General features: G+C 44.9%; 10 protein-coding genes and 1 long non-coding RNA gene across 25 annotated transcripts in view; 4 read left to right on the plus strand and 7 right to left on the minus strand.

Moving 5' to 3' along the window:
- Nucleotides 1–943: 943 nt before the first annotated feature.
- Nucleotides 944–14,987, minus strand: ZNF30 (zinc finger protein 30). Of its 3 annotated transcripts, XM_045532380.1 has the most exons (5): nt 14,696–14,987; nt 13,090–13,176; nt 11,653–11,785; nt 10,520–10,618; nt 944–2,906 (listed from the first exon to the last, which is right to left on the minus strand). In XM_045532380.1, exons 2-5 carry the CDS (start codon nt 13,096–13,098, stop codon nt 1,372–1,374), a joined length of 1,776 nt encoding a protein of 591 aa, XP_045388336.1. In that variant the 5' UTR covers nt 13,099–13,176; nt 14,696–14,987; the 3' UTR covers nt 944–1,371. The 3 variants fall into 3 exon arrangements, with proteins under 3 accessions (XP_045388336.1, XP_045388337.1, XP_045388335.1); XM_045532381.1 differs by lacking the exons at nt 13,090–13,176; nt 14,696–14,987 and having other exon boundaries at nt 10,520–10,615; nt 11,653–11,850; XM_045532379.1 differs by lacking the exons at nt 13,090–13,176; nt 14,696–14,987 and having other exon boundaries at nt 11,653–11,850.
- Nucleotides 14,988–16,200: 1,213 nt separating this feature from the next.
- Nucleotides 16,201–27,834, minus strand: LOC123624234 (histo-blood group ABO system transferase-like). Its single transcript, XM_045531866.1, has 7 exons — nt 26,753–27,834; nt 24,233–24,337; nt 21,868–22,156; nt 21,707–21,777; nt 21,415–21,539; nt 16,533–16,624; nt 16,201–16,443 (listed from the first exon to the last, which is right to left on the minus strand). Exons 1-7 carry the CDS (start codon nt 27,832–27,834, stop codon nt 16,201–16,203), a joined length of 2,007 nt encoding a protein of 668 aa, XP_045387822.1.
- A 6,220-nt stretch (nt 27,835–34,054) lies between these two features.
- On the plus strand, nt 34,055–35,104 carry LOC123624235 (histo-blood group ABO system transferase-like). Its single transcript, XM_045531867.1, has one exon. The coding sequence runs from the start codon at nt 34,118–34,120 to the stop codon at nt 35,102–35,104; it is 987 nt and encodes a 328-aa protein (XP_045387823.1). The 5' UTR covers nt 34,055–34,117.
- Nucleotides 35,105–41,288: 6,184 nt separating this feature from the next.
- Nucleotides 41,289–42,160, plus strand: LOC123624502 (histo-blood group ABO system transferase 1-like). Its single transcript, XM_045532382.1, is given in 2 exon segments — nt 41,289–42,107; nt 42,110–42,160. Coding segments are annotated over 2 exon segments (846 nt in total). The 5' UTR covers nt 41,289–41,312.
- Nucleotides 42,161–47,780: 5,620 nt separating this feature from the next.
- Nucleotides 47,781–49,569, minus strand: LOC123624503 (major allergen I polypeptide chain 1-like). Of its 2 annotated transcripts, XM_045532384.1 has the most exons (3): nt 49,395–49,569; nt 48,870–49,057; nt 47,781–47,904 (listed from the first exon to the last, which is right to left on the minus strand). In XM_045532384.1, the coding sequence occupies exons 1-3, from the start codon at nt 49,519–49,521 to the stop codon at nt 47,875–47,877; spliced, it is 345 nt and encodes a 114-aa protein (XP_045388340.1). In that variant the 5' UTR covers nt 49,522–49,569; the 3' UTR covers nt 47,781–47,874. The 2 variants fall into 2 exon arrangements, with proteins under 2 accessions (XP_045388340.1, XP_045388339.1); XM_045532383.1 differs by lacking the exon at nt 47,781–47,904 and having other exon boundaries at nt 48,619–49,057.
- A 2,011-nt stretch (nt 49,570–51,580) lies between these two features.
- On the plus strand, nt 51,581–54,159 carry LOC123624504 (major allergen I polypeptide chain 2-like). 2 transcript variants are annotated; one of them, XM_045532385.1, is made up of 3 exons: nt 51,581–51,732; nt 52,270–52,451; nt 53,937–54,159. In XM_045532385.1, the coding sequence occupies exons 1-3, from the start codon at nt 51,672–51,674 to the stop codon at nt 54,036–54,038; spliced, it is 345 nt and encodes a 114-aa protein (XP_045388341.1). In that variant the 5' UTR covers nt 51,581–51,671; the 3' UTR covers nt 54,039–54,159. The 2 variants fall into 2 exon arrangements, with proteins under 2 accessions (XP_045388341.1, XP_045388342.1); XM_045532386.1 differs by having other exon boundaries at nt 52,273–52,451.
- Nucleotides 54,160–56,986: 2,827 nt separating this feature from the next.
- On the minus strand, nt 56,987–61,369 carry LOC123624506. The gene is made up of 3 exons (XR_006730141.1): nt 61,314–61,369; nt 58,037–58,212; nt 56,987–57,466 (listed from the first exon to the last, which is right to left on the minus strand). It is a non-coding gene; the product is annotated as an uncharacterized LOC123624506 (long non-coding RNA).
- A 15,587-nt stretch (nt 61,370–76,956) lies between these two features.
- Nucleotides 76,957–90,219, plus strand: ZNF599 (zinc finger protein 599). The gene is made up of 4 exons (XM_045532392.1): nt 76,957–77,325; nt 79,882–80,008; nt 81,741–81,836; nt 87,734–90,219. Exons 1-4 carry the CDS (start codon nt 77,308–77,310, stop codon nt 89,257–89,259), a joined length of 1,767 nt encoding a protein of 588 aa, XP_045388348.1. The 5' UTR covers nt 76,957–77,307; the 3' UTR covers nt 89,260–90,219.
- Nucleotides 90,220–98,505: 8,286 nt separating this feature from the next.
- LOC123624507 (zinc finger protein 181) lies at nt 98,506–108,661 on the minus strand. 5 transcript variants are annotated; one of them, XM_045532388.1, is made up of 5 exons: nt 108,274–108,661; nt 107,444–107,513; nt 102,067–102,187; nt 101,739–101,822; nt 98,506–100,761 (listed from the first exon to the last, which is right to left on the minus strand). In XM_045532388.1, exons 1-5 carry the CDS (start codon nt 108,615–108,617, stop codon nt 99,278–99,280), a joined length of 2,103 nt encoding a protein of 700 aa, XP_045388344.1. In that variant the 5' UTR covers nt 108,618–108,661; the 3' UTR covers nt 98,506–99,277. The 5 variants fall into 5 exon arrangements, with proteins under 5 accessions (XP_045388344.1, XP_045388343.1, XP_045388346.1 ...); XM_045532387.1 differs by having other exon boundaries at nt 101,727–101,822; XM_045532390.1 differs by having other exon boundaries at nt 108,160–108,349.
- Nucleotides 108,662–114,464: 5,803 nt separating this feature from the next.
- On the minus strand, nt 114,465–132,916 carry LOC123624510 (zinc finger protein 883-like). 7 transcript variants are annotated; one of them, XM_045532397.1, is made up of 5 exons: nt 124,159–124,459; nt 123,738–123,842; nt 122,005–122,043; nt 118,527–118,653; nt 114,465–117,282 (listed from the first exon to the last, which is right to left on the minus strand). In XM_045532397.1, exons 3-5 carry the CDS (start codon nt 122,035–122,037, stop codon nt 115,592–115,594), a joined length of 1,851 nt encoding a protein of 616 aa, XP_045388353.1. In that variant the 5' UTR covers nt 122,038–122,043; nt 123,738–123,842; nt 124,159–124,459; the 3' UTR covers nt 114,465–115,591. The 7 variants fall into 7 exon arrangements, with proteins under 7 accessions (XP_045388353.1, XP_045388355.1, XP_045388356.1 ...); XM_045532399.1 differs by lacking the exons at nt 123,738–123,842; nt 124,159–124,459 and adding an exon at nt 132,872–132,916; XM_045532400.1 differs by lacking the exon at nt 123,738–123,842 and having other exon boundaries at nt 118,527–118,648.
- Nucleotides 132,659–140,898, minus strand: part of LOC123624511 (WT1 interacting protein) — an 18,202-nt gene continuing 9,962 nt past the window's right edge. The window contains exons 3-8 of the mRNA XM_045532401.1: nt 137,968–138,035; nt 137,749–137,811; nt 137,455–137,585; nt 136,622–136,673; nt 135,845–135,913; nt 132,659–133,072 (exon numbers count right to left, since the gene is read on the minus strand). Coding sequence (XP_045388357.1) covers nt 132,932–133,072; nt 135,845–135,913; nt 136,622–136,673; nt 137,455–137,585; nt 137,749–137,811; nt 137,968–138,035 — 524 coding nt within the window. The 3' untranslated portion in view covers nt 132,659–132,931. The remainder of the gene's footprint in view (nt 133,073–135,844; nt 135,914–136,621; nt 136,674–137,454; nt 137,586–137,748; nt 137,812–137,967; nt 138,036–140,898) is intronic.

The raw sequence follows: 140,898 nt of genomic DNA on the forward strand, positions 1-140,898 counted from the left end.
GACAGTTTATTTTTGCTGTCCTATTATTGATTTCCAATTTATCTTACATTTCAGACAAAGAATATAGATTATAGGCTATTCTCAACATTTTTACACACATTAAAACAGTGAGTATCTTTCAAGAATTGTTTGATTCAACTTAAGAGATGAGCTCTACATCAATATGCTGTTATGTTCCTTTCTTTTTGCAAAGTTTTATCCAGAATCTAAAATTCTAAAATGGATAAATGAATATAGAGGCAGTTTTAGATTAACAACATCTGTAGGATTTTACTCTCAAAATTTTACTAGCAGTTACAAAAAATGACAACAATGAAACTAATAATTATTGAGCGTAGATCTTTATAAGAATATAGGTTCTATTATCACCATCTTAAAACAATGCCCCCCAGATGATAAGTATGGTGCCTCATATATCAAACCAGCTGTAAGGTGGAGGAATGACAATGATGATAGTTAACATGCATGCCATGGCTAAAGACTTTCATTACACATTAACTGGTTTTAAAATATTAGGATGAATTATCTGAAGTTCAACAATGGTTTAAGAAGTTCAGGAAGGGTCATACATCCAGATGAGGACAATAAAATCAACTGAACTGGAAGTTTAGACTCAACCTGAGGGATGATTTTGCATAGCAACTTTATGTGCCAATTACAGTACATTTTGTTTTGAAACCATGTACACACACCACGCATACAGGACTTACCCACTGTGTAAGTAGGAAACAAATGGCTGAAGTGATCAGTACTTCAGCTTTGGAGGTCCTCAAATACAATAAAGCTTTGTTTGGAATTTACAATATTTCAACTAGAAGCAAGTAGTATCCATTTTTTCTGAGGAGAGTTGCTAGTATAAATGAGACTATAAATGAAGTACATTTAGGTTTTATGTCTGCAATGACTGCTATTTATACAACACTTTAAATTTGCAAATGGAGTCTCTACATGCGTATGGATTACTAATGTCTTGATTGTCTAAATTTTTAGGTTTAATATATATATTTGCAAATAAACAATTAAATGATTTAAAAAAAAGTTCAGGAAGGGTTTTTATTCACTTATTCAACCAAATTAGAAAACATCATATAAAATTTCATGCCATCAATGCTATAAGCATTAAGTAACATTTCCCACCTTTTCTGAATTGTCTACCAATATGAATATTGATACTGTAAACACAAAAATGACAAATGAAGGCTTTCTTATGTTTTCTGAATTACATTATGAATTCTCTAATATAAGAAAGAGGAGAATATTTTCTAAAGGCCTAACATTCTTTACATTCAAAAGTTTTTTACCAGCATAAATCTTCTGATGGTGAACAACGTTTGAACCATACATAAAGGACTTCCCACAGTCCTTACATTCTTAGGATTTTACACCCATATGCTTTCTCTGATGTGCTTTAAGGGCTGAACTATATCTAAAGGCCTTCCCACATTTTTTACATTTAAAGGGTTTCTCGCCAGTGTGTACCCTCTGATGTTCAGTAAGGAATGAATTAAGCCTAAAGGCTTTCCCACATTCCTTACATTCAAAGGGCTTCTCACCAGTATGAACACTCTGATGTCCAATAAGTTGTCCATAAACAGTAAAGGCTTTCCCACATTTGTTACATTCATAGGGTTTCTCACCAGTATGAATTCTTTGATGTTGAACAAGGTAAGAGCCAGAACTAAAAGCCTTCCCACATTCCTTACAGTCATAGGGCTTCTCACCAGTATGAATTCTCACATGTTGTACGAGGTATGAGCCCCGACTAAAAGTCTTTCCACATTCCTTACATTCATAGGGCTTCACATCAATGTGAATTTTTTGATGCTGTGTAAGATGTACATGTACTCTAAAGGCCTTGCCACATTCCTTACACTCATAGGGTTTTTCTCCGGTATGAACCCTTTGATGTACAGTAAGTTGATGGCGACTAACAAAGGCCTTGCCACATTCTTGACAGTCATAGGGTTTCTCACCAGTATGAATTCTCTGGTGCTGAACAAGGTACGAGCCAGTACTAAAGGCCTTGCCACATTCCTTACACTCATAGGGTTTCTCACCAGTATGAAGTCTTTCATGTTGAACAAGGTAGGAAGCACGACTGAAGGCTTTCCCACATTCCTTACATTCATGGGGCTTTACCCCTGCATGGATCCGCTGATGTGCATTAAGAAATGAACTAAGTCTAAAGGCCTTGCCACATTCCTGACATTCAAAGGGTTTCTCACCAGTGTGAATACTCTGATGTCTAGTAAGTTGTCCATACACAGTAAAGGCCTTCCCACATTCCTTACACTCATAGGGTTTCTCACCAGTATGAATTCTCTGATGTTTAACAAGGGGTGAACTAGTACTAAAGGCCTTCCCACATTCTTTACATTCATAGGGTTTTTCACCAGTATGGATTCGCTGATGTTGAACAAGGTATGAAAAGGCACTAAAGGCTTTCCCACATTCCTTACATACAAAAGGTTTTTCACCAGTGTGAGTACTCTGATGCCGGATAAGTTTTCCATACACTATAAAAGCTTTCCCACATTCCTGACATTCATAGGGTTTCTCAACAATGTGAATTCTCTGATGTTGAACAAGGTATGAATAGGCACTAAAGCCCTTCCCACATTCCTTACATTTATAGGGTTTCTCACCCGTATGCAATCTCTGATGTACAGTGAGTTGATGTCCATTACTAAAGTTATTCCCACATTCTTTACATTTGCAGGGTTTTCCACTGGTATGTATTCTGTCATGCTGAACAGACTTTGAGCCTTGACAACAAGCCTTCCCACATTCCTGACATTCACATGGTTTCTCTTGATTAAGAACTTTCTGATGTAGAGCAAAAGATGTACATTTTTCAGAAGTAGGCATTTCCTCAAAGCTGATTATCTCATCCTTCAAATGCAAGTCTGAAAGGAAATAAAAAACAAAAATATTTGATTTTTCTATATGAGAAAAAATAGATTTCTATGGAAGAAAAGAAAAAAGTTGAAAATAACATCAGTTAGAAATAACTTAGATAATACTAAAATATGGTTATAAAACTCAAAACAGGAAGAATGCAGAGATTAATGGGAGTTTATATATTAATAAATCAGTAAGGCTGGTGATTAGTGAAATAGTTTTTTCATTTCTGATATTTGGCTGTGGATCAAAATTTTTGAAGAACTTGTTAAAAAACTGATGTTCAAGCACCATCCAGACCCCTGAACACACAGGAGAAGTTCCTGGGCATCAATATTTTTAACATTTCTAACAAAAGTTTCTGATGCAGATGAAATTTTTATAACTCATATTTCATCCCTGCCCCACCACTTGGCTTCTCTTTGCACTTAAATTAAAATCGATGTATCTTTCCAAAATAATATGGCCCCTGCCTACCTATGAGGCCTCAAGCCATAGCTCCCTTCGTTCCCTATTTACCTGACCTCCCCCTTTCAGCACCTGGAATTTGGCACACATGTTCTCATCTTTTCGTTCATGTGCAGGTGGTCTTATCTCCCCAAAATCTTTTGGCCTGTGCTGTTTTCATACTGGATCTTTCTCATCCTTTGTATGTTTAAGGTAAAATTTCACTTTATCAGGAATATTGTAAACTGCTGACTTTGTCTAAGGATGTCCCTATCTTTATTGCCTAACACTTCATTCCTTGGTTTTCTACCAGTTTTCAATTATATAATTATTAATGTTCTCTGTTATGATTTTTATTTCTCCAAAAACTCCCTGTGGTTGACTGAATTTTGGCCCTCAAGACCTTTGTCTGCTCATTATGCCCATGAATATGTTGTGTCACATAGAAAAGGTATACAATTAAGGTTACTAATCAGTTTATTTAAGATAGGGAGATTACCCTGGGTTATCTCAACAGCCCCTTGAAACCAGAGCTTTCTCCAGCTGAGGGTAGAAGAGGACGTCAGAGACATTCAAAGTGTGAGAAGGATAAACCTTGCTGGTTGTGGCTTAAAGACGGAGGGGATCACATGAAAATATATTTCACCAAGAACCAATAAATTTGGAGGAGGACCCCAAGCCCCCCAAAACTGCAGCTATGGCTGAGATATTGATTTAGCCATGCCATGCTAGACTTCGGACCTATAAAACTGTGTGATAATAAATGAGTATAGTTTTAAACTACTAAGTTTGTGGTAATTTGTGACAAAATAACTAACACATTCCTTCAGAGCAGGCCCAACCTGTGTCATTTAGCACTGAATTATACCCCACCGACTGACTCATTACAAAAAAAAAAAAAAACTCTTGATGAAAGAAATGAAATTAGGGTATTATTAAAAGACAATACTATAAAAATAATTCACTGATAATCCACAGACAATTTCTGGAATGTGGCAGAGAAGGTACAAGGTGAGAGATTCAGCTGTCTTGAAAATTTAAGAGATTCTCGGGTTCCCAAACTCACCAAGTTATATACATTGAATACACACAGCTTTTGCGTATCAATCATACCTCAATAAAGTGTGTGGTTTTTTTTTTCAAAGATTCATGGGTTTGTCCAAAATCCACAGGAGACTTAATCTGGAGCTCCAGCAAATACAGTGGCAAAGGGAGTATACAAATGAGCATTTTGAATTATACATTCTGAATCAATGATGATAAAAATGAATCCATAATGACACTTGGGAGGGAGTACAAAATTAATTTTTAATCTTTTTCATTGTTAAATAACCTCCTACTTAGAAAGTATTTAGCTACTAGCAAAGAATCAAATTCTCTTCCCTTTTTCACTGGAACTATGTTTCAAGATAACCAAAAAGTACTAGTCTAGAAGGTCAAGAAATATTTACAAAAGAAATAACAGTAATAAAGTGTCTCTATACAAATAATGATATTTTTTATTCAGATGAGGATTATCACTTGTTGTTAAAACCATAATATATTAAAACCATAATATATTAAAACCATTATACATAAACCATCTTATATTGCTACAAGAGATGACTACTTCTCAGTAATAAAGACCACTGGTTAGTTACAAGGAGAAAAATGTATGTGAAATGTGGACTTGGACAGTTATCCCTTTAATCTAGTGGTTAATCTTAACAATGAGCACAACCAGACATTATACGTCTCCTGATAAAATACGCATTGCCTCCTTTGATGTCTTCCAGACAAAATGTTTATCTTTTTAAGTATTACCATGCTATTTGACAAGCCCGTAAGGACCAGACCACTGGGATGGCCCCTAGAGACAAGCATTGGATTTGCACACAAAAGCCAACTGGAAAAGTGGATTGGATGTGTTACCTAATTAAATTGAATACCTGCCTTTAGGATGGTTCCTGTTATCTCCCAGGATCATTTTGGCCCATTAATTTCTTTTGTCAGGAAAAGAGATCTTTAGGTAAGCTAATTCAAAGAAGAGAAAGACTGGGTCTTGATTTATGCAAAAAAACCTTCAACCACCGCTGAAGGAGAATTTTTGGACTGTTTTCTTCTCTGTCCAGGACTTTTCATGTCATGCTACAGGGGAGGACCCCAAAATGGGGAAAACCACATTAACAGTATGGTCCAGAGAACAGCAGAACTGGACACTCTCACAAAGGCATAGAACTCAAGCCCATGAAATTGGACAGGCACTGGTTCAAAATACATTCTGTTTAGAAGTTACTGGCCTTACAAGCATGAAACACTGTTCTTATAAGTAAATTGTATTCACATCTTTAAAGACTTCTGAGATATTTAAGATCACTAAAATAATCCAGGAAACAAATAAGAAATCATAAAATTAGGTAATTAGGATAATTCCTCCCTATCTGGTTCTGTGGGCTCTTTGGATTAGGGCTGGGATCTGTTCTTGTGGTTGTATTTGGGTACAAGTCTTTGATCCTGGCCTAGAGGTGGGCTATAAACTCTGATCATAATCCTTCACTTAGTATTAATATTTGTCTATACCATAGAGTTCAAATGACTAATCTACAGAGCCTTAAATGCTATTGTGCAACCATTTTCTCATCAAATGATCCAAATAATCTTCCAAATAAAACAATTTAAAAAAACCACCTTTACAGGTTGATACGACTTTTATAGATACACAACCACGACACACCCAACAGTTGTGTACATTTAGATAATTCCATCCCAAGAGAATGGTCTTGACTTCAGATAAAACTGAACAATGACCAAAAAGGGGATGGGGGAATACCAAGTACTAAAACCAGCAGAATTCCTTGTCTCCGTGTTAAACAAAACTGAGACAAACAAACTTCCCTGTACTTTTCTTAACCTTCAATATACTCTCAGGGTCCAGGGTATCAATTTTTAGTTTGTGAGTTTCTTCTTTAAGCAGTTCTAGTTGTGAGAATTGTCATTTCATGACTTTTATTCTTTATTAAAGGCATTCCAAAGAAAAAATGGGAAAATTTATTTATTTTGAAAATAGAGTAAATCTCATTCTATTTTACAATTAGATAGGTTTCTATTATGACCTTTTATAAAACTAAGATATATTATGGAACAATAATCAAATAAGATTATTTATAGGAAAAATAATTCCTATGAGAGTACTGTATAAGAATAATGATGAAACATTGTTCTGTTTCATCATAAGAGTTATTTAACCATTATGCATCAATTATACACAAGTATGCAAAGAAAGACTAAATAAGAAAGTGGGATAATGATGGCAATGCCTAGAAAGACTACACAGTAAAATAAATCAACATCACGTAAACCTTCAGTTTCTTTATTGTGTATTGTATCATCTTTTAAAGTCTGAAAGAAGTCTGGACACGTCATGTTTTTGTCTTTTTTAAAAAATTAGCTTTTATTGAACACAGCTGAGAAATTAAATATTTTCATTATCCACCTGTGAGAACAAAGATTAGCAAACTGACAAAGACATTTTGTAAGTATTGGGCCAATCAGAAGATGAATACAAAAAAACAAGGAGCAGCACTCTAGCCCTGCACTGCCCAGTAGGGTAGCCAGAGGCCACGTGACCAGACTGAATTGAAACAGATACACCAGATACTGCAGGTGAAACAGATACACCATATTTCAAAGACTTATTACAAAGAAAAATAATTTTATAGAGATTACACATTAAAATGATATCTGGGATGTACTAAAATAAAATACATTATTAAACTTAATTTTGCCATCTTTTTCCTTTTTAAATGTGGCTACTATAGAATTTAAAAGTATATATGTGGCTTGCATTGTATTTCTATTGGACAGCGCTGTTCTGGATGACAAAAGGTTATGTGGTGTATTGTTTTACTAATCCATATTGTTGATGGTAAAACGACCACTGATAGGTAAGTTGCATATGGACTGAGAGGAACTATAAACAGCTGATGAGAACTCCATAATCTGAGCTTCTAAATGTAGCATCGCTTTCAAATGGCACGTCTTTTATGGGGACCAAGGAAACTACATCTATGGAATTGTTATAGGTGTTGAATTCTGTGAATCACATGTCTTCTTTAGCCACAGCAACTCTCAAACCTGCCGGATGCACATCTCGTCTCTCTGCACCTCGCCTTTTGGAAGGCTAATGTGAATGTGTTCTGCATGAACCACTGTGAGGACTCACACTGAAAAAAGAGCTGGTGATGCCCTACTGCTAACCTGGGGCTCCTGTTGTGTGATTTCCTGACCAGATGAAGCCAAGTTGAACCTAAGATGATCCTCTGGTGGGCTCTGCAGGTGAAATGGGGTTTTTTTGGGTATGGTTATGGAGAATAATATCCTTATTCTTAGTACATTCTGAAGTACTTAGGGATAAAGTGTTATAATTTGTGCAACTTACTTAAATGGTACAGCAAAAAAATTTTACATATATAGATGTAGCATGGTTATGAGGATGGTTAATAAGGATGGTTATCATATTATTCTTTCAACTTTTATGTAGTTTTTAATTCAGTTGGCAAAATGCAAAAGAAAACCAAAACCCAGACTTTTAAGAATGGTATAATACTTCTATGTATTAAGGGATATTAAAAATGATAAAATTTATTTTTAAAAAACCCAGAAATCCTCAAAGTAATATGAGATTGACATGATACAAGGTGTATTGAGTGGAAGAGTCTCCTCCAAATTCTTGTCCACCCAGAACTTGGGAATGTGACCTTATTTGTTTGTTTTTTTCATCTCTTTAGAACCAAGTATCTTAAAAAGACCATTGTACTCATGCTCATCACTGACTTTTCTCTCATTTTGTTCAAACCCGACCAGTTGAGCTTTCACTCCTTGATGCCACTGAGAATCTCCCCTTTTAGCAAGGCTAAATATTGAGGTCCATTCTTATTTCTTAATTTAATTCACTTTTCAGGTGATCACTTCTCTATCTTGAAACGTTTTCTTTGTTTGTCTTCGGTGGCACCAATTTCTGCTTCTAATTCTACCTTAGAAGAGGCTCCTTCTCAGCAGTCTCTTTTGCTGCCTCCTCAAGAGGACTTCTAAATGTTAAGAGTACCCTCTCTTTGCACTGGCTCTCCAGCTGACCTCAACCAGTCCCATGGCTTTAAAGACCCGCCATATGCCAATAAATCTCAAATTTTTATGGGTGAGCCTAAACTCTCCCTGAGCTCCGGACTGTTGAATATTCAACAGCCTACTTAGCATCCCTAACTGGATGGCCAAATAGTCATCTCAAACTTAACATATGCAAAGCAGGTATCTTTAGCTCCACCCTCCAACTGGCCTTTTCCCTTCTCTTTACCATTCCAGGCAACTGTATTTGCATGCAGCTGCTCAAGCCAGAACCTGCTGATCCTTTTTGATTTCCCTCTTTGCTTCCCTACCTGTTCACGGTTCACCAGCATATTATTAGCTCTACATTCAAACTATATTAAGAGTACCTTCCCTTCTCACCACTCTCTACCATGATCATTCTAATCCAAACCACAACCACCTCCTGTCTGCACACCTTCCCCCATTCGGACAACTCTCTACCAATATCCAGAGTAATTATCTAACAACATAAATTAGGATATGGTGGAGGTGGTAACACTTGTTTTTGAATTTAACCAAATAGCCACATAAAAACAAATAGGATAGCAAAACTACAAAAACTATAGACAACATACACAACAAAACTATGGGAAAAGGGACCTTCAAAAACTGTAAAATATAAGTGGGTGGAGACAAAATATAATACTACAGCTAAGACGTGTGCAGGCTAAGCATCTGTGCAGGAAAACGCTGAGGGGAGCAATGTGGGGTATCTGACCTGAGAACCCCCCAAAACCAATGAGTACTCACTGGAAAGCTTAGCAGGCTAATTTGAGAAGAGCAGGTGAACCTGGGAGTGGGTATATATGAAGTGTGGTAAGGTTTGAAGTGGCTGGAAGGAAAGAGGGCTGTGACTAGGCAGATGCATGTGAAAGCGTTAGGGGTGGTCGGAAGAGTTTTACCTCCTCATTTGGAGAATCTTGGTGAAGGGTATATAAAAATTCTTTATGTCATTTTCCAACGTAAGCCTGATGTTATTTTATAATCATGTTTTCTCTTCCGACCAGGGTGATGGTTACGAAGGTATTTGCCTTATACTAACTTATCAAGCTGTACATTTTAATGTGGTTTTCTGGTATCTCTCTCATATTTAACATAATTTTTTTAAATTTAAAAATTAGAAAAACATAAATTAGATCATACTTTCTAGTCACTTTAGAAAATAATCCAAATTCCTGAAAATTAACAAAAAACTATAAGAGGACCTGGCCCCTCCTCACATTCTACCTTTTTTCTTCCTCTCCTCTTTTTTTTTTTTTTTTTTTGAGACAGAGTCTCGCTCTGTTGCCCGGGCTAGAGTGCTGTTAGCTCACAGCAACCTCAAACTCCTGGGCTCAAGCAATCTTCCTGCCTCAGCCTCCCAAGTAGCTGGGACTACAGGCACGTGCCACCATGCCCGGCTAATTTTTCTATATGTATTTTTAGCTGCCCATATAATTTCTTTCTATTTTTAGTAGAGACGGGGTCTCGCTCTTGCTCAGGCTGGTCTCAAACTCCTGAGCTCAAACAATCCGCCCGCCTCGGCCTCCTAGAGTGCTAGGATTACAGGTGTGAGCCACCGCGTCCGGCCTCTGTCCTCTTATTAATTCTGCCCCACCCTACTTATTCCTCTAGAAACACACAAAGCTCATTCCCACTGCAAGGTATCTGCGCACACTGTTCAATCAGCTTGGAATGTTCAATATAATTATATGACCTGAGCCCTCCTTGTTCTTGTCTCTGTTCAAATATTATCATCACAGAAGATACAAATAAATCTCAATGCCAAAGAGGAGCTGAAAACAGTCAAATTCAAAATGCAGATTGCATTGGGAAAGAGTGAGCTCCTAATGAAATGAGAGGGAAATCAGACAAGGTGATGACTGCATGTTAAAATGGATCAAGATGAAGTTCCTTTGGAAAGGCTGGTGAGATATTTGCTTCTTCCCCAAGTCTCAGGCTTTTTCTACAAAAGCCCTGAGCCTTTGAATGGAGACTTCCAAACAACTCAGGGACCACCTGGGCTGTTTCCAGCAGTGATGGCTTCCCTATCTGGCATGCTCTTACTCACCTGTAGACTGTCTTCTTTGACCCCTCCTCACTGTCATCCAAGGATCTTTCCATTGTTCCAATAAGGTAATCACATGTGGTTTAGGGAGAGAATGTCCTGCTTACAAGATAAGAATGCCCCACAATGTAGAAAAGACATAAAATATGAGTTCAAAAATACTTTGACTTTTGGTTAAATTTGCAATAAACTCGAGTTCAAAATGATCTTGATAAATACTTTAGAGAAGGGGATTCATAAAACCACATAGATAGGGAAAAGGTCTTATTTTAAATGAAATCTATCTATATATCTAAAAATAAATAAAGATAGATAAATGTATGTTTATGTATCTTCCTTGTCTTGACAGAAAGTATGAAATTATAATTGAGAACACAGATTGTGGAACCAGGGTGCCTGGGTTCAAGTTTCTGCTTCTGCCACCTATCAGCTGTGTGACCCTGGCTAACTCACTTAAACATTCCGTGCTCTGGCATTCTCATCTAAAATGGTGGTAAAAATAGTACCTTTAGGATGCTTGTGAGGATAAAAATCAGTTAATACAAATACATATAAAGAGCTGAGAACAGGAACTGGTATATAGCAAGTATACTGTGAGTTACTAACATTATTGTTGGTATTTTACTAAGAAAAAAACCCAAAAAGTTTCCTTAGACATCTATATGTACAGGATACAGATTTAATTTGCATTTAATCTTAAATGCAAAGTTTTTAGATTATCAATTTTAACCCCCAAATCAGATTATTTTGTAGAAAATAAAATGAACTGTAGTTTTAAATGATTTCTGTTCATCCAATCCACCAGTATATAAGTTGTATTGGCTCTTCAGACAGAACAAATCAAGACCCTTTGTCTAGCTGTTCTGCCTGCAGGTGTGTCAAATTTTAACAGACCACTTAGAACAATTTTGAGCATAAACACAATAGGGAAACTTGGCCTCTTTGTCAATGTTTATGCAATAAACGAACCAGAATTCTAATCCTGCTATTTCACCATTTCTGACCTAACAAAGCTCAAACTGTTTCTTTGGGAACAAGAAGAAATTGTGTTCACTTCTTAAGATAGCTCTAAAATTTACAATGAGGAAAGTATTTCAGGGAGCAGATTCTAAATTATTTGAGAAAAGTAAACTTACCCATTGATACCAAGTTCCTATAGTTCTCTAACATCACATCTCTGTACAAGTCCTTCTGAGTAGAATCCAGACTCTCCCACTCCTCCTGAGAGAAGGCTATGGCCACATCCCTGAAGGTCACTGATCCCTGAAACTGCAAACCCATGCGTTTCTGGTGAAATTAAAATGTTTTCGAAGTGAAAGGACAGGGAATAAAAAGTTTCAATGTAGGAAAGGAGCAATAATATAGCAGTCAAGTGGGCTGGAAGCTTATGATATGGGAAATGAATAAAGCATAGTATTCGCATGTTCTAGAAGAATCCTTTTGCTATGGGCAAAATTTTCTATATGTTGTAGGATACCACAATACTCCAGACCTGGGGGGAAATGGATAAAATAATCCAAGTTTCCCTATTAACACAGCACATACAGAGACACTGCCTGCTAGTTATCCAACTAATAAATTCTCAAGAACTACTACAAGTCTCTACAAGACTCAAGTCTCTACATTATTTCCCTTTTAAGAGAAAAAAAAGTTATGGATTATTTTCTCCAAATGTAGAATAAAATCTGTTTTAAAAAATAGGCATTACAAAAATGTGTTAAATAACTACTCAAGCTTCAAGATCATTATGTCGAATCATAAGTATTTCCTTGTATTAATAAAAAACTTTTCCATAGTGACATAAAAGTTATCTTATGGATCTATATGAGAGCCAGAAATTATTTTATATTTATAAATGGAGACTGGACCAAATGTCTCAGGTTTCCCCAGTTCTGGTAATCTGTTAATCTATTACTATGACAACCTGCTTACGTCGTCATGCAGCATCCCTCACTCAACACTTTCGCTGTTCTTGAGTTAGTGGATTATGATAAAGATGATTCAGAATGAAATGTGTGTCACCCAAGTCTGGCAGGTCCCATTCCACAACAAAACTGACCTAGTACCACTCTCGGGCAACCCCTGAGAAGAGCCATGATATCGGTGTTTCATGTTACAATCAATCTTAAAAGCCTCACAGAGTATGTGATCTCATCATATTAAGATTGAGACCAACAAATACAAAATTCTCTCTTATCAGTGGAAAAGTTCAAATCTTCTGACATGTGGAGAATGAAGGCAACAGCTCTAACTCACCAAACCACAAATGGATATAGGAAACTCAAATAATTCTCTCATGGAACTTCACTCCTTCATTGTTTTTATCACAGCCCTTCAGCAAAGATTTACCAAGTCGTACCTGCTCAGTAATTTGCTCGATGAATTCATGACTGCCGTTTATAAAAGAGGACCTCACAAGGAGGGAACAGTTATTTGGCCATCATTCCTCCACAGAGGAAGTCAAGAAGCAGGTAATTAGATGGTGCTCTTTTAGGCAGAATGCTTCAGGTTAATCAAGGAAAATACCCATGTAATCTAAAAATCCCAATATTTCAGAAGGAACACCAACTTACGTGGGCCATCCTTTTAGAAAGTAAGAACTGATCAGTCTTCTTTGACGTTCCTCTACCAGAGAAGTTCAAACTCTAAAAATTCCAGAGCTGGGAGGAAAAGGAGGCTTTAGTTTTCCCAATGATATAAATTAATAAACTTTCCTGACCTTCCATGTCAGCTTCCAAACTATGATACAACCACCCTCAAACAAAATTCTGGGGAAGGACAGAGTAATTCAAACCCTAGGGAACAAGGCTGTACACAACTGGGTGTAGAGCAGTGACCCTTCTTAGGGAAGGCAGAATCAGACACTTCAGCAGGAGGTTTTCCAGCCAGGCCCATTTTGGGAATGCTGATCTGGATCTAAGACTGGGCTGCATAGTCCTCTTATGAACAGATTCTCCTCAATCCATTCCTACATTCTAACACTGAAAAATGGTCCACATGACCCAAACCAGAAATTCTTTCATGGCAGCAGAGTGTGAGGTTAGTCAAGACACAAAAGGTAGAGAATAAAGAAGAAATTGATCGGGCAGTTGCTAACATGGCTCCATTTTCTAATCATTAAAATACAGATAAGAATATCAGCTCCTACATATGGTTGTCTTGAAGAGTAAGAAAACCCCCACAAAATACTTAACAGAATCATTGCTGAACATGAGTTAGCTCTTATTACAGTAGTTCCCCTTTATCTGAGGGGGGGGGGGGCGGGGGGGATATGTTCCAAGATCCCAGGTGGGCCTGCAGTACCAGCTGCTAGGGAGGCTAAGGTGTGAGGATTGCTTGAGCCCAGGAGTTTGAGGATGCAGTGAGCTATGATCCATGCCACTGCACTCCAGCTTGGATGACAGAGTGAGACACAATCTCTAAAAAAAACAAATAAAAATAAATTAAAAAAAAAGATCCCCAGTGGATGCCTGACCAAACCCTATATATATTTTTTCCTACATATACATACCTATGATAAACTTTAATTTATAAATTAGGTGCAGTAAGAGATGAACAACAATAATAAAATAGAACAATTATAACAATATGCTGTAATAAAAGCTCTGTGAATATGGTCTCTCTCTCTCAAAATATCTTATTGTACTGTACTCACATATTTTCAGACCAGGGTTGACTGAGAGTAACTAAAACCTCAGAAAGCAAAAACATGCATAAGGGGGACTACTGTATTGAAGTTATTACGTGAAGAAAATTATATGGCCTTTATTTTTTTTTAAAAGAAACAGTTTCCACTTTTTATTTACACCATGCATGCTCTTTTAATTCTAACTAAAAAATTTAGAGCCTTGCCCTAAGAATGCAATTCTTCTTTTTAAAAAATAACAGAAAAGATTTTCTGACATTTAAATTTCCTCTGTCCCCTACCAGCTAGGGAGAGAGCCACCATTTTGCCATAATGCAAAATTGAGAATATTGGCAAAAGGCTGAATTCCATTCTTCCTGTGCAATAAGGAGACTGATGTAAAGGTTTATAACTAATATCATCTTATTCTCTTTTCTTATATAATATTGTCACTAGGAAAGTAATTTGCACAACAGATCTTTGGAAGTCCTTTTTCCTGCACTGATAATTTTTAGATGACATTGCTGTAATCCTTAAAGAGTGTAAATACTTACAAGGTTTTTTCGAAAAGAAGAGGCTTACTGGTACTCCCGTTTCTTCCGGCTGCATGCACACGGTATGACGTCTACAGCTTCCTTTATTAAACTAAGAATTGAAGAGTCTTTTACTCCTTTACATAATCAGCTAGTGTGATTCTATCCGGCAGATGCAAAACAGAACCCTACCGTCATGCAAACAAAAAAAAGGGGGCAATGCGCCCTCAAATATTAATAACCCAGGTTCACGCGGAGGCCACGCACCAGGTCTTCGCGGGCGCACACCGGCCCTGTCACACGCACAGACGCGCACAGTCGCCCTCCGTCCCCACGTCACTCCCGCACACCCAGGCCTGGGACCCTCGTCCACGCCCACGCTCATCACCGGTCAGAGTCGGCGTTCCGCGCCCGCCGCGTCTGCAGAGAGGCTCCCCTACTCCCTGCACTAACTGTTCCCCTTCGCAGAAACCCAAGTTAACCCCCGGGGCTGCTCCGAGTCTGCAGCCACCTCCCTCTGAGGCCGGGCTTGGACTGTTCTCTTACCGAAGCCCAAAGCCCACTGCGGAGCCAACAATCACAAACACTAGGAAGGCGGCAGATGTCCAGGTTGCCCCGGTGGCCCCTGGGAAATGTAGTTTCAGGCCTGCTCGCAGTCGCCTGTGGGAAATGTAGTCTAGAGCCGTAAAACCAAAGAACACGCGTGGCCCCGCCCACAAGGACCGCCCACACCGCGCCCTGATACTTCTGGGCGTTCCCGTCGGGACTGGGGGTGCGCAGGCGTAGATGCTCGCAGAGCCGGTAACGTGACCTGGTGGTGCTGACCTTGGTGCTGTGCGCGTTTAAGCGGCTAGTCGTGGCCCGATGCGACACCTGAGGCCCGAAGTAGGTGACCAGCTTTTTAGAGAGCCAACCCAGTATACTCACTGCCACACCAGAACAGACAAAACCATGATAGTATATGCTAAAATGTGTTATTACTTTAACACAAAAATATGAAAAATAGGTGTTTGAAATTACCTTGCTGTAGTGTTTACTTTTCTGTTACAAAAATGCTATTATTTAATAGAACGTTAATAGGACTAATAGTGGCAATTAGTAATAATAACAGACTAATTAAACACATCTGTGGGAAAAATGTTTCTGTCCTCTGAGACAGCAATTTCTTTTAACTTTTTATTAGATATTTAAATTTTGTAGGCTCTAATTAAGTTACAACGACCCCAAAGCTGACACTACCTATGAGGGCTGCAGGTCCCACAAATACAAATGGGTATAGATTGGTTTTGGCAAAAAGTGGATAATTGTCCCCAGTGTTGCACCTACTCGCGGTGGCCCTAGAGCAAGAAAGAGTGGCGGAGGAGGAGACTTCTGCTCAGATGACAACGGAGGGGAGAGGCGGTCTGCCCGCTGGGTGAAAGCTCTTAGCTGTCCTGAGTGGAGGAACATCCTGCAGTTACCAGCAGACAGCACGGGCTTCACTTGGGAGTCCTGCCTGGACCAGGTACTGCCTGCTAGAGGTGAGGTCAAAACGCGGGAGAAGGGCGCGGAACTGTAAAGGGCGAGGAGAGGTGCGGCGACAGCGACGTGATCCAGACCAACCTGGGGCAAGGGGGGCTACGGAGCTTGCGGAGGAAGTCGCCTGGGAAGAGCTGTCTGTCTGTGCGCTGCCGGATCCTCGGAGGGGACTGGGGAGCGCAGAGAGGAGTCCCGGCTGCTGGCTCCTCCGGGCGAAGCTCACCCTGTTCGGCCTGGTGTGGGTGAGGACCCTTCAGAACACGTGGCCGAGAAAGGGCGTGCGAGCCGAGGACACGAAGAAATGACAGCAGAGGGCAAAGGCGAGGCCCAACGGCCCAACCCCAGCCGGACTGTCGAGCTGCGGTCCTTCGCCCACTTGGCTGCAGGCATTTGGCACCCACCGGGCTGCCATCAGTGGAGATTGCTCAGAACCTGGCCCGGGAGCGGGAGCTTCAGCAGCCGGTGTGCCAGCGCTTGCCCCTGGGGTCTCTGGAGGCATGCTCTGCCCAAAGCCAGAGGCAGGAGCAACCCATACCTGCCCAGGGTAGGGGCCTGGCTAACAAGGACAGGGGCAGGGAGGGAGGGAGTGGGCGGTGCCCTCTCCGGACTCTCCCCCAGACAGCCAGGGAGACTGCCGCCCACCTGTGCTAAGGTGGGGAGGGGACACCAGAGCAGCTGGGGCCAAGGGCCCTCAGCTTCTTCCTTTCAGGCAGCCACCACAGAGGACCTCGTTTACCCTCCCTCCACTCCCTGTGCAGGTAGCCTGGAGCTCCTGATGCCGCCTCCTCCAGGAAGCTCTGCATCCAAGTCCTGGAGCCAGGCAGGACTTCTCTGTGGTCGTCTTGGAAAGGTATGAACGTACAGCATTAGCATCTGGGCTGTGAAGGTTTCTAATGTGGGGACCAGGTGCTCAGACGTTCCTGGATGCTGCTTCCCACATCCCTGCCTGGCAGGCAGGTTCTCCTCACTTCTTTTTGCATATTTGGTAAAACAGCATTTAAACCTTAGAACCTCCCTCAGCTCACACAGGTGGTAATGGCCCTGCCACGACTTGACCCAGGCTGTCCGATTCCAGAACTCTTGAATTTAACCACCTGAACTGTGGTGCCTCCTTATCATGTATGCAGTGTATTACTGTTTCTTACAGTCTTTAGGGGTACGTAGCACCATGCATACCTATCATGAGCGCAGCCATGACTTACTAGAAGGTCTTCTTTGGCTCAACTCCTAAGTTGACCATAGTCCATGCTGGACTCCAGTCTCCTCAGAAGATGTAGGGCAGAGACTGCCAATTGTCAACATATCCCAGAGGACATTTCTCTTCAAATTGACCCTTGTGGCTAATCACACAGCTGTCTGTGCCAGGGCAGGAGATGGCATGTCAGGCAGGTGCAAGATCCACCGTGGCTCAATATCCTTGTGCCCCCAACGGCACCAGTATGGAATTGTAGGAATTCCATAGATGAGATTTCAGGGTCCTGGCCAAAACTGACAACTTACCAATATTCACTTTTCCAGTCCACTGCATGAGATCTATCTTCATATGTTTTGATCCTTTTAACTTTTTCTCAGCAATGTTTTAATAGCAAGGGTCAGCAAATTATGGCCCATGGGCCAAATTTGGCCTATATCCTGTTTTTGTAAGGCCGCTGAGCTATTAAATAAGAATCATGATGTTAACATCTTTAAAGGGTCATAAGAAAATTAAAAACAAGAACAAAACTCCCCAAAGAATATGTGACAGAGACCATATGTGAACTACAAAGACTACGTTATTTACTCTCTGGTCCTTTCCAGAGAAAGTTTGCAACTACTAAAGTTTTGTAGTTTTCCCTATATAGTCCTGCTTAGCTTTTTAAAATTTATTCCTAAGTATTTTATGAGATTTTCAAATATTATTTAAGTGTTGGCTTTTAAGTTTTAGTGTTCAAGAGTTCATCAGCAGTATACACAAAATGCATGAAAATAGATGTGTATGTGTTTGTATAGTACTTGTATACACACATACATTTTGTATACTGGAAACTTGCTAAATTCACTTTTTATTGTTGGTAGTTTCTTTGCAGATGCTTTTGGGTTTTCTACATACACATATATTTTCTGTAAATCATGTACCTCTGAATAAAGTCAGTTTTACTTCTGTTTCAATCTGCATGCCTTTTATTTTTGTTTCCTACCTTCTACGTTGGCAGAGACCAACAGTTGTCAGCACAGCAGCACTGGGCATTTCTCTTCTCACTGAGCCTTGCAGCTGACCACACCGCCGTATATGTGTATCTTCTCCCCGGGCAAGGGCGTGAGCTGCACATCAGGTGGGCATAGGATTATCCTGGCTTAAAAGCCTTATGACCCGTGGACAGAAATATCTCTTATAATAATTTCATAGAACAGATTTGGGGTCCTGGTTGAAATTGATAATTTGCTAATATTAATTTTTCAGTCCACTATCATGATATATGTTTATGTGTATGTGTGTGTGTACATGTATACATGCATGTGTATATATAGCTATCTATGTCTCGGTATGTGGTAGAATACAGAAAGAACGATTGCCTTTTTATATTGACCTTGTATACTGGCATTTCTTCTTGTAGTGTCTTTGTATATTGGATAGTATTTCCTACACATATGATCCTGTTTGCTAGGTATAAAGGCACTTTATTTCTTCCTTTTTAATCTGTATGATTTCATTTATTTTTCTTACCTTTTACATTTACTGTGATCTCCAGGAAAATGTTTAGTATAAAGTGGAGACAATGAACAACCTTTTCCAGCTCCTGATCTGAGAGGAAAAGTGTTCAGTATGCTATTAACTGAAAGCTTTTGTAGATGTGCTTCATCATATAAAGGATGTTCCTTCCAATTCTTTCTATGCTGATTTTTTAAAGCAGTGTTAAATTCTCTACAAAGAATAAAAAAAATGGGCAGGCATGGTGGCTCATGCCTGTAGTCCTATCTACTTAGGAGGCTGAGGCAGGAGGATAGCTTGAGCCCATGAGTTTGAGGCTACAGTGAGCTATGATTGTGACACTGCACTCCAGCCTGGGTGATAACATGAGACCCTGTCTCAAAAAAAAAAAAAAAAAAGAAGAAGACCAAAATTGTCAAGTATGTTTTCTTAAGACATATTAGGGGTGAGCTGGCCCACAGCGAAGTCAAGAGTGATGGGGAAGGAGCACAGGGGGTGGCGGCAAGCGAGGATCACCCATCCCTTCCTCCTTTGAACCGAACTTTCTCATGGCTGCTGTCCCTTACATTTAAAACACAGAGATTTCAGACATCAGCATGTGCAGTTGTAAAGTGTGGCTATGCCACATCCCATGCCGCAGCTGAACCACAGAACTGTGGGAAGTTACATCTGCCTCAGCACATCTCCACTCACATAAGTCAGTTCTTCCGCCGTTGAGTAAAAGCAAAGACAGATGAGCAGAGAGGATCAATGAGCAAGAACAAGGCTGTGTACATATGTGTTTATCAATCTTGGAAAGAAAGGTAAGGGCCCAGTGGTAAATGGGCGAGACAGAGGGAGCAGCCACAGGCAGCACGGGGTCCTGCCAATCTAAGACTAGAGGAAAACTGGCACAGCCAGGCATGGCATAGTGGACACTTACTCATCTTTTTCTTCTCTCCACAGTAGAACATCTCAAGGCCAGTGTGTTGACTTCTGATCGGCCTCATCCAAAAGCACACCCTCTGACACATACACAAACACCCTGAAATATTGGGCCTCCAGCTTGCTCTCAGATGAGGGAGGACAGGTTAAGTTTGTTTGATGTAACTAGAAAGGGCTGAGCCTCTTCCCAGTAGAGCAAAGCCCATTCGTGGCAATTGGTGGTCACTCAACATTTCTATCTAACTTTTGCTTATAGTTATAGGATATTGTTTCTTTCATTAGAAGAAAGTGAGTGGGTTGGTGATCCAACACTTCTGTCTCCAAAGAAACCCTAGGCACATGTCAAAGGTGCCCCAAGGTGAAACTGCTGCTTGCCATCCTCATGCCAGAGGTACATTTTCTCTGAAAGATATCAGCAAAAGTTCTGAAGCTTGGGTCTCTCCTCGCTGCTTTTCCCCACTCTAAGTCAAAGGGGATACTCTGTCTAGGGCCCAGGTATTCTGAATGAATGCAGGTATAGAAGTGTCTTCCTAAAAGTGCATAGTGTTCTCCTGTGCGACTGTAACAGATGTGCCCCATCCATGAGCACCTCAGCTGCTCTGAATGATGGTGGGAACAGAAGTACCCACAGGATAGCACGGTGCTGCCTCCTCCCACTGTATCACCTGTGCTCTCACTGTGTGCCCCAGGTGCTCTGCCAGTAGCGTGTCCAATCACAGATTTGGTGCCAGCCCCTCAAACAGCACAAGTAGGCTGATGGAAGGAACAGAGGTATCTCATGGCATGCACGTCTTCTCAGCGGTGCAGGTTTCTCCAATAGTAACAGGTTTGCTCTGGCCAGGTGAGCCCCAAGTGTTCAGACCATATTAGGAAGAGAAGACCCTCCAAACACAGTTATGGTGTTGCCCTCTCCCTTGCAACCTGTGTGCTGTGGACAAGTGGGACCCAGGTGCTCTGACTGTAGGTAGGAACATAAAGGCCTCCAGGCACAGATGCAGTCCTGGCCCCTTCTACCGCAGAGGTGTGCTTTGGGCTGATGCGTCCCAGGTGTTCTGACTACAGGCAGGAAGAGAAGTCGGTATCTCCAGCACAGCTATGGTGCTGGCCTCTCCCACTGCAACAGATGTGCTCTGGCTGGACGGGTCCTGGGTGATTTGAACACAAGAGGGAACAGATGTGTCTTCTGGAACATGTTCCTGCTTAGTGATGCTGCATCTTCCAGTAGCAATAGGTGTGTTTCGGCTGGGCTGGCACCAGCAGCAGTGACGATAGGCAGGAAGGAAATGTTTCCCAGGATATTTGCTTTCGGCGAGGCTGGCCTCTCTGATTGCAATAGGGATGCTATAGGCCAACAGGACCCTGATGCTCAGGTCGAAGCCTCCCCCATCATGAGCAGTGGTTCTGGGTGTCCCCTCACCATTCTGTCCCAAAGCTGAGTGCTCTAGACATGGAGGTGACATCTGGGATATAGGCAATGACCCCAAAGCTGCCACTACCTATAAGAGCTGCAGATCCCACAAATAAAAATGGGTATGGATTAGAGTTGGCAAAAGGTGAGGACTAGTCCTCAGTGCTGGTGGCATTCAATGGCAAGAGAGAGTGGCCGCACCAATGGGGAAAACAACCAAGGTACCACCATAGGCTGGTTGGATGTTGACAGGGATGTCAAAGGAGTACATAGGGGTGTCAAATTCCCAAAAGCTGACTGAGTTGTGTTGCCATAGGGTTCCATGGCTACAGTAGAGGTTAAGTATGAAGGGTTTTTAGGGGCTGCCTGGTTTCTCAAAGGGAAATAGCTATTAAAACTGGGGGAGAGCCTGGGGAATGGGCATGGTATCCATATTGATTTCATCAGAGTCAAAGGCAGGCTTGGATACCAAGTCTGGGGAGGGGCTGCCTACTGGGGTGGAGGCAACTGCAGAATCAGTGCTAGGTGGGCCAGAAGAGATGGGGCACTGTGGACAGTGGCTCGCTGTGGAGGCCCATTAGGACCCCCAGATTTCAGCTGACAGGTGTTTCCTGGATCAAAGGGAAAGTTGAAAGTTCAGGTAGGGCTGCTGACCATAAAAGCAGGTGGGCTGGTGGAGACAATAGCCTTTGCAGGGGGTATCTGCTCCACACTAGGATGGGCCTGGTTAAATGGGCGGAAGCTCACACTGGATCCTGGTGGAGACCTGAAGATGAAAGCCTGGAACGCAGAGTGGCGTCCGCACTGGTTATAACAAAGTCCAAAGTGGCCTGGGCAGTCCACGCTGCAGACAGGCTGAGTGGGGTGGCGGAAGTGGTCGCAGAAGCAGCGATGGGTCGGCTTGTGAACACAGGGTACTGGCGGAAGCGACTTGAAGAGAGGTCTGTAAGAAAAAGAGGAGAATCTACACATACATGTGTATGTGACTCTATAGAGGTGTACACAACCTACACAGGAGGTAGGTTTTAAGGAGGGGGAGAAAGTTCTAGGATGTGTGGGCATGGCAGAAGTAGAGGATACTGCAATTATGACAGGGACTGGAATGCAAAGGGTCTCTATTCTCATTATTAAGTGAAATACTACTTAATGGGGCATCTCTTCTCATTATTATGTGGAGCACTACGTGTAGGTTGGAATCCAAAGTGAGAAACAGCAGGAACAGCAAAAGGAGAGTCAGGACCTGTGCATCTCATTTCGTGGTCAATATCCGGTGTAGGGGTAGGTACAGGGCCAGATAGCATGGGTGGCCTGACAGGTCAGCCAAGTTAGTGACTGCTAATTTGGTAGTATCCAGAACCTGCAAGGAGAAAGTGACCAGTGGCAAAGTATCTGCAGTCCCCACAGCAGGCAGAGAGAAAGAACAGGCAGGCCGAGTGACACTGCTGTCTGAAGGGGCCTCAGTTTTATCTTCCACCACCTTGGGGTTCCATTGGCATTCAGAGTTCTTCAAGCCCTTTAGCAATCCCTGCACAAGGAAGGTATGAGATGGGGGCAACTCTCCTCTATCCCACAATGGTGGCAGTATGCGCAGCAGTGCCAATTTCTGTTTATAGAGCCTACAACTGGCACACGTGAGTGGAGAATTTCTCTTTGACAAAATATCTGAAAGCTTTCCTGTCTGAGTCATCTTCTTTGACTTCCGTAGGCTGGAGAGCTGAGTTAATGGCCTTCATCAAGCTCTTCCTTTCTCAACCTCTCTGGCAGCAGGAAGGGAAACATGGCCAGCCGGACAGCCTGCTACACCTGCTGCACTCTTGGAAGGATCACTCCTTTAAAGAGGTGGGTAGCTTCCAGCATGCAAAACTAGGCTGGTGATGGTATGACCATTGGTGACTGATCTCACAGAAGATGTCTGTGATATCCTTACCTAAGCTGTTTTGTGGGTCCCTGGAATAGAGGTTTCTATTCAGGGGCCCAGGACTGCTCCCAAATCTGTGGTGACTCTATTGGTCATTAGGGGCCTAGATGCTGATGGTATACTCCTACTATTTGGGGGCATCTTTTCTGATAATCCTGCCTTTTGGACACTATTTAATCATCTTCCTCCTTCAATATCCCCTTCCTTTGTGCTCCTAGTGTCATCTCAGTCACTGTTAAGCAAGGATCTGGAGGGTGCTTGGCTGGCCCAAGCCTCATAAAGGTAGGACTGCTTGATCAGGTGACAAAGGAGGAAAGTTAATTTGTGCCTCGGAGGAGGGATCTTCACCTTTCCTGAGTGGCCACACACTTTGAGGTACAAGCAGACAGCAACGTCATCTTCAGAGTCCACCCAGAACCACATAGAGCAGCACCGGGGCTGCCTGATGGAACACCACCACCTTTTAGGAGTGTACAACACCAGGGTTAATGCATCGGATCCCAGTAGAACTGCCAGGGGAAATGCCAGAGAGGCGCAGGGGCAGTGGGAGGATCCCAGCCAGAAGGGGACACAGCAGGTCTGGTTGAAGGGGTGTGCAACAGTGCGGCAGGGGGCTGGAGCAGGATGGCGGTGAAGCTTGCTGACGAAGTTGCCTGTAAAGGGCAGTTTGTGTGCTGTCGGATCCTGGGAGTGTAGCGCAAAATTTGGAGAGGTCTCCTGGCTACCTGCCACTGTTCAGCCTGATGCGTGTGCTGCATCGTTGGAACATGTGACCAAGAAAAAGCATGCCAGCTAAGGGCATACCAGGGAAGAGCATGAGGAAAAAGCTCCAAAGGTTAAAGGGTGAGGCCCAGAAGCTAAGCCCCAGCAAGACTCTAGTGCTTCCTGACTTTCCCACTGCCGGTTGCAGGCGTTTGGCATCAGACAGTCCTAGTGGTGTAGTGGGACTATTCAAGACTGTGAATTTTGAGAGCCTGCATAACTGTCACCCCCAGGGCACCATGTCTGCAGGCAGCTCGGCACCGCAGGTGAATTTACCTCAGCCTCTTCCTTTCAGGCAACCACCAGATGACACCAGTTAACCCCCACAGCTGGCCCCACCTCCTCCATGCCTGGTAGGTCAAGGCTTGGAACACCACTTCCTCCAGGGACTTCTCTAGCTCCTCTTTAATTCCTGAACCCAGGTGTAGCTTTTTTGTGGTCGCCCTGAAAAGACAAGTGTCCCAAGTGTCACCAGCTGGACGACTAAGGTTTCCGAGGTAGAGATATGGATATTGCACCACAACACACCCTTTCCTGGTTGGCAGTTTATCTTCACTTATTTTTACAAATTTAGTAAGACAGCATTTAAGCCTTAGAACCTTCCTCGGGTCACACATGTGGTACTGGCCCGCTCGGAATTTGAACCCAGACTGTCTGATTCCAGAGCTCATGCATTTAACCACCAGACTGTGGTGCCTCCGCATCATGCAGTCACCATATATTACCATTTTCTGATACACCTTCGGGTACTTAGTACAATTATGCACCCACAATGAACGCAGGCCCTACCTACTTGGAGACCTTCTTTGGTTCAATTCATAAATCAATCATTGATCACACTGAGCTCCAATTTCGTCACAAGATGTAGGGCAGGAACCACCAACTGTCAGCACGTTCCTGTCAGGCATTTATCTTCAGTATGAGCCGAGTAGCAAACCATGCAGCTGTGAGCAATCCCCAGGTGCAGGGATACCAGATGTGTATCAGGTGAATGCAGGATCCAACCTGGCCGACAAGCATTATGCCCCACGGGCACCGAGATCTCACACAACTCCGAAAACCAGCTTTCGGTGCCCTAGTTGAAATTAACAACTACCAAGATTAACTTCCGGTCCATGAGCATGGTCCAGCTTTTCCTACATATAGGTCTTTTAAAAAACTTTTCTGTCAGATACTGTTTTGTAGCAGGGTTCCACAAATATAGCCCATGGGCTAAATTTGGCCTGTCCTTGTAATGCCAATGAGATTAGAATGGTGTTCACATTTTTAAAAGGTTGTAAAAACAAAACAGAAAAACAGAAGAATGTGATAGCGACCATGTGTAAACTGGAAAGCCTGTATTTCCTATCTGGTCTTTTCAGTAAAAATTTGCCAACCCCCGTTCTGTAGTTTTTGGTGCATAGGTCTTATATAGCATTTGGTAAATTATTCCTAAGTATTTTATCAGTTTTTTATGCTATTGTAAACGATATCTTTTAAATTTTAGTTTTCAGTTGTTTACTGGTAGTATATAGAATATACAATTGGTTTTTATATATTGACCTTGTATGCTGGAACATTGTTTAATTCAGTCTCTATTTCTGGTAGTTTCTTTTTAGATTTCTTAGGATTTTCTATTTACACATTTATGTTTCCTATGAATAAAGAAGAGTTTTACATCTTTCTGTTTAATACATATGCCTTTTTTTCTTTCTCTTACCTGCACATTTGCACTGACCTCTGGGAAAATGTTGAATACAAGTGGAGACAACAGACACACTTCCCAGGTTCCGTATCTTAGGGGAAAGTATCCAGTGTGCTAACTGAAGGGTTTTTGTGGATGCACTTCCTCACATAAAGGACGTTCCCTCCAATTCTTATTTTGCTAAGAGATTTTTTGAAAGGGGTATTGAATTTTGTCAATTACTTTGTACACATATTTGAGATAATCATATGGCTTTTAGCCTTCTCTTAATAAGTGAAATATGTTGATTTTTGTAATGTTAAATCAACCTTGCGTTCCTGGGACCCCACCCAAGAGGAGGTCATATTAGATCATATGTAATTATTATATCTTTTTGATAAACTGACCCTTCTATCAGTATGTAATGTCCTTCTTAAAACAGTTTTCTCATTCGTTTTATTTAAATTTTTTTATTTTAATAGATTTAGAGGATACAAGTCGCATTTTGTTACATGTATATATTGTATCATGGGGGAGTCTGGGCTTTTGGTGTATCCTTCACTTGAGTAGTGTACCTGCCTAAATTTGGGCGTGGTGCCAGGCCTCAGCATTTTTTTCTCAACTGGATAGGAAAAGGAAGCAGAGTTATACCCTTTCTGCTAAAACTGCTTTTAATTTAGCTTAGCATACCAGGAGGAAGAATCAGGCTGCTGGGACACTGCCCTCCCGAGCCCCTCCTGGATGCCTCTCCCATTGGTTTTGCATTCCATGGCCATTCCCTGGCAAGACCACAAATCTACTCCGCTTACTAAGGAGCCAAACTGCTTATTCTGGTCCCTCCTATGTCAGGACAAGCTGAGACCACTGGCCTCATCCATCCTGAAGGATGTTAGGAGCACACAGTGATGAGCTCAAGGTGGTGGCAACTCAGGAACTTGTGCCTGAGCTGCGGAATCCGGCCACCTAAATGTGGCGGGGCGGCGACTGGGGTAGGGAGATGGCGCTAGGGCCGCCTAAGCTTGGGGAGATGGTGGGAGGCTTCAGCAGTATTTCTCGACCACAAAGGAAAAAGAGGAGGCGTTACACCCTTCCTTGTCAAACTGACTTTATGTTAGGGTAGCATGCCAGGAGGGAGAGTAGGGCCGACTGGCCATCACCCCTCTCTGAACCCTTTCGTGGAACTTCCCTCATCAGACCGGATTTCCTGGGGGTTCTTTACCAAGACCACAATTCTACTCCGCTTTATGTTGGTGGGCAAGCCCATCAGCTGCCGATAGGACATATACTTCAGCAGCTCGTTATCACACATGTACTCAGGGGACAGGACCTTGGTGGGTTTGTGGTGCAGCAGGTACTTGTTCAAGTGGCTCTCCTCATGCCATATGGCCTCAATGTCATTGGCTCGGTCAATCATCATTGCCTGGTGACAGGCCTTGGTGAGCCTGTGAACCTCTGGCACTGACCCCCCAAATAAGGCCCCTATGTAATAAAAGTCCCCCTCATCCCCAGGAATGTAGGCTTGGGACTCAGGCCGGCGTTCATAGGCAAAGTTGTTCCTTCCAGTCCCGTAGTAGCCAGGATGGAGGGTGCCGAACAAGGAGGAGAGGATTTCCACACCCACGTGGTCACTGAACTTCATGTCCACGTCCGTGCACACGAGGTAATCCACCTCCCCGAGGAAGCGCTCCTGGGAAAAGTTGCTGATCACCTGCATGCGGCGCATGGAGATGTCCTGCCAGCGGGCATAGCTCTGGGCCTTGAGGATGACCATCCGCCTCCCTCTGTGGAGCTGGATGCGGGGAACGTGGTCAGGTTGGTCGGTGAAGATGTAGTAGTTCACCCTGTGCCCCACCATGAAGTACCTCTCTGCGGACTCCAGGAACTGCTTCAAGAAAACCATGTATTTTTTCATGGCAAACACGGTTAATCCGATGGTGGCATTCTGGAGCCAGAACTGCTCATTCAGTATGTCAGTGTTGAAGGTCCCCTCCCACACAATGGGGGCCAGCCAAGGGGTCACAACAAGGACATCTCGTCTGGAGGGTGTTAGTACATCTGGCTGGGGATACACCATCCTTGATGATTTTACGCGTTGCTGGCCGTGGAGTTCTCTAACAGCTATGCTTCCCCCGTCTAGCATGCTCTTCAGCTCCTGGCTCTGTGGGTTCAGATAACTGTAGCCAAGGAAGGCCAAGATGAGAGCCATGAGGAGAGACAAGGTCACAGGAAGCAAGCAGCATTTTTGTTTCCCAGCCAACACCTGCAGTAGCTGGGCCATGGCTCCACAACGGATGGGTGCTGCCTTTTCTCTCTTCCACACTGCAAGGGTACTCACCCCTCATCGACTGTCTACCCTCAGTGTTCTCCCCAAGGCAGGGTGAGGCTGAACTCCTGGGACCTGAGGGCCCCCACTCCCTGCCCACTACTCCAGCAGCCTAGGCTCCCGCAGTGCCAACTCCTGCACAAAGGGGTACCTGGACTTGGGGGCACACAAGCACACACCAGGGCAAAAGACTCAGGTCCTAGTGGACTGTGATAAATTCAGTTCCAGGCTGAGGTTTGTGAAAGTAACCAGGTGGGCACACGTAGTCAACAATCAACTATAACTCAAGGACCAGCATTCAGGAGAGAAGTCGGGGCTCTGGAAACAGGCTGAGGAGACTGGCTCAAGGAAGGCCACTGGGCAGGTCAAGGGCAGAGAGTGTGATGAAAGCAGAGCAGGGCAGGAGCCAGCCTGACCAGGTAGTCAGAGGGCTTGTGGGCTGGCCTGCCCTTGACACTTACTAGCTGTGAGGCCATTAGCTAAGCAGAGAGCTTCCTGAAAAAATCCGTAAAGTGGAGACCCTTCTGTTCTCTTCCTTAGACTTCCACATCAGCTGTCCCTCAGACAGAGCCCTCAAGAAAGCGAAGAAAGACTGAGCCAGTGCCCTTTGTTGACTTAGGGCGTACTGTATCACTGTGTCATACACCTCCACCTGCCATCCTTGGCAATTCCAAACGTGTACCTCCTGGAAAACGAAGCCTCTGACACAGACCCCTCCTGCTCCACTGCGGGACCAACAGCAGGTGAAAAAGTGTCCCGTGGCAGATAAGGAGCACCTGTCACCTGTACCATGAAGCTGGCTGGTGCTTATGTGCTTCTCTGTGCCACCTTGCTCCTGCCTTCACGCAGAAGTGGGTGGCTGGGGACGTGGGTGGTCCAGGGTTCTGAAAACTTCTTGAGGCAGTTCTGAGCATGTTGGGAGGAGGAAGGGTAGAGTATTTTACTTCTTCCTTTCCTATTTTGATGCTTTTTATTTCGTTTTCATGCTGATGGCTCTTGATAATTCTTTCAGTACTATGTTGAATAGAAGTTGTGTGTGCGGGAAGGTCAGGATGGCTGACTAGGGACATCACTGGCTGGACCATCCCATAGGAAGACTGGATTCAGATAGGGGAGAGGGAGGAAGCGACACGGATCAGGTGTAGCTCTTAGACAGAGGTGCCGAAGCTTGCTGGGGACCTCATGGAGGAAAATTGCAAAACAGAGAGGGAAGAAGATAGGGGAAGAAGGAGGTCCACAAGGATCAAACCCAGAGAGGCTCAGAGCACAGCAAAAGGGTGGGGGAATCACACTCTGTTTTCCAGGAACCTTCAGTCACCAGCAGGCTACCACGTTTCTTGGAGTCTTTTCCACCCCCACAAGCCCAGGCACGGTGGCAAACATGGAACAATGGGGAGAACTTGTGTGATCCTGGAGTCTGCTTATTCCGTGTGGGGCTCCTCTCCAAGGAAAGTGTCACACAAGAGGCCACAGAACTGACTTTCTTCCATTCAGATGCTTCCTCCCCACCCTTCCCCCAAGGCTGCAGCTGGGAGTGTAGTTAGAGCCAAGAATTTGGCCATCAGCCACCTCTCCCCAGGGGGTGCATTCTGGAGGCTGAGGCTTCCACATGCCTCTTCCCTTGGGGGACTGCCGTGGACACAGGGTGCCCAATTTGGGAGCTCCTGCCCGCTGATGTTTCATGGAGTCACATACCAGCGGGTCAGACAAGCAGGCTGAACCTCATTGCCCGCAGACATGAATGGGTTACTGGGGACACAGAGGGGAAGTCTGGGAGCTGGACTTGGGTGGCATGTAAGCCCACATTGTCAGAATTGAAGGGAGAAAACTGGGGTTCTGAGATGCAGCAATCTGGGAGAACACCCATCCTCCCTGCAGGAAAACCACCCTGGTGGATTAGGGTGGATCCTCCAGTGAGGAAGACCCCACCCCTGGCACCATAGCAACCAAGCATGGTGCACTCAGGCACTTGGGCTGACCAGGAGGTGCGGCCCATCCCCCACCCATTCCAACCTGGAGAGAAGTTTGAGCTGAGAATTTGGCGAGCAAATGCCTCTCTCCAGTAGCCACATTCCTCCAGGCTGAGGCCTCCACAGACAGTGGGGCCCATGCCTCTTCCCTTGAGGACTTACAGTGGACCCAGCATGCCCAATCTGGGCGCTCCCTACCGACCAGCATTTCATGGAGAAGCATACTACAGGATCAGACATGCAGGCCAGGGGGAGGTTTGAGAGCTGGACAGTCAGATGTGAATCTCAGATGGCCCCATCTCCACAAGCAGATTTTCTGGTTGGGTGGGGCCGCTTCAGCCCCTGCCTGGCAGCTTTGTAACCAGTTTTATAAGCAAAAAAAATATTTTCTCAACAATGTTTTTGGTTCCCTCATATTTCAAATGAGTTTTCAGTGTTCATATTATGGCTGGGGCTGATAGTTCTAAATGGCCTTGACAGTAAGATTTATCTCAGCCTTGGTAACTTAGCAACTACAGCCTCAGTTAGGCAGAGAACCTTTTAGCAAAATTTCCTGACCAGAACTTTGTAATTTTCTGTTGTACTGATACATTCTCTTTTCAGCTCCTTTCTCAGGAACAGCGAAACCTCCTACAAACCTCCTACAAAGCCCCATACTACCTGCTTGTCTGGAGAAGACAAGGTAAGAGCACAGACCATGCCTGAAGACTCACTGAGCCCACGCACAAGGCTGAACGAATGACCAGTATTAACCCTTAGCTCAGTATAATACTAAAATCTCTGCCCTGGGAGGGACATATCCGCCATTTTTGGCCGTATGTTCTAGCATGATTTCTCACTGCACTTACGTGCCTGGCACTCCACCCCAAACACACAATGATGCTCACACCCCTCCTGCATTATTCATTTCACCTGCAGAAAAAATCCCTGACCCTGTTGGTCAGGGAAGTGGATTTGAGGCAGTTCATGCCTCCCCCTCCCTGTTGGCACATCCATGGAAATAAATCCTTTCTTCCTTGACAATCCTCGCTGTCTCAGTAAGTGGCTTTCTGTGCGGCAAGCAACATTGAACCCCCCTTGTGGGATTATGAAAGAAACATGAGATTATGTAAAATGGCCAAATATAAGAATCATGGGGCATCCCTGAGGGTGAAGAAGAAAATGCACAAGGGCTGGAAAACCTATTTGAGGGAATAATTGAGGAAAACTTCCCTGGTTTTGCTAGAGATTTAGACATCTAGATACAAGAAACTCAACAAACATCTGGGAGACTCATCGCAAAGAGGAAATCACCAAGATATATAGTCATCAGACGGGCCAAAGTCAACACAAAGGAGGAACTCCTGCAAGGCATAAGGAGAAAACATCAAATAACTAACAAAGGAAAACCTATCAGGCTAACTGCAGACTTCTCAACAGAGACCTTACAAGCCAGAAGGAATTGGAGGCCCATCTTCAGTCTTCTTAAACAGAACAACTGCCAGCCTAGAATTTTGTATCCTGCAAAACTAAGTTTCATAAAGGAAGGAGAAATAAAGACTTTTCCAGACAAACACACACTGAGGGAATTTGTCAAGACCCGACCTGCCCTACAAGAAACACTCAGAACTGCATTACAGATGGATCAGCTCAGTCACCACCCAACAGCTAAAGCTCAGAGCTCATGTAAAACCAGAGGTAAAACAAAGAAACAAGATACTACCCATTCAGATGAACAGAACAGCATCCCACACATCAATTCTATCCATCAACATGAATGTTTTGAGTTCCCCACTCAAGAGACATAGGCTGGCTGAGTGGATAAAAAAATACAAGCCCAATAGTTGTACGTATTTGGGGAGTACGTGTGATGTTTTAATACATGTATAAGATGTGCAATAATCAAACCAGGGTAATTGGGATATCCACCACCTCAAACATTTATCTTTGTGTTGGGAACATTACAATTATTCTCTTCTAGCTTTTTTTTTGAAATATACAATAAATTATTGTTAACTATAATTTCCCTACTCTACTATCAAACACTAGAACATATTCCTTATATCTAACTGTATTTTTGTCCCCATTAACCAACTTCTCCTCATCCCCTCTCTTTCCTTCCCTTCCCAGCCTCTGGTAACCACCATTCTACTTTCCACCTCTGAGAGATCCACTTTTTTATCCCCCACATGAGTGAGAACATGTGATATTTGTCTTTCTGTGCCTGGATTATTTCTCTTAACATAATGACCTCCCCATCCATCCATGTTGCTGCAAATGACAGGATTTCATTCTTTTTTGCGGCTGAATAATACACCATTGTGTATAATTTTTCTCTGAATGTTTGGTAGAATAGTTATGAAGCCTTGTAGTCTTGGGCTTTTCTATATTGGGAAGTTTTAAATTATACTTGTCTTAGTCCATTTGTGTTGCTATAAAGAAATACCTGAATCTGGGTAATTTATAAAGAAGAGAAGTTAACTGTGCTCTTGGTTCTCCAGGCTGTACAAGAAGCATGGCACTAGCATCTGCTTCTGGTGAGGGCCTCAGACTGCTTCCACTCATGGTGGAAGACAAGAGAAGTTGGCATGTGAAGAGACCACATGGAGGGGGAGAGAGAGAAAGAGACAGAGAGGAGAGGTGCCAGGGCCAGGGGTGCCAGGTGCCAGGGCCAGGGCCAGGGGTGCAGCTTGGACCCTGGGAGGCAGGGCACAGCAACAGCACGGGCAGGGATGAAGGGGAAAGCTAAAGGCTTAGGCCTGGGTTCAGGGTACAGTGGTAGCACTGACTCAGGCCCCTAGGGCAGCATGATGCTGTGGTAGCTCAGGCTGTAGGGGTGGGACACAGTGGCAGCAATGCCCTGGGAATGATGAGGAGCAACAGCAACTCAGACTCCAAGGAGCATGGTGCAGCAGCTACTCAGCCTGCGGTGGACATGGCCCTGTGTCAACTGGGCACAGCTGTGTGTGGGTGTAGAGGGCAGGGCATAGCACAGCAGCAACTCTGGTCCTTGCGAAGGCAAGGGCCACAGCAGCTGAGGTCTGGATGGCAGGGTGGTACAGTACAGTGGGGATTCTGGCCCCTAGGAAAGCAGGCTGCAATAGTACCTCGGGCCCTGAGGGACGGGGGCTGCAGCAATGAGACCTTGGAAATGGTGGGGCACAGTGGTGAGTTGGGCTGGGGGGAAATGGAGCAGCTCTGTGGAAACTTAGTCTCAGGAAACAGGGAACAGCAGTAATTCAGGCCTGGAGATGACACGACACTGGGTGACCCAGGCCCTGAGGGCTGGGGTACAGTAGATGCAAGGCCCCAGGGATGGAGGGGCACAATGGCTACTAAGGAGGGGGTGATAAGGCACAGCACTGGTTCCTTCCCTGGGGGAAGGGTAGCACTGTGGACTCTGGGCATCTCTCCCCGTTCAGCTCAGTGTGGGTGAAAGCTGCAGAGATCCCCAGTGGCAAAGTCTTCAGGGGTCCACAGAGGTGATGAAGGTGCTGAGTCCGTCCTGACCACCTTTCCCTGCAGGGAGGAAGACCTGATGTGTCCTAGCTCTTCCACACTTGGGGAATAAGGGTGGCACGATCTTTTGTCTCTTCTATCATGGTTTCCAGATCAGTCTTGAAGACAGACAGTTAGGGATTTTCCAGAAAACTCTGTGCTCTGATAAAGGTTTCACAGCTAGTAAATTTCAAGAGGCCAGAGCACAAGCCCTCTACCCCCTGGTCAGCCCCCTGGTGGCTCCTGCCCTGCTTTCATCGCAATCACTGTCTTTGACTTGCTTAATAGCCTGCCTTGAATTTGTCTCTTGTACCTGTTTCAGGAGCCCTGACTTCTCTCCTACATTCTGGCCCAGAAGTTCTGGCTGTGTGTTAAGTGAATCCTGCCACCTGGTTCTTTCACATGCCCTCAAACCAAAACTGAATTTATGGTGTTTCTATAATCTCTGGAGGCCTCCTCCCCTGGGAGGCCCTGGATGGCCTGCTCTCAGGAGTCCCTTGAGCTGGGGTAGGGTCTCAGGAGGAGCAGGAGGGGCGTGAGCACCTCATGGTCCATGCCTTCTGCCTCACCCTGCTCAGAAGAGGCTGCTGTGGGCAGAAGGTAGAAGAGGAGCAGGTGCCCTAACAGGATCGAAGGGATCAAGGCTGCTGAAGTGGGGCTATGACTGAGCTGCTGTGGACATCGTCCAGATGCTACCTCTTCATCATGTGAACTTCCTTCTCCTAATAACTCTCATCTTGGCCTTCCTTGGCTACAGTTATCTGAACCCACAGAGCCAGGAGCTGAAGAGCATGCTAGACAAGGGAAGCATAGCTGTTAGAGAACTCCACGGCCAGCAACGCGTAAAATCATCAAGGATGGTGTATCCCCAGCCAGATGTACTAACACCCTCCAGACGAGATGTCCTTGTTGTGACCCCTTGGCTGGCCCCCATTGTGTGGGAGGGGACCTTCAACACTGACATACTGAATGAGCAGTTCTGGCTCCAGAATGCCACCATCGGATTAACCGTGTTTGCCATGAAAAAATACATGGTTTTCTTGAAGCAGTTCCTGGAGTCCGCAGAGAGGTACTTCATGGTGGGGCACAGGGTGAACTACTACATCTTCACCGACCAACCTGACCACGTTCCCCGCATCCAGCTCCACAGAGGGAGGCGGATGGTCATCCTCAAGGCCCAGAGCTATGCCCGCTGGCAGGACATCTCCATGCGCCGCATGCAGGTGATCAGCAACTTTTCCCAGGAGCGCTTCCTCGGGGAGGTGGATTACCTCGTGTGCACGGACGTGGACATGAAGTTCAGTGACCACGTGGGTGTGGAAATCCTCTCCTCCTTGTTCGGCACCCTCCATCCTGGCTACTACGGGACTGGAAGGAACAACTTTGCCTATGAACGCCGGCCTGAGTCCCAAGCCTACATTCCTGGGGATGAGGGGGACTTTTATTACATAGGGGCCTTATTTGGGGGGTCAGTGCCAGAGGTTCACAGGCTCACCAAGGCCTGTCACCAGGCAATGATGATTGACCGAGCCAATGACATTGAGGCCATATGGCATGAGGAGAGCCACTTGAACAAGTACCTGCTGCACCACAAACCCACCAAGGTCCTGTCCCCTGAGTACATGTGTGATAACGAGCTGCTGAAGTATATGTCCTATCGGCAGCTGATGGGCTTGCCCACCAACATAAAGCGGAGTAGAATTGTGGTCTTGGTAAAGAACCCCCAGGAAATCCGGTCTGATGAGGGAAGTTCCACGAAAGGGTTCAGAGAGGGGTGATGGCCAGTCGGCCCTACTCTCCCTCCTGGCATGCTACCCTATTATAAAGTCAGTTTGACAAGGAAGGGTGTAACGCCTCCTCTTTTTCCTTTGTGGTCGAGAAAAATTGCTGAAGCCTCCCACCATCTCCCCAAGCTTAGGCGGCCCTAGCGCCATCTCCCTACCCCAGTCGCCGCCCCGCCACATTTAGGTGGCCGGATTCCGCAGCTCAGGCACAAGTTCCTGAGTTGCCACCACCTTGAGCTCATCACTGTGTGCTCCTAACATCCTTCAGGATGAATGAGGCCAGTGCTCTCAGCTTGTCCTGACATACTGGAGATCAGAGATGAGATCTTTTCCAGAAGAAGTAACGAGGCTCTTGGACACATAGTCTCTTGCCTCCTGTGACACGTAGGCCTGCCTGGACCCTTGGACCAGCAGATAAACACATGTCCTTGTTTTCAAATTTCTTGCCTAAGTTGGAAGGTTCTTTTAGTGGTTAGGAAGGTCACGGTTCCAAGCGGAGACATTCCCTCCTGGCGCTTGCCTTTCTGGCTATCCCCAGACATTGTTGGCTGTGCAATGGAAGCAGCTGTGCACTGGGAGCAGCTGTCCACTGGGGGCAGCTGTCCACTGGGGGCAACTGTCCACTGGGGCAGCTATCCACGGGAGCAGCTGTCCACTGGGGCAGCTATCCACGGGAGCAGCTGTCCACTGGGGCAGCTGTCCACGGGAGCAGCTATCCACGGGAGCAGCTGTCCACTGGGGCAGCTATCCACGGGAGCAGCTGTCCACTGGGAGCAGCTGTCCACTGGGGCAGCTATCCATGGGAGCAGCTGTCCACTGGGGCAGCTGTCCACGGGAGCAGCTGTCCACGGGAGCAGCTGTGCACTGGGAGCAGCTGTCCACGGGAGCAGCTGTGCAGTGGGAGCAGCTGTCCACTGAACACAGAGCAGGCCTCCCTCCCCTCTCCCAGCCCTTGTTTCAATTTATTGGTGACTTGTCCATTTCCTGTTAGCTGATAAAAATGTACTTGTAGATGACAATGGGAAGTTTGTAACTGTCATGAAAACCTGTCCGTTACTTGATTTTTTAATAAAGACTCTTAGGGTGTCCGGACTCCGGCATTTGCTTGGCCCCGTAGAAGAGAGAGGGAAGTTACACAGTAGCAACCTTTATTTCCCTTACGTACTTGGTAAATTTTAATAACTTCAGGGAGCTTTCCAGCTAAAGCCTCTGAGTCTAAGTTGCACGTTTCTCTGTCAGTTTTGACCCACTAGTTTTACACAAGCATAATTTGGGAAAAATGTTTTCTCTCTAACATAAAATGAAAATTATGGGGCTTACAGAGGCTAGATTGCCAGCAGCGGCAGCAGAACGTGCCCCGCCCTGCAGGTCTGCCCCTCCCAGTCAATGTTCTATCTTGAGGCCACACGTTCAGGGTTAAAGGATGTCCCAGAGATGTCCCCTCTGTCTTTCTGCTTCCTGTCCAGCCAGAGGCCCCACAGCCATTTCCTTCAACACAACTGAAAATGACAAGAGTGCTGCCTGTGTCAACTCTGGTTTCCTATTTTAATAGACTTCCTTTTATAGAGCACTTACTGGTTTACAGAAAAATGGGTGGAAACTACACAGAACTGATGTAACTATCCCTTTCACCTCCCCCCATGCACACTGTCTCACCTATAATTAACCTCTGGCATTACTGTGGTACATTTGTTACAGTTAATGAGCTTGTATTGATTATTAATTAAAATCCACAGATGACATTAGGCTTCATTCTTTGTGCTGTACATTCTATGGGTTTTGACAAATATACAACATGTATTCGCCATTATATCATCATACAGAATAGTTTCGCTGCCCTAAAAATCCTCTGAGCTCCACCTATTTAACCCTCCCCCTCCCTGAAGCAATGGCACCCACTGATTTTTTACTATCTCCGTATTTTTGCCTTTCTAGTATGTCATATAGTTGGAATCAGCCTTTTCAGATTATCTTCTTTCACTTAGTAGTGTGCATTTAAGATTCCTCCGTGTGTTTTCGTAGCTCGATAGCTTATTTCTTTTTATCACTGAATAATATTGCATTGTATGGATGTACCACAATTTGTTTATCCATTTATCTATGGAAGGACACCTTCGTTCCTTCTGGGTTTGGGTGATTATGAATAAAGCTGCTATAAATATTCACGTGCATGAATATGAGTGGACATAAGTTTTCAACTCATTTAGGTAAACACCAAGGAGGTCGGGGTATGGTTAGTTTTCTAAGAAACTACCAGTCTTCCAAGGTGATGCCACCATTTTGCATTTCCACCATCAGTGAATGAAGACAGAGTTCGTGCTCCACATCTTTGCATCATTTAGTCTTACTAGCATTTGTGGATACAAGCCGTTCTATTAATAATTGGTTTGTAGTGGCATCTCATTGTTATTTTAAAGTTACAATTCCCTGATGACACACAATGGTGAGTATCTTTTAATATACTTATTTGCAACCTGTATCTCTTCTTTGGTAAGATGTCTGTTCCAATATTTTGGCCACTTTTTAATTGGATTGCTTGTTTTCTTATTGTTGAGTTTTAAGAGTTTTTTTATATATTCTGGATACCAGTCCTTCATCACATGGGTTTTGCAAAGATTTTTCCCCCAATCTGTGGCTTTTTTCAGTCTCTTAACATTGCCTTTTACAGAGAAGCACTTTTTTAGTGACACCCAAATTACCAATTCTTCTTTCATGCACTATGCTTTTGGGATTGTATCTAAAAATTCTTTCCCATCTCAATTGTCTCCTGTTATTTTCTAGTTTTTATGGGTTTTTTTGTTTTACATTTAGGTCTATGATTGCTTTTGAGTTATTTTTTGTGAAAAGTGTAATGTCTGTGACTAGACACATACATGATAATACCAAATACAGGTGACACTTCATTTACATCTCTTCATTAAGTAGTTTCTCTAAATTATACTTTCCTGAAAGACTCTGAAATTCTGCACTGATGAATAACACATAATTAGATTAAGTTACCTTTGTAAAGTATGTAAATAATTTCATATTTGGGGCCTATCATGAACTTTCTGAAAGCAATGTATTGCTGTTCTTCATCACTGAGTACACCAGTTCCTAGAATTATAACTAGCACCTCCCAGTCAGCAACATATTAACAAATGAAGAGATCAATAACAGATTTCCCTGCACAGATCGCAAGATTAATAGCTGTATTACTACCAGCTTAAGGAGGAAAAAACCATTTTTCTGCCCAGCAGGCAAAACATAATTTAGAGACTCATGCGTCACAATTGATGAGCTCAAAAGGGCTAAATGTTGGAAAACACAAAGCCAAGAGCACAGTGATGTGCATCAGTCACTGGCTTCGATTTGCAATTCGTGTTACGCAAAATACCAAAGTGCAAGAGGCAGGAAGAAGACAAAATTGTCCACCAGGATCAGGACTGAGTGTGTGGCTCTGGCTTTGAGGGAAGGACTGAAGGAGAGGCTGTTGCTGCAAATGTGTTGTGCTTACTGCTCGTGCATATGAGGGCAAGGACCACGGAGCCTAAAGCCAAGACTGGGAGGCCCAAACACATGGAGTTACAGGCAAAATGAACGACAGCATGAAATGAGCCTATAAACTTCACCGGTCTGAACGTTTGCCATATTTTTTTTCAAACTCATATTTTTAGTATTCAGTGGACCAGTCACTTTCATGGGGATAAAGGCACATGCCAAGAGGGCAGAATCCATCAAAGGGGTGAAGAGGAGCTGATGGGCAACTGCTGTGGGATGTGCTGTTTCTGTGAATTTGACTATTCCGGGTACCCTGATACACACTGTATGCGGTATTTGACTATTTTATGTCTGACTCATTTCACTTAGCATAATGTTTTCAAGGTTCCTCCTTGCTGTAGCATGCATCAAAATTTTCTCCGCTTTTAATACTGAATTGTAGGTAATACATATCATTTTCCCATTCTGCAGTTGATGGACATTTGCGTTGATTTCACCTTTTGTCTATTGTGAATACTGCTGCTATGAACATTAATGTACAGATATCCATTCAAGTCCCTGCTTTCAATTCTTTGGGGTATGGATCTAGAAGTGGAAGTGATAATTTTAGGAGAGTGCCATGTTGTCTTCCACAAGGGCTGCAGCATTTTACATTCCCACCAACAGTGTACAAAGGCTCTTTGGTTTTTTTTTTTCTTTGTAATAACCATTCTAATGAGTATGAAGTGGTATCTCATTGTGATTTTGATTTGCATTCCACTAATGATTAGTGATGTTGAGCATCTTTTCATTAGCTTCTTGGCCATCTTTATGTATTCTTTGGAAAAATGGCCATTTGATTCCTTTGCCCATTTTTTCAGTGGGTTGTTTGTAGGTTTATTGTTAAGTTGTAGGGGTTCTTCATATATTCTAGATATAAACCCTTATCACATCTATGATTTGAAAATATTTTCTTCCATTCTGTAGTTTGCCTTTTCACTCTCTTGACAGTGCCCTTTGGTGGAGAAAAGTTTTTAATTTTGATGTAATCCAATTTGTCAATTTGTAGTTTTGTTGCTTGTTCTTTTAGTGTCATCTAAGAAATCATGGCCTAAACCCAATACCATGAAGCCTCACCCTCTGTTTTTTTCTAAGAGATTTAGCTCTGAGGTTTAAGTCTCTGATCCATTTTGAGTTAATTTTTGTATATGAAGTAAGCTAAAGATTCAATTTCATTCTTTTGCATGTGGATATCCAGTTTACTCAGCACCATTTGTTGTACATGGAACCACAAAAGACCCCTAATAGCTAAAGTAATAATGTGAAAGAAAAACAAAGTTGGAGGCTGGGCATGGTGGCTCACGACTGTAATCCTAGCACTCTGGGAGGCTGAGGCAGGTGGACTGTTTGAGCTCAAGAGTTCGAGACCAGCCTGAGCAAGAGCGAGACCCCATCTCTACTAAAAAAAAAATATATATATATATATATATATATATATATATATAGAAAGAAATTAGCTGGACAACTAAAAATATATGTAGAAAAAATTAGCCGGGCATGGTGGCACATGCCTGTAGTCCCAGCTACTCGGGAGGCTGAGACAGGAGGATTGCTCGAGCCCAGGAGTTTGAGGTTGCTGTGAGCTAGGCTGACGCCATGGCACTCTAGCCCGGACAACAGAGTGAGACTGTGTCTCACAAAAAAAAAAAAAAACAAAGTTGGAGACTTTCAAATTATATTCAAAGCTATAGTAATCAAAACAATATGATACTGGCATAAGAGCAGACACATGAACCAATGGAACATAACAGAGAGCTGAGGCTCACACTGTGAGCACGGAACACGGTAACGCACATCAAACTTAGCAGCCTAATCCTAACAGTGTAAGGCCCGATACCTAAAAAATAAATGCTCAGTGGATTTTAAGTGATTATTGGGAGAATAAAGGAAATACTAATCTGTAGATCTGTCCCCTCCACCATGGTTCCCAAATCAGGCTTCCTGAATCAGCCTATCTGGATGTGATGTTGAAGACAGTCTGAACTCTCTAGGAAACTCCATTCTCTAGTAAAGGTTTCACAGCTAGTGAGTGTCAAAGGCAGGTCAGAGCACAAGCCCTCTGACCACTTGCTCAGGCCCCTGGTGGCTCCTGCCCTGCCCTGCTTTCATCACAATCTCTGCCCTTGACCTTCCCAGTGGCCTCGCTTGAGCCAGTCTCCTGAGCCTGCTTCAGAAACCCAGACTTCTCTCCTGCACACTGGTCCTTCAGTTCCAGTTGTCTGTTAACTGAGTCTTGCCACCTGGTGACCTTGACAGCACCGTAAACCAAAATTGAATTTGTTGGAGTTCTGCTGGGACTCCAGGCCTTCCTCTACTGGGTACAAGGGGCCCCCGGTGCCAGAATCAGCCTTGGGGGGCTTGGGGGACTGCTGGACCAGTAAGCTGTGTGTGGTGGCTTGGAGGCCACAGGCCCTCAAACTTGGCCTCACTCCCCCCAGGCCGGAGAGGTCACCGCACAGCGTGGAGGAGATGCAGAGCCATGGCCAAGCTGCCGCAGAAGCATCCTGGGAAATCAAAATACTGTTTGCTTCCTCGTGTAACCTTTCTTTTCCTGCTAATTGTCACCTTGGTCTTCTTTGGCTATACTTCCCTGACCCTAAGAAGCCAGAAGCTGGGAAGCATTCTAGCTGGGGTCAGCAGGCCAGTGAGAGCAGACCATCTGCAAGCCGTGAATGTATCAAGGATGGTGTATCTCCAGCCAGATCTGCTACTGGCCTCCAGGGAAGATGCCCTTGTTATGACCCCTTGGCTGGCTCCCATCGTGTGGGAGGGGACCTTCAATATCGAGATACTCAATGAGCAGTTCTGGCTCCAGAATGCCACCATTGGATTAACCGTGTTTGCCCTTGAAAAATACGTGGAGTCCCTGACGCTGTTCCTAGAGACCGCAGAGGCATACTTCATGGTGGGGCACAGGATAAAGTACTACGTCTTCACCGACCAACCAGATGATGTTCCGCTCATCAGGCTCCGGGAGGGAAGGCAGATGGTCATCACTGAGATCCAGAGCCATGCCCATCGCATGCAGGTGATCAGCAACTTTTCCCAGGAGCGCTTCCTCGGGGAGGTGGATTACCTCGTGTGCACGGACGTGGACATGAAGTTCAGTGACCACGTGGGTGTGGAAATCCTCTCCTCCTTGTTCGGCACCCTCCATCCTGGCTACTACGGAGTCAAACGGAGCGACTTTCCCTATGAACGCCGGCCTGAGTCCCAAGCCTACATTCCTGAGGATGAGGGGGACTTTTACTACACTGGAGCCTTATTTGGGGGGTCAGTGCCAGAGGTTCACAGGCTCACCAAGGCCTGTCACCAGGCGATAATGATTGACCAAGCCAGTGACATCGAGGCCATGTGGAAGGATGAGACCTACTTGAACAAGTACCTGCTGCACCACAAACCCACCAAGGTCCTGTCCCCTGAGTACATGTGGGATAAGCAGCTGCTCTTTTTGCCCGTGGTCATGCAGAAAGTGACAAGTGATGATCTGTGGCTGCTCCGAAGAATCACCAAGCAATCGGCAGCCAATGATGGAGACATCCATGAAGTGCTCAGAAAGGGGCTGTCACAAGACATCCTGAATGGTCCTCCTGGCATGCCATCCTAAATTGGAACCATTATTAGTAGAAAACGTACAACCCCACTTCCTTTTCCTGTCTAGTTGAGAAAAATTGCTACAGCCTGGCACACCCACCACCATTGCTACCAACCCCAATCCAGTTAGGCCTAGCGCCACCCCCAGCGCACACACATTTAGGCAGGCCTGACTCCTGGATTCCTGGGCTCGGGTTCAAGTTCCTGAACTTCCACCATCTTGAGCTTCTCCTAATGTCCTTCAGGATGGGTGAGATGAGTGGCCTCAGCCTGCCCTGACACAGGGGATCAGCGATGAGGTATATTCCAGAGCAAGGAGGAGCTCCTGGACACAGTCTCTTGCTCCTGTGACATAGTCACCCAAGGGCCTGCCTTGGCCTTTGGCCAAGCAGATGCACAAAAGTCTTTGGCTTTAAGCCAAATTACTTCCTCTTTTCAGAGTCCTTGTATAAGTTGAAAGGTCCCCTTAGTGTGCAGGCAGGAGAAGAGTGTGATGCCAAATCAGGACACTTTTTCCTGGCACTGGGATTCTTGTCCACCCCCAAGCATTGCCAGCTGTCCCCCAGGAGCAAAGAGGGTCCCCCACACCACACCCCATTGATTGCTTTTAGCCCAATTTCAGTTTGTTCATGACTTGTCAGTTCCCTATCAACTGAAAGAAAATTACTTCTAGTAGATAACAGGAAGTTCGTTTTTGTCTATTTTACTTAGTGCCCTTCAGTGGCCAGAAATCCTGTATTTTCTTGGCTTTGTTTTTCCCAACTAGCAACCTTTATTTCTCTTCTGTGGATGAAGAATTTTCGTAATTACTGGGGCCTCTTCCAGGTGTAAAAGACTCCAATTATGGCCAGTCGTGGTGGCTCATGCCTGTAATCCTAGCACTCTGGGAGGCCGAGGTGGGAGGATCGCTCAAGGTCAGGAGTTCGAGACCAGCCTGAGCAAGAGCGAGACCCCTGTCTCTACTAAAAATAGAAAGAAATTAGCTGGACAACTAAAAATATATAGAAAAAATTAGCCAGGCATGGTGGCGCATGCCTGTAGTCCCAGCTACTTGGGAGGCTGAGGCAGGAGGATTGCTTGAGCCCAGGAGTTTGAGGTTGCTGTGAGCTAGGCTGACGCCACGGTACTCTAGCCTGGGCAACAGAGCGTGACTCTATCTCAAAAAAAAAAAAAAAAGACTCCAATTATAAGTTGTATATTTTTCCATGTCAATGCTGAGCAACCATTTTTATACAAAAAGAGTTCAGGAAGATGTTTTCTCCCTAGTGCAAAAGGAAAATATCCTCGTGGGGCTCACAGGAGCCTGATCACTGGCCGTGGCAGCAGAACAGGTCCTGTACTCCTGGTCTTGCCCCAGGCCAGCCTCTACCCCACAGCCATGGCTTCAGGGTTCGGGGTGTCCCCCAGCTGGCCTTTCTCAAACCTTTCAGCCCTCTGTCCCACCGGAGGTCTCACTGCCGTCTCTGACCCCTCGGCTCGGCTGCAGAGGAGCACAGGTGCTGCCTGTGTTGTTTCTGGTTTTATATGTTGGGTTTTAAACATTACACTTCCGTGGTGGTTATTGTAAAGTATGGAAATCTTCCACTGAAAACCTTGTGTGCTGTTTAAAATGCAGACTTTGTCTACAATGATCTTCTTTCACTATGTTTCTTATGAAGATGTTTTAATTTTTTTATAAGTTTTATTTTGTTTTTAATTGACACAACATAATTACACATATTGATTGGGTACAATGTGGTGTTTCAATACATACATACTAATGTATGTATGTACAGGGTCATGAGCATGTCTTTCACTTCAAATAGTTGTCATTTCTCCGTGGTGAGAACAGATCAACGGATTTGAAAACTGTGGTATTAAATACATATCCACAATGCAATACTATTCAGCCATAAAAAAGAATGAAATCCTGTCATTTGCCTAGATATGCCTAGAGTACATAGTATTAAAGGGATGTTTTAATTTTTGAAGAAGACAGGTCTAATGTTCAGTGTGCATTTGTCACTGTTATGCCAAAGTCAGGTTAAAATCTCAGGAACGGAAGGGCAGTGGGCGGGCCAAGGGGCTATGCTTGCTGCTCTGGGGGGATTCGGAAGCCCTGTCACAAGCTCAGGACCTCCCCGTGCGGGACCTCCAGTCCTCACCTTACCCTCCCAGAGCATCATCACCACCCAACAAGCACGCTGAAGCCACATGTCATGACAGTCCCTTTGAAGCTTTTCCCACTGCAGGGATGAATCTTTGCCACTGATGTCCCTGCTCCCGACCTGAGCTCCGTCTTCCTTCTTTTTCACACTTAAAGCTGGAATCCACACACCTGACCACACCTGACACAGTCTTCACCAGGCTGATTCTAGCAAAACCCCTGCAGCTCGGCCCTGAGTGCCCGGGGGCTGTGTGCTGTGTGGGGGGCATGTGAGATGGCGGGAGATGGTGAGCACATGGGACACGTATGGCCACTGAGAGTGTGGGGACTGGGGTCTGGCAGAGCTGGGATAAGTCTAGGCCCTGCCACTGACTGGCTGTGCAATCACGGGCGAGCTGGTTTACCTTTCTGAGGCTGTTTCCTCATCTGTAAATGAGGATTCATTGAAATAACATACATGTCACCCCAGGATTCACCAGCCTGCGAGGCTGGAATGGTGTCAATGTCCACAGACAGTCTTTCTCTGGCTCTGGCCTTTATCAGAGCTCCAGGGTGCCTGAAAGGCCACTCCAGTGATTGAGAGGACTCTGCAGATGATCTACGCAGGCTCCTTGCAAACCTGCCCACTGTGCTGGTGGCACGTGCCATTTTCCGCCACTTCCCGAGGGCGCTGACCTTCTGCAGGGACTCTCAGTGCCACTGCTGCTCCTACTCTACCACTGGGACAAGGACCCCCTCTCAGGCTTGGTCCAAGAGAATGGGAAAAAGAGAGTGGATGGCAGAAGCTCACCCCAAAGGAATGCAGGTGTCAGGGAAAGAGTGCAGGCCCCTAAATCCTGCTAGTGGGGTGTGCCACCTGGGCAGGTTGTCTGCCCCCTCTGAGACAACTTCCAAAAGTTTCAAACTGAATAAATGTATCTACCTCTAGGTTAGTTGCATGGCTAAAAGGGAAGTTGTGAGGCTCAAAGGCAGGGCCTGGATTAAGCTAGTTTTAAACTAAAATGGAACAATGAGGTTTTACCTCCTGCTATGACTTACATGTTTGTGTCCCCTCCAAAATTTATGTTGAAATTTAACCCCTAATAAACAGTATTAAAAGGTGGGGTCTTTAGGAAATGATTAGGCCATGAGAGCTGCACCCTGGATGAGACTGGTGACTTCTATAGAGGCTAGAGGGAACTAGCGAGGCCCCTTTTGCCCTTCTGTCCCTTCCACCATGTGAGGACACTAGATGGTGCCATCCATGGGGAATAGGCCTTAACCAGACACCAAACCTGCCAGCACCTTCATCTTGGACTTCCTAGCCTCCAGAACTGTGAGAAATAAATTTCTATTGTTCATAAATTACCCAGTCTGTGTTATTTTGTTATAGCAGCGGAAATGGACTAAGATCCCACCACTTTCCTAGAGACCAGAGCTGTGCCAGATTACAGTATGACCCTCCCACACACAAAAAGAAAAGTAGGAAAGCCAGGAACACCTATTTTTCTTGTCCTGGCTGGCCCAGTAAGGCCACATGCAGAGAGGTGAACTTGGGACCTGCAGCTTTGTTTGTGCATATGCGACATATGGGATACTACCAACTCAGGACTACTTTAAACAAAATGATTATCTCGGAATTGTTTGGATAGTATGACGTCTAACTCCAGGAATAAAAAAGGGGAACATCACTACAGTTCTGACAAACATTAAAAGGCTTACAAGTGACTATAAACATGTTTCCTGGTGAATTCCGTCAAACGTGTAAGGGCAATATTTTACCAGTGTTACACAACTCTTTCAGAGAGTGGAGAAGGAGGAAACTTTTCCTAACTCATTCTGTGAGGCTGGCATTCCCTAATATCAAAGCCTAACAAAAAAAGAAATTCACACATTAATATCCCTCATGAACATGGACATAAAAAAACTTTAACAATATTTTAAGAAACCTACTCTAACCACATATAAAAGGATGATCTAGCATTACCAAGCAGTTTTAGGTTCACAGCACAATTGAGCAGAAGGTATGAGATTTCCCTGCCATCACACATACATAGCCTCCTCTGTTATCAACACCCCCCACCAGAATGGTAGGTTTGTTGTAATTAATGACCCTACATTGACACGTCACTATCACTCAGAGTCCGAGGTTTACATTAGGGTCCACTCTTAGTGCTGAATATTCTATGAGTTTGACCAAATGTATAGTGACGTGTACCCACCATGTCATATCATACGGAGTGGTTTCACCGCTCTAAAATTCCTCTGTGCTCTCCCTCTTCATCCCTGATCCTGGAACACCATAGCTGTGCCTCGTCCAGGATGTCACACAGCTGCAATCATGCAGCATGTGGCCTTTCAGGGTGTCTGCTTGCCCTCGGTGATACGCACCTACATTTCCTCGGTGTCTTTTCATGGCCTGACCCTCATTTCTTTTTAGTGTTGGAAAATATTCAATGTCTGTGTGTCCCACAGCTTATTTATCCCTTCACCTACTGAAGGACATTTCGGTGGCTTCCAAGTTCGGGCAATTGTTTAGCAATTACGTTGGTTGTGGTGAAGCTGTAAGAGAGATGGTGGGGGCCAGGCCAAGAGGAGGCTGCTGGGGGGCGGGGGCAGGGCAGCCTGAGAGATGCTCAGGAGTGGTGACCACAGAGCAGAGCCATGGGGGCAAGGGGTTAAGCTCCAGGACCCCAGGTCCCCACTCTGTACGTGGGGACATGGGCGTCTCCAGCTTGCCATGTGCTTATACGGAGGCAGCTGAGTCCACAATGGGCAGCTGGCATTAGGATAAACTGAGGCATAAAAGGTGACTACTTGGTCCTGGCTACATTCTGCACTTGAACCTTGACCTTTCATTCTTTTCTCCTGTCGGGCACTTGAGACAGGGACCCCTCATTTTCCTCTGGCCTCACCACAGCCCTGGCGATGGGAAGTATTATTTCCATTTCACAGGTGGGAGTCAGAGGCCCAGAGCAGGACTGGTAACACGTGCTCAGCCACACAGTGGGTTAGCCGACTTGTCTCCCCAGCAGGGGGCAGGGCAAGCAGATTCTGCTGCCCAGAGGCTGTGCGGCCTTCAGCAGACACCGTAACCTTGCTGAGCCTCAGTTTCCCCACCTGGGAGACTAGAATGATTACTCCCGTCCTTCAAGGTTGCTGGGAGGCTAAAATTTGCTAGATTATGTGTGTGACCTGTGGCTCCTGGCCATGGAAATGATCGGACATTCTGGCTGTTGTGATTGTCATGCCCCAGACCCCCGCCACGAATTGAATTCAGTGGAGGAACAACATCTGACAGCACTCAAATCCAGCTGCAGTCAGATGTCACCCCAGTGGTCCCCACTGTGCCCCCTGTCCCCTAGGAAAGCCCAACCTCCAGTCCAAGGAGTAAACACTATTTCATGAATTGCAAGGTTTTTATTGCTGGAATCCTCTAGTTAGACACCTGGATGAGGCAGGTTGCTGAGACTACTTAGTGATCAGGCAGATGGCTTCCGTGGGTCTTCTGGCAAGGAGGGTCCCCTTAACACAACTGGCTTGAGTATATTTTATCCTGCAAAGAGATCAGGGAACTTGGCGAGGACCCAGGTGTCAGAGAGACATTAAATTGCACTGAACACTCATTGGACCCTTCCTGGGAAGGGGCCTGAAGCCTTGTTTGGAGTGTGACTTTTGGACCTGAGCAGGTAAAGGGGGGCTCCTCCCACTCTCCTGCAGCATGAGAGTATCCCAAGGGGTCCCTGAGAAGTCTGGTAAAGCTCCTTCCAATAGAACAAAAAGAAGAGGAGGGGCAGCCCCAGGCTGGGGGCGCAGTCTGGGGCAGAGGGGAAGAGGCTGCCGGGGAGGACCTGGGGACTCTGGGCACCTTGGAGCCTCCAAGAATGAGCTGACCCCAGTTCACTTCCTACTTCTGGCCCTCAGACACTTGCAGCTGAAGCAGCGACTTGTTCCCACCAGCTCTTGGGGCAGCAGAGACAGGATTCACTCTGATTCTCCACTTGGGGTGCCCCAGGCCTGGAGAGGGCAGGCAGGGGCTTTTAGAGATGCCTCCTCCCTTGGCATGTGAGCCACAGGATGGCCCCTTGGGATCCAGGGAATAAGGAAAAATCGAGGTTTGGTGGAGGGGATGGAGTAGGGGACTTCAGGGGTTAGGATAAAGAAACCGATGTTGGAAGAAGGGAAAGACCCAGTGCTAATGGTTTGAAGATCTGGGCTCACGTGCTGGAGAGGCTGGAGGTGGGGAGGCCAGAGTCAAGGGGCTGAGTCAGAGTCAGGTAGTGCCGTGGAGACGGGAGACCCTGTAGGCTCCTGGGGGCTCCGCAGAGCCAGACGGCCTGTGCCAGCCTGGGAGCTCAAGGGCTGGGTTGAGTCTCCCTTCCTGGCCCTTCCCCGCACTGCTGCATCTGCCCCATCCTGTCTCCTCCTTCACCCGGCTCTCTTCCCTCCCGGGGAGGGTCGTGGTGGGGAGGAGAAGGAGCTCCAGGCAGCACAGGGGTGCAGACACACAGCCAGACTCACCAGCCCAGTAAGCACGTTCTGCTTGTCCTCTTCCGACAATTTGCTATCCACACATTTCTTTAGTTCTTCACCATTTTGCAATACAAAAGGGTCTGGTTGGTATCTTGCCACATAATCAACATATTCTTCAGTGGTTCCTGTCAGGAAGAGGTTGACATCCTTCTCCACAGCCGGGCATATGTCACAATCTAAAACACAAACACAGGCTGACCCACGCTGGGAAGACAGTCATCAGAACCCAGCCACCCCCTTCCCTCCCAGCGTGCTCAGAAGGGCCCTGGGAAGGTGCCGGAAGCCCCAGGGAACCCACATCCCCAGGCACCCATGGCCCAGGCACCCACTTGCGCTCAAAATCAGCAGCGAGGCAGCGCAGAGCAGCGCGAGCACAGCGGCCAGCTTCATGGTGCAGGTGCCCGGTGCTCCCTACCCACCCGGGGCCCTTTTATACGTTCTGGGTCCCACAGTGGGGCAGGGCCGGGGCTGTGTCTGAGGGTTTCTTTTCCAGGGGGCACCTCCAGGCCCCACCTTGAAACTGCCTGGGGCTGTGGAGGGAGAAGTTTATCTTGGCAGAAGATAAGTCCAGAGTTGACAAAGGGCACTGGCCCATTCTCTCTTCCCCTTCTGGCGACTTTTTGCAAGGCTCAGGTGACATGCGAAGGCAAAGGGAAGAACCAAAGGAAAACTTGACTAAGGAAAGGGACAGAACATTCCCAAATCAGGTCAACATTTTCTTTGAGTTCTCAGTGACAGAATAAGGTTTGCTGGAGCCACAGGTCCAAAGGGAGGATACAAGATTTTTAATCTCCAATTAGAACCCTGAGCCAAACAGGATTCACATGTGGTAACTGCTCTTGGCAGAGAGGCACCAAGCACTGAGCTCCAGCTGCCAGTTGTACACCACGTCTTCCAGTCTACGACAGTTTCTTAGCCTTGCCTCGTTTGCTGTGGCCTCAGCGATCTTGAAGAGGACTGGCCACGTGTTGTAGAAAGTCCAGCAAGCTGAGTTTGTCTGGTGTTTTTCACACAATTTAGACGGGGGATAGGATTTTGGGGAAGACACCACAGAAATGAAGTGCCCTTCTTGTCACATTGTGTCAGGGCATGCGTGATATCAACGTCTGATCACTGGTTACCACTTATCACTTGATCACTTGATTAACGTTGTCTGATCCAGGTTTCTTTACTGTTCTCCCCTTTCCCTACTCTTTTCTTTGGAAATGTCTTGCCCACTCTCTAGCGGGGGAGGGCAATAAGCTCCACCTCCTGGAGCAGGTACATCTACATACACCATTTGGTATTGTGCTGCAAGGAGTATTTGCCTTTTCTTCCCCATTTGTTTATTCAATCATGTGTTGATATCAGTTTGGACGCACATACAGCATCCCTTGGTATCCACGGGGGAGTGTTCCAGCACCCCTCACAGATAACGAAATCTGCAGATGCACAAGTCCCTTACATATACACGCAACATTTGCACATAACCCATGCACCTCCTCCCCTTCATTCACGTGAATTCAACATAGCACTTGGCACACAACAAATTCAAGTTTTGCTTTTTGGAACTTTGTGCAATTTTTATCCCCCAAATATGTTCAACCCACAGTTGGTTGAATTCCCAGCTGTGGACCCCACAGACACAGAGGACCAACTGTATATCATTTCATACTCTGGGTTATAATCCAATACTATGTTATTTACTTTGTTGCTCAAATTGTTCCAGATTTGACCATCGGGAGGTTTCTCAGGCTTCCTCCTGCCACAGTGCTCATGGACAATCACACCTTGTCAGTGCCAACAAACTGCTTGCTCAGAGTAGAAGGGTGAGCTGAACTCTTGAGAGAGCCTAAGTATAAAAAGTGCCACCTCTGGTTGACCCAGCACTCTGGTCTATGGAGCTCTGGCCCACAGTGGCCTGTAGGGCTGTGGACACTTTGGGGTCCTGTGCCCCATTGCTTGCTTATGTCACTGGGTGGGCTATGCAAGTCCAGCCCCTCTTGGGCCATGTTTACTGATGGAGAAGGGTGAGACAGCCAGGAGGGCTGAGGCTGGGGCCACAGGGAGTCAACGAGGAGCCCAGGAATCAGTTCCCTTGGGGCGAAGGGAAGCTGGTGGCATGATCCCGTTGGTGGGCAAAATGGGAGCAATACCAGTCCCTGAGAAAAATCATGTGGCCACAAGTCCTGAGACTTCCCTGGCAGAGAGTGACTCAGAATCCAAAGATGGAGCCCACCTGTCCTTGGGGCCCGATCCAGAGACTGCAGCAGTTAAGATATTCAAGGGGCCCATGTCAAGCCCAGATCCCCATTCTTACCCCCAGGTCTTTAGCTCAGGCAAAAGTCAGTTTTCTACATGATCTTTTAGCTACCTACAGTGACTCCGACCGACCGTCCTTGACCTCGTCTATGACTTTCATCTGCCCGTTTGGGAAGAATATTTTGTTTGGAGCCAGGATAGGTGGGAGAAGGATATGGCCAGGAAGCAGAGGTGACATTTGGGGTTGGGACAACAGAGTATTTGTTGGCCTTAGAAAGGTCAGCTCCAGTTGCTTTTTGGCAAAGAAACAACCACTTCTGTCCAAAGGCCAACAGCATCAGGATAAGCATCTCTAGTGGTTTTGCTTCTGAGAGTGGGAAGGGCTTCCCATGCTTACCACCCCGGGGGCCTGAGGGAGCCACATGTTCCAGGTCCCAGCCCACAGGCATGTGAAGCTCCTGGAAGGGGTGTGGGCTGGGCTCGGGAAGCCGGTGGTTTATAAAGCAGCAGAAACCCTGCCCTGAGCAGAGCATTCCAGCAGTCAACACTATGAAGGGGACACTGCTTGTGCTGGCCTTGCTGGTGACTGGAGAGCTGGGCTTCAAGACAGGTGAGAGTGGGAAGGAGGGAACAGATGGCCTTTCTGACCTTGTCCTACTCTGTCTCCCTCCGCCTTCCCATGGTGATCTCTGAGCAGCTTCTACGAACAGACTTAGGGGCCATCTGAGAGGTTACTGTTCAGGGGTCTTGCAGAAGACCCTGCAGGTCTCAGTCTTTGAATGGAGAAAGAGATGGGGAGAGGGAGGCATGCAGGTGACGTGCACCCAGTAGGGGAGACTGAGGGGAGGTAGTGGTGCATATCTGAAGGCCAGAAGCATGCAGGCTGGTATGCCTGGGGCAGTAGTCAGGGACAGAGGGCTTGTTAGTCCTGGCCCCTCACACGGCTCCCTCCTTCTGGGAGTGCCGCACAGAGAGTGTGCTCTCTGTCTGGGGTGTCAGCAGTCCTGGGGAGGGCAGGTCTCTGTGGGAGGTCAGCCAGGAGACACTGGAGACGTGAGTGACCTTCGAGTGGTAGGGAAACATGAACCTCAGCCCCTGCGACCCTGGCAGCTCCTTTAATGAGGTGTTCTCCTGTTTGTGTTTTCAGCAGAAGCTTGCCCTGCTTTTTATGGAATCTTTTCTTTGCTGGCCCTTGGAAACAAGCAACTATTGGACATCTCCCTTGATCTTGTCAATGCTACCAAACCAGAAAAGGCAGGCTTTGAAAAACTCCAGGCTTGCTACAATGAGAGGGGAGTCAAAGCCAAGTTGCTGGACCTGAAAGCCCTGGTAACTTCCTCTTTGCGCCTTCCCTCCACTCCACAGGCAGCACGTTATAATGTGCCGCATACTAACAGACCATGCGCTCATCTGATACAAGACAGACAAAATCTACAAACAATCAAGCACCCAAACCTCTGCTCCACCCTACCGGACATATATATGCAAACACATGCCACCTGCACATCCACCCTGTCCCTGCTGCCTCACCTCTTCCTGTAACACCAACTAGCTTACACACAACTGGTAAATAGAGGAATGATATCAGTGCAACAGAGTGCGACTCCTCTGATTTTTTTTTCCCTAGGAGCAGAATTTTAACATTTGGCAGCAAAGAAAGAGTCCTTAGCTCAGCTCCTGCACAGGTAGGAGCCCTGTCAGCTCTAACTTACGAATTTTAAAAATGAGCACCTGCCCTTGGACTCCTTCTCTGGGAAGAAACACCCTGGCCTTGTAAGGCTTCTGCCTATCGGCTAGTTTCACTTCCTCTGCTGCCCACCTTGACGGCTCCTCCACTGGCTCAGATGGAGTCCTGCTTCCCTCTGTGGTCTCGGTGTCCACGAGCCAGAATTTATCCCTATGATTTTGATGCCTGAAGCCCCTGAGGCAGCTTCTAGTTACATTAGTTACACGCAGCTGCTCACCAGAATTATCCAACATATTTGCTGATGGACTATTTTTTCTCTTCTTTTCTGTTTTTTGTTTTTCTTTTTTTCTTTCTTTCTTTCTTTCTTTTTTTTTTTAGACAAGGTCTTGCTCTGTTGCTGGAGCCAGAGTACAGTGGCATCATCATAAATCACTGCAACCTAACCTCAAACTCCTGGGCTGAAGCGATTCTCCCACCTCAGCCTCCCAAAATGCTAGCATTATTAGCAAAAGCCACCAGGCCTAGTCCCTGATGAACTTTTTGTTGCTGTTGTTATTGTCTTTGTTACACAGTTATAGAGATTTTGAATAGTCTGTCTCTTACCCTATTTTTCCTAAAATGTTCTTGTTTTGATGGTTTGATTCTGCAAAATGAGGTTTTTCAAGCAGCAGAATTTCTTATACTAACATATGCACACAGGACACATGGGACTGTTTACAACATATGCATACACATTCTATACATGCAGTACATCTGCCAGATGGGTCTCAGGTGCTTCACATAAACCCAGACGGAGCCACCTTGCCCCTCTCTCGGGCTCAGCCCCCTCCATTCCCTCCAGAACCTTTTCATCTCCTTCCCTCCCTGGCTGGGGTGGTTGTTCAGACTCCCTCCTGAGACTTGTGTGTGGGCATTAGGGAGCCATCCTCATCCTGGTCTGACTGCAGCCCCCTCTCCAGGGTGGGCCTGTGGGCCAGAGGTTCCTGCTGGGGATGGAGCAAAATCACTGAGAACTTTTCATCTTTGTGGAGGGGAGGAGTAGGATGATGTGTGGGTTTGGGTAGCCCTGCTGAGGGTCCAGGACCTGCCCACAGCCACCTCTGTCCCTCTTTGTCTTACTCTCCCAGAGCTCCATCACCTTAAGCAAAGAATGCATCAGCTCTGCACTGAACATGGTGAAGAATGATGTCAAACAAAGACTTTCCAAGCTGAACCCTTTGGGGAGATGAATCTTTGCCTGATCTGAGCTCCCTCATCCTGTTCTGTTCTCCCTCTCACCTGAAGCTGGAATCCAGACACCTGTCCCCACCTGATTCTTTGTTAGGCTGACTCTAATAAAACACTTGCAGCTCAGCAACCTGTGCCTGGTGTCTGTGTGTTGTGTGAGGAGCAGGAGACTTGGGGAGGTGGTGAGGAGATGTGACACGTAGCCACTGAGAGCATGGGGACTACAGTTAGGCAGAACTGGGATAGGCCCTGCCACTGACGGGCAAGCCAGTTTATCTTTCCGAGGCTGTTTCCTCATCTGTAAAATGAGGATTCAGTTAAATAACATATATGTCACCCCAGCTTCACCAGTCTGGTCTCAGCAGCCACTGGCAGCATATCTCTGTCTCTGGGCTTTCTTACAGTTGCAGGGTCTATAGCCCCTTAAATGTCACTTTGGAACTTGTTGAGTGACGCAGGAGATGACCTGGATGGGCTCATCCCAAATCCTCTCTGTCTCCTGGTGGCATTTGCCATTTTCTTTTCTCTTTTTTTTTTTGAGACAGAGTCTCACTGTGTCATTAGACTAACTGAAGACTTCTCAACTGCAGGCTGGAAAGGAATGGAGCCCCATTCTCAGTCTTCTCAAACAGAATATGGCCAGCCTAGAATTCTGTATCCTGCAAAACTAAGTTTCATATATGAGGGGGAAATAAAGACCTTCTCAGACAAGTGAACACTGAGGGAGTTTGTCAAAACGAGACCTGCCCTGCAGGAAGCATTCAGAACTGCATTATATACAAATCAGCACAATGGACACCCACCAGTGTAAAATCATCCAAAAGCTAAAGGTCAAAGGCCAGATACCACAAGGGCTCAAGAGATAAAACAAAGCAACAAAGTCCTACTCAACAGGATGAACGGAAATGCACCTCACCTATCAATTCTTTCAATAAATGTGAATGGCTTGAACTCCCCACTCAAGATACACAGGCTGGATGAACAGATAAAAAAATACAAGCCAATTATCTGCTGTCTCCAGGAAACAGATCTCACCCACAGGATTCATTCAGATTCAAGGTCAAGAGATGGAAAACAATATTCCATCCAAATGGAAACCCAAAGAAAGCTGGTATAGCAGTTCTCATATCAGATAACATAGTCTTCATATCAACAAAAATAATGAAAGACAAAGATGGTCATTATTTAATGGTAAAGGAAACAAGAAGGCATAACAATTCTAAATATTTACACACCTAACACAGGTGCACTCAGATTCATAAAGCAAATCCTACTTGATCTAAAAAAAATGATAAACAGGAGCACTGTAATAGTGGGGACTTCAACTCCTGCTTTGAAAACAGACAAAGCAAGCTTCTGCCGGAGGAAAGCACAGCATCTGTGGTCCAGCCTCCAACCTCCCTCCCAGGCTCCCTGACACTTGCCAAAACTGCTCAGGGAAGTGGAGCCCAGAGAGCTTAGGATGGAGGCAACAGAGATCAGAGCTTAGGGCTGCTGAGGCAATTGGGACTGTGTGGGAGCCTCCCAGAAAATAGGATATGCATAAAGAAGAAGCCCTAGAAATCTGTATGGAGTCTCCTGGATGTTTAGTGGAAAACTGAGTGGGTTCTGGACAATATTTCTGTATTTCAGCTGTGTTCTCTGAGAACAGCTGCTAGGGGACTAAGGCCGAATGGAGGTTGCAGAGGTCCCCTGGGCAGGAGTCATTAGAATCCTGACCAGCCAGAGGGGAGAGACCATCCTGAACAACCTGGGCATTCAATGGAGACCCAGAAAGACAATACCTTAGGAATAACATGGTGCCCTAACATCCCTGTTGCAACTCCAAAGGGGTGGAGGCTGTGGTCCCATGGAGAGAGAGGAACTACGGGTAGAAAAGAGCCCCCTGGCCACAGGCTCATCCAACCAGTTGCAGATTGAATCCCCCAGGCACTATGGGGATCCCATTGTTTGACCTCATAAGGGTTTATCACAGTACTTGTTGATTGTCAGTTTTCTAATAGTATTTCATGTTGGGTGAAATTTACCATGGCTTTGGGATGCTTTCCCACCCTACTTGACTACATAAATGCATGTCCTGGAGTACCTGGGGCCACAAACCAGCCTGACACCATCTCTGGCTGGACCTGGATCAGAAGGGCGAGAGTCTAGGAAGAGCAGATGGGTAGTGCCTCTTCTGCATGCCCCACAAGGACTGAGGAAAACATTAATTCCTTTCCTCAGTGGATGGCTGTTCTTCAAGTCAGCAATGCCCATGTCTGATCTGAGGTCACAACTCAGAGCGGACCCCTAGGAAGAAAGAGGGGAAGGGTGGGTCTGTTACCGGATGTTGAATTCCTTGGTTCTTGTTTTCTGGCAATTGAAGAATGAAAGCAAGAGACAGTTTTGAAGCAGCAAATGTTATTAAGCAAGTACAGCTCCATACTTGGAGGCAGACTGCCAAGAAAGATCAGTGAGCAATAGTACACTCCAGAAAGGTAGGAGCAGGCACACGTCCCAGCGGACATTAGCATTGGAGTCTCTGTGCCATCCCCTTTTCTCTTGCCTGGCCTCTCCTCCATCATGAAGTTGACTCTTCCTTTTTTTTCTTGACCGATTAGGATGTCATCTCCTTCCTGCTGTCCGGTGGGGTCAGTTTTTCACCTTATCATGGTTAGGCCCAGATGTATTGTGTGTACAAAGCCCTCTGGGGGAAAGGGGAGGGGGGCAAACTGTAATGGATAACGTGCCCTTTGTTGTTTCAGCTATGTTTCTTGTGACAGTTGGCTACCCTTATCTTGTTATGGTTAGGTACGTTCTCTTGCTCAGCATCTCATTTGTTTTCTTGCTAACATTCTGTGACACTCACAGCTACCCTAATCTTGCAGTGTGTTTTCTTACTCAGGATTGTTTGTTTACTCACCCAGTCTGTACTTCCTCAGCTCATGTATGTCTACGCTAACAGGTCCAGCTGGGGGTGGTGGTGAGAAGGAATACAACTTCCCCCACAACTACACATGCCCCCGGTGGTTCATGCAGCTCAGATGAAGGGCAGGGTGACCCGGGTAGAACTGAGGACACCTATGCCCGCGCCACCGTACAACCGCCGACAACACTACAGAGATCCGGTGCTGACCCATGCCAGGCTTAAGCCCCCGCTCCCTGCCCAGAAGGCTCGTCCCGACCGCTCGCTCGCTCGCTCGCTCAGGAAGTTGCATCCAGGGCTTTCTGCTCCAGGGTCTACGTCTTGACCTTTCGCTCCACAGGTCTGGGCTCTGCTTCTCCCTCACGGGCCGCGCACCCTCGCGGGCCTAAGGCCAACCCCACCTTTACCAGCCGTAGCCAGGGCCTCCCGAAGAACTCACCTGGGCTAGCGGAGGCAATCCCGACTCCCGCTTCTCCAACAGATTCTCACCCGGGAGACTGGCGAGCGGTGGATCCCGCTCCGAGACTCGAGAGAAAAGCACAAAAATGTTAGCGCCACTGTCGTCCGCTTGCTTCGGAGCAGCCCAACGCCTCTCTTCTGTCTTTCCCATCACGGCCCCGTCTATGGGCTTTTTTTTCTCGTCCCTGATCGAACAGACTGAAATTCACGAAACTGACTCTAACTTTTCACGCTACAGTCATTTGAAGGGAAATAAGTTAACTAGTTCCCAGTTATGAGGAGACGCACTTTGGGTGTAACACTGTGTAATGGTAATTCTACTTGGGTTTGTGGTCCTGGGAGCAACGGAAATAAGTTTAGCGAAACTTTAGCCCCTGGGAGCAGGTCGACTTTGAGGGAGTGTGAAATAACGTCTCAACACGTTGGTGACTGCTGACAACACTGTCCAGAAATCTGGCTCCTTCCTTTTCTTCAGAGGCTGAGGACGCCTCCTCCGCAAGATGGAGGCATGCGCGGAGCAACCCTCAGCTTGCAGGGAGCCGCGAGAACTAAATTCCCCTTACCCAGAATGCTCTGCACTGAGTAGCAGCCCCTCGTCCAATGAAAGCACAGAAAAGTGGCGGTTTCGCCCCTTACCCAGAATGTTCTGTGCCGAGTGGCAGCATGCTCATCCAATGAAAGCATAGGAGAGTGGCGGATTCCGAGTTTGGCACGAGGTGGGACGGGACTTCTGGTCTGGCTTCGTCGGCGGTCATTTTGCCGGCTGTGGGGCTGATTCAGCAGATCAGAAACTCCGGAGGGCCGAGTCAGGTCTGAGGTAACAGGAGGCAGAGGGATTTAGAGGAAGCATTGTCTTCACTGCATGGAGGTGAGTCTGAAGCTCTGAGATTTGGCGGTGGGACCACCCATGATCACCACGTGTCAAGGCCGGGGTGGAGGCGGTGATGCTGCTGCCCCTGCCGGCAGTTGCTGGCACCATCTGCCCACAGGCTCAGACCCGGGTGGCTTCACTGCTGGACTCAGCACAAGTTGGTGTTGTGTCCCTTGGGCCCTGACCCGCCTCGACCCTATTTTGTAATCTTAAAGCCTTAAATTAGGAAGCCGTATTCAGGTCACTGCAGCCTGTGCTCTAGTGTCCAGCCTGGGGGGGGAGGGGACTCGCGGGTGATGTCCCCATATTTGAAAGCCAGTATGAGGAGGCATGAAAAGGTGTAACAGGCAGAGGGATTAGCACGTGCAAAGGCTTGGAGGGACGACTGAGCTGGGAGCATTCAGGAAACCTGGGGTCTGTATTGTGTCTACACCAGAGTGTGAAAGAAGTCACACCTGGAATGGCAACCAAGGAGGTATACCCTCATTCTGATGGTACTTGTAGCCATGGAGGGTTGTGAACAGAGGAGGGACACAGTCTGAGTTAAGGGTTTTAAAATTTCCCAAAATCTGCTTGGAGGAAGAAGATTAGAAGAGGAGTGAGGAGGACTAGGAGGTACAGGGAGACTGAAATACTTGTCTAAAGTCACAGAACAGGTAAGAAACATTACTAAGGATTGAAATACAAAGGTTATACAGTCAGCCCAAAGTTACCTGGTTCCAGGGCTGGGCAGAGGTGCAATGGAGGCCTGAGCCCACGGAACCCTTCAAGGCTTGCCTGCTTCTCATGGCCTACTTCTTCCCACAGGTTCCTATGGCCACAGAAATGTTGATGAACTTTATAATGGTGAGTGGGCCCTCACTGATCCCAGTCCGCCACCCACATGTCTTTGGGATTGTGGTACTTTAGGACCCAGCCTGCCACTCTCTTAGCCTTTGGGCCTAGGGACTCTTAGAAACCCTAAGCCCAGTATCCTGGGCCAGGGGGGTTATATGGAATAGTTCTTACGTTTAGCACCTAGTGGAATGAGGTATGGAAGGTTATATCCCAGGGACAGGTACCACCATGTCCAAATGCTTGAAGCTGAGGCTGAGCTGGGAGTGATCAGAGAACCACAGGTCTCCTTTCTTTCTGGTGAGCAGAAGAGTAGGAGTCAGACCTGGAATGGCAGTCTGAGAAGTTGAGTGTTGAGTGTTTTTCTGGAGATGATGGGAGCAATGGCATGGGAACAAAGAGAGGATGTGACCCAGGTCTTAATGGGCTCCCTCTGGCTGCAGACTGGAGAACAGACTTTGGGAATGAGGGAGGAGGCAGGAAAACGAGGGATGAGGCTACCACAATAGTCCAGGTAAGTGTTGGTGGCATATGGAAATGGGAAAAGAGGCTGCATTCTGGATCTGTTTTTAAGTAGTGCTGACTGCTGGATTTTCTAATGTTGAGGGTGAGAGAGAAAGTCAGGAGTCAGGGATTACCCCAAGGTTTTAGAAGAAAGGAAGGGGAGGTTAGCAGTAGAAACAGTGTTCAGTGGGCATGTGGGAGTTTTGTTCTGGTCATGTGAAGAGTGAGATATTTCAGAGAACACTGAGTGAAGGTGTCAAGTGAACAGCTGGACACAGAGGTCTGGAACTTTAGGGAGTGGTTCAGGGTAGAGACATCCAGGAGGTGGTGGGCAGTTTATGGTCTGAAGTGGTGCTGTGGGTCACATTTAGAAGAAGGAATCTTCCAGTCACGATGGTAATGCTTTTAGCCAGCCAAGAAAGGGAGGGTGGAGCTGGGGACTGGACCTCTTGCTTGGGCACCTGGTTGGGGGCGGTGAGGATCACATATCACAAGCACATTGGAGGGAGAGAACTGAGCATGAAGGGCAGGTGTGGGGAAAAGATGGTCTGGCAGGGGCCAAGGCTTCTAAGGGAAGAACAGACATTCATATTGATATAGGGACATGGAAATAACTAGGGGGAAATGACATTGAGGCCAGGGCTGATTCTTATTCATAGCTCTGTGAACACACCAGGATGGATTAGCTCAGGGGCAAACATGGTTGTCTGGTACAGTCACTGGGCAGGTGGGATTGGGAGGGGTATCTGAAGTCTGCATGTCATTCTGGATGGCTGAGTTTGATTCCAGAAACAGCCAGGAAGTAAGGTTTTCATGGGATATAGGGCTGCTCCTGGCAGCGGCAGCCACTGGCGGTCTGGGGAAGTGCAGGATCCTGTTTGAATTTGCCACTCACTCTTGATGTCATGTGGGGGGGAGTGGCACGTGGGGAGGCCAGGGAGATCCCCCATATCTGTGAGATCCAGAGATATGAAAAAGTACAGTCTACAGAATGATGTGCCTATGGAGAGGAAGCATGAACCGATGTCCTCAGGGCCCTGGTATTGGGGACTTAAGGATGAAGGGTGACCCCGAGTTTCATTGTGTTTGGGAGGTACCATCTAGGGGATTTCCTGGTAATTTCCTGGCCAGACTGGGTGGGGCCCTGCCTGGCTGGCCCAGAACTTAAATGACATCCATCTGCCCACCTGCTTGTTGTTACTGAGCACTGGACATGGGGATTAATGGGGTCATAAGGAGGCAGCAGGCACAAATGGCACCAGGATCTGATATTTCCTCTGAGTTGTGGAGCTTGAGAGGAGTGTGAGTGTGGGATAGATATACAGAAAGATGGATTGGGGGTTCTCTGGAGAGAGACTGTGGTTTCATCTGTCCTTATCATGGTAGGGCACTGTGACCTTTAAGGATGTGGCTGTGTACTTCTCCGAGGAGGAATGGGATCTCCTTGATGAAGCTCAGAAGTGCCTGTACTACAATGTGATGCTGGAGAACTTTGCACTTTCTGCCTCCATAGGTAAGACCCTCACAGCCACCCTAATGCCTTAGACTAGGCTCTGCCTTTCCTCTTCTCCCCAGGGAGGAATTCATCCTGTTCACATTAGGACAAGGGACACTTCTTCCTTCCCCAGTTTCCCGAGTAGGATCACTGGTTGGGAGGGCTGAGCTGTTGTACTGCCCTATCCTCTTCTCAAACAGCCCCAATACCTGCTGCTCCAGAGCCTTACGGGGAAAGGGATCAGGAGTCGTACAGTCAGCCTTTGGGATCCCACTTCTCCCTCCTCCTGGCCAGGTGACCTCTTTGCCCAGGTTCTGCTCCCTTCCTCTAGCTGACACAGGCTCATGTCTGCCTGTGCCAGGAATTGTAGTCACTGACATGGTCACTAGTTACGTCCTCCTCTGAGGTCCTTTTTGTAATATTTGGTTTTCTTACGTATAGTATGTTGCTCTGAGTTGCTCTGGGACGGTGCCGGCCACTCACTCCTTCAGTCTCTCCCTTAGTTCTTACATCATCCAGGTACTGGGCGTACTTGTGAGGTGGGGGGAAGAGCCATGGGTGCTTCTCGGGGTGGACATGAGTCCAGCTACACAAAATAGGCTCAGAGGGGCCCTGGCCCTATTAAGTGGCATGTGAGAGGGCATGACGTCAGGGCTGTGTTCAAGCCATACCATGAACCTGTCCTGTCCACACTACCGTTTTGGTGCCGTTGCCAGTGCCCACACCTCATTTTGACCTTTCTTTTGTCATTTTTGACACTTTGCCAACTTGCCATTTCTAACCTGACTGTTGGCTCAGGGCCCATCCTCAGCTCTCTGGATTCCACATCTTATCCATTCCTGTCCACAGTTCCCTCTCGCAGTGTTCTCAAACATCGGTCCATACATACTCTGTTGGGAGGTGTGCCCATGTCCTTTAGTCTTTGAGCGTGAGCTGTTCTGTAGAAACTGGATTTTCTTGGGCCTGGACACACTCTCACAGCACTCACATGTCATCAGCATACAAGATGGGTGCTGAAAACCACTGGCAGACAAGTGAGTTATAGACCCTTCCTCTCCTCTTTGGGCTGCACCCCATCCTTGTGTCCTTTTCCTGGTGAAGCTTCTCCCTTGCTGTGACCATCAGAAAACCCGTTACTGCACAGCAGCTGCTTCCTCAACCTGACCCAAACTCTGTCCTCTTGAAAACGGTCCTGTGAGTTCACATAGACCCATTCGTCGGTGTGCAGACGCACATTGGTGCTGGTGTCCCCCTTCTCACCAAAGTGAACATGCAATTCACTGGCATTTCTCTGCTTTCAGGTTTTTGGCGTGGAGCAGAAGATGTGGAAGCACCTTTTAAGCAGCACTTTTCTGTAGAAGAGATGTCACAGGTCAGCACCCCGAAGGCAGATGCCTTTCCTCAGAAAGCCCACGCCTGTGAGATGTGTGTCTTGGTCCTGAAAGACATTTTGACTCTTTCTAAGGATAAGGAGCACACCCAGGCAGAAACCATATACTTGTGGGGCACATGGGAAATGATTCTTTCAGTAGAGAGAAAGCCTTCAGAAGGGATATAGATAGGACCTTGTTTGTGAAGGGCTAAGATTCCATGTGACAGGGAAGTCCACTACCTGTGGGGAGATTGGAAAGTATTTCCTGGTCAGTTCAGGCCTTCTCCAGCACCATGCCACTTACAGGAGAAGCCACATAGCACCACTGAGTGTGGGGCAGCCAGTCGCAGTGGAAAAATCATTAGAAGTGCAGCAAATGCAGGAAAGCTTTCAACTGCAAACACACACTTGTTCACACCAGGGAGTCCACACTGGAGAAGGGATTTATGAGGACAACAAACATGTGAAAGCCATGAAATATAAACCCTTGTTTTTTCAACACCAAAGAGTCCACACTGGAGAAAGGACTTACGAGTTCCATGAATGTTAGAAAGCAAGACCCTATCTCTACAAAAAATAGAAAAATTAGCTGGGCATGGTGGTGCATGCTTATAGTCCCAGCTACTCAGGAGGCTGAGGCAGGAGGATTGCTTGAGCCCAGGAATTTGAGGTCACAGTGAGCTATGATGATATCACTGCACTATAGCCTGGGTGACAGAATGAGACTCTATCTAAAAAAAAATAAAAAATAAATAAAGCTATCAAGGTACCAAAAGACACAGAGGATTCTTACATAGATATTGCTAACTGAAAGAAGCTAATCTGAAAAGACTATGTACCATATGTTTCCAGTTATGTGACATTCTGGAAAAGACAAAACTATAGATAAGGAATAAGAAGATCAGTAGTTGCCAGGAGTTTGGGGAGAGATTGGAGGGATAAAACACAAGGGATTTTTATGGCTACAAAACTATTCCCTACAATACTGCCATGCATTTATCAAAACCTATGAACTCTACAACATAGAATGAGCCTTAATGTATGCAAATTAAAGTAATAATTAGGAGGTTGAGGGATCCCAGAAAATAATGTAGACTGTGATAAGACAATCTAACTGTATTATAAATGTATAAGACAACTTCACAGAGGGAGTGGGGGAAAAGGTGCTGACCTAAGTAACTTTGGAAATAAGTGGAGTCTGTAAGACCAAAGGCAAAATGAACTACATGTACATGCTGTACTCTTACTGACAGAGTCGTTCCCCTGAGGGTACAGGTTAACAATTCTGATAGTAGTATGCATATGCATGTATGCTGGAAGCGAACTATTAAGTCAATGGATGGTGAAGCTTCCCCCATGCTGTGACCATCAGGAAACCCATTACTGCACAACAGCTGCCCAGGAGCTGCTAATGAACATACAGTGCAGTGGTGGTTCAAGTTCTGCAAAGGAAACGAGAGCCTTGAAGATGGGAAGCGCAGTGGCCGGCCATCACAAGTTGACAACCAATTGAGAGCAATCATCAAAGCTAATCCTCTTTTTTTTTTTTTTTTGGAGACAGAGTCTCGCTCTGTTGCCCGAGCTAGAGTGCCATGGCGTCAGCCTAGCTCACAGCAACCTCAAACTTCTGGGCTGAAGCAATCCTCTGCCTCAGCCTCCCAAGTAGCTGGGACTACAGGCATGTGCCACCATGCTTGGCTAATTTATATATATATATATATATATTTAGCTGTCTAGATCATTTCTTTCTATTTTTAGTAGAGATGGGGTCTCGCTCTTGCTCAGGGTGGTCTTGAACTCCTGACCTTGAGCGATCCACCCGCCTCGGCCTCCCAGACTGCTAGGATTACAGGCGTGAGCCACCGCTCCTGGCCTGCTGAGCCTCTTAAAACTATGCAAGAAGTTGCCAAAGAACTTAGTGTCGACCTTTCTACAGTTGTTTGGCATTCGAAGCAAATTAGAAAAGTGAAAAAGCTCAATAAGTGGGTGCCTCATGAGCTGACCGAAAATCAAAAAAATCGTTTTGAAGTGTCATCTTCTCTTCCGGTATGCAACAACGCACCATTTCTTGATCAGATTGTGATTTGCGAGGAAAAGTGGATTTTCTACGACAACCAGTGACAACCAGCTCAGTGGCTGGACCAAGAGGAAGCTCCAAAGCACTTCCCAAAGCCAAACTTGCACCAAAAAAAGGTCATGGTCACCGTTTGGTGGTCTGCTGCTGGGCTGATCCACTACAGGTTTCTGAATCCTGGCGAAACCATCACATCTGAGAAGTCTGCTCAGCAAATCGATGCGATGCACTGAAAACTGCAACACCTGCAGCTGGCATTGGTCAACAGAAAGGGCCCAATTCTTCTCCATGACAATGCCTGACCACACATCACACAACCAACACTTCAAAAGTTGAACGAATTGGGCTACGAAGTTTTGCTTCATCTGCCATATTCACCTGACCTCTCGCCAACCAGCTCTTCTTCAAACATCTAGACAACTTTGTGCAAGGAAAACGCTTCTACAACCAAGCAGGATGTAGAAAATGCTTTCCAAGAGTTCGTCGAATCCTAAAGCACGGATTTTTACGCTACAGGAATAAGCAAACTTATTTCTTGTTGGCAAAAATGTGTTGAATGTAATGGTTCCTATTTTGATTAATAAAGATGTGCTTGAACCTAGTTATAATGATTTATATTTCATGGTCCGAAACAGCATTTGCTTTAGCACCAACCTAATACATACATGAGTTGGTATATACACATTGTATTTATTTGCTGTGTCACTGAGAAGGCTTAAAAGAAATTACATCGCAGTAGCAATGAGCATGCCTAGTGCCCAAATCTTTGTTCTAATACAATTCTCTAACAAAACGAACCAGGCCTTCTTGGAGAAGTGGCTGATTCTACAACTGGGGCAGGAAATACATAACATGGGCCTGGAGCATCTTGTAATGCAAGAAAGGAATGAAGAAAGGAATGTAATGCAAGGAAGCACTGAAAAAATAAGGAAAATAATGACGAGGGCATGTCACAGGGCACAGAAACCAACTGAAAGAGCCCTACATATAGCCCACTTAAGGAGTAGGCAGTCATACTCCTTTAGGGTAGAGTATCTACCGAATTTATTTGGAATTGTGCACAGGATATTTTTCTCTTCTTCCCACTTATCAGCTTATTTGAACATTTATTTAAATCAGTATGTACTTATTATAGTTTTATACTCTGAGTTATAATGCAATATTACACACATATATATACGCATACACACACACATGTACACATTTATTTATTTTCTCAAATGGTTCCATTTTTGTCCTACAATGCCACTTTGTAGGCCTTCAAAAACAAGCAAAGTCTAAATCTCCCGCTTTCCTCTCCCACCCCCACTCCTGGTAAGCACTGTTCTTATTCTCTATCTCTGTATATTTGATTTGTCTTTTTTAGATTTCACATTTAGGTGAAATATCATGCAATATTTTTCTTTCTGTGTCTGGCTTATTTCACTTAGCATAATGTCCTCTGGTTTCATCCATGTTATGGCAAATGGCAGGATCTCCTTTTTAAAGACTGAAAAATATTCCATTGTATATATATACCACAGTTTCTTTATCCATTTGTCTGTCAACAGGCACGTTTTCCATTGTTTCCATGTCTTAGCTATTGTGAATAATGTTGGAACAAATATGGAAGTGCAGATGTAAAAGTGGTGATTTCATCACCTTTAGGTAGACAACCAGAAGAGGGATTGCTGGGTCATATGGTAGTTCTATTTTTATTTCCTTAGAAGCCTCCATACTGCTTTCCATAATGGCTGCACCAGTCTACACTGAATTCAGTAAAGAAGGAAGTGGAGGAAAATAGGTCAAAGAATACAAAGTAGCAGATAGGTAGAATGAAGAAATCTAGAGGATTAATGTACAATATGAGGACAATGGTTAATAATATTATATTGTATTTGGGATTTTTGCGAAAAGGATAAATTTTAGATGTTCTTGCCACACACATAAAAAAGGGGTAACTGTGAGATGATGGATACATTAATTTGCTTGACTATAGTAGGCAAAAGAAAAATAACAGAAGGAAAGATAGCATTTCATTGTGTGTGTGTGTGTGTATATATATCAAAATATCATGTTGTATACCTTAAATATGTATAATAACATGTTTTAAAATAAGCAATGTCTGAGAAACTATCACAGCTAAGAGGAGCCTATGGTGACATGACTACTTCAGTGTGGTATTCTGGATGGGATCTTGAAATAGAAAAATGGTGTTACATAAATACTGAGGAAATATGAATAAACTATGGAGTTTGATTAATAATAATGTACCAACATTGGCTCCTTAGTTGTTAAGAACATACCTTACCAATGTAAGATGTTAATAATGGGTGAGACTATACGTCTGGGAGAGTGGTAATACGGGAACCCTGTACTATCTGCTGGATTTTTATGTGAATCTGAAACTCTTCTAAAAAGTAAAGTCGATTAATTACAGAAAAAGAGAAACTTCCAAACTCCAAAACGTGTGTGCACGTGCACACACACATACACACATGAGTCCTTACATAAGCCAGCCACTGCAGTGTGTGCTTTTGAAACGTTTTAATTCTCACAACAACCTGGTGAAGGGGGAACTATATTGTATCAGGGGGGAAATTGAGGCTCAAAGAAATGAAATGACTTTCCCAAGGTCATGCACCTGGGAAATCTTGGTTTGTAGAGGCTGGTCTGAAACCTGGGAATTTGGATCCATAGCTGGGACTTTCAGACACTTAACCACAACCTGTGAAGCCCCCAGCATAGTGCAGACCAGTGAGGATCAGCTGCTCTGCTCTTATTGTTGAAATTTTTATCATTATTTCCCCATTCTCTGATTTATCAGAGCACCTGGCAGTGCCCATGGGTTTGTCCTAACTTTGTGTCATTCTCCAGTGGCTTTCCCATTGAAGACTTTCCTCTTTGGTGCAATTGCACTAGGTCCAAAAGCAGCATCTGCCTCTACAGTGAGCACAAAACAGAGCTCAGCTTACAGTGATTCAGGCCTTGGGTATCTCTGCACCTTTACAATGATCAAGCAACATGCTCTGATCTCATCCAGCAGCACCAAGGCCAATGTGACTCTCTCTGTTTGACTTTCCAGGTGTTGATGAACCTCGAGTCCTTGGCCATGACCTTCACCTGGGAGGAGTGGGGACAACTGGACGTGGCCCAACAAACCCTGTATGGGGATGTGATAATGGAGACCTGTGGGTTCCTTATGTCACAGGGTAAGGTTCAACTCTCTTCCATGTGGGGAGAGCCTCCTTCATTTTATCCTCTCCCTCCAGGCGTGGCTGATAGAGAAGGCCTCTGGAACCCACCCTCCCTTCTACCCATGATTCCTGCTGTGTTTCTGTCTCCCCTCTTTCCCGCTCTCCCTGTGTCCAGCTGGGTGCCATGAGGGGCCAAATACAGGAATCGAAATCAAGAACTAAGCCAAGAATTAAACCAAGCCCACACTCTAACTCCAATACCTAGCACAGGCTGGTGGTAGTCTCAGGTCTTTATTCCCAGTTCTCACCAGAGGGTAACTGAATGGTTAAGTTTTGTTGGGTTAGGTGTCCCTGCAACCCACTTAGCGGGGGCTATAGGATGATGGGTCATTCTCCAAAAAGTCCGTAAGTCAAATGAGCCACCCAGCAACTTTTCTAAACTACACAATCTCCATGAAAATAGTTCTTTTTTCCCTGATTCCTACACAGTCATCCCTTGTGACCTAAGACCTGAGTCACAGTCCTTTGCCGGTAGAGATGATTTTAGTGATGCACAGACATGTCGTCAACTGGCATTGAATGGATACCCTGAGAAGGCTGCTTTTTCCTTCTTTCTGGCTGTTGCTGGAGAAAGTCTTGGTTTGGGGATGAATCTTTGATGCCTCTCCTAACTTACGCTAATTTCCCTTTCCGAGGGAACAGCCCCCAACTCACAGCACAGGACAGGCCACATACGCTTATTGGAACTCATAGCATTATTTTGATTTCACTGTTGTATTTTGATTGTTGTAACTTATTTGTGAAAAGTGAAACTAGTTTTCCCTTTTATAAGCAATACATGAGTCTCTTTCTGAAGAAATTGATTTTAAGTAAACAGAAAAGCAGTTTATATGAATGGTCACAGCAAATGTCCCCTTAACACTGATCTATGTCAGGCCCTGTTCCAGGCACACTCTGTGCTCCACTAATTTAATCGTCACAGCATCCCTTGTGAAGTGTGCATTTTTTCCCAAAGCTGTTGATGGGACTCAATTCTTTCCTCTCTGGGAAGCTGCTGCCCAGAGATAACAATGACATTTTTTAGCATGGGTTATTGTTTTAATGTATTTGTTTATTTGAAATATACCTTATATTCAGTAAAATGTACAGTCCTAAGTGTCCAGCTCAATGCATATTTGACCTGTATCCCCACCCCATTGCGACTTCCACTCAGATCAAGCTATGGAACATTCTCAGCCCCAGCAGCCTCCCTCGGCTGCCTCCCAGTCAGTTCTCCCGAAAGGCACCACTCTGCTTAATGACCTCCATCCCCATAGACTGGATTGGCCTCTTGAACATTCCATAAATGGATTCACACAGTGTGCACTGCTTTTTGCCTGGGACCTTTTTCTCGACATCCTGTTTGTAAGATTCATAGCACAAGGATTAATTTCTGTCCTGACAGCATTGATGCAGATGTTCCCCGGTTTATACAGACTCCCTTTATCTCACTTTGCACCCTCACAAATCATAGCTCCAGAATAGCAGAACTCCCCAATTTTTCCAGATCAAACAAAAACAGGTCAGAAAGTGTCAGTCCATTTAGGCCAGTACTTTTCAGTTCTCCCTAAGCACTTGGAGAGCTTTTAAAGCTATTCGTGTACAGGCCTCATCAGAGATTTTGTTCCATTTGGTCCACAGTCAAAACTTGGCAGCCCCAGATGGTTCTGATGTCCAGGGAGGTTGGGACCCACTGACTTAGGTTGCTTAGAAGGTAGCTTCTGGAATGAAATGTCACCTTCCCAGGGTCCCATGATTGTGTGTAAAGAGGGAAAGGTTTGCTCCTGAACAGTGTTGGGTTCTTTAGGATGGAGATCAAGGCGGATGGATCTCACACAGACAGCTATCACTACCCTCTGTAGACTCTTGGCCCAAGAATGGTGTTTGTGCTCTTGGTTTTCAGGTTAGAAGTCATTATGTTCTTTGCATGGATGGTAGAAACCTCGTTGTGAGATCTCATTCTTGCTCTTGAATATTATACTGAATATAGAAGTTAATTCTTATCTTTACCTAAATATTGCTATCCTGTTTCTCCATGATAGGGAATCCTCTTTCTATGCCAGAACTGATGTATGTGCTGAAATATGATCAAGAACGTTGTGTGGTGAAGAGAAAATTCTCCTAAAGATCCTGTCTAGGTGAGTGGCCAGGAGCTCAGCAGGTGGGGGTCCCTGCACGGTGCAGACTACTAGGGAACCTCCTGTTAGGAAGAGGGAAGCCTCTTGTTGTGATCTCCCCAGGGGTTTGGGACCCACATAGCCCTTGGACCTATCTTCTTTAACCTCTTATACTCTTCCCAGCTATTGGGGGAGGAATAGGTTGTATTAGGTAAAAATCAGGCTCTAGGCTCCGTGTCTTTGAGCTCAAGTTAATGTTAACTACCGTAACACAGAAACTTCATCATACCAGCATCTCAGTATAGGAAGAATATTTGTTTTTGTGTTTTTCCTTTCCTCATTCACGCCAAGATCCATGCAGGTCAGTGGGAGCTGTGTACCACACAGTTATTCAGGAAATAAGAAAAATTCTATTGTCAACATATGGCTTAAGTTAAAGCTTCCTTAGCATTATCTGTCTGGCGGAGAGAAAATGAGAGAGAAAAGGAAGGAGTCGTACCCACTTACACACATGCATTCCTGTTGCCACTCTCTTAACAAAAAGTGAGCACTGGCCACACCTGCATTCTCAGGGCTAGAAAATGGTTTAGCCGGTGCCCAAGGAGAGGAGCAGATAGGTTTGGTGAACATACTCAGTTGGCTACGCTTAGCCTACATTCAGAAACATTTAGAAAGTGCTGGTAAAAATAAAGCCTACATTAACGAAATGATGGTAATAATAGTTTTATCTCACTGGATTATTGTAGATTCCACATGTGAAATCATGCAGTATTTGTCTTTCTGCGCTTGGCTTACTTTGCTTAGCAAAGTTCATCCATGCTATTGTTTTAAATGACAGAATTTCCTTCTTTCATCATGTATATAAACCACATTGTCTTTATCCATCCATCTGTTGATGGACACTTAGGTTGACTCTTGCAGATAAGAGTCTTTCTTCTTCTACCAATTTCTATCACCACCTATACGCTGCATCCCACCATTTCCCACGTTCTTCATCCATCTATCGTCTGTGTATACATGCATTGTTCTGTTTGTCAGACACTCAAAAGCAGCCATTTCTCCATGTCTCCCTGCCCCTTTTGTCTGTAAAACTCTGGGGTGTCTGTTGGCCTCCTGGGCTACTGAAGGCACATGGGAGCCATCACTGTGTTAGTTGGCACCACTGTGGATTGATGGTCTCCTGTTCTGGTAATCTCTTGGGCTGCACAGCCAGCTGCATGTTTCTGGCCAACCCCTCCTCAGCTCCTTGGAGTTTGTTCCAAGACTTTACCCTTTTCCTCAGTCCCACATCTCAATGTGAATGTCTCAAAGGCACTTCTGATTCATCATGCCTAAGGAGGAATTCATGATCTTGCCCACTCCTCCCACCTCCCCAGTTGTAGTGAGTGGCCCTGCCCTCCAGGAAGTTGGGAAGGCAAGAAACAGCCTCATACAACAGCTCAACCTCTCAACCCAGCCAATCACCATCAAACCCAACATCTAGCCATTCCCAAGTTCTGTTCATTTTACATCATACACTTCTCCTGAATCTATTACCTCCATCAGCTCAATCAGCTCCACCACTAACACCCTAGTCCACACTGTCATCATCTCTTGCCTGATTGATGCTAACAGACTCCTAATTGATCTCTGCAAATCTGCTGTGTGCTTCTGGCCAACTCTGTCTCCAGCATCAGCTGTCTCAGACACACCTTATTCTAAACCTTCACTACACCTACAGCTGTTGATGTCTCAGTATATGACCAAATTCATTTGAAAATATGATTACTTTCCTCTTCAACATCAGTGGATTCACACTGGAGTGAAGCCCTGTGAAGATAATGAATATGTAAAAACGTTATCAAGAGGGCAAACTTCACTCAACACTACAGCACCCATATTGGGGAGAAGCCAAAGTAGTGTATCTAATCCGTGGAAGCCTTCAACTGCAGGTCACATGTCACAGAGAACCAGCATGTTCACACTAGTGAGAAGGTCTATAAGTGCAGTAAATGTGGAAATACCTTTAGAGACCATTCTCATTTTATCCAGTTGGGGAAAAGACACTGGAGTGCAAAGCAGAAAATCCTTCTGTGACAGCTCTTCCTTAATTGACACATGAGAATTAGTGCTGGGAAAAAGCCCTATAAAGGCAGTGAATGTAGAGTTTCACCCACCACTCTGCTTTTGTCTTGCACCATAGGACATTGGAGGAAAGTCTTTTGAGTGTAAAGAAGGAGGGAAAGCCTTTTGTGACTAGCTGTCCTTAATTCAAAGCAGGTGTCACACTGGGGAGAAGCCCCATGAGTGCGGTGAATGTGCAGTTGTAAGCCTTAGCTCACCCCCCACTAGCCATTGAAGGATTCATAGTGGAGAGAAACCTGGGGGGGTCTTTCCCATGTGCGCACACTTCAGTCGGCTCCGGAGAACTCATACTGTGGAAAGACCTTTTGAATATAACTTCTGTGGCACATCATTCAGCCAGAGGAATAATGGTACTTGCCATATGAGAATTCATTCAAAAGATTAACCCTATCCTCCCTCAGGTGATTTTTCTATCCTCTAGCCATGGCTTTCCCTGTGTCTGAATCCTGCATCACAGCAGTTGGAGGCCCTCTCTCCCCCAGATCATACCTTGGTTCTCAGTGAGGGTCCTTTATTTTCCCTATTTGCAGATAACATGATCTTACATATAGAAAACCCCAAAGATGCCATTTAAAAAACCTGTTAAAACTAATACAGGAAGCCAATAAAGTTATAGGATCCAAAATCAATATACAAAAATCCATAGCATTTCCATATACTAACAGTGAATTACCTGAAAAAGAAATCAAGAAAACAGTCCCATTTACAATAGCTACAAAATAATAAAATACTTCAGAATAAATTTAACTAAGGTAGTGAAAGATTTCTACACTGAGAACTCTAAAACACTGGTGAAAGAAACTGAAAAAGACATGAATGGAAAGCTATCCCGTGTTCATGGATTGAAGGAATTAATATTGTTAAAATGTCTATAGTACCCAAATCACTCTACAGATGCAACACAATCCCTATCAAAATACAATGACATTCTTCACAGAAATAGAAAAAAAAAAAAGCATCCTAAAATTCATATGGAGCCACAGAAGACCCCAAATAGCCAACGCAATCCTGAGCAAAAATAACAAAGCTGGAGGCATCACACTACCTGACTTCAAATCTATTGTAACAAAAACAGGATGGTACTGGCATAAAAACAGACACAAAAACCAATGGAACAAAATAGAGAGCTCACAAATAAATCCACGCCTTTAGAGTCAACTGATCTTTAACAAAGGCACCAAGAATGCACAATGGGAAAGGAATAGTCTCTTCAGTAAATGTGTTGGGAAACCTGGATGTCCACATGCAAAATAATGTAATTAGACCCTTATTTCATACCATACACAAAAATCAACTCAAAATGGATTAAAGACTTAACTAAGACCTAAAACTGTGAAGCTACTAGAAGAAAACAAAGAGGAAAAGCTCCATGACATTGGTCTGAGCAATGACTCCCCAAAGTACAGGCAACAAAAGCAAAAATAGACAAATGGGATTACATCGAACTAAAAAATTCTATACCACAAAGGAAACAATATAGTGAAGAGACAACCTTTAGATTGGGAGAAAATATTTTCCAACTATACATCTGATAAGGGGGTTAATATCCAAAATATATAAGGAATTCAACTCAGTATCAAGAAAACAAATAATCTGATTAAAAAATTGGCAAAAGACATGAATAGATATTTCTCAAAAGAAGACATACAAATGGCCAACAAGTATATGAAAACATATTCAACATTACTAATAATCAGGGAAATGCAAATTAAAACCACAATGAGATAACCACCTCATACCTGTTAGAATGGCCATTATCAAAAAGAGAAAAGATAAAAAGTGCTGGGAGGATACAGAGAAAAGGGAACGCTTGCATACTGTTGGTAGGAATGTAAATTAGTACAGCAATTATGGAAAACAGTATGGAGGTTCCCCCAAAATATAGAACTACAACCACCATGTGACCCAGCAATCCCTCTTCTGGACATATACCCAAAAGAAATGAAATCAACCCCTAGTAGAGATACCTGCACTCCTGTGTTCATTGCAGCAGCATTCACAATAGCCAAGATACGGAAACCATCACAGTGTTGATTGAGGGATGACTGGGTAAAGAAAATGTGGCATATATACCCAGTGGAATAGTAGTCAGTCATACAAAAGAATGAAATCCTGTCATCTGCAACAATATTGGTGAACCTGGAGGATATTACGTTAAGTGAAATAAGCCAGGCACAGAAAGACAAATTCCACATGATCTCACTCATGTGAAGTCTAACAAAGTTGATCTCATAATCATTGCGAGTAGAATGGTGGTTACCATGGGCTGGGAGTTTTGCGGGGTTGGGGAAATGTTGGTCAAAGGATACAAAATTTCAGTTAGGAAGAGTAAGTTCAAGAAATCTATTGTACAACATGGTGAATGTAGTTAATAATATGTTGTATTCTTTAAAAATGCTAAGAGTGGCTATAAAGTGTTCTCACCATAAAAATAATAACTATGTGAGGTAGGAATATGTTAATTAGCGAGATTTAGTCATTCCACAATATATATTTAAAACATCATGTATATGGTAAATACATCCAATTTTATTGTCAATTTTTCTAAAAAAGAGACTTACAACATTAATGAATTTGTTCCATAACAATATATGTGTTCTTGAGGCTATACATGATAATTCCATGTTTTTAACTTCACAACAGAATATCAGTCATGTTTTATACAGCTAATGAGCATTTTTTTAATCCACAGGTACACCTCTCAGATCCACATTACTTCTGTCATCACAGATCTTTCACCTGGGATCGCTTTCTACCATCCTTGAATAGAATTTCCTTAACTGAAAATTTCATTTTATGCAGGCTAATTTTGCATTAAATTTTTCCTTTTTGGCCTGAAATGGTTTTTTTAATGTTCTTTGTTCAAAGACACTTCTGCTGTGTGTAGAAATTTCAGTTAGCAGTTATTTATTTCTTCAGCACTTTGAATTGATCCCTTTCACTGTGTCCCTGAATCACAATTATATATTGAAAGTGAGTGGTGACAAATCAGTTATCATTGTGTTCATAGCTTTCAAATCTATGAACAGAAATTCTAACATTGAGATGGAGGCAATGACAGGAGGGGATTTGGGATTGTCACATAAAAGAGGAGGTAAGAGTGTGTAGGAGAAATAATATACAGTCATCCCTCAGCATCCATGAGGGACTTATTTTAAGACCCCCCACAGATGCCAAATGCACAGATGCCCAAGTCCCTTATATGAAATAGCATAGTACTTGCATATAACGTATGCTCATCTTCCCATATACTTTAAATCATCTCTAGATTACTTACAATACTTAATACAATGTAAATGCTATGTAAATGGCTGTTGTGTTGTATTATTTAGGAAATAATGACAAGAAAAAGCAAGTCTGTATGTGTTCAGTACAGATGCAAACCATCTGTTTTTTCTGAATGTTTCCCAACCATAGTTGGTGGAATCCATGGATGTGGAACCCACGATTACCGAAGGTTGACTGTAATGGGTATCTGGTAACCAAACTGATGGGTTGTGCTAGAAACTGACTAGATGCTCGGGAATCCCTTTTTCTCTTCTGGACGCCCAGCTTCCCTGAAACGACATTTGGTGCTCACTTGGGACTGCAGGTTCAGGTAATGGGCTGATTAAGGCTTGATGAGGACAGTGCCTTGTGATTCTGAGTCGGTAAACATCAGGCTGTGCCACTCGTGGTCAAGCATGTGTATGCAGGTGTGGCTGCCCTGAAGGCCAGAGGGAAGGAAGGAGGGAGGTGAAGTCCCTGAGGATTAGAGATCAACCGTGACTTGTCAGCTGCTGTCACATCCTTGAAATCCTGTTAACTCCACTTTCCACTTTGGCCTGAAGGCAGTAGCCATGATGTTCTCAAGTGTTGAATCAACTGGCCTTTAAGAATTCATCGTTTTGGTAATAGGCTTACCTGTAGTTTAGGAAACTCTCCTCCATGGTCTATTTTTAAAAATAAAAATTTAAAAAGGAGCTAAATGGTACAAAGGTGCATGCACTTCCATGTAAAAATTTTAATGATTACCTCTGAGGCTACTTGCTGAATTAGAGTGACTGTATGATTGTATTTTATATTTTGACAAATATCCTAAATGACTCTTGCAAGGAGGATATCTCTGACTTGCTCTCTCAGAGCAGTGCATGTGAGACTCTTGTGATGATGATGATGATGATAAAAATAGCTACTAATACTATGTATATAGTGAATAGTAATTGTGTGCCAGGCCCTGTGCAAAGCACTTTTTATATGACTTCCGATGAGGTGTGTAGCGTTATTTTACCTACTTTATTCACTGGGTTTTAGTGAGTGTCCCCCCTTCTCAACCTGGAGACAGCGTCAGAATTCTCTGTGCTTGCGGAAGACAGGCCGCCGGGCCCCACCCCCAGAGTTTCCGATTGACTAGGTTTGGGTGAAGTTGCCCCACACCTGGAAGGAACACAGGCTCCCAGAGGCCAAGAAGAATCTAGACAGGCCTTGCTGGGTTTCCCCACCCAGTCTATCAGCAGCAGATCATACTCTTTTTGGGCAACCACATTTCTACACAGCTGTTTATATTATATTGAACCTAAGCATAAAAATAGACAGTTTCCCCCGTATCTGAGTTTTCATTTTGAAGGGTCCATATATACACGTTAAATAAATTTGTATGCCTTTTCTCCTGTCAATCAATCTGCCTCATGCCAGTCATTTTCACTGAACCTTGGGCCCCTACACCTGTTACTGACCTTTCAGCGTGGGTCACTGCCTCAAGTGGCCGTGGAAATCTGTGTGCGTCTCCTTTAAGCGGACGCAAAGCCACGCCCCCCGGCCCCGTAGGTCGCTGTTTCTCAGGGAACAGGAAGTGCGCTCCGGGTTCCACCCGGATTGAGGTCCGACGCGCCATTACCCAGAAGGCAGTGCCCGCAACGCCGGAGGCGGGCGCCGGCGGCTGTCGGAGGCGCAGGGGGCGCTCCCGGCGGCAGCGGGCGGGGCCTCGGCGTCGTGCTCCCGGACGGCGTTGGGCGGGCTGGAACGCTGGGCGGCGGCTGCTCGCCTTGCCTTTTGAGACCGAGCAGGGACGGACCGTGAAAGAACAGTACCCGCTTACGCTCCTGTGCTAGCCGCGACCCCGCCCCAGCAGGATTGCCCGCCGAGTGCTTTTCGGGGCTCTGTCCCCGCAGCGCCCGGAGACAGCGCCTCGAGTCTTGAGGGCAGTTCGCACCGTGGAGACTGGGATCCGACGCCGCCCAGGGCTGGAGCGAGGGTCGGCTGAGCCCGCCCGACCGGCTTCCGTCGCCGCCACTCCAGGCCTCGCTCCGCCCGCTGGGTCCGATGGCGGCGCCGGCGTCGGTGAGTCGGGCATTCGCAGGCGAGAGCGAGCTGGGTCGCCGCCCGCACGGTCCCTCCGATGTAATGTAGGGGATCCTGGGACTCCACGCCTTTGCCTTCTGATGCTCTTGGATCTGGAGATCCTGGAGGGGGTGGGGAAAGAGGACAGGACCGATCACTTCCAAACCCAGGGTCCTGACTCCAGAGGGTAGAAGGAGAGGCCCCCGTGACAGTGTACAGGAATGTGTGTCTCTTGGAGTGTAAGCACACAGCAGGCCCCAGGTTACTCTCCAGCATGTCACTGTGTTCACTCAGCATAGCCCTGATCTCCTTCGGGACTTGTTTATTCATTTTCCCTCACCTGGGCTGCTCTCTAACTTCATTCCAGCCGTGTTCGAGGGTCCCTTCAGAGAGTTCTTCCCTGGTTGTCTCATCTAAAATCTCCTAATCTTTGTAGTCCTGTAATTCTTGTTGTTTTCTAGAGTCTTCTGATGTTAGCTTGCTGGTTTATTGTTGAGGATCTTTCCCCAAGCCCGGAATGAGAGCTCCTATTTTCTTTTTTTTATCCTGGAGCCTAGTGCAGTTCTGGGCCTGTATCACTTACTCAGTAAGTGATTGACGAATGGAAGAGTCTACCTTCTGGGGCTCCCATGATACTTAGATTTAATCTAAACGCCCCACCATGACTGCAAACTCTCTGTCCAGGCCACCAGACCATTGCCCCACCCCCTTCCATTCTTCTCTCCTGAACATGCTAAGCTTGCTGTCCACTTCTTTCTGTCACATTGTCTCCAGGTCTCTGCAGGCTGCCCCTTGAACGTGTGCTGCATTGAGCTTTCCCAGGGTGTTACGGAGCAAATAAGAAAGATACTAATAACAAAACAACAAATAATAGCTGGTCTTCATTGAGCCCTTGATATGCACTGAGGGACAGTTTGTGTTTACTACTTCATTTAATCCCCTCCTGCTCAGAGTAAGATTCTTTCATTTTCTTTGCTTTACAGAAGAAGAACTGGAGACTCAGAAAGATTGTTAACTACCCAAGGTCACACAGTTCATAAGTAGCAGAAACACATCCAGCATGTTGACCACAAGAGCCTGCATTGTTTAAACAATGCTCCACTCACAGTGGGCTGGGGGACCCTGAGGGTGATACCTAAAGTACACTTTGCAAGGGGAGGGTACAGGCCTTGTCTCTGGCAGGTGAGCACGGGAATGAAGGGACTTTGGGGTATCTTCCAGGCAAAGGGAACTGCGTAGACAAAGGCATGGAGTGTTTTTTGTTCAAGGAGGCATGAGAAGGCCTGGGGGGTGCCAAGAGCTCTCTTCACCTGCTGAGATGTATCTCAGGGCGGTGAGATTGTGTGGTCATCTGATGGATCCTCATCCCATGCTGCCCAGCTTCTTAGAGCCACAGCCTGCATTGTCTTTGGCAGCTTGTGTTATCTGGTACTTAAGTAATGATACCTTGGGGAAGTGTGCTGACAGTGGCTCAGAAGGAAAAAGAATGGGCTGGTAGTTCCTTGTGGAATCTTCCAAGGCGTCTGCAAGTCCCAGCTGCAGCTTGTGGGCAGGGAGAGCTTGTTTGAGCCCTGCCGAGCCCCAGGCGGTTGGCACCTCTTCAGGTGCTGCTTCTGTAAGGCAGGTGATGAGGGCTCTGCTCCTCTGTCCTCTGCCCCTCTCCTGCATCTATGGAAATATTTCAGGAGTGGCTGACTTGATTTCAACTGTTGAAATGATTGGACATGCTTCTTGCCCTTGACCCTTTGGCTTCCCTGTGGTCATTGAAGAGTATGGGGATTACACCCGTAGACTCTGGGTCAGATGGCCCTGGGTTCCGATCCTGCCTCTGTTCATTAGACGCACAACTCTGAGTGACCTGACTCTGAGCCTCAGTTTGCTGATTGTGAAATGGAGACGATGATGGCATTTACCTCATGGGCTATGGGATGATTAGTAAAATTCACAAGCACACATTGTGATGTGCTGGGCACTGCAGTGTTTGCTTAGTGAACATTTTCTGTATAATTCTCACAACAATCTGGTGAAGTAAGAACTATTGTACTGATGTGGAAATTGAGGCTCAAAGAAATTAAGAGACTTCCCCAAGGTCACACATCTGTCACGTGTTGATTCAAGAGGCTGGATTTAAACCCCAGAAGTCTGGTTTCGGACCCGGAGACTTCAGTTGCTTCAACACAGCTCGTAGAGCCCTCAGGTGCCACCAGTGGGGACCAGCAGGGTCAGCTGCTGCTGCTGCTGTCGTCATTGTTTGGATTGTTATTTTTTTCCCTCACTCCTCTAACATCCCAGAGCACTTAGTGTCTGCTCCTCACAGTCCACATGGGATTATCATTGTCTGTGTCCTTCTCTGATGGCTTCCCACGTAAGAGGCTTTCTCTCCCATCCCTCTGTATTCTGGCAGGGGTACCGTCTGCCTCTGCAGAGCTAAGGTCTTAAGAGATCCTCAGAGGTTCAGGCCTTGGGCTTCTCTGAACTTCCGCCAGTAACCAAGCAATAGGCTCTAATTCATCTTATAGCTGCATAGCCACCCTGTCACCTCTGTTTGACTTTCAGACCTTGGTATCATTTGAAGATGTGGCTGTGACCTTCACTGGGGAGGAGTGGGGACACCTGGACCTGGCGCAGAGGACCCTGTACCAGGAAGTGATGCTGGAGACCTGCGGGCTCCTGGTCTCCCTGGGTAAGGCCTTATTTCTGTCCCATTTGGGAGACCCATAGCCTCTTCCATTACATCCTCTTTCTCTAGGCCTGAGGGTTGAGACGGCTTCAGGAGCCCACCTTCCCTTCTCCCTCCAGCCGCAGGATGCTGTGATGTGATGTCCTCTTGTTTGGTTTCCGTGTATCTCCATCAGGGATTACCGTGTAAGGAACACAGTCCTTCTCAACACTTTCATCCCAGTGTAGCACACGCTGGCCTCAGTCTGACATCCTCGGTTGAGTCAAATGTCCTCACAGCCCAGTTAGCAGGACCTGTGGGGAATGGGAGGTTCTCCAAGAAGGGAGTGATTTAGGCAGGCAGTAAGAAGGTATTTGTCATCCGTGCTACCGGTATCTTTCTAAGCAACACAATCTTGGCTGAAAGTCTTCTTTGACCACTGGTACCTGCACAGTTGAGTTGACCCTTATTTCTTTCAGGCCTGTGTGTTGCTTCTCTGCTGGTACTGGAGATGATTTTAGAGGGTGTGTAGACACATTATCAAATGGTGTTGCTGGCCATCTGAGAGAGCTGGGGTTTTTTCTTTCTCTTTCCTGCCTCTTGATTGTTGAGTCTTGGCTTGGTGTTGAGTCTTTTAACACTCCCATAGCTGTTGGCTAAATTCCTCCTCAGCAACAAGAATAGTCTCAAACTCCCAGCCTTGAGCAGGTAACATAAGCTTGCTGGGACTTAATACTGTTATTTCGATTTCATCATTTTTATAGTAACCTTTCATGTAAGTGATGTGAACTGATATCTGTAGAGCACTTAGAACAGAACTGGGAACATAGCAAATGCTACCACAGGTATTTGTTATCAAATGAATAAATCCCAAGTGTTCTCCCACCTAAACCTTTCTTGGCCAGTTTACCCACAGATTGGTCTGAGTAGGAATTGAGTGGAGGCTCAAGGTCCCACTTTTCCCAGACATTACCTCTGACGAGGCTCTCCCAGCCTTGTGTCCCCCCAGTCTCTCCCCAGATGTCAGTCACCAGTGAAGTAAGTACAATGTTCTTTATGACAGTTGTGACTAATTGAAAGGAGAGGTCTGGGGAACGGCATTCCAGGTGGAAGGACCAACACAAGCAGAGCCCCTGAGGGGGCAGGGAGCTTGATCCTTAACAGAGAAGGAAGGCCTGACTCACCTTTTCCACTGCCCCATCTCTGAGCTCCGTGGCTTATGGCAGACATCAGTGACACTTGCCAAGTGACAGCTGGATGCATTCTGGCTGGCAGGACAAGACTTTGCCATGGGTGTTCTTGTGGGTCCTGGTGCCTCAGTCGTTGACTTCTCTCCAGAGTCTTGTCTTTTAACCTCCACATTTTGCAAAATGTCTGGCTACATGTAACAGAAGACCACTTTATGCTGATTTCACCCTGAAAAACTTGTACTACTTGGCCTAATGGGAAGCCCTGAGGTGGTGCCATTCGGGCACCAAAATCACCTGGGGAGCTTTGAAAACTACCAATTGTCAGTCCTTGTGCTCAGAGATTTGGTTTATTTTGTTCTACCTAGCATTGCTAGGGAGTCTTAATGCACAGGGAGGTTGACTCCTACTGACTTAGGTTAATTAGGAAATATCTTGCAGAGGGTAGGGGGATGATTCCTCTTTCTGGGTTTCATGGCAGTATGTTAATGGTATGTACGCCTTTAAACTTCAGACTTTTCCTTTTGTCTTTACCTATTTACCATGTTTCATTTATTTCTCCTGCACAGGGCATCCTGTTCCCAAACCAGAGCTGATCTACCTACTGCAGCATGGGCAGGAACTACGGGCAGTGCAGAGAGGCCTCCCCCAAAGCACCTGTGCAGGTGGGTGGCCGTGAGTCTGGCAGTAGGTGCCATGGGTGGCTGCTTTTTGTGGTGTTGGGTATCCTGGAGTCCTCTGAACTGTGGTCCCTCTGTCTTCCCACCCTCGACGCAAAGCCTTTGCCTTTACTTATGTGAGAATATGGTATATTAGATAGGAGACAGCTTCTGGGCTTTACTGACTTACCATTCACGAGCCTCAGGACCCCAGGGACGTTGCGTGGCCTTGCTATGTCTTTGGTGTACAAGTTAGGCTGAGTTAATGCTAACTGCTGTGGATAAACTCCAAAATCTTGGTAACTCAAAAGATTGAGTCTTTTTTTCTCATTCCTGCAATAGTCCAACATGGGTCAACAGGAGAGCTCTGTACCACATATTTATTTAGGGATCAGGTACATTCTATTGTCAGTATGTGGCTTTAAGGTCGCCCTGGCTGAGAGGGCCAGGAGAGAAGGGCAGTAGTCACATCCGCTTGCGCACACACACTCATTTATATTTCTCCTGTGTGGGCCAGGAGTCCAGGCACAGCTTAGCCGGGTCCCCCGCAAGGCTGCGGTCCTAGGCAGCTCACAGCACGTCAGCTCACTTCTCCAAATCAAACAACTGTGAGAGACTCTGGCAAGATGGATGCTATAGTCTCGTAAAATTACATATATTTTATCATGTACATTCCATCACCTTCGCTATATGCTGTTCTTTAGAAGCAAATCCAGGTTCTGCCAACATTGTAACGGAGGATATCATAAAAGGATGTGAACACCATGAGTTTCGTGCTTCTTCACAGATTTCCTGCCTCTTCTGTGTTTTCATCCCCTCTCTAAATTCAGCATTAAAAAACATGAAGTTTCTGGCACTTGGCAGAAACATAAAATTTAAAATTGCTCTGCCTCTACAACAATATCTAAATATCATTGATTCTGTTTCACCCGAACAACCTAGCTTATTGGAGGAGTTCTCCCATTGTTGGAAGAGACATCAACATAGGACCTGTTCTTTACTATTTTCTTCTTTCATTTTTGTACTGAGGTGTAGTTTACACATAGTGAATATGTAGATCTTGAAGGTTCATCTCTATGAAATTTTACATATGTATAAGTCAGAGAAACCACCACAGCAGGTCAAGAAATATGGTATTTCCAGCACTTCACAGTCTCCTTGTACTCCCTCTTTGTAAGTGTCTCCTTCTACAAGAGATCATGTTTAGACTCTGTCACCATACATTAGTTTTGAAGGCATATAGGTAGAACCCCATACTCTGCCCTGTCTGTCTTGTTTTGGTAATCGTCATGACTCAGATGCATTCACGTGGTTGCATATAGCTGGAGTTAGTGCATTACTATGCAGTCTCATTACATGAATAGACTACACAGACCCATTTTTCTATTGCCAGACATTTGACTTGGCCTCCATTTTTAGAATATTATGAAGACTACTGCCGTGAATGTTCTTGATCATGTTTTTTGTTGGATGTAAACTTCCATTTCTGTTAGGAATATACCTATGAGTGGACTGGCTGGATCACGTATAGGTATGTGATTGGCTTTACTCTAAACCACCGACCAGTTTCAGAGTAACCGCACCATTTCACACTCCCAGCAGCCATGCGAGAGAGTCTTCATCGTTCCGCATACTCCTGAGCGGTTGGTTATCTTTTCCTTTACTCTTTGAGGCCCAGTAGTGGTGTTTGTTAGCACTACAGCACGAAAGTGCTCTTACTCAGGTCACTGGTGCCATCCTGATGGCCAAATGCAACGACTGTAATAATGAGAATAGACAGCGGTCTATACCTTACTGAACATTTATCCTCTGCCGTGCACACGAGTAGTCTACATGCTCTTCTCATGTTTACACTCATAAAAACTTGCAAGGCAGGATCTGAGAGTCACCCAGTTTTTCAGATGAGGAGATTGAGTCTTAGAAAGGTATGTGAGTCTGCTCTGGCTGCTGTAATAAAATGCTATAGGCTGGGTGGCTTATACAACAGAAATGATTTTCTGTCAGTTCTGGACACTAGAAGTTCAAGGTCAGGTTGCCAGCTTGGTTGGGTTCTGGTGAGGGCCCTCTTCCTGGCTTGCAGATGGCCGCATTCTCACCGTGTGTTCACGTGGCCTTTCCTCGGTGCGCACACAGTGAGAGAGCTCTCTGGTGTTTCTTCTGACAAGGACACTAATCCCGTCAAGTCAGGGCCCTACCCCTATGACCTCGTGTAACCTTAATTATTAATACTACCATAAAGGCTCTATCTCCAAATGCAGTAGATTGGGAGTCAGGGCTTCAACATATGAATTTGGGGGGAACACAAACATTCAGTCCATAACGAAAAGTTAATTTGCCAAGAACATTTAGCTTGGCAGAGGCAGGATTTGAAACGAGATATTCTGGCTCCATACCCCACACTCTTAACCACGATGCTCTGCTGACTTTCACTTCAGCAGAAACTCCTTTCACATTATGCTGGAGCTTTTATAGCATTTATGCTCTTGTTTTCTCCTTCCCTCTTCTGACTTGACCTTCACTGTTGTCTTCTTACTCTGATCACTTCTTCACCATTACCCTCAGCAAGCATCCCCCGGCCCTTTTTATGCTGTGCGCTTTCTCTGGGTGCACTCACTCGGGTTTGTGCTGTCAGCTTCATCCCGAGTGCGGTAGGTCTCACAGTGCAGACGTGACTAATGCGCACTGATTGCTCACTCGGTGCCTGGTGCCTTGTCAAGCACTGTACACGTGCTGTTTACTTCATCCTCACCACAGCCCTTTCACGGAACCTTAAGGAATGTGAGTGGGTCACAGAGGTAGTATGGGGTATTGCTGGAATTTCACGCTGAGGTGTTTGTTGTCAGAGACCCTGAAGTTACCTACAATTCTCTGTAGGCCCTCTGACTTTTATAATTGTCTTAAGGTGCACAGATGTAGAAGAATTATAAATCACGGTTTATGACACATTGTCATTGGTCAATGCATGTTCTGGGTTTTGTTGTTGTTGTTTTATTTTCTTTCATTTCATTTTGTTAATGTATTTATTTATTCATTCCCCTTTAAACAGATTGTAATGAACTCCTACGAACCCTTCACCCAAGTACAACAAGGTTGCCTCCCTCCTCCGTTTGTTCCCACTCTCGTGCTGACTCCCATGCGTAGACAGCACTTTACTTTGGATTTGGTGTGTCATTGATTTATTCTGTAGGAAGATTTGGGGGGGGGTTGGATAAATATAGGCTATTCAGATATTCTGTTTTTTTCTTGTGTCAGTTTTGGTAATTTGAGTCATTTAAGGAATTTGTCCACTTTAATTTATCTACCCATTAATTTTTAAAATTGTTTCATCTTAAAGTGGTAAATTTTAGGTTGTGTATATTTTACTACAAAAAAGTCATAAAAATAAATTTAAGATACATTCATATTGTTTCATTGTACTTATGTATATATGTGTATTTTGCTTTTTTGTGAACATTATAAAAGGTGTATTGTATTTTATATTCTAGGATTTTCACTCTTTATCAATAGTATGTTAATAAGATTCATGATGCATGTAGTTGTAGTTCACTCATTTTTTTTCTGCTGTAGTCAGTTGCATGAATATAACACATTGTATTTATCCATTTTCAGGGATAGTTTGAAAATGTTTGTTTGTAGTTTTTGTTCTTGCAAACAATGCTGCCATGAAAATTCATATACACGTGTCCTCATGCACATGTGTAGGAGTTTCTCTTAGTAAGGTTCCTGGGCCTGGAATTTTTGGATCATAAGGTAAGCAAAAGGAGAACTTTACCAGGTGATGCTCTGTTGTTTTCTAACACGGTTATATCTATTTACATTTAACTTGCATTGTCGGAACAATTCCATGGGTCCACATCCTCTCCGATACTTGATATTGTCAGGTTCTTAAGTTTTTTCAATCTGGTAGGTATAAAGTGGTATCTCATTGTGGTCGTAATTTGCTTTTCCCTCATTACCGAGAAAGTTGACCACTTCTTCATGTGTTGATTGGCCAACAGATATCTTCTGTGCAATGTCAGTTCATAGTGTTAAGTTCATTTTTTATTTTGGGAGTGCAGTGAAGTTCCCAACCATAACTGTGAGTTTGTTTATTTCTGTTTCCATCTCAGTTTCTGATGCATGTATTTTGAGGCTCTGGTGTTTGGTGCATACAGATTTAGGATTGTTACGTCTTCCTGGTCTTTTTATCATTATGTACTCCCCCTCTTTGTCTTATTGTCTTTGGTCTGTAATTTGCTATCTGATGTTAATGTTACCACCTTTGTTTGTTTGCCTTTTTGTTTTTTATTATATTTGGTCAAATTGACAAGTCTTTTGTGATTAATGCTTTTGTATCTCGTTTAGGACATCTTTCTCAAAATCTATTCATGCCTCTGACAGTTACATCATAATCGGTTAGGAGGTAATTCTGTGTGTGGTGTGAGGTAGGGATACAACTTCATTTTTCCCCATATGGCAAATAATTTTTCTAGATCCATTTATTGAATAGTTCCTTCTTTTCCCACTGGCCTTCTCTGCTACTTCTATCATACATCAAAGTTCCATATATATACATTTCTGAACTGTCTCATTTAATTTTTTTCCCTTTGTTTATCTTATATCTATGTATACATCACACTGCCTCAATGTATATAATTTCATCACAATACTGAATCCTCATAGAGCTGGTCCCCTGCTTTATTCTTCTTCAGAGTTGTCATAGTCTCTCTATAAATTCCACAATCAGTTTGTCAATATCCATGAAAAACCCTATTGGGATTTTATCTGATGGTATATTGAATTTATAGATGAATTGGTAGAGAATTGACAACTTTGCATTATTAATCTCTCTTTTCATATAGATCTTCTTTAATGTGTGAAGTTTTACAATTTTCTTCATCTAGATGTTACCTATTTTGTGTCTGTTCACCTAGTTTTTATTCAGACCTAGAAGACTCAATACGTTCATCCAGTTGCTCTCACCTTCCTTCACTTTTACACAGGCTGCAATCCTGAGATCTGATTCTTCTCTGTCCCTTCCTGCCCCTCTGTCCTCATCCCCACCATCGTCTTAACCCTGTTCACTTGCTTGGCATTCAGCACTCCCTCAAGACTCTGAATCTTTGTACTTTCTGTCTTTGTCTGCTGCAGTTTTTTCCATAATTCCTCTGTCTGGGAATTGCTACTCTCCTTTATAAATAAACTCACATCAGCTCACACCTATAATCCCAGCAGTTTGAGAGACTGGGGCGGGAGGATCACTTGAGGCCAGGAGTTCAAGACCACCTTGGGCAACATAGCAAGACCCCACATCTACAAAAAATTAGCCAGGTGTGTTGATGTGCACCTGTAGTCCCAGCTACTTGGGAGTCTGAGGCAAGAGGATCTGTTGAGCCCAGGACTTCGAGGCTGCAGTGAGCTATAATCATGCCACTGCACTCCAGCCTAGGCAACAGAGTGGGACCCTGTCTCTATTAAAAAAAGAAAGGAAAAAAAAACAAATAAGCTCACATAGCACCTTTTCTGGGTAGCCACCACTGATCTCTTTTTGTCTCCTATCTGTGCCAAGTTGGGTGCGCCTCCCCTGTGTTGTAGCACCTTGAGAGCGCCTGTCTTAGAGCACATTCATTACACACACTGTGCCCACCCTCCCTCGTTTGGGAGAGTGACGGGGAGTCTCCACTCCAGATTCTCTGTCCCTTGTCCCAGCTCTTCCTCCTGGGTTTCCTTTTAAAGGTGTCAAGAGTTCAGGGATTTAGTAAAGAAAGAAATTGCAAACCTTGCAAAATTGTAAAATTGCAAAAATGTAGTAGGCATCATCAGAGGTGTTATTTTCATCTTCTTCCTTATACTAAAGTAGTGATTTTGTGTGCTCTCTGTTGATGTCACTAATAGATACCTTTTTTATATTGGATTTCCTTCAGGTGAAAAATCAAAACCTGAGACCACAGAGCCTACTGCTTCTCAGTTGGCCTTCTCCAAGGAATCCTCTTTCCAGGAACAACTGGCACGGAAATCCTCAAAGGATTCCAGGTTGGGGAAAGCTAGAGATGAGGAAAGGCTATCAGAAATGCAAGGAGGGAACTTGAGGCCAGGAACAGACCCCCACAGGGAGCTGTGCCCTGGGAAGTTGAACCATAAATGTGATAATTTGGAGACAGATGATAGTCTTGGTTTAAGGGTTTTACAGGAACGAATCACTCCACAAGATGCTCTCCATGAACATGCTTCTCAAGGACCAGGAAAAGGCCCCATGATTGATGCAAGGAATAACCCTTACAAATGCAAGGAATGTGGAAAAGGGTTTAGCAAGAATTGGGCCCTTATTCGGCATCAACAGATTCATGCTGGAGTGAAGCCTTATGAATGCAATGAGTGTGGGAAAGCGTGCCGTTATATGGCCGACTTCATTCGACATATGAGGTTTCATACAGGGGAAAAACCATACAAGTGTATTGAGTGTGGGAAAGCCTTCAAACGCAGGTCTCACCTCACGGAGCACCAGCGGATTCACACCGGAGATAAGCCCTATGAGTGCAAAGAATGTGGGAAAGCTTTCTCCCACCGCTCTTCTTTTATCCAGCATAATATGACTCACACTAGAGAAAAGCCCTTTTTATGCAAAGAATGTGGGAAAGCTTTTTACTACAGCTCTTCATTCGCACAACACATGAGGATTCATACTGGAAAGAAACTCTATGAGTGCAGTGAATGTGGAAAAGCCTTTACTCACCGCTCCACTTTTATCCAGCATAACATGGCCCACACGGGAGAAAAACCCTTTTTGTGTAAAGAATGTGGAAAAGCTTTTTGCCTCAACTCATCCTTCACTCAACACATGAGGATTCACACTGGGGAGAAGCCCTATGAGTGCAGTGACTGTGGAAAGGCCTTTACTCACCGCTCCACTTTCATCCGGCATAAGAGGACCCATACTGGAGAGAAGCCCTTTGAGTGCAAAGAATGTGGAAAGGCCTTTTGTGACAGCTCTTCCTTAATTCAGCACATGAGGATCCACACTGGCGAGAAGCCCTATGAGTGCAGTCAATGTGGAAAGGCCTTTACACACCATTCTGTTTTCATCCGACATACTAGGACCCACAGTGGAGAAAAACCCTTGGAGTGCAAGGAATGTGCAAAAGCCTTTTACTACAGCTCTTCCTTCACTCGACACATGAGGATTCACACTGGAGAAAAGCCCTATGTTTGCAGAGAATGTGGAAAGGCCTTTACCCAACCTGCAAATTTTGTTCGGCATAATAGGATCCACACTGGAGAAAAACCCTTTGAATGCAAAGAATGTGAGAAGGCCTTTTGTGACAACTTTGCCTTAACTCAGCACATGAGAACTCACACGGGAGAGAAACCCTTTGAATGCAGTGAATGTGGAAAGACCTTCAGCCACAGTTCATCCTTTACTCACCATCGGAAGATTCATACCAGAGTTTAAAGGATAGAAGAAGGCCTTTTGCAAGTACGTTCACCTCAGTCAACTTCAGGGAACTCATACTGGTGAATACCTTTCCTTTTGATTAGAATTACTGAGGAAAATCTTTTGGCCAGAGAAATATCTAACTCAGTATCTGAGAATTTATACTAAAGAGAAACATCATAATTGTCATTCCTCTGAAAGCTTTTTAATGGCAGTTCATCACTTGTCATCCAAAGAAGTATATTAGACATTGACCCACTATAGAGGCTTACACTATACCTGAGAATCATCCAGGAGAGAGACCCAGTGATTATCATGCATTTAGGTAAAATATCAACAACAACTTTCGTCTTATTATACTATAAATCTGTCTCAAGAGTATTTTAATAGAACAAGGAAAGGTGGAGGAAGAGACTTGGAAGAGAAAGGAGAAATAAATGCATGCATGATTTCACTTTCCCCATTAAGTTTATGACAATTTGTCATTTGGAGAGGTTGAGGATGGGGTGGGCCTCATCCCCTTTATGTGTTTTTTATCTGTACATCCAGGGTCAGGAAAGTTGGACCATTGATGGCAGTTCTGCCAACATTTGTTAAACTAATTTTTTTTCTAAAACATGGTTGTCTCTACTCTTTGGGTAACGTAAATCTTTGTGCAAATATAAAAGCTTGAGTCATGAAGTACTTAGACACACACATATATACACATACATTTTATTATATGCAATGAATTCTTGTTATTGATGTTAGTTATGTTCTATGAATTTGCTGTGCACACTGAATTAGTGAATGCTGAACCATCATTGTGAGGAGAAATGACCATTAGGTTCTGTAAGCCTCTGGTCCAAACATTTTCATCAACCTGTCACTATGTAACCTTCTTTTATGGGTGTTTTCTTTCTGTTTAAAGACACTTTATCTAATATATATTTCTTTAAAACTTATAATTACTATTTTTTATAATAAAGTATTTTAATTTAGCATTGTTGTATAGTGTACTCTGCTGTATTGTTACTGTACTGCTTTAACTCTTTCAATTATATACACACAGTGCACACATACAGTGCTCATACACAGTAAACACAGTAAACACTCAGTGCTCATACACAGTAAATAGTACTGTGAACACATAGTCCATGCTGTACAGTACAGTCATGCACATAAAGATAGTCCTAGAAAAAAATTAAAATTCTGTTTTTGATAGAGCTACAAGATATGTGATGGGACAACATACTATGTGCTTACATTTCTTGGCTTTGGCTTGCCCCAAGAAAACCAAGGGAGAAGTGGGTGGAGTTTATTCTGCAGAAGAGGGGTTTGTGAGGGTGGCATGTTGACATCTGGCAGTTCTACCCCAGGAATTTGACTCTCACCCACTTGTTGACAGCGTCAGCAGTTTTCCCTCCCGAACTGGCAGCTTGGAAAATTGTAATCCTTGTCTGCTTGGCTTTTCACCTCAAATCTTTTAAGCGTCCCAGTGTAAAGGAGTGCAGCGGAGGTTAAAGACTTAAATCTGAGGCTGCATTCAAGCATAGGGTCACACTCTTTCATGTCGTTGAAATTTTTTCCAAGGCAGAATTCCATTCTGGTATTTTGGCTGCTGTGAGAGAGACAATTCTTGGGGTCTCAGGCTGATTTTTATCACCAACCTTATCATCCCCAACTTCAGTACCCTGTTTAACCATCTCACCCAGGTCTTTGGTGGTGGGTTCTAGAGCCTTTTCTGCCCGAGTTTCTTCCACATCTTCATGCTGTTGAAGGGCTTTTCACTTATTTGCCATGTGGTATGCATTATGTGTTTCACACTGTTCTTTATGTTTTCTGCCATTCTTTCAAAGCCTTCTAAACTTTTCAAGCAGTTCGGGTCTTCAGTTATTTTTCCAACAGTTATTGACAGTGACCTGCTCGTTACTATCTCAGGCTGTGCCAGCACAATCACTAACATTGCATATAGTGGCTGACTTCCAGCAGTCCATCATAGTGGTTTCCTTGTTTGTGTTGAGAGTCTCACAGGCCTTGCTATAAAGGTCTCTTACGTTGTATATCTGGAAATCTTTTCAGTATACTTTGGCTGAGGATTAGATGACAGATGTAGTATTTGGGAGCATGAAAAGAATGTCTAGGTTGGGGTAGGAATTTTCAGGTTCTTTACAATAGTAAACTGAGGCATTATCCAAAATTAATAAAGCCTTGAAGGCAAGGATTTTACTTTGGAGATAACATTCAACTTCTTGGATGAAGCAGTTGTGAGACCAATCCCAGAATATTTCTGAAGTCACCCATGCATTTTTGTCTACTTACAGTGGGCTGGCATGTGGGTCAGGTTTTTCCGTTTAAGTTCCTGCGGATTTGGGGGTTTTCGTACATCAATCGTGGTTTGCACTTAAAGTCACCATTGGTATTGATGCATAATAACAAGGTTGCATGATCTTTGAATAAAATCAGGAACTTTTGAGGCCATTTGTGTGATGTACGTTCATTTTTTTTGGTAAAACAAGCCAGTCTCATAAAACCTGCTTTTTCACATAGCCCTTTTCCTGTATAACACTCAGGTGTGTAAATTCTTTTGCAGTCTTCTGATCTGCAGAACCTGCCTTACCTGCAAGTTTAATATCTGTTATGCTGTATTACCTTTGAAATGTGTGAGCCAGTCAGCACTAGCTGAGCAGGGTTTAACATTTTCCTTAGGTTTCATGACCACGAATTTCTTTGGCATTCAGCCTCACAGTAATGCTGACCTCTGCCTTTTTTATTGATCATCGCCTTATGAAACCACATATTTAGCCTCTTTTCCATAGCTTCATCATGCACTATAGATGTTACTCTTAACACTTTTAGGAACAGCCTCATGTACAGACAGGTGGATTTCCTCCTCTTTTGGGTTTTATTGTATTGTTGATTCATAAGCATTGAACTCATTGTCAACAGCTATGTAACTCATGACTGAATGAAGCTTATCTGACGTTTTCCGTGTAAGACACATAACAGCCTTCTTGAGCTTAGGAACGCTAGACAGCACTTCAGCACTGTGCTTAGGGGGCATTTTAAATAGCAAAATCTCCACCAACAAAAAGCACGAAAATGTAAAACAACGTGGCACTAAATAGATTGTGAAAAGGATACTTTACATTGTGAGCACTGAAAGGATACAGCAGAGTGTCACCTACTTTGACCTCAGCTGGTAAGTAACAAGCACAATTGATAACTCAAATTTTTCACCACTCTGCATATCTGAAAATGACTGAAAAAGTGCAAAAACCCCAAAGTATTGATTTGGGGATCTGAATTTTAGTGAGCAGAATTCATAAAAATATATGCAGACAGCAGTTTTGTTTTCTACTCATTGGGAAAGTGTTGCCTCTTGAAGACCCCATCATACTTCACAGTGACTGTGCTATAGCTGTGGCTGTACCTGTAGTTGAGCCTAGTGGCTGACAGCCCGGACTCTGGCAATGGATTGGGATTTCAAACCATTTATTATTAACATTTACATGACTAGTTGAGTGCCCTTGGCTATGTCACTTCTCCCTGGATCTCAGTGTAAAAACACTGTAAGAGTAGGGAGGTAGACATTCAACTTTAAGACATGGGAAAATGAGCCAGCAGTAAGCTAGGTGACATGCACACTCACGAAGCATGCAGGAGCCCAGGAGAGAGAACCACATATCCAAGACCTCAAGGCTGGCAAGAGCTTGGTCTGTTGGAGAAACCAGCTCAAGGCTAATGTGGCTTCACAGGGAGAACAGCAATTAATGATGGAGTGAAGTAACAGGGCCAAATGCACAGATAGGAAACCGTGGGGATTTGGATTTAATTCTAATTGCTCTGTGAAGTCATGGGATGATTGTAGCAGATACACAAAAGATTTTCTCCTGTTTTCTAAAAATTTTATAGTTGTGTGCTTTACATTGGGATCAGAATTTCTCAGCCTTCTAAAGCTGAGGTCATTAATTTGAGACCTGTTATCTGTTATAATATAGTCCTTTAGTGCTATAAATTTCACTCTAAATACTGATTTAGGAGCATTACATAAACTGATGTAATTGTATTTTAATTTTTAATCAGTTCTAATAATTTTGAATTTCCCTTTTGATTTTTTTCTTTGATCTGTGGAATTTAACCTAATTTGATTCTGGTCTGAGAACATGATTTGTGTGATTTGAATCCTTTTTTGTTTGTTGAGATTTGTTTTATGGCCCAGAATGTGGTCTATCTTGGTAAATGTTCCATGTGTACTGAAAATAATATGTATTCTGCTTTTGTTGGACAGAGTGTTCTATAAATGTCAAGTGGGTCAAGACAGTTGAGAGTATTATGTCTTCAGTGTCCTAGCTGACTTTCTACTTGTATCAAATATGTAGAGAATGGTGTTTTAAAATTTTCTGCTATCATTGTAGATTTGTTTATTTCTCCTTGCATGTCTATCATATTTTCTTCATTTTTTAAGTTCTTTTATTAGGTACATAAATATTTAAATAATGGTTTTTGCTTTGAAGTTAACTTTGTGTGATATTAATACAGCCCCTCTAGTGCTCTTTTTCTTATGGAGACAGGATCTTGCTTTGTTGCCCAGGCTGGTCTCAAACTCGTGGGCTCAAGTGATCCTCCTACCTCAACTAGTGCTCTTTTGTTTACTGTTACAATAGTGTATCTCTGTCCTTTGATTTATTTATTTTTTTTGAGACAGTCTTGCTGTGTTGCCCAGGCTAGAGTGAGTACCGTGGCATCATCCTAGCTCACAGCAACCTCAAACTCCTGGGCTTCAGCTTCCTGAGTAGCTGGGACTACAGGCATGCGCCACCATGCCCGGCTAAATTTTTCTATATAATTTTTAGTTGGCCAGATAATTTCTATTTTTTAGTAGAGACGGGGTCTCACTATTGCTCAGGCTGGTCTCGAACTCCTGACCTCGAGCGATCCACCCGCCTCGGCCTCCCAGAGTGCTAGGATTACAGGCGTGAGCCACCGCGCCCAGCCTGATTTTTAAATTATTTGCTTCTTTATATTTAAAGCAGTTTTCTTATAGGCAATATTCTTGGGTCTTGCATTTTTATCCACTCTGAAAAGCTCTGCCTTTTAATTAGAGCATTTAAACCATTTACATTTAGTGTTAGAATCCATATTGTTGGGTTTCAATTTACCATTTGCTATTGGTTTTCTCTTTATTTTTTTTTTGTTCTTTGTTTTCTATTCCCCTTTTTTCTGCCTTATGGATTGAATATTTTGTTTGAGTCCTGTGTTGTTAAAACTATTTAAATTGTGATTCATAGGAGGAAACATAGGAGAGGCTTGTAGAAGAACAAAGTTTATTATACTCACATGTCCCAGAGAGACAGTCATTGTCCACCAAGAGAGCCAAGGAGGTGCAGGGGGAGCACCAAGGGAACTGGCTCAACCAAGCAGTTGGGGAACTGAGAGGACAAGGACCCATGGACAAGTGCCTTCACTTGGAGTATGGGTGGAGTACACAAGGAACATTAAAGATTCTGTTATGTTTCTGAGCTTGCCGCCTGCCTAGCCCATGATCCTGGTATATTCCTTGCTGTCTGCCAAAATGTACACCCTACACTCCCATGCCTAAAGGTCAATCTAGTAGAGGTTACTACTATCTGTGCTGCTGTAAAAATTAGTGGAAATTATTGCTTTTCTCATGAGGCATCTGCCTCCTATCAGTCAACCTCTTGTCCCCCTGGAAGGAAGACCACCTACTCCCTGACATCAACCCTTATCCTGCATTTCTATGATCATTCTTGAACCTTGATTACACACAAATACCACTAATCTTTACAACTGCTTTCACTATCATTTCAGACCCAACAACATAACTGCTGGATCTGTCACCTTGACAAGAGTGTATTTCTATTCTTTTTTCTTTTCTTTTCTTTTCTTTTTTTCTTTTCTTTTCTTTTCTTTTCTTTTCTTTTCTTCTTTTCTTTTCTTTTTTTCTTTCTTTTTCTTTTATTTGAGACAAGGTGACAAGGTCTTGCTATGTCACCCAGGCTGCACTTGAACTCCTGGGCTCAAGAGCTCCTCCCACCACAGCCTCCTGAGTAACTGGGACTACAGGCCCATCTAGTTAGATGTGAACATATTTCTGATGCACTTTACAACTCCACCGAGATATTGTTGTGCCTTTTTATTTTCTCTGTATAACTTTTTAGTATATAAATTTAGTATCTAAATTTTGGATTTTCAATTGGATCAAATTATGGAACTTTGTTTTACTTTAATTATATATTATATATACATATATACAATTATTTACTATATGCTTATACTCAAATATGTATATATATACACAAAAGTTAGTTACCTTTTATTTTCTCCCCCTGTATCTAAGGGTTTGTTTTCAAATCAGTAAGTAATCCAGAGCTAGCATTATGTTTGCTAGACCTGGCACTTGTTCAGTACATAAGGTTTAAGGTTCCCTTTTTTCCCCAGCTTGGACTCATAGCCACCTAAAGCAGCAGTCTCTCTTCCTGTTTTGTTTTGTTTTCGGCTTTTAGCTGCCTAAGGGGAAGGAAGAAGGGCTCTGGTACCCGGTAGGCAGTAGGCCCTCCCTGGGATGGCCCCTGTCCTATTTCCTGCCCACCCACCCCCACCCCCACCCCCGCTTTTCTTGTTAAACAGGATCTTTTAGAGTGGCTTGTATTTCTGGGTGGCTAAAATTGTTTCTTTCTCTTTGGGTATATACCTGGTAAGCTCCTGGTCCTAGTGGCCCTGCTGTGAGCGGCAGGTCTCCTTCTCTAGGGTGTCCCCATCAACCTCGCAGGGGCTGGTGTCTCAAGGAGAGCAATAGTAGCCTCAGTTTTGTCTTTTAAAATCTTCGTTTTATGACAATTTAATTTTAAGAAGGAGACTCAGTAGGTAGTAGCACTTAAAAGTGCCCAAGCATGTTGACTGGGAGATTTATAATCTTAAATAAGCTGAGAAATCTCCTCAGGTGTTTTAAGGGATCAAAGTGTTCCCCCTTCTCCCCACATTTTTCCTTTTTTAATTAAACACTGAGTCCATGGTCTCCACAGATGGTATCCATGATACCCCAGGGGGTCAGGGGAGGGAGAGCGATAGCAGGAAGGTGTGCCACAAAGGAGTCACTGACCGTGGCAGCATCGACCTTTATGGGGTGCCATGATAGATTCTCTTGAAAAGGATGCCCGTCACTGGTTAGGACTTGGGGAAAACATCAACATGAGGAAAGTACTTGAACAAAAGGAAGTTTTCTAGTCTTGGTGGAGCCTTCATAATATCTGTAGCCAAATTTAGCATCTAAACTTGCCAGTATGTCCCTTAATTGGGGAGCTCTAGGAGAACCTTTCTTCCCCTCTTGCCAAGTCAGGGCTGGCCAGAAGTGGAATCTTGGGGCATTCTAGCAGGGCTAGATCCACTACTTAGGGCAGGAAGCCTTGGCGGTCCCTGAAAGAGACAACACAAAGCAGCTCAGAGCAACATGCAGGGATATCAACAGGACTATAAGCCTTCCTAGATGGTAGAGCCCACTGGGACAGCCACTTAGGAAGCTGAGCAGTTGAGGAGCATCTCCTAAGTCCCCTCTTACCTGTGACTAGACTATCCTGTTCCTGATGCCATTTGTTTTTTGTTCTTTCATGAGGTGTTCAGTCAGGTGCAGGCACACACGGGGACATGGGCGAGGCTTAAGAAAACGGTTTATTATACTCATGGGTCCTAGAGAGAGTCACTGCATGCCATGAGGGAGTCACAGGGTGGGGTACGCCAAGGGAATGGGCTCAACCGAGCACGTGCGGAGGGAGACTGGGGACCCATGGGCAAGTGCCTGTATGGGGGTCAGGGTGGAGTACGTAAGCAAAGGCTTGAGGGGATTTTATTGGTGCACTTGAATGTCACTAGGTCACAGGAGAGGGCAAGGAGCACCTGTAGCAGGGGCAGCCTTATCACGTTGGTGCACCTGGTTCCCTGGCTGGGTGCTCATAGCCTGTTTGGGGGAATGTTTAGGCAGCAGGAAAATATCAAGTTTCAAAATACACAATTCCATTTTATATTCTTTTATTGACTTACTAACTTTATTTAGTGGTTGATTTAGAGTTGATGGTATACACCAGGGGTTGGCAAACTTTCTCTAATGGGCCAAATAGTAAATACTATAGTCCAAGAGGCAAAATAAAGGATATTATGCCAGGACATATATAACAAGTAAGAAAAGAAATTTCCACACATTTTTAATTCTTAAAATGCAAAGTATAATAATATAGGCATCCCAGTGCAATGAATAGAATTCTTTTTGGAGGTCCTATCATTTCACTTAACTGGAGATGAAAGTTAGTGTTTCTTATGTTAAAACACTAATTACAGTCAATTAATGGTTTCAAAATTGGTAGGCATGCTGGAAAAACAATGGGGACATTTCTGGACTATGGATTTCAAGGTAAACCCACATAACTGTGACCCAGGGATGGAGAAGTGACTACTGCCATCACCAATGATTCTGCCAGTAGTAATACCTCAGAGCCACAGAACTTGAAACTAGACACTGGAACATGGAGTCCAGCTTGCAAGCAAGTGTGACAGAACCAGACTGCCTTACCTAGAATAATACCTAGCACACACCACACAAACACACACACATTCAGGCACATATGCATGTATGCACAGAGCTACATAAGGAGTCTTCATCACAGAATTAGTACTCATTGTTTAGGATTCAGATTAAAACCACGTCCACAGCTAAGCCTGCTCTGTTCTCTCTCAGTATGGTTTTTCTTGGTTATGGCCTCACAGCACTTGTAAAGATTATTTCAAATTTATTTGCTTTCTCTCATCAGATATAATCTGTCGGAACAGGGTCACATTGGTTTTAATTATTACAATGGTTATCAAATGCTTTCTGGATAAACAGCATTAGTGTCACCTGAGAACACGTGAAAAATGCAAATTCTTGGCTTTACCTCAAACCAACTGAAACAGAAACTGGGGTTGGGGCTTAGCAGTGCGTGTCTTAACAAGCCCTCCTAGTGATTCTAACATGCCACTAAAGATGAGAACCACTGGATTATTATATCCCAGCATTGTGTAATATGCATGAGTGATGCTCAACAAATTTTCTTGAAATGCGTTTAATTAAGCCCACTGGAAACAGACTTTGAATTATCCTCACAAGAAAAATGGCACAGACACCGCACCAGGTTTGCTAGTCTCCCAATAAAGGCTATATGGTAAGGCTGATCTTAATTGTTCAAGAATTAGTGAAAAATTTTGCAAGAAAGTGTCACAGTGAAAGAGTTCATTATATACAAAATGATTTTATTTAGAGACCAAAAACTTATTAACACCACTTTACTTCTTTTGCAGCTTTAATTTTCAACATCATAACACTGACTAGATCCTCTGGATGACTAAATATCTTCACATGCCCATTAGCTAAAAATAGTTTCTATGTAGGACTCCAGTAAATTCACAAGCTACTGTTATAAGGAATACATATTTATTTATAATATTCTTATTTGCTCTTCTGCAATTATTTATACAAATAGCATCACTGCAAAGAAAGATTTACACATAATTCCTATATCCTTCAGGTTGTTCTACCATTAATCTTCTGATGTCTAGCAAAGTAAGAACTCTTAGTGAACACTCTGCTACATTTCTTACATCAGATTTCTTTCCAATTTGATATAGAATAAGGGATGCACTTGGAACTGAAGAACTTCCCACAATTTCTAAATTTTCTATACTCATACAGCTTCTCTCCTGTAGGAGTTTGTGAGAGATTCTTATTGCCTACGGTCTTTCTCATATTTGCTCCATGTACAGGGTTGTTTTTTTTTTTTTCCTAGTGTCACTATACTTATGTCAATTAAGGGATAATACTGGCAAAGGCTCTCCCACATTTATTCTCTTCATATGGTTTCTCCAGATTAAGAACTCTGATAGAAAGTTTGCATCAATGCTAAAGATCTTCCATATTTGCTACATTCCTAAGACTTTTCTACAGCATAAATTTTCTGATGTTGAATCAGGGAGGAACTATGGCTCCAGTTTATTATAAAAAAATACTGCTTCATATAGTTTCTCTCCTGTATGCTTTCTCACACGTATAGTGATTCATATGGACCAAAGGCTTTTCTACAGTTAGTGCGCTACTGGGTTTCTCTACATTATGTATTCTTTGATGGGCAGTAAGATTTGAGCCTTTGCTAAAAGCTTTCCCACATTCATTACATTTATATGGCTTTTCTCCAGTATGAATTCTCTGATGTACAGTAAGGTTTGAACTACAGCTGAATGTCTTCCCACATTTAATACATTCATAAGGTTTCTCTCCAGTATGAATTCTGTGATGTTGAAGCAGGGATGACCTATGACTGAAGGCTTTCCCACATATACTACATTCGTAAGGTTTCAATCTAATGTGATTTCTCAAATGCATATTCAGTGATTCAGGCTGGTTGAAGGATTTCCTGCATTTCTGACATTCAAAGGGTTTTTCTTCAGTATGAATACTCTGATGTTGAATAAGAAATGAGAGGCTACTAAAGACTTTCAGACATTTGTTACATTCATATTGTTTCTCGATAGTGTGAATTCTTTGATGTCGAGTAAGGTGTGAGCTACAGCAAAAAGCTTTCCCACATTCACTACATTCATAAGGTTTCTCCCCAGTATGAATTTTCTGATGGTGAATGAGAGATGACCTATGAATGAAAGCCTTCTCACATATACGACACTCATAGAGTTTTTCCTGAGTATGAATTCTTAGATGTTCAATGAGATGTGAAACACGACTAAAAGACTTTCCACAGTTCATACATTCATAGGGTTTCTCCCCAGTGTGAGTGCTTTGATGATTAGTCAGTGATGAAACATGGCTAAATGCCTTCCCACATTCAATACATTTGTAAGGTTTCTCTCCACTATGGCTTATCTGATGTCGAGTAAGGGATGAGCCATGGCTAAAAGTCTTCCCACATTCACGACATTTATATGGTTTCTCTCCTGTATGAATTCTCCAGTGGCGATTAAGGATTGATTGTTTGCCAAAGGCCTTCCCACATTCACTGCATGTATAGATTTTCTCACTATTGTAAGTCTGGTGAAGGGTGAGAGATTTGCTCTGGCTGAAGGCTGCCCCACTTTCATTAGAATTCAAAAGTTTCTTCCTGCCATTGATTTTATCATCCTTTATAACTGACTTTTTTGGTAAGTTCTTCTTCAATACATCATATTTACATGATTTCCCTTCAGCAGAAATTCTCTGTGGTTCAGAAACAGACTTTAAATGGAAGATGCTTCTAAATGTATTGTATTTGTAAATACTTTCTGCATTGGAGCTTTCTCTAAAGGTGAGGGTCACTGGTCTGAAATGTTCTACTTGACTTCCATGCTTCCCCTCCAACTTCTCTATGTATTCTGAATCCGTATTAAAATTTAAAAATTCACAACTTTGTTTTACAGTTTTTTCTATTATCATTGTTTGGGGTGAATCTTCATCATAAATGTCCCTCTTTGTTGATAATTCCTTGTTTTCCCATCTTGATTCCCAATCTGAAATATATCAAGACAGCATAGTACTGCTTTTTTTTTTTTTTTTTTTTTTTTTTACTTCTTGAAAAGAAACTTCTATGGTGGAAATAAAATTAGATAAGAAGTAAGGCCCCAGAAAGCACATGGCTCTGACAACCCATATATTCCAATGATTTTTGAACAATGTTCAAGCAGAGCACAGAGAATGAGACACACACAGAGACAGGAATAGAGCATCATAAGGGAAATGGGTAAAATGTAGGCAATCAGCATGTGAAGAAAATGAAGCTATCAGAAAGAAAATGTGGAAGGCATTCTGGATTCTAAGCCATCATTTTGTGCCTATAACTCATGTGAAAGATAACATTTTGTCTCACAGCCTTCTCCAACCTTCAGTTAATCTCAATTTGCTATCAGATCAATATGCTTAAAATGCAGAATTGATACTACTACATTAAACAGTTACAATAACAAAAAAAAAATCTAAATGCTCATTATGGCTCACAAAGATTTAGCTTTCTGCGTTTATGTACATCTATGTGAAATTTTATGATCATTCACTGGACATTAGAAAATAGTATTCCTATAATTATCCCTATATGTTCCTTATTTCCTGTAACTTATGCTAATAATATTAGATCTATTAAACTTAGCTTTAGAGGAAGTGATTTTCCATCTAATTGACAGCTTTTCTTAGCCTAAAACCATCAGTTTTTCCTTCAGTAGACTTAAGAAAAAATAATTTGCCTTATTTTATCTTGAATAAAGTAAAATTTAAATTATTATGATTCCAACTTTGATTAGATGACATAAGAAATACAAATAATAATTTGGGATGAAGGAATGATTGTTTTGAAATCTAAGCTAAATATCCCTTAAATTTGTTTATTTCTGGGATCTCTGAAGACAGTATCCCTAAAATGCCTCTATACTCACTACAAGCATCTTTAACAAAGACCTCCTTTGCCTGATGCACCATAACTCACCTGGAAACATACCTTTTGACAGTTTTTTCTCCACTGTCCAGGGCTCTTTTCCATCCTCCAATAAAGTGATCACATATGGCTTAGTTATGGAAAGACCTGCTTATGGGAAGAATATAGAACTTGTTTAAGCTGTGGTCCTCAAGGATGAGAGGCCATCACAAGAGGGACCAAAGTAAGGGTCAAAGGATGTTCACTGAAATGGAATGATACGCTTCAGGCAGGGCACAAAAGAGCTGCACATTTTCTTGGGAACAGGTTTAGAAATTCAGCCATTTACTTAGGAGGACCTCCAGCAATTCGGAGTGGCAAAAGAAAGGAGCAGAAGGGCAGATATCCTTACCTAGAGAGACCAGGTTCTCATAGTTCTGGACCATCACATCCTTGTATAAATCCCTCTGAGCAGAATCTAGCCATCTCCATTCTTCGTGAGAGAAGTCTATAGCCACATCGCTAAATGTCACCTGAAACAACAAATACATTTCAGCTCAATCCTAGCCTAGGCCTCTGTCATTGTACAAGGGGATAAAATTACTCTGGAAGAAAAATGGAACAAGATTGAGAAGTTGTGACAATGATCAGGAATCGGAGCTCAGGTAAGTAACAGCTGGATGATTATGTGCTTGGCATTATTATACAATACAGGCAACAGACAAATATTAATATAAGAGCTTTGCTTCAGGAGAGTTAATTTTGTCAAAAGGAATAGAATTATACAAATTTTTAAAAATCAGCCTTCAACACTTGACAGCATATAGTCAAGTATTTAGTTATATCTTTTATAGCTGTAAGTGCTGGGTAAATAATAAAAAATGAGGCTAAAATGGTTTTTTCTCAGATGGGATACTCAAGATGATCCACTAAGGTTCTAGGAAAAAAGAATGATCCAGTGGGTTCAGAAAAAAGACATCTTCACATTAAAGATAGATATACACTGCTATGGTTTGATTGTGTTCCCCAAAAAGCATGTGCTGGAAACTTAATCAGCATTGTAACAGCATTAAGAGGTGAGACTTTTAAGAAGTGATTAGGATGGGCAGGACATGGCCAATATATATAACCAGAACTTTTGTATCCCCATAATAAGCTTAAATAAAAAACAAAAAGTTGTCCTCTAAAAAAAAAAAAAAAAAAGAAGTGATTAGGGCCGGGTGCATTGGCTCACGCCTGTAATCCTAGCACTCTGGGAGGCCAAGGCAGGTGGATCGCTCAAGGTCAGGAGTTCGAGACCAGCCTGAGCAAGAGCGAGACCCCGTCTCTACTAAAAAAATAGAAAGAAATTATCTGGCCAACTAAAATATATATAGCAAAAAAAAATTAGCCGGGCATGGTGGCACATGCCTGTAGTCCCAGCTACCCGGGAGGCTGAGGCAGTAGGATTGCTGAAGCCCAGGAGTTTGAGGTTGCTGTGAGCTAGGCTGACGCCATGGCACTCACTCTAGCCTGGGCAACAAAGCGAGACTCTGTCTCAAAAAAAAAAAAAAAAAAGAAGTGATTAGGCCATGAGGGCTCTGCCCTCATAAATGGATTAATGCCATTATTATGGGAGGGGTTCCTTATAAAAGGACGAGTGAGTCAGCCCCTTTTTGTCTCTCTCTCCTCTCTTTGCCCTTGCACCATAGGGTGACACAGCAAGAAGGCCCTCACCAGATGCCTGCTCGTTGATGTTGGACTTCTCAGCCTCCAGAACCGTGAGAAATAAATTTCTATTTATAAATCACTCAGTCTGTGGTATTCTGTTATAGCTGCACAAATGAACTGAGGCATACACATAACTGATTCACAAACAAAAAAGAAAAATTTATGGTGTATGCTTAAATTTTGTATTGGTAATCGTTCTATAATTAAAATAATTTGAGACTTTTTCATTAATGGTTACATGCCATAGATACTCCTTAATAGGACCTTAAAGTAAAGTAAAAGAAAGGGCACATTTTAAGGAAAATATTCTACGGAAATGCTCACAGATGTGCTTAGAAATTTCTTAATAGTACTCATTCACAATATTATTTAAAATAGCAAAACTTTAGAAAAAGATTAAATGTTCAACAATAGCTTATTGGTTAGTCAAATTATAATATGTGCAAAATATATGCATTTAAAATGGCACTGTTGGCCGGGCGAGGTGGCTCACGCCTGTAATCCTAGCACTCTGGGAGGCCGAGGCAGGAGGATCGCTCAAGGTCAGGAGTTCGAGACCAGCCTGAGCAAGAGTGAGACCCCATCGCTACTAAACATAGAAAGAAACTAGCTGGACAACTAAAAATATATAGAAAGAATTAGCCGGGTATGGTAGCACATGCCCGTAGTCCCAGCTACTCAGGAGGCTAAGGCCTCAAGGATTGGTTGAGCCCAGGAGTCTGAGGTTGCTGTGAGCTAGGCTGATGCCATGGCACTCTAGCCTGGGCAACAGAGTGAGACTCTGTCTCAAAACAAACAAACAAAAATGACATTGTTACTCCCTTTCATTTGTGACTTTGCTTGGCTGTGGTAAATTTTTTGCTCCAAGAGTTGTTGATTCAATATTGTATTACTTCATTTGGATATTTTTCACCAGTGACACTGGTCTTTGGTTTTAAAGGGGAAATTTACCTTTGTCTGGTGTTAGCAAAATAATTTTAAAAATCAAATCTCCTGCCAATGCAGAAAATCCTCTCCACAAATATAGAAATGAAAGAAAACAGTTTTGTTATTGAGTAAGCATTAAGTCAGACTGTGATACACTTCACAGGCAATCCACTGAGAGAACAAGGACAGAAAGAAATCTCATCATTTATAAAGCCAGGCAGATATAACCCATTACATACATGTTTTCAAAACAAATAACTTGTCCTCAAAGAGAGGACTTGACAGCACAATTTGCTACACATAATTCATCCTAAATTCACCTATTAATTAGAGTGGCCACTGTATTAGTTAATTGCCTTTATCCCAAATAAAAATAACATTTCTCATATCTTCATGACAAGCAGGTCATTACAACTTAAAGCCAGGTGCCTAGGCTGAACTCCTACATACACAGGGAAATACGGGCACCATCTTCCTTGATGTTCGCATGTCAAACAAGATGGCTCCATGACCCTTAAGAGAGACTTTGCTGACTAGTAAAACTGGCAAGAGGCATATTTAGCTTTTAAAAAGATCTACATGAACCTCAAAGGGACAAGGTTTTACAATTACAGGTTTTTCTCAGGGAAATACTCTAAGTAAAGGGGGTTGGGGATTCTTTCCCTTTTGGCACCAGGGATAATTCTGTTTTTTAAACTTGTATTTATACTTATCCAAGCATTAGGGTTATGCTAGCCTGATCAAAGGAACTGAAAATTTTTCCATCTTTTCCTACTTTCCACAATGACTTTTAAAGATTAGCTTTTACAAATCTCACTTGATAAACCAAATAAAAAATTTAATGCTATAAAAATGCATAAAACACTATATTTTATGCTATAAATGCAAGGATATTTCTTATTTTGTTTTGAACACATATTAATGAATGTCACTGTATTAATGGCTTAAAGAGAAAAATCCACATAATCTCATCAATAGATACTCTTTTTATTTAAAGCAGGGTTTCTCAGCCTTCACACTATTGACATTTTGGCCTGGATAATTCGTTGCTGTTGGGCGCTGTCCTGTGCACTGTAGGATGCTGAGCAGCATCCTGGCCTCTACCCACTAGAAGCCAGGAACAACATCCCACCCTTACCCTGACTGTAACAACCAAAAATGCCTCCAGACATTACCAAATGTCCCAGTGGGTAGGGTCAAAGGTGACAAAATTGCCTCTGTTTGAGAACCACCACTGCAGAAAATTTGTACAGTTCCTTGAAAGATCCTTTTAGGCCTCTCCACCTATGTACAAGGTGTTTCTTCAGTTCCATACAACTTCACTCCCCCCTCTTCCTCTCTGGTGCTATGGGGCCCCCGAAACCCAGCTCCAGCCTTACTTCCCCAGGGATGCTTCTTTCTTCTCCTTCAATTGCCTGGGCAGCCTGTGGTGTTCACTCATCTTTGTCCCCAAAAGAACTTAGGATATCTGTCCTAGCACTTATTTTAATTTCTTATGCTTTCTTACTTTTCTGCCCGTCCTGAACTGCTCAATACAGTAGCCACTAGCTAATTTGGCTAGATAAATTTAAACTAATTAAAATGTAAAAATAATATAATTAAATAAAATTGAAAATTCAGTTCCTCAGTTGTTCTAGCCACAGGTCAAGTACTCACTAGTCACGAGGGGCTGGTGGCTACCGTACTGGCCACATAGAACATTTCCACCAAAGTAGAAAGTTCTCTTAGACAATACTACACTAAATCATGAAGTCCTGCATGTCAGTGTACACCCAAATCCATGTATAGTTTTTCCTAACAGGTACCTCTTAAGTGTTTGGTAGATAAATCAATGAATGATTTTGGCATTAGTTCATTTTAGCTTTTACTTTTTAAAAAAAAAAGTTTTTTTGATTCTAATTATCTAATTTTCCCAAGAACACAGACTCTGCCCAACGTGCACATCTGCTCCTCATGTCCTCTCCTGTGCAGGCTTCACTTTGTAGCCCATGATTCTGCTCCATCGTATTTTCATCATTCATTTTATTCACTCAGCAGTTATTTACCAGGCATCTGTTTTGTGCCAGGTACCACTCTGGGTACTGAAGATTTAACAGTCAACAAAAAAAGAAAATATACTCCTCCCACCAGGAGGAGGCAGACAATGAGCACATGCAAACACTAAACAGAGTACATCAGCTAGTGAGTACCAAGTGCTATGGAGAACAAAGCCTGATGGAAGAGTGGAAGTAACAGGCAAGGGAAGGTGACAGTACTTTTAAATAGGTGTTCAGGGAAGATCTGGGGAGAAAGTAACCATGGAGCAAAGATGTGAAGGAAGTAAGAATGCAGGCTCCTGCATACCTAGGGGAAGAATATTCCAAGCAGATGGTACAGCAACTTCCAGGGCCTGGAAGCAGTGGTTGGAGCTCAGAAGGACAAGGAGGCAGAGAAGGAAGGTGGGATTAGAGAGGTAATAGCCTAATTGTACAAAGCTTTCTAGGGCATTGCAGAACTCTGATTTCTATTCTGAGTTAGGGCCACTGAAAATTTTTAAGTTGAAGAATGACAGGAATTTATATAACAGGATCACTGTGACAGCTCTATTGAGAGCAGACTGAAGAGCGTCAGGGACAGACGCAGGGAAGCCAGCTAGCAGACTACTGCAATGATCCAGGTGGCCTGGAGTGGGGTGGCAGTGGTGGTGGCAGTGATAGGGTAACTAATGGTCCGGTTCTGTATATATCTTACATCTGTTAATAACTAGGATATCGGAATATGAGTTTTAAGTGAAAAGGAAGAATCAAGGACAACTCCAAACATCTCCTGGCTTGAGCAACTGGAAGGATTGAGACCACATGACACAGCTTTTACAACCATAAAGCAAATAACCTAAAATTCCAAACTTGCATTTTGGGCTGTAATAAAAAAATTTTGGCTGAAGACTCTAGAAAGCCTTCTAGCAGAAAACTACAGAAAAGAGGAGCACTGAGTGAGAAGGACAGTACTTTGGGGCTTTCCTGTGGGCTCCATCCTTTCCTATGATGAAAGGAACCATAGATCCAGTCCGATTTAGGATTTTGTTGGGTGGGAAGACGCAGGAGAAGCAAAGCAAACTCAAAGAGTCCTTATAAGAAAGTGTTTCAGGAAGATCTGGGGACAAAGCGACTTACCTGAGACATCACTTTGCAATTTCCAATAGTCAACACAGTCCTCTTGCCAGGCTCTTGTTTTACAGGTGTCCTGAGAAGGCATAGTAAGGACAGGAAAAAGCAGCCATGAAAAATCAGGCTTATCTTGCAGCTCTGTGACACACCATAATGGAAAAGCACACTAGTAATCTGGGTTCCAGCCTTTCCCTTTCAACCAACAGGGTGTTTCTTGGCACGGAGCAACTAACCATTTACCAGGTGCCACCCACGAGGAAAACCAACTCTTCTGTACATGAAAGACAGACTCACAAAATAACAGCAATAATTTTAAATATCAGCTCGTTCACTCTTCGCCACTGTGCGTGGTGGGCATTCACGTTATCCCAGATTACTTTTTTAAATGATGACAAAACTGGAATTCGGAGACACTGAAACCATTTGTTCGGTGTTACACAACTGGAAAGGGTCAGTTTCGCGGCTAGATGACAGAAACCATCGTAGACGGCGTTTGCTCTGAGCGAGTACGACGCCCACTCGCCCGTTTTGCTTTCACAGCAGCTCTAAAAGGGGGGCGCCGTCCTTGCTCCCCCTTTATAGAGCAGGACGCGGAGGCCCAGAGGAGCTCTGGCCGCGGACACACCGAGCCCTGGGCCCGGGACCAGCAAGGTTCCGGCGGCCCGAGCCCCGCCGGCCGCCCCTGGGGACCCACACCCGGCGGCGACGGCACCTCCGCGTACCTGACGCGCTGGGCGGCCGGTGAGCGGGCGGTGGCTGCAGCCCTCCCGGACCTACACTGCCCAGAGTCCTAGATCTCAGGAGCCTGCCCAGGCCGAGACTACGGTGGGACGAACCGGGAACGACGCCCGCGCCGCAGCGACATTTCCCAGACTCCTCCGCCTCCGGGACCAAAGTTAACGGGCACCGCGAACCGTGCCCTCAGGAAGCCCGCACTTCCCAGGGGTCTCTGCGGCCGCGTGGGCTCGGCGCCCGGCGAGAAAAACCGGCCCCGGGTTTCTAAAACCTTATAGCAGTTGCAGCCGGGCGGGTGTCGAAGGCGCACGGTAGTCTTCTGGTGACCTGTACTTCCCAGGACCAAGGGCAGCCCGCTATTTGCACTGTGAGGACAATGGCGCCCGGGCCACAAAACTACACTTCCCAGAAAGCTGTGCGGCCGCAACAAGGTCTTCCGGGTCATTCGTGAGCTCGCAGATTCGCGCTCCTCCCCGGACGTGGGCAGCCCTGCTGGTACCGGGCCCTGCGAGAGCTGGCCTGTGCAGGGGAAGGTCTCCTCTCATCCAAAACCTGTCTCCACGCTGTGCCCTGTGGCACAACTACAGTACGCCAACCAGGGACACTTCCTGGAAACTCATGCGGACATGTCGTATCTGTGACACTAATGACGGCCGTTTTGATGTGCGTTACACCCCCTCGAAGGATTTGAAAATACTGAACTCGAGAGGGAGCGCTTTGAGAAATGACCCTCAATCCTGTCAATCTACTAGGTGTGAAATTGTGACTGTGGCTTAAATTTGCATTTTTAAGCTTATTAATGAGATTGAGAATCTTTTCATATGTCTGTTGGCCTTAGTATTTCTTTGAGAATTGCACATCTTTTGGTCAATGTTCTTTTGGGTTAATGTTCCTTTTAATATTAAAATACAAGTGACATACAAAAATATTGAGATTTCAAGGAGAGAGTGCAGAGACTAGGATATTGTAGGATATTAGGAATTGCTCCTCCCCCCCAAGAATCCTGGGCTCACTACTGAATTCAGTAACAAATAAATTTTCTGCAATTTTGCATAATGTTTCTGGGTATGAAAGTCTTAAATTTTTTTCTGCTTGGGATTTGTTAAACAACTTGAATCTGTGAAGTGTTATCTTCCTGTGCTCAGCAAACTCTTTTTCCTTCGTGTTATATATGCCTCTTCCCTAATCGTTCTCTCCCTTGTGAACTCCAGTTAGCTGTAAGGCAAGTCTTGCCACTCTCTATCCTCCAGATGTCTTAAATCATCTGTAATTTCCATCTTTCAATCTGTGTTGCATTCTGGATAATTATTCTGATCTCCCATTCATAATTCCCTCTCCAGGGGATTTTTTTTTTAATTTCAATTTATCAAAGATTTTTTAACATGGTAGGCATACTTGCTTCATAATATGTATCTGATAATACCAACAACTGAAGATTCTATGGATCCCTTTGTAAATTTATTTTTAAATTCTTCACTCAGTTTGCTCTGCTTCCTTTTTTATTGGTTATCTTTGTCACTCTGGCCTTGAAAAGAGATTTTATTGAGCTTCCTCAGGTCTTCACTTGAATGCATCAAAGTTACCTCAAACACAATATGCCTATTAAAGAACTCATGATTCTCCTACCTTTTCATACACCCTAGTTTTAGGGAAAAACTCTGCCATTCAAGAGGCTGAGAAGGTCAGAAATAACTCAGGCAACCTCTCAACATGTCTGTCTCCATCATACTCAATATCCAGCCATTCTCAAGTCCAGCCCTGCGTATATCACACAATTCTGAATCCATCACCTCCAAAACGTTCAGCAGCTGCATCACCAATGCATTAGTCAAAACCATTCTGTCTTGCCACTATGATCCCAATAGACTCCTAACTAGTTCCCACACATCTCCTCTGCACTAGTTCTCACAGCCATTCCAAGGTGTTCCACAACCTCACCATTCTCCTAGTACCTGATGTTTCACCAGATCACACCTTCATATTTATATAACAAGCAAAAAAGTTTCCATAAATCTTTAACTGAAAAAATTCAAAATGCAATAATAATTAACGTATACTGTAATACAAGTCTATCAATGTGATGCAGGGAATTTTCGGAAGTTAACATTTTATTTAAATGGAAATAAAATGTACTGTTTCTTACATGAAAATAAGCTATAAATATTCACTTGCTAGTGCTTGTCAGTATTGAGATTTTACCTATGTCGTATTTTAAAATGTCTTTACACAGATGGCACTGACAATAATGCTGACATTATTCCATGAGGATATGATTTAAATAGGGTATATTAATCACTTGACTGGCCTTTATAGGAGTCCATTAGATTTTTATTTTGATATTTGCCTTTTAATAGATCATTATATTATAGATTAATCACTTCCAATTGAAGGTTAAGTGGAAATTTCCTAATTGCAGTTAAATAGGTTTTACAATATGGAAATTTCCTTTGTAGTGAGGTCCAAAAATATCTGTTTGAATTGTTGTTTTGGTTTGGAAAGATATCTGATGCAAATTTGTGTGGGAATTTAGATCTCACTTCTTGTTTTAACTTTTGTCAACATAGAAAATGTATTTTAAAAGCTTGCCCCTATGATTCACACAAGGTTAGTTTTTGTCTAAAAGACTTTTTGACACAGTATGTTTTTGCATATGTGTGCTGTTCTGCCTGGTTGTTTTAGGTTTGAATTCATTAGCAAACATCAAGTTTGAATCAAAAACCAGTTTCCAAAAGCTTTGGAAGAACTAACAGCAAAAGTTCCTAGAGGGGCCTTTTATGTTTCTCCAGCTATATGACCAGAACCAGCTGTCTAACCATTTATACCAGGTGAAAGCAGTTTTAGTCTGTTCAGACTGCTATAACAAAATACCATAAACTGGGTAGTTTATAAAAACAGAAATTTATTTCTCACAGTTCTGGAAGCTAGAAAATCCAAGATCAAGATGCCAGCAAATTCAATGTCTGGTGAGGGCGGCCTTCTGGTTCCTAGATGGCACCCTCTATCTGTGTTCTCACATGGTGGAAGGGGCAAGGCAGTTCTCTGCCCCTTTCACCATGTAAAGGCACTCACCCCTGTCATGAGCCCTCATGAACTCCAAAAGGCCCCACACCTCCTAAAACTATCAAATTGGTGATGAGGCTTCAACATATGAATTTTGTACGGAAATAAATATTCAGACCATAGCAAAAGCCATGAGTAAACACATCAGCCCTGCGGCTACCAGGGGAGTTTCAGATTTTAAAGAGCCCATAAATCCCACTGACTTACCTTGACCAAGGGTTAAAGCCAGATACCCAGTAATCTCCTAGAGCTATTCTAGGCCACTTGAAAGTTAACTCTATCTTACACTATATGACAGCAAAATGTAAAAAAAAATTGTAGATGGTGCTAAATTTAGAGATTAAATGCCTATATCAAAAAAGAAACGTCTCAATCAATGACAAATGCAACCTTAGAAACTAGAAAAAGGACAACTGAAACCCAAAACAAGAATGCAATAATAAAGATCAAAGAGAAATTAATGAAATGGAAAACAGAATAACAATAGTGAATAACCAATGAAACCGATGACTGATTTTTGGAGAAGATCAATAAAACAGATCCATCTCTAACCAGATTTACAAGAAAAAATGAGAGAAAACAAAAATTACCAGAGTTAGGTACAGATGAGGTGACACCACTAGATTCTACAGATTTAAAAGGATAACAATTATATGAATTATTTTATGCCAATAAATTTCATAATTGCCAGTTTGAAAGCAAAGAGATAAAACTGAATTTACTTATGGACAACATGAATGCTAATGGAGAAAATCCCATGGAATCTACAAACAAAACAAAAAACTAGAATAAATGAATTTATAAAGTTTACAGAGTAGAAAATGAATGTTTTTACAAAAATTGTAGTTCTATGTACCAGTAAAGATCAATTTGAAATTGAAATTTTAAAAGAATACTTTATACAAGAGCATATAACATATATAGGTGGAGATAATTGAGATGTGCAAGATATATACACTGAAAATTAAAAGGTTACTGAGGAAAATTAAAAGGTTACTGAGGAAAATTAAAGAAGATCTGAATAAAGGGAGAGATTTGCCACATTTATGAATTGGAACACTTGATATGGTTAACATGTCAATTCTCTTCAAATTCATATATTTTTTCCAATGGAATTCCAATCAAAATCCCACAATGCTTTTATTAGAGAATGCCAAGTGAATTCTAAAAATCATAAAGAAATGCAAAGAACTCAGAATAGCCAAAAAAATTCTGAAAAAGAACAAAGTTAAAGGACTACATTACCTGATTTCAAGACATATTATAAAATCATGTTAAGACATAATTTTAAGATATCAGGCCGGGCGCGGTGGCTCATGCCTGTAATCCTAGCCCTCTGGGAGGCCAAGGCGGGTGGATCAGTCGAGGTCAGGAGTTCGAGACCAGCCTGAGTGAGACCCCGTCTCTACTAAAAATAGAAAGAAATTATCTGGTCAACTAAAACTATATATAGCAAAAAATTAGCTGGGCATGGTGGCGCATGCCTATAGTCCCAGCTACTCGGGAGGCTGAGGCAGTAGGATCGCTTAAGCCCAGGAGTTTGAGGTTGCTGTGAGCTAGGCTGATGCCACAGCACTCACTCTAGCCCGGGCAACAGAGTGAGACTCTGTCTCAAAAAAAAAAAAAAAAAAAAAAGATATCAGAAAAAAATATAGATTAAGAAAGTCCAGGAATAGACCAACACATATAAGATCAAGTGATTTTTCAGAAAGGTGCAGCGGCAATTCAGTAAAGATAGTGCTTTCAACCAGTGCTGTTGGAGCAACTGGACATCTATAGTAAAAGAAAAAACAAAACAAACAAACCCCAAAGCTCTGACCCCAAATCTCACACAGTGTACAAAATAGAAGAACTCAAAATGGATTATAAACCTAAAAGTATTAAACCTCCATTAAGTAACACAAGAGAGAATGTTTTTTGTCTTGGCAAATACTTCTTAAATACACCCCAGAAACATGTAAAAATAATACATTCAAATTAATCAACAGTAAAAATTTTTGCTGTAGGAAAAATTCTATTAAGAGGATTGGAAAAAACAAGCCACAGGCTAGAAGACCATACTGGCAAATCACAGTTCTAATGTAGGACTTTATTAAAAACCCTCAAAATTCAACAATAAAGAAGAAATTTTTTAATGGGCAAAAGATTTGAACAGACATTTAACCAAAAAAGATAGAGCGATGGCATTAGTACAACTAAAAATTCTAAACATTAGTCATTAGGGAGATACAAAATAAAATCACAGAGAAAACCACTACATACCTAATGAGAATGATAAAAATTTAAAAAACTAACCATACCAAGTGTTGGTGAGGATATGGAATAACTTAAATTCTCATAACACTGCTGGAGGGAATATAAAATGGTATAACCACTTTGGAATACAGTTTGTCAATTTGTAAAAAGATAAACATCTATTTATCCTTTGACTTTGTATACTTATGCTTTTTATTTTCTGTATTTTTTGATGACATCTTAAAAAGCTTGCTGGCCTAGGAGAGACTTCCCCTCCCAGAGCTAGCCCTTTCAGAGTTAGCAAAGGGTTTGACCAGGATCACATGTCTCATATACAAACCAACCAGTCCTGAGTCTATAGCCCCAACTACCTTTTTATATCTAACTCTCACATACCAAGTCAGTATTTTCCCTGCCCTAAGGCATCCCAGGATCAGGTACCAGGTAACTAGAGACGAACCCTATAGCCTATAGCCTGCCAGGATTATTCAAACTAGGCAATCATAAAGTGTTTGCTCTTCCCTGCCTTCCCTTTCCCAAGGAAACTCCAATAAGGACTGTGGCCTATGCCTTTCCCTTGCTCCTTTCTGGCTCCTGACCAACACCAGTGCTCTCCATGTGGCTCTGTGCAGCACGGTATGCCCCGTCTCTTGGGAAATGGAAGTAATAAATCCTTCTTTGTACGGCACTGGCCTGTGTCATCACTCAGTTACTGCCATAAGTTATAGTAAAATCCCCCACGTAGAACTGAGACACTGGGTCTTTCACTCCTAGGTATAAACCCAAGAGAAAGACTAGTATTAATATATGAATTTTCATAGCAGCTTTATTTGTAATAGCCCCAAACTGGAAACAATCCAATTGTCCTTTAATAGATGATAGAAAAACAAACGGTGGAATGTCCATACAAGAGAACACTAATCTGTAATAAAACAATGAAGTACTCATACATGCAATGTGGAGGAATATCAAAATAATTATGCTGCATGAAACAAAAGCAAAAAAGAGTAAACCTTTTATTATACCATTTATGTAAAATTTTATAAAAAGAAAAGGAGTTTATAGTGAAAGACAGCAAATCAATGGGAATGGGAATGAGTAGCCAGAGACGTAGGGAAAGAGAGATTTTAAAGGAGAGGAACTTTGGGGATGTTCATCATTGTGATTATGGTTATGGTTTCATGGGTATATATTAATGCACTAGATAAAACATCACATCTTACATCTTAAATATGCAGTTTACTGCACATCAATTATACCCCAATAGATATAGACACAGAGCTTTAAAAAACGGTTCCACATAAAAATCTGGATCTCTTGCTTCTCTTGAAAAGCTTGTCATTTTGGCAAACATATAATGAAACCATCATAACTATCCTCATCCTTTGAAAAGGAAACCCCTGCTTCAATGCAAGCAAAGACTAGCAAGCAAGAAAGGTTCTTTGTGAGTCATAAAAGTCTCATGCCTAAACTATAATCTCTGTCCTGTCTCCACTTTCTTGCTTGTACAGAAATGGCCTTGAAGCAATCAGCTCAAATAGCCTCAGCAATCCAGAAAACATTTAGATTATTTGTTCTGCCAGTGACTTTGTCCATAGGAGTGGCTAAATCTAGAAGTCCTGAGAATATCTGTATACCCTCATCCCTCACAGCTGTAGTGACCAGAATAATTCCGTAAGCACGTTTAGATGGGGAACACATCCTCTAGTTTGCTGTCCCCAACTGTTAACCACAGCCAGTGTGTAAATGTAATTATGGTGGACTTCAATGGCCTCAGACCACTCATGATTTCCTCCAGGGAGGGCGAGACAGTACAGAGGTCTGCCTTCACTGAGCACACTGGGTAACCTGATACACACTTACTGGCTGGCAAAGGTGAAATGGCTTTTGCCACAGGTACTAGCAGTGATATAACTCAGGCAAGGGCCCTGGGCAGGTAAGAAAGTGCAACGCAGCTCCTGAAAGCTCCCCACCTACCTGACACTCACAAGGAATCTCTCCAGTATGCACGTCCAGATGTGAGATTCAACTTTTGCCTGATGGCTACATCACAAAGCCTACTCTCAGAGCTTCTCTTCAGTGTCACTCATTATGTTGACCAGGCAGATAACACACTCCCTCTACTCAAAAGCCTTTCTCCAGAGTGAACTTTCTGGTACTAAATGGGAGAAGGCCATTGGCTGAAGGCTTTTCTCCAATATGATTCCTTTGATGTTTAATGAGGCTGGATTTGTGGCTAAAGAATTTCCCACATTCACTGCATTCATAAGGCCTTTCTCCAGTGTGGACTCTCTGGTGTTGAACAAGCGTAGATTTAAGGCTGAAGGCTTTCCCACATTCACTGCACTCATAAGGCCTTTCACCAGTGTGGACTCTCTGGTGTAAAATGAGGCTGGATCTTTGGCTAAAAGATTTCCCACATTGAGTGCATTTATACGGCCTTTCACCAGTGTGAACTCTCTTATGTGCAATAAGGCCAGAGCTTTGGCTAAAGAACTTTCCACATTCAGTGCAGTTATAAGGCCTTTCTCCAGTGTGGATTCTCTGATGCCGGACAAGTGTGATTCTGCGGCTAAAGAATTTCCCACATTCGCTGCACTTATAAGGCTTTGCCCCAGTGTGAATTCTCTGGTGTTCAATAAGGCCAGAGCTTTGTCTAAAGGTTTTCCCACATTCACTGCATTCATAAGGCCTTTCTCTAGTGTGGCTTTTCTTGTGCTGAACAAGTCTGCATTTCTGACTGAATGCTTTACCACATTCAGTACACTCATGAAGGCTTTCTCCAGTGTGAATTCTCTGGTGTTGGACAAGTCTGTGTTTGTAGCTGAAGGCTTTCCCACATTCACCGCATTCATAAGGCCTTGCTGAGATATGAACTCTACGGTGTATAGTAAGGTTGGAATAATGGTTAAAGAATTTCCCACATTCACTGCATTCATAAGGCCTTGCTCCACTGTGAACTCTCTGGTGTACAATAAGGCTAGAGCTATGACTGAATAATTTTCCACATTCACTGCACTCATAAGGTCTTTCTCCAGTATGGACTCTCTGATGCTGAACAAGTATGTGTTTGCTGCTGTAGGCTTTCCCACATTTGCTGCACTCGTAAGGCCTTTCTCCAGTGTGAAGTTTTTTATGGCGAACAAGGTGGGTGCTTTTGCTGTAGGCTTTTCCACATTCACTGCACACATAAGGCGTTATACCCATGTGAACTCTCTGGTGTACAACAAGGTTAGATTTACGGCTAAAGAATTTTCCACATTCATGGCACTCATAAGGTCTTTCTCCACTGTGGACTCTCTGGTGCTCATGAAACCTACTTTTGTGTCTGTAGGCTTTCCCACATTCACTGCATGTGTAATATCCTTCTGCAGTGTGAAAGGCCTCTTTGCACTGAGTACTTCTGAGTGAGTTCTCCTTGCTGTAAATGGTCTGTTGCTGGAGAACGGCTGAGCTGGGCAGGTCTTTCCCACTGTCGCCACATGTGAAGGGATTCTCTGACACATGGACTCCGCAGTTCTTACCAAACAAAGCCCTATCCTCATCCCTTCTGAAGTAGTTCTCTCCAGTGTGCTGCTTCTGATGCTGGAGGATGTTTGTGCTAAACCAGAATGGTCTTCCATGTGTTTCATATGTGTGTGATTTATGCCTGGGGTGTATTCCCTGATGCTCAGCCAAGAGCAAAACATCTTTCATGACTGGGCTCCAAATCCCAGAAGGGTAGGCTTTTTGGGTGGCCAGACCTGTCTTGGGAGCCCTGACCTGTGACACTCCTTGAGAAGGTGCCTCCTCATTCTCCATTCGAAACCAACAACCTGAAAGCAGAGAAATGTTGTTGAAGTATATGTACACTTTGGTAGGAGGGGCAGCCCCACCACAATGCATATCTTACAAATCCAGGAATGAGTACATGAAACTCTTAGGATGGAAAGGGGGCTGAAGTTAGGGTGAGAGAGTCTGCTGTACTGAGCCTGGCAACATCATACAATGGGGAAGCCCCCTGTGGGGCAAGCATACTGTGATGGGTGGGACACAGCACAGGAAGGAGACGCTGCGTCTCCAACTCACTTCTCTGCAAACAGCTTTCAGCTGGGGCTTATCTGCTGGTGACACATGAGCACTGAACAGAAAGGTATGTGCAGACCCAGGAAAACCAACTTCAAGGACTATTTAGGCTATGTGCACATCTCACAACACATTATGTGTAGCTCAGTGCCAGACAACACTGCAGAGAGAGCTGTGGAGAGGAATGGGTGAGACCTGAATGCCAGAGAGGTGGGGGCCAGTCCTGGCTAGAAGTCAGAGTAGGAATGACAAGTCGGCAAAGGCTGAAATACAGAAATGAGTTAAGGCCCCTGTCCTTGGTACAAAAACAATCACGGGCACTGGAAAGGTTCCTGGCATCATAAGAATTCGGCCCTTACTTCGAGCCATCCCTCACTTCCCACCTACGAGAGCCAGTACCCCTCTGGTGTCCTCTTGCCATAGCTGGAGTCAGGTCTACCTGAATTTGGGAAGACACAAGTCCTAAAGGAAAGGAAAGGCAGGTAAGTGGACAGCAGGTGCACAGAGTAACCCACCCCAAGACAGACCTCAGGAAAGAAAACTAGTATAACAAAAAGAGCCTCAGAGAATGTCTTATAGGAACAGCCCAGTGGTCCCTGCAAGTAGTCACCATGTGGTGCCTGCAATTCCTGGCACTGTGAGGCACAAGGAAATGCCAGCTGCAGGGAAAGGGGCAGGACTATGGGCAGAGAGCAACAATGATTCTGGACAGTCACTCTGCCAGGGTGAAGCCAAGCCTGGTGGGATTCACTGGGTTCACTGCAAGATGCCTGGTTCCCTTATTTTCCCCTGCAAGGCTTCAGCGTACCAGGTGGTGGGGCTGCCTGGGGAGAGAATGTACTCAGCCCAGCCCTAGCACCCATAACACCTTCACAAGAAAACTTAGGAAAAGAGGAATGTCCACAGCCAGGCTGTGGTAAGGAAAGAGCAGCCCCTAGAACAAAGAGGAAGGAAAGAGCCCAGCCAGGATGCTGGGTGAGTGTGAGGGACTTACCCAGGGAGGCCACAAGTGCAAAATTCTCCAGCATCACATCGCGGTACAGGAGTCTCTGAGTCTCATCAAGAAGCTTCCACTCCTCCCATGAGAAGTCCACAGCCACATCCTCAAAGGTCACACTGCCCTACCATGATAGGGAAAGCGGTGTCCCTGAGCGGCCTCTCTCCCCAGGACCCTTGGTCTATCCTTTGTCCCCCAAAATATCCCTCCTTTTCTCCCCCTCCACCTCAGGTCACCTCACAGGAGATATCAGGCCAAATGCTGCTGCTTCCCTCTCCCTCGTCACGGTCCTACTGATCACCACATTGGCCCACATCAACTACAGGCACGTGTGCAAATAAATGCCATCTAAGCTCTGGGCCTGGCGCAAAAGGCCCTACCCCTTCTCCTGTCAGCAAATTCCTGGGTCATGCCTCCCAGACCAATGCCTCCCAAAACAAGCCAACAGGGCCTCAGCTTTATCCCTTAAGCTCCTAGGACCAAGTCCCTGGGACCATCAGTTCACACTCTCTCCCTTGAACACATCACCCTGCAGACCATCCCTCCCTCACATTTCTGACCTCCCACTGTCACCACCAACTCCTGGCCCACACCACAGATATCTGACATCTCCACATTCCACTCTGCACGTGGCATCCAGACAATGCTTGGGAAATGTAATCATGACTCCATCCTGCCTTAGACCTCTGACAGCCCACAAAGCCAGGGAGCCACAGTCCTGTTTTTTGCTGTCGGGTTTTTGTTTCTTTTTTGGGGGGGTGGGCAGAGTCTTGTTCTGTGGCCCAGGCTAGAATGCAGTGGCGTCATCATAGCTCACTGCAACCTCCAACTCCTGGGCTTAAGTGATCCTCCTGCCTCAGCCTCCTGAGTAGCTGGGATTATAGGCATGTGGCACCATGTCCGGTAATTTTTCTATTTTCTTGTAGAGATGGGGTCTCGCTCTTGATCAAGCTAGTCTCGAACTCCTGACCCCAAGCTATCCTCCCGCCTCACCCTCCCAGAGTGCTAGGATTACAGGCGTGAGACACCACACCTGGCTCCCAGTCCTGTTTTAAAGATCGCTCCACTTTGCCCTGCTCCTTGCTTCAATCTCGGCCACTCAGAACCACGTGCAGGTGTCAGATACCTTAAGCCCTTTTCTACTGCTGGGTTATACGCACTGTCCTGTCACCCATCTCAGCCATGCTCTTTCCATCAAAGCCTCATTCAATGCCAGCCCCACTGGTCCCCTGGCCTTCGCTGACTTTCCCATTTGCCCCTGAGCTTATCCACCAGCCTGATGCAGCTCTTTAGGCCCCACAAGAGTCATCACAAAAGCCTCCAGATGGGTGAATAAGTGCAGGCTCTGGCCTCACTGTCATCTCACTGCCATTACTGCTAAGCTTCCACATCCATCTCATGGCCGTTCTCCCTTGGAAGCCTTGGGATGGAAGCCAGCTCCCAACTACAGCCACCACTCTCTGTCTTTGTGACACACATCAACCCCATTCGGGTGCACAAGAGAGAGAAACCCAGTCCTCCAATCTGACCCTCCTTTTCCTTGCCCCCAATAACACCGTCACCATGACCTGAAGACTCCCTTTCCTAAATGTGACTCACAGCTCCACCCCAATACGGTTTCGGTGTAGTTTGTCCCCACCAAAACTCAGGTTCAAGTTTAATTGCCAGTGCAGCAGTGTTGAGAGGTAGGAGGTGTTTGCATCATGGGGACTCTGCCTGCAGGAGCAGCTGGGTGCCGTTCTCTCCAAAGTGAGTTCTTGCTCTTGTGCTTAGTCCGGCAGGAATGGATTCATTCCCCGAGAGCAGGTTGTTAAATAAACCTCTTTTCTTTATAAATTACCCAGTTTCAGGTATTCTGCTAAAGCAACACAAAACGGACAAAGACAATCCCAGTCCACATACAGGCCACCAATCTGTGATACCTCTGACTTGAGCCCATCCCCTGAACTCCAGACCTGTGTGTCCAGCTGTCCACTCAAGGCCTCCACTCAGGGGTCTTTATTAGAATGTCTCAGACTCAACATCTAATAACAAATCCTAACTCCTGATATTACCTCTGAAACTTACTCCTACAACCAACTTCCCCATTTCAGTTGACATCTCCTTCCAGCTACAAAGGCCAAATATTCTGGAGTTATCACTGACTCCTCTCCTTCTCTCTTAACTTCCACATCAGAAAGTCTAATTGGGCTGGGCGCGGTGGCTCACGCCTGTAATCCTAGCACTCTGGGAGGCCGAGGTGGGCGGATCGTTTGAGCTCAGGAATTCGAGACCAGCCTGAGCAAGAGCGAGACCCCGTCTCTACTAAAAATAGAAAGAAATTATATGGACAGCTAAAAATATATATATAGAAAAAAATTAGCCGGGCATGGTAGCGCACGCCTGTAGTCCCAGCTACTCGGGAGGCTGAGGCAGAAGGATTGCTTAAGCCCAGGAGTTTGAGGTTGCTGTGAGCTAGGCTGATGCCACAGCATTCTAACCCGGGCAACACAGTGAGACTCTGTCTAAAAAAAAAAAAAAGAAAAGAAAAGAAAGTCTAATTGGACCTACTTTTTTTTTTTTTTTTTTTGAGACAGAGTCTCACTTTGTTGCCCGGGCTAGAGTGAGTGCCGTGGCATCAGCCTAGCTCACAGCAACCTCAGACTCCTGGGCTTAAGCGATCCTACTGCCTCAGCCTCCCGAGTAGCTGGGACTACAGGCATGAGCCACCATGCCCGGCTAATTTTTTTGTATATATATTTTTAATTGGCCAGATAATTTCTTTCTATTTTTAGTAGAGACGGGGTCTCACTCTTGCTCAGGCTGGTCTCGAACTCCTGACCTCGAGCGATCCACCCGCCTCGGCCTCCCAGAGCTAGGATTACAGGCGTGAGCCACCGCGCCCGGCCTGGACCTACTTTAAAAACAAATCCAGAAACCGTATTTTTCTCCCATATCCATAGTCACCAACCTGGACCAGCCATCACTGATATTCATATAAACTATTGCAGGAGCCTCTTCCCTCACTCCTAATGTCTGTTCTCCACTCTGCAGCCAAAGGAAGTCTGTTAAGACCTGATTCAGATGACTGCCCCCTACTCTACTCCAAACCTTCCATGGCTCCTAACACCTTCAGAATAAAGGCACTCTTCCTCCACTTGCCATTGCAGGCCTGACTGCTGCATCCCTGCCGTGTGGTCCCACAAGACAAAACAGAGACCTGCAACAGCTGCCTGACAACTCAGGCTCAGCTCTAAGCATTTGCACATGCTGATCCCTGGGCCTGTAATACCTTCTACAGGACATCCCACTGGTGGCCAGAAAGTGGGCCCACTCCATATAACCCCGGCCTGGATTCATGACCCTGAGTCTGGTGAGACCCCAGATACCTCAACCCAAAGGCTAATAGAGTGGCAGGTATAGGGTCCTGCCACATTCTGCAGACCAGATGAGTGGGACACAGGAAGGATGAGGACCTGAGACACCCTCTACTCACCTGTGCATGGCTCATAAGTGCTTCTGAAGCCATGGAAACCTGTGGGAAGAGTGAGACTGTGAGTGAAGTGCACCCAGGTGGGGTCCCAAGGGCTGGAGGTGACCTCCAGCCGATTTTTTAACTTCTGGGCTTCAGTCCTTAGTGCTACCTCTTAACCAGCTGTGTGACTTTGAACAAGGATTCAACCTCCTTGTGCCTCAATGTCATCTGTAAAATGGGTATAATGGTACCAAGCTCATAGGGCTGCTGTTGGTATCAAATGCATTAGTACATGTCAAGTGGTAAGTGTGGGCTATTACTGCCACAGAATTAAAGCTGCTGTCAATGTTTTCCGTACAAATGATACAATGGGTTTTTGAAACTTTAAATGTGTGGTATACTTACCTTGTAAGTATTTAAAAGAATGTCATATTTATGACTTTTTAGTATCTTACTACACTGCCTTGTGGTATATTAAGGTGTGAAGTAAATATTAAGTGCTTGCATACAGTTAACTTGTTAAATTCACACATTTCAATGTTTATTGCCTACCTATATGTACACATTTAGAGGAATACTGATCTCTTTTTATTTCAGAGTATTACGGGGGTTACATAAATTGCCCTTGCACTGCCCGAGTCAGAGCTTACAAGCATGTCCATCTCCCAGACAGCGTGCACCGCATCTATTAAGTGTGAATTTACCTGTGGAAATAAGTCGTTGTTTCATAAATTCACAAGTTAAAAATGGCGAGGTGGGCGGCAGCTATGCAGGCCAGGTGGATGCTAGTTTTCTACCCTTAAAAACCCGCCTGTAATTGGATGACTTCTCCCCATTCTATTGCCACCACTCTGGTCCAGCAGCAACTCTCCTGGAGTTTGCTCCAGTAGCTTCCTCAAGGCCTCCCCATCTCCGCCCTCACAAACCCTCCTTCCCTCCCGTCCCCCAGTCTGTTCTCTGAGCAGTCTTTGGGAATATTTTAAAATCTTAGTCTCTTTGTCCACACCCTCCATGGCTACCAGCACCCTCAGAATGATCTCACAGTGACTCAGGCGGCGGCTGTGAACTAAAATAAAACCTTAAGGCTCACCCCCACGCTGGCTGACTGAATGGACCCCCTCATGGCCAAAGGAATATCCTAAAACTAAATTGCCTGCCAGGAGGAGGGAGGTCAGACATGCCTCATCATGCCCCTCTCCCTTCTTGGGGACATCCTTTGTCCCCATTAACAGGCCTAAGGGTATGCAAGACAAACCTGCAGGTCCTCAATTTACGCAACAAATATATGTCCAGTGGCTTGTCTCTGATTAACAGCTCCTTATGTTAAAATATTCCAAGCCTTTAGACAAAGCTTCATGTCTGTAACCAATTACAAGTCAAAGAATCTTTAAATCCACCTATTAACTGTAAGCGCCCCGCCCCTGCCCCTTAGAGATGGCCCACCTTTTCGGGCCAAACCAATGTATGCCCCCCACGTATTGATTTATGACTACCTGTAACCCCTGTCTCCCTCAAATGTATAAAACTAAACTGTAACCCAGCCACAGCGAGTCTACTTGCTCAAGGCTTCTTGTGCGTGGCTCCGGGTCATGGTCCTCAAATTTGGCTTAGAGTAAATCTCTTTAAAATTATTTTACAGTTTGGCTTTTTCTTTTTCCGTTAACACTGCCCTTCCACACATAGCTCATCCGCTCACAATGTTTTCCATAGATAGGAGATAGACTCCGGGTTTCCCAACTGCTCCTCAATCGCACCTCCAAGCCTCTGCACACGCTGGTCTCCGTGTAAAGAACACTCTTCCACTCCTCATCACGCTGGGTGTCAGAAATGGGGACCCCGCCCAGGAACGCACCAATGTCCTGAAGAGAGGGGCATGCCTGAGGTGACCCGGCAAGGTGCCCTTCCTTCATTCGGGGGCTCAGGATTTGCAGGTGCGGGTGCGGACAGGTGAGGACCTGGGGGACGCAGCACCAACCTACGCTGGGTCCATCAGAGCGGCAGCCAACATGAGGGCCTGCGGCGCAGCGGGGCCGGGAGCGCGAGCCGAACCCAATCCCAGCCCGCCCCCGCGCGGAGTCAACCGAGGCGGCGTCCCAGCCCCGCACCCCTGAACCACAGACCCGCCTCTGTGCATTGTGGGCAACGTTTCCCATCACCCCTTCCCGCTCACGTTACCTTGGCCCTGACCAAGAGTTCAGAATCTGATCAGGTGGGACGACCCAAAAGACACCAGAACGACAGCCGGCCGGAAGCCGCCGGAAATCCCGCCCGGACGTGCTCGGCAAGGTCCCTCCTCGGCCCTCATTGGTCCAGCGCCGCAGTGCTCTGCGCCGAGGCATCTGGGTAATGTAGTTCCAGACTCTGGGGCGCAGGCGCACCCTCCAAGAGGCCACGCAAGGGACGCCGGGAAGGGTTGCCCAAACTTCCAATGGTCTGACCCTGTCTGGCTCCTGTTAGAGAGGACGCGCCGAGGCTCCTTAATCACAGAAAAGTTTGGGAACACATTATTTCAGATACTCCCCAAAGCTGCAAAACCAAAAGACACGAAACCATGTCAGTCCGATCCCAAGACACTTATGGGAACCAAGCAAACCAAAATAGTAAATAATCCCTCTTTATCCATAGGGGATATGTTCCAAGAACCTCAGTGGATACTATTTTTTTCCTATACATACATGCCTATGATAAAGTCTAATTTTTGAATTATGCACAGTAAGAAATAATAAAATAGAACAGTCATAACAATATGCTGCAATAGAAGTTATATGAATGTGGTCTCTGTTTCTCCCTCTCTCTCAATAACTTATTGTACTGTACTCACTCTTCTTCTTCTTTTTTTTTTTTTTTTTTTGAGACAGAGTCTCACTCTGTTGCCCGGGCTAGGGTGAGTGCTGTGGCGTCAGCCTAGCTCACAGCAACCTCAAACTCCTGGGCTTAAGCGATCCTACTGCCTCAGCCTCCCCAGTAGCTGGGACTACAGGCATGTGCCACCATGCCCGGCTAATTTTTTCTATATTTTTAGTTGTCCGGTTAATTTCTTTTTATTTTTTAGTAGAGACGGGGTCTCACTCTTGCTCAGGTTGGTCTCGAATTCCTGAGCTCAAACGATCCGCCCACCTCGGCCTCCCAGAGTGCTAGGATTACAGGCGTGAGCCACTGCACCCAGCCTGGATCATTTATTTCTATTGCTGTCTTTTCCCAACCCACAAATATTTTCTTCTGCAATGTTTAATCTGCTGTTAATTCCATCCATTGGAATGTATTTTTTATCTATAGAAGTTTGATTTGGGTCTTTTTAAATATATCTGTTTTATCAAGTATTCTTCCTTTCTTGAACATTTAATATAATTTTAATAACTGTTTTAATGTTTTTGTCTACCAGTTCTACCACGTGTCATTTTTTGGTCTGTTTATATTGATTGACTCTTTTGATAATAGGTCATACTTTTCTTCTTATTTGCATGCCTGGTAATTATTTCTTATATGCAAAATACTGTGAAATTTAATTTTTTAGGTGCTGGTTAGTTCTGTATTTCTATAAATATTCTTGAGTTTTGTTCTGTTACTCAATTATTTGGAAATAGTTTGATCCATTTGAAGATTTTTAAAAGTTTTGTTAGGTGGCACAAAAGTGGCCATATGCTAAGGTGAATTTTATACCACTACCTAAGATGATACCTGTCTGAGTAAACTACTTGACTTCCCATGAATAACTTGGGTGTGCCTTTCTGGCTGTCAGGAACACAATTTCCAGCCCTGTGTAAATTTCACAGATTATTCCTCCTTCTCCTTTCAGGTGGTTATTCCCTAGTCTTGGACCATTTTCTCACATACATACACTGAGCAGTATTCAGTGAAGACGTGACAGGCACTTTCTGCAAAACCATGGAGTTTTCTCTGCAGAGCTCTCTCCTCTCCAGTATCCTGCCCTGCAAATTTACCCACGTTGGCCACTTCAGACTCCCAACTCTGCCTCATGAACTCAGAGGCCGCTGATTCCCCCTTGCAATCCCCCTTCCTGCACTGCAACCTGGAAATTCTCTCAGGACAACCTGTGGAAATTATGTGGTTCACCTTCTTTGTTTCCCTCTCCCAGAGATCTCTGTGCTACCTGATGGCCAATTTCTGAAAATGATTATTTTGTATATTTTTTCCAGTTTTTTTTTTTGTTTCAAGTGAGAGGGTTAAAGTCCAGTTCCTGTTACTCCATCTTGGCCAGAAACAGTAATCTTTTTGTTTTGTTTCGTTTTCGTTTTATACTCCATTGACTATGAACTTGGGGAAAGTATTATGTTATTTCTCATAGTAACTACGATACTGGACTGGAGTAGGCAAAGAACATAACGGAACTGGGATTTAAAGAGTACCTGTGGATGTTTTGGGGGAAGCAATATATACATATATTTATCGATGATTTATAAATAGAGGATATTTCTTTAACAACTAAAATTCCTTTCCCTTATCTAGCTTACACTTGGTAGTGCCAGAGAAATAACAAACATGGGCCGGGCGCGGTGGCTCACGCCTGTAATCCTAGCTCTGGGAGGCCGAGGCGGGTGGATCGCTCGAGGTCAGGAGTTCGAGACCAGCCTGAGCAAGAGTGAGACCCCGTCTCTACTAAAAATAGAAAGAAATTATCTGGCCAACTAAAAATATATATACAAAAAAATTAGCCGGGCATGGTGGCTCATGCCTGTAGTCCCAGCTACTCGGGAGGCTGAGGCAGTAGGATCGCTTAAGCCCAGGAGTCTGAGGTTGCTGTGAGCTAGGCTGATGCCACGGCACTCACTCTAGCCCGGGCAACAAAGTGAGACTCTGTCTCAAAAAAAAAAAAAAAAAAAAAAAAGAAATAACAAACATGATAGCTCTGTAAATATACAGCATGTTGGAAGAAAAAGTGGGGAAAGGAGACAGGCCAGTGGGAGGCAGGAGGGGAGAAGAGTTACAATTTAGATAAAATGGCCAGAGCAACTAATAACCTGGAGTCTGAGTGATGTCCTGAAGGAACTGTAGTACCAGCTGCAGCGTGTGGGCGCTTGTTTCTCCACTTACCGGCAGACACATTGCTTATCAGACGTATTGCCTCTGGCAGTCCAAGAAATGAGACAAAAAGGTGTCTCTGTATATCTTAATGGAGCAGAAACTTACTGGATTAACCTCTATTCATGACATCCCTGATAGACTTCTTTATTAAACAATTATTGATCATGTAATAGTCATTCATGAACCTACAAACTGATGCCACACCTGGAAGGCCAATATATGCTTAAAAGCCACTTTATTTTGTTCTCTGTGAATTTTCTGCTAGAAACATTTGCTCCTTTTTCTACTGATATGTTGGTCTTTTCCTTATCATTTGTAGGAGCTGTGTAGAGACTCCTCATATACTAGGAAACTGAGCCAATTATAATATGACTTGCAAATATTTTCACCAATATTTTCTCCTAGCATTTTGAACTTCTTTGTGGTACAGTTTACCATGCAGTAATATTTTATTGTTTATGCAGTCAGATTTATCAATCTGGTTTTTTCATCTTTGGAATGGTCTTCTTTACATTATTTTAAAAGTCTTCCATTTTTTTGTAAGAACTTTATGGGAGTTTTTGGTCTTTAAATATATAAATCTTTCGGATATCTGAGTTTAATTTTGAAGGAAGCTGTGAGAGATAGATGCAACTGTTTTATTTCCTCAGATGTTTAATCAGTTGATTCAACAGCACTTCATTTATGAAATAACTGAAATTGCCTCACTGAGACAAGTTACCTGATTTACAAGTTACCTTTATCACAAAATTTTGATAATTTATATACATTTCTGGCTTTCTGTTGACAGTGTATTTATTGGTACATGCCCATACACTTGTGTGTGTGTTTTAATATTTCATAGGGCTTATTGTCCCTAATACTCTATATCTGAAATTTTTCTCAGCTATTTTTGTTTGACAAATATAAATGTCATATAAATGAAGCATATGATAGTAGCATTTTTAGTGTGGTTTTGTTCACTCATCATAATACATATGAGATTCCTCCACGTTGTTGCAGGTGTCAACAGTTTGTTCCTTTTTACTGTGGGGAAGTATTCAATTGCACGGGTGTAACATACTTGGTGTATCCATTCACCAGTTGACCAACACTTGAGTTGTTTCTACTTTCAATAAAATCTGAATTAAACTGCAATAAACACTGATGAGCAGGTTTTTATGTGAACGTAAATTTTCATTTCTCTTGGGTAAGTACCTAAGAGAGGGATTGCTGGGTCATATGATGAATGTAAGATTAGTTTTATAAGGATGAAGTAAATTTTGTCTTCAAAAACATCTTGGAGGATCTCAAACTACTCAACACTAAATGAAAATCCCATTAAAAAGTGGGCAAAGGACATGAACAAACATTTCTCAAAAGAAGACATACAATGGCCAACGTATATAAGAAAAAAATGCTCAACATCACTAATCATCAGAGAAATGCAAATCAAAACCACAATGCGATATCATCTTACCCCAGTTAGAATGACTGTTATAAAAAAGAAAAAAAATAACAGATGCTGGTGAGGATGTGGAGAAAAACAAACTCTTATACGCTGTTCTTGGGAATATAAATTAGTGCAGCCAGTAGGGAAAGCAGCATGGAGATTTCCCAAAAAACTAAAAATGGAACTACAGTACAATCCAGCAATCCCTCTCCTGGTATTTAGGCAAAGGAAAAGAAATCAGCATATCAAAGGGATACCTGCACTCACATGTTTATTGCAGCACTAATCACAATAGCAAAGATATGGAATCAACCTAAGTGACCATCAACCAACAGACAAATGGATAAAGAAAATATGGAGAGGGATTGCTGGGCTGACTATGATTCAGCCACAAAAAAAGAATGAAATCATGTCATTTGCAGCAACAAGGATGGAACTTTCACTATTCTAAATGAAATAAGCCAGGCACCAAAAGTCAAATAATCACGTTTTCACTCATATGTGGGAGCTAAAAAGGATCTCATAAAGGTAGAGAGTATAATGATAGATATTTAATATGAGAGACTAGAATAGGGGTGGGGGGTGATGAAGAGAGGTGGGCTACTGGGTACAAACATACTGGTAAATGAAAGGTATAAGCTCTGTTGTTGGGCAGCACAGTGACTATAGTTAACCACACTGCACTGTATATTTCAAAGTAGCTAGAAGCAAGGACTTGAACTGTTTCCGACACATAGAAATGATAAATACTAAAAATGATGGACACCTCGAATACCCTAACTTGATGATTACACATTCTATGCAGGTAACAAAATATTGCATGTACCCCATAAATGTGTAAAACATTACATATCAATAAAAAATAATCTTATTGGTATTTTCATTGGTATTACATTAAACTGCTATTTTTAGGGGGAAATGACACATTTAGGCAATTGAAAATTCCCATTCAATAATCTTTTCATTTATTTAAATTCAGTTATACTTGTCCCTCATGAAGATTTCAGAGTTTAAAAAAATATACATTCATTAATTCAACAAATATTTAGTGAGGATCTATTCTGTACTACACAATATATTTTAGTACTGGGGCAGAAATTTAAATTTGGAAGTTGTAGGTAAAGTTAGAAAAATGAAGCTAGATTCTATCACTAAGAAAATGAGTATAGGTAGAAAACAAAAGAAATGCAAAGAGAATGATCCCTGGTATACAAGTAACCAGAAAAGATGCTGGGAAGGATCCTCCAATGAGGTAGGAGAAAAACCAAGAGACTGTCACATCATGAAAGCCAGCTGGGGTGTGGGGAGGATCAGGTGTGTCAAATGATCGACGACCCAGCCAAATACTTCCAACTCACCTGGCTCTGGAGCTCCCCACCTGTTGCGGCGGGGGGGGGGGGGGGGGGGGGAGACCCCAGGTGATGTCGGCCTCACCGGATGAGTTCAGACTCTCCCGTTTTCTCTCTCCTGCTCCTGTCTCTCCATAGCTTATCACTCTTTCTCGCCATCATTCTCTGGGATGCTCCATCTCCCTCTTATACAGCATGTCTCTGCCCCCTTCACCTCTCACCATCTCTTGCCCAATCTCCTGGTCTCTCTCACTCATTCTCTCAAATACTCAACCTCTCTCAAACACAGTGTCTTTCTCAATCTCTCTAACTCTCTGCCCCTTCCCCCTGACACACACACACACACACACACACACACACACACACACACACACACACGGGGCAGCACACTCAGCACTCCAGGGTCTGTGCCTCTGGGGCTCAGCACTGAACCAAGGAGGTCCCCACCAAGAGGTGTGCTTGTACGTGTACTGCACAGAGCACACACGCCCACACTTGATGTGCACGTGTGTGTAGGATGTGCGTAAACCCCTGTTCTTGGGCCTTTATGTTCCACCTGTGGCTCCTTCATTGGGTAACTCAGGCTGGACTTGGACATGCAAAGCAAACAGGGCGGGGGGAGCTACACCAAGACCCTAAAGGCCAGGGCAGGGTCTGGCTCTGGCTGCAGCACCCACCATACACCAGGAATTGTGGAGATGAGAGTGTATCACCCAGATTGACCGTGGCCCGTAGAGCTCATCGTCTAGTGGGGATGCGGTTAGCAAGAGAAAAACGACTCAGACACACAAAAGCATAACAGTGGCCAAAGACACAGCTGCAGGTGTCATCAGATGCCCACATCAGGGGAGATATCGTAGGGGCGGGAGGATTTGGTACCCAGGCCTAGAAGGTCATGGGCCATCCACCTGGACGGGGTGTGGCTCTCACGCTGCTCCCTCAGTCCCCACAACCATCAGGTTGATGTAACTCCTGCAAATCGCCTGCAGGTGCTGCATCGGACAAATGAGCTGGGGGAGCAGGGACCAAAACTTGTGGGTGCTGAGGGACGTGTCGTAACTGGGAGCCTGACTCCGTGGTGTCGCTGAGAGCAGAGGAGCTGAAGGAGAATGAAAGTGCTGGGCAGGGAGTGGCTTCAGCAGAGGCAACCGCACATGCAAAGGCTCTGTGGTAGGAGGGACAGTGGCATCACCAGTGCCGACAGAAGACAATATGGGGCCAAGAGAGAAAGGGCAAGTGTGGCCCGAAATGAGGCCACTGTCCTACAGGGTTGTGCACTGCCTTGGCTCTGACCTTGGACAAAGTCCGTTCTGTGGGTGGGAAGGGGGAACTCAGGCCAGCTGGGTGGGATGAGCACGGTAACTAAGATGGAGCAGATGCAGGGAGCAATGGGGACTCCATGGCTGGACAAGCAGGGGCCACCTCCATGGCAGACGCACAGGAAGAGAACAGGGCCAGGTGTGCCCTTTGACCAGGAGAAACCGCGATCAAGGCAGGCTCCACCGAGTAGGCAAAGAGGAGGGCACACGGAAGAATGCCTTGCAATTATTAATAACTGATTTACAAGCAAAGCAGCCCAAGTCAAAAGGACGAGAGAGCCAGAAACAGCTGCCACTCCTGGAATTTACTCCCTGGCCTCACTGGGGTCACTTCCCCCAACAGCCCTCCCTGACTTCTGCTCAGTCCCCTCCTCAGGACACATACCTGCCCCAGCTCAGCACCTCCAGCTCCAGGCCTCGCACAGATGGACCCCAATGGCGGCCACGTGCCCTGCTGTCCCCTCTGGCGCATCCCCTTGGGCACTACCTGGACAACCCACCTAGTTCCTCTCTCCTGGCTCAGCCAGATGGATGCATCCAGGGCAAACAGACCTCCCGCCTGATGGTGGGGAGGGGAAGGGAGGGTGGCAGCCACAGGAGGCGACGCCCCGCTCACAGGAACAAACGGACTCAGTGCAGGTGTTCCCTGAAACCACTGTCAGGTGCAGGGGCCGCCGCAAGTGCAAAACCAACAGACTCCGAGAGTCCGAGAACAAAATAGGCCGATGGTCCCCCAAACTGCATTCCGAGGTGACCGCTCTTCAGACCCTGACACACACGACACCCCACACTGAAGTGTGAAAGGCAGACACGCACGGTGAGATTTTAGAAGAATTTATACAAAAATAGTTAAAACTACAATGTTCTTACTGCCTGAAAACCAGCTCCATCATATACAAATTGGACACTTGTGAGTTTGCTGTAATTTGCTTAAGAAATGACAAGCTTGGCCCAAGTTCTTAGAAGAAAACTACATTGTTTTAAATAAAATGAAAGCATCCTCAAGGGAAAAACTTAATTTAAGTCAAACCGTATCCTTTGGTCGTGGAGCCGGGCGGGCGCTGTGCCCCGCGCGCCAGGGCGCCCCTCGGGGTCCCTCCGTGGCTGGACCGCGGGCCGGGGGTTTGCCCCGGGAGGGGAGTGGGCGCGGTCCCCAGGCCAGAAGCCCCGAACCACGGGAGGGGGCGGGAACTGAGCCTGGCAACACCCTTCAGAGTCCCCATGGCCAACTCCCACGGTGACCGCAGTGGCCAAAGGCAGTGCCCCTTTGCAGGCCCCTTCCCCAAGGAGGTCCTTCCGCACCCTGCTGTGACCGCACCCACCCACCGGCGGGCAAGGCACTGAGACACACAAACGCCCCTGCCCTCCGCCAACCCCGCCGTCTCACCGCACCCTGGCCCGGGAGCGCGCCTGGAGGGCGCCAGGCCCTCTGAACAGGGAACTCAGCGTCCTCCCGGCTGTCACCCCGGACCTCCGGGCATCTCCGGCACGCAGCAGCCCTCTCCCACCGTGACCCACGGCCTGTCCCTGTCCCTGTCCCGAGGCTGTGGGCCGGGGAGAAGGGGGTCCGGGAACGGAAAGCCAGTGCTGGGCGGGTGGGAGGCAGCAGGGCCCGGAAACGGCTTGAGGAGGCACAGACGGTGAATAAATAGAAGTAGCTTCAACGCGGGGGTCCGGCCCCCGCGGACAGCAGCTCGGTGCCGAGTGCGGGGTGGGGGCGCGGTGGAAGCCCGCCTGACACTGACCTGGGCCACCCGTGCGGCCGTCCCCCGCACCCACACCCACGCGGTGGGGTCGGCTCCTGCTCAGAGCTCGGTGACGTGCACTGTGGGCGAGGGCAGCGGGCCCGGCCGCAGGCGCCGCAGGTGGCAGCGGCGGCAGAGCAGATGGCCCGCCAGGGGGTAGCAGCGGCGTCCGTCCTCCCCGCTCAGCTGCAGCCCGCAGTCCTAGGGAAGAACACAGCCCCCATCCCCGAGTAAGCAGACCGGGTGCGCGAGGACCCGCCAGAGTGGGGGCAGAGCTGCAGGGCTCCGCGCAGCACTGGGGGACGGGGCTCCCGCTGCGAGGGAGGAACTGCAGGTATCTCCCGCGCCCCAGAGAACGCCGTCAGGTCCCAGTACGCCTGGGAAAGGGGGCTGGGCAACGTAGGCATCATCACAAAAACGTGATGGTTTTTTTAAAAACAACACAACACATTACTTCTTGCAGGGAGCGCAGCTAACTAGAAAAAAGAAATATCGGAGACTTGGAGGCTCCCCTGCGACCAGGTGGAAAGAAAAGGACCTGAGCAAAGGAGATGTAAGGAGAAAGGAAGGTGGGGAGAGCCAGAAAGGGACAGGCAGGGCGAGGAGGAGCAGGTGTGTCAAGGAGGGAGTGGCTGGGCCGGGCGCGGTGGCTCACGCCCATAAATAATCCTAGCACTTTGGGAGGCCGAGGCGGGACGATTGCTTGAGCTCAGGAGTTCCAGACCAGCCTGAGCAAGAACGAGATCCCCGTCTCTACTTACACACACACACACACAAAAAAAAAATTAGCCAGGCAACTAAAAATAGAAACAAAAAATTAGCCAGGCAACTAAAAATAGAAACAAAAAATTAGCCGGGCATAGTGGTGCACACCTGTAGTCCCAGCTACCTGGGAGGCTGAGGCAGGATGATCGCTTGAGCCCAGGAGTTGGAAGTTGCTGTGAGCTAGGCTGACGCCATGGCACTCTAGCCAGAGCAACAGAGCAAGACTCTGTCTCAAAAAAAAAAAAAAAAGGAGGGAGTGGCTGGGATGTGGGAAGCTGCTCAGAGGCCTGGAAGGTGACACCTGAGGAGTGTTCACTGGATCCCACCATAATGGGGGTCACTAGAAGGTGGCCCGAAGAGACAATGGAAAGAGAAGAATTAGAGACACAATGTAAAGGAGGAGTTTGGCTTGATGTCCCTTATCTTGCATTTCTGCCATTGTAGGATCCTGGCAGCTTTGACATTTGATACCCAAAGCCCCTGAGACCAACAGCAGCCCCACCCGCACAGGTAAAGGGGCTGGGCCGCCACGACAGAGTCACAGCCTCAGGTCCCAAACCACTGCCAGCCCAGCCGTCCTCCCTGTCCTGCCACAGACCGCTGCCTGGGCCCTGCTACCAACCGCTGCCCACCAGAGAGGGCAGAGGGGCAGGCCCCTGCAGACCCTACTTCCCACCCAGCAGCCTCCGGGGGGCAACAGCACTGCACCTCCCTACCCCGCCAGCAGCTGGACTTGCTCCTTGACTCTCCGCGTCCACCTTTCGCTAAGGACTGTGCTCTGCAGTCCCTAGCAGACACCACCATCCACAGGACAGCCGAACAGAGGGATGCTGAGGCCCTGTTGCCACTGGAGAGGTAGCCTGGGCCCCTCTGCAGACAGTACCTGCTCCTCATCCTCTCTCTGAGGTCCCCTAGCAGGATTTGAGCTCCCACTGGGCCACCTGCCCACGCCAACCTTGCTGCCAAATGGATCCCGCAATGCAGGATTCCTACTGCAGATTTCTCCCTGACGCTCCCTGCTGCTCTTCCTGGGACCCTGCTCCCCATCAGGTTCCCCTCCGTGTTCCTCCTGCCTCTGTCCACTCCCTCTCAGCCTCCCTGTGCGGCTGCTTTGCCGCCACGCATCCTTTGAATGTCGTCGCTCCCTGGGCTACCCTGAGCCCCACAGCTTCCTCCACACCTCCCCCGAGAAGGCCTCAGCTGCCACATGCGGGCTAAGAGGGGACTCCTGCTTCCTGCCACGACAGAGCAGCAGGAACTGGATTTCCCCTCCCTGCGTGGACAAAGAGGAAAGCAGGTTAAATATAGGAAACTGACTCTGAGACCCAAAACGACAGGCAGGACAGATCAATAATCTGACAGAAGGGAAACGCAGGAGGCGAGCCCTGCATTGTCCTGACTAACCACCTGCACGTTGCCGAAGAGAGCCCAGGGGACTCCTTGAGTTGAGAATCTGGGAGAGCCAAGGCAACTAGACATCATGGGGCAAAGTATCAGAGGGGCAAGAGCCACACACCGATGACTCCCAAATTCCTACAGTGGTCAGCAGAGTCTCTGAACTCCCACACATTTAACAGTCTCCATCTGATGTCTTCAGCTACCCAAAACGAGAGCATCTTACCCCCTTCTTCCTCTTGCCCTCACTGCCTGCTGGGGTCCTGATGGTCAGACATCTGCCTGCGGCCACTCACCGACTCCAGGCCCTTCCACTGCCTGCCAGTCCCTTTCTGAAGCCAGGACCCCACCCCTGACTCCACCAGCCTCCTGGGGACACCCTGCCCCCACTCCCTCTTCCTCCAATTTGTTCTCCGCAAGGCAGTACCTTTTCCAAAATCCAAATGCAATCTTGTCATCACTCTTTGGCCATTCTCCACTGCCCTCAGGGTAAGTCTACACTCCTTATTCACCTGGCCTTTTGTCCCAGCTCCTGCCAAGCCCCCTTGATAGCACTCATTACCTTGTGTGGCTACTGCCTACTACGTCTCTCCTGTGACAGTAGGGACTGTCTAATCTCTGTCACCAGCCCCACATACCATAAATAGGGAATGTCTGCGTGAATGAGAAATGGCCTTAGGGGAAGGGAGAGAGCTCCCTGGGAGAGGACCGGTAGAATGGGGTAGAAGACATCAAAGAGGAGGCCGGCCCACAGAACACTGGCACAGGAGACCTGTGTGGGACGGGGACTGTCCCAGGAGAGCCCAGGCTCACCTCACAGTGGTAACATTCCACGTGGTAGTCTCTGTCCATGGACACGACACGGATGGTCGTCTCGCAGCCCTGGAGGAAGAGACGGGGTTCACACGTGATAAGCCCGCTGGGACTTGAGGCGCCTACACAATGTGCTCTTGTTCACACCCAGGGAGCACGGACATGGTGCTTCCACAGGGCCAGAGTGGGCCCCCGCAGATGCACACAAATGGATATGAATGTGCCTCAGGCGTCATCCATGGCTGCAGCCGACAGCACGCACATGTGTCCACGTGAGTGTCACTTGGGTGTACATGAGTGTGTACGTGTGATTTTCAGTTCTTTGGAGTGAGGAAAGACCACTGCCAGTTCTGCTTCCCCAGGCACACCCGGGGACAGAACTGGCACCTGCGGGAAGACCTGAGACAGCCTCGCCACCTAAGGGTGGCCCCCGCACAGGCCACATCCCTGTCTCATCTGCTCCCCCGGCCCACCCATCCTCAGCCCGCAGAGCTGAACAGACCCGGGGGCAGCCCTTACATCAATAGAGAATGGACAGAAGCTGGCAGTGGGGCAGCCAAGCAGCAGAGGCCACCGCTTCCCTGTACCCCGTGCCAGGAGACAACTGCACCCTGCATGCATGGGCGCAGCGCACATCCCTCGGCCCTGAAAGGTGTGGGGCAGGAGCACCTGCCCACCCCTCCCACTGTGGCCCAAGACCTGGGGCAGACCCGGGCCGGACTGGGAAGAGGCCGGCTGGGCCAGGCACCCGATCATCCCCAGGTGAGCGGTTCCTACCTGTGCAGGGAGGATAGGACGGGCACAGGAGGCACATTTTGGTGCAAAAACCCTGGAGGAATAAAGGAAACCAGAAGTGACCGGTTGAGTGACCAGAGGCCAAAGGGCACAAGGACAGGTCCACCCACAGTAGCCCCATGACACGGCCCAGGCATCAGGCCCTCTCCCCTCGTGTGGACACTTGGGGTGGAAGAAGCTGGGACAGCTTCTGCCCTGGCTTCCTGGTACAGGCCTCTTCTCCGGCTCCACTTCTACCCCGTCATCTCCTCCGGATGGCTTCAGTTTCTGTTCTGTCATCTCCCTCATGCTTGCTACAAGTCCCCTGCCCCTAATGTCCAGGTCTGGCCCCACCTTGGGTACCAGGGACGTGTGCTTGGCACTGATCCCCCATGAGGCAGCAGCACAGGACCAGAACTCTGAGCCTGGAGCCACAGCAGAGGGGACAGACCAGCTGCCTACATGGGTGCCAGACGGGCAGGAGAAAGGGTCTGCAAAGACCCTAAGCCCCTACCCCAGCCAGAAGAGGCCTGGCCTGGCAGGGGATGGAGGAGAGGAGACAGAGGGATGGCGGCATTGCAGTCACGAGAGGGGAGGAGAACGTAGGCAAAGGCAGGGAGAGGAGAGGCAGGAGATGGCTGACGGCTGAATCACCCCGGAGAGGGGGCTCAGGCTGAGACCCACGCCCTGCTTGAGCCACTGAGTGTGTCCAGAGTGTGCAAGAGGAGGCCAGAAAAGGCTAAGAACAGAGGGCATGGACAGGCCGGAAAAATGCTTCCAAGGGAGGCAGAGGGGACAGCGTGAGTCGCACCTGCTCCGCAGCACCGGCAACTCACGTGTGATAGTCTCTGACACAGTAGATGTTGTTCTCCACGTCCACAGTGAAGGGCACCCCGTCCAGGCACTCATTGCACACGGAGCACCGGAAGCAGCCCGGGTGGTAGGATTTGCCGAGGGCCTGCAGGATCTGGGGGTGGGAGGCACTGAGGGGTCAGCGCGGGGAGGCTCAGCACCGCCCCGGAAGAGGCTCTGGCTCTGAGCCCCCAGCAGGTCTGGAACGGGAGAGAGGGTGGGGTCCTCAGACTCTGCCCACGTCAGAGGGGCTCCCGGATGCTGGGCGAGGTTCTCACCATCTCCATGATGAGGTGTCCACACACGCTACACTTGTCAGCCGTCTGCTGGAACCCGGAGTACTGAAAGGAGACACACGATCCATGATGCTATGTGACAAGGGGACATTCGCTGTCCAGCCAGCACCTGCCTCCTGGCCTAGGGTCCCCATGAGTCAGAATGAGGGTCCCCACCTTGCTCCCACCCACAGCACCACCAAGGGCACGGCTTAGACTCACCAGGAAGTCCTCCTGGCAGTACACTTTCTCGCCCACGTTGTAGAACGCCTTCCCACGGAGCCGTCTCCCTGCAGGGACGAGGGCTGAGAAGGGGTCCCCGGAATACTGGAAACCAGGGACGAGCCCTGCTTCTGTCTCTCAGCGCCGGCCCCCCAGAGATAAGAAGTTGGATTATGGATGCATCTTTGAATTTCTTTTTAATGTTATTATTGTTGTAATAATAAACATTCCAGGAGCATTAAACAGAACATTGTCAACAGAACTATTATAAAAGGTTGTCAAGGCAAATATATGAACAAATACTTTTGAAATGTAAATTGGTATTTCAATTAATAAACGCATTCACTTTAAGATCAGCTGAACTCAGAGCAGATTTTTCAGAATGAATATTCTTAATCCATGGACTTTTTCAAAACTACAGCTTTTACCAGCTGCAGTACCCCAGCAGGAAAGAGGCATCTCTGAGGCTGGGCCTGGTGGGTCATTCCTGTGATCCCAGTGCTTTGGGAGGCTGAGGCAGGAGCATCACCTGAGCCCAGGAGTTGGAGGTTACAGTGTGCTATGATCATGCCACTGCACTCCAGCCTGGGTGACAGAGTGACACCGTCTCTAATTAAAAAAAAAAAAACAGAAAGACCTCCCAGTCAAAACAACAGCAGCAGGCCTAGCAGCAAACGGCCAGAGGCATTCCCACCAGAGTCAGGAGAAAGCTAAGACTTACCCAGGGACAGGAGGGAACTTCCTTAACCAATGAATCGTATCTATGAAAAACCCACCACTAACATCAGACATGATGGTGAAATATTACATGCTTCTCCCCTTAAGATTCAACATTGTACTAGAGGTTCTAAGCAGTGCAGTTAAATAAAAAGAAAAAAAAAAGACTGGAAAACAAGAGGAAAAATTAATCACAGATGACATGATTGTGTTATGTAGAAAATCATAATTGATCTACAAAAAAAAGCACAATAAGTCAGTTGAGCAAAACTGTAAGACAGGTCAGCATGTGAAAACCAAATGTATTTTTAAATTCCAGCAACAAACACTTGGAAAACGAACTCGCAATTTTTTAATGCAATTATAATGGCATCAAAAATGAAATGCTAATAAATTTAACAAAAAGATGTGTATGACCTTACAGTGCAAAACCAAACCTTGCTGAGAGAAATTTAAAAAGACCTACATAAATAGAAAGATACGCCATCGCTGGAAGACAATTTTCCACTGGGTCTCTTGCATTTCTGCACATCTTACAGAAGACTGACAGCTGCTATTCTGGATTATCTTTTCAAGAATATTTGTAGAGCAAACTCTTTAGAAGAAGAGGTATCATCTCTCTTTGGACCAGAGGGCAGGTTTGTTCGCTATCCAGTATGATAAAGACAACGTGTTCCACCAGGACAAGGCTCAGGTGGCTTTGCTGGCAGCCCATTATAAAATACTGGGGTTCCCCAAGTTCGGGGTTTCTCTGCCCTGACACACACCCACTGCAAGTGCAACATCCGCCTCTGCCACTGCGTGTTGTCCCTGTGGAGCTCAGGGGCAAGCAGAACTGACGTGAACTGAAGCTCACGCTGCTCACGGTGCTGTGTCTCTGACCCAGGACTCTCATGTCTTCTGCCAGCAGCCATGACACCATGGCAGGCAGACTTGCCAGTTGACGAATAGGGTAAAACCTCAGACCCTTCACAGTTCATGACAACTGTGTTCATGGCTTCAAATGTTATGACATTAATGCTCCCCAAAAGCCACCCAATCACGATCTCAGCATTTTTTCTTTCTGTAGAAACTGCCAATTCTTAAAGTTATTTTAAAACTCAATGGGCCTAGAATAGCCAAAATAACAAAATAATCTTTTTTTTTTTTTAATTTAGAGACAGGATCTCACTGTCGTTCAGGCTTGAGTACAAGTGGCACAATCATAGCTCACTGCAGCATGGAACTCCTGGGCTCAAGCGACCCTCCTGCTTCAGCCTCCCGAGTAGCTGGGATTTACAGGTGCATTCCACCACATGGGCTATTTCTTTTCTTTTCTTTTCTTTTTTTGGGGGGTGGTTGCCCAGGCTGGTCTTGAACTCCTGGCCTCAAGCAACCATCCCACTTCGGCCTCCCAAAGCACTGAGATTACAGGTGTGAGCCACCATGCCTGGCCCTTCCAGAATAATCTTGAAAAAGATCAGCAAAGCTGGAAGACTTGCACTACCTATTCTGCAGACTTATAATCATCAAGACAGCATAATACTGGGGTAAGGAGAAACAAGAATGTCAATGGAACAGAATAAAGTTCAAAAATAAATCCATAAATATTTTAACAAACATATAAAGAGGAAAGCAAAGTCTTTTCAGCACATGATGCCAGAACTGGATATTCTTATGAAAAAAAATAAAATAGGTCAGGCGCGGTGGCTCACGCCTGTAATCCTAGCACTCTGGGAGGCCGAGGCGGGTGGATCACTCGAGGTCAGGAGTTCGAGACCAGCTGAGCAAGAGCAAGACCCTGTCTCTACTAAAAATACAAAGAAATTATCTGGCCAACTAAAAATATATATAGAAAAAATTAGCCGGGCATGGTGGCACATGCCTGTAGTCCCAGCTACTGGGGAGGCTGAGGCAGTAGGATCGCTTAAGCCCAGGAGTTTGAGGTTGCTGTGAGCAAGGCTGACGCCACGGCACTCACTCTAGCCCGGGCAACAAAGCGAGACTTTGTCTCTACAAAAAAATAAAAAATAAAAAAAATTAGCCAGGCGTGGTGGTCTATGGTGTATTACCAGCTACTCAGGAGGCTGAGGCAAGAGGATTGCTTAAGCCTAGGAGTTTGAGGCTACAGTGAGCTATGATCGTGCCAGGATGACAGTCCAGCCACGGTGACAAAGCAAGACCCCATCTCTAAAAATAATAAAAAATAAAAAACTCAATTCACTCCTTACCTTA

Source organism: Lemur catta, chromosome 19, assembly GCF_020740605.2.
Source record: "Lemur catta isolate mLemCat1 chromosome 19, mLemCat1.pri, whole genome shotgun sequence".
NCBI classification, from domain to species: Eukaryota; Metazoa; Chordata; class Mammalia; order Primates; family Lemuridae; genus Lemur; species Lemur catta.

Excerpts from the sequence above, each read along its gene's own strand:
- LOC123624234 (XM_045531866.1), bottom strand. The coding sequence starts at position 27,834 with ATGGCCCAGCTACTGCAGGTGTTGGCTGGGAAACAAAAATGCTGCTTG. Across the intron at positions 22,157-24,232 it reads ACCTACCAGGCATGGAGGAG|ACCTCTCTTCAAGTCGCTTC; the intron begins GTGGGGCCAGCT and ends TTTTTCTTACAG. Across the intron at positions 21,778-21,867 it reads CCAGCCCACCTGCTTTTATG|CGAGCCACTGTCCACAGTGC; the intron begins GTCAGCAGCCCT and ends GGGCCTCCACAG.
- LOC123624510 (XM_045532393.1), bottom strand. The coding sequence starts at position 123,893 with ATGAAGGAAGGGCACCTTGCCGGGTCACCTCAGGCATGCCCCTCTCTT. Across the intron at positions 122,044-123,737 it reads GCGTGTGCAGAGGCTTGGAG|GTTTCCATGGCTTCAGAAGC; the intron begins GTGCGATTGAGG and ends CTCTTCCCACAG. Across the intron at positions 118,654-122,004 it reads CACTTATGAGCCATGCACAG|GGCAGTGTGACCTTTGAGGA; the intron begins GTGAGTAGAGGG and ends CTATCATGGTAG.
- LOC123624235 (XM_045531867.1), top strand. The coding sequence starts at position 34,118 with ATGCTAGACAAGGGAAGCATAGCTGTTAGAGAACTCCACGGCCAGCAA.
- ZNF599 (XM_045532392.1), top strand. Across the intron at positions 80,009-81,740 it reads CGGGCTCCTGGTCTCCCTGG|GGCATCCTGTTCCCAAACCA; the intron begins GTAAGGCCTTAT and ends TCTCCTGCACAG. Across the intron at positions 81,837-87,733 it reads CCCCCAAAGCACCTGTGCAG|GTGAAAAATCAAAACCTGAG; the intron begins GTGGGTGGCCGT and ends GATTTCCTTCAG.
- LOC123624504 (XM_045532385.1), top strand. The coding sequence starts at position 51,672 with ATGAAGGGGACACTGCTTGTGCTGGCCTTGCTGGTGACTGGAGAGCTG. Across the intron at positions 51,733-52,269 it reads AGAGCTGGGCTTCAAGACAG|CAGAAGCTTGCCCTGCTTTT; the intron begins GTGAGAGTGGGA and ends TTGTGTTTTCAG. Across the intron at positions 52,452-53,936 it reads TGCTGGACCTGAAAGCCCTG|AGCTCCATCACCTTAAGCAA; the intron begins GTAACTTCCTCT and ends TTACTCTCCCAG.
- ZNF30 (XM_045532379.1), bottom strand. The coding sequence starts at position 11,797 with ATGGGTTTGCAGTTTCAGGGATCAGTGACCTTCAGGGATGTGGCCATA. Across the intron at positions 10,619-11,652 it reads TAGGAACTTGGTATCAATGG|CAGGACATTCTCTCCCTAAA; the intron begins GTAAGTTTACTT and ends TTATCTTGTAAG. Across the intron at positions 2,907-10,519 it reads TCAAAGAAGACAGTCTACAG|ACTTGCATTTGAAGGATGAG; the intron begins GTGAGTAAGAGC and ends ATTTCCTTTCAG.
- LOC123624507 (XM_045532387.1), bottom strand. The coding sequence starts at position 108,617 with ATGACCCGGAAGACCTTGTTGCGGCCGCACAGCTTTCTGGGAAGTGTA. Across the intron at positions 102,188-107,443 it reads ATTGCAAAGTGATGTCTCAG|GTGACATTTAGCGATGTGGC; the intron begins GTAAGTCGCTTT and ends TTGTTGTTTCAG. Across the intron at positions 101,823-102,066 it reads TGAGAACCTGGTCTCTCTAG|GTCTTTCCATAACTAAGCCA; the intron begins GTAAGGATATCT and ends TCCCATAAGCAG.
- LOC123624503 (XM_045532383.1), bottom strand. The coding sequence starts at position 49,521 with ATGTCACCTGAGCCTTGCAAAAAGTCGCCAGAAGGGGAAGAGAGAATG. Across the intron at positions 49,058-49,394 it reads CAGCCCCAGGCAGTTTCAAG|ATTGTGACATATGCCCGGCT; the intron begins GTGGGGCCTGGA and ends TTTGTGTTTTAG.